Source organism: Clavelina lepadiformis, chromosome 3 (genome assembly GCF_947623445.1).
Source record: "Clavelina lepadiformis chromosome 3, kaClaLepa1.1, whole genome shotgun sequence".
Lineage (NCBI taxonomy): Eukaryota > Metazoa > Chordata > Ascidiacea > Aplousobranchia > Clavelinidae > Clavelina > Clavelina lepadiformis.
This window is the reverse complement of record NC_135242.1, coordinates 14,801,265-14,945,443: the sequence shown is the minus strand read 5'-3', so window position 1 is coordinate 14,945,443 and position 144,179 is coordinate 14,801,265. Positions and strand designations below refer to the sequence as shown.

The following is a 144,179-nucleotide window of genomic DNA, read 5'->3' as shown; positions in this document are numbered from 1 at the left end:
ATTATGTTCTACAAGATGGACGCAATTGTACCGAAATAAAAGCAACCATGAAGCTGGCACGGCCTTATATGAGTTCATTGTCGATTGTTACTGCATCAATCGCAATTGTTTCACCATAATCACTCATAATGCAATTGCATCTTGTGTTAAAACGAACGAAGTACTGTTTATAGTCTAATAACCTCATGAAAGAAATTGCGAACATGTGTCCGAATTAAGCATAGAATTGTCCGAATTAATGGAAGTTTTTTACTTTTGTTCCGTTATCGAGCATTTTTTCCGAATAAAGCGGTTGTCCGGTGTCCGAATTAAGCGGATTCGACTGTATTTTACACATGCCCCAGCTATCTATAAGAATTGGTACATCTTTCAGTTGGCTAAGAATGTTATCTTTGGTGTACCATATAGTGTCATGATCCGGTTCTAGTTTATAAATTAAAGATAAAATATCTCATTTTTTAGACGTTGTATTTTATATTCACCAGCTATTTTAATCATTATAAGCCAATAAAACTCTTCTGCTAAGTATTTTACTTTAACCCAAGAGAAAACTTCCATCTACCACCAAGTTCTTTTTTCTGGCTCTGTATTCTTGTTTTCTTTTTCTTTCAGACACTTTTTCACTAACACCTACTAAATGCTTCTTGCTCTTCCTTGAATATCTTTTAACCTGATTTTAGTATTCTTTAAAAGCTTCATATTTACCTTCTTGCTTCAACCTTTCTCTTCTTTGACTCTGTCTTTCCGTCGGTCACGTGACTGACGGGACAATTTTAGTTCAACTACATATTTAAAGTTAAGACACATATGCCAAAAGTTTTTACTTGTGAAAATGTCTCGCTTAATGTAGAACATAGCTATGTGGAATGATAAACAATAATAATAGTAATGCATTTTTTCTTAAACTATATGTACTATTTTTGTGACTGACAGGACAAATGCTTTTGTCTTTTTTGAACCTTAAATCTGTATCCAGGCAAAGGTGAATAGAACTAAGTGGTTGTTTTTTTGCATACACTTACTTCCGTAATATGTGTAAAAAGAAAATAATTGTCCTATATACTACTAGAAAAAAATTTAAATTATAAGAAGAGGTGAAACTTACATTTTTATATGAAGACTTCATACCAGATATACAAATGCTTTTAAATATAAAATACAAAAAGTATAACAATACAGGGTGTTTTTTTTTTTCGGAAAGGCAGAGCTGTATACTCTAATATAAACATAAATTTTGTTTGTCATTTTTGTTGATTCAGCTACTTTGCAACATTATCATGGAATTAACCTAAAGCTATTGTTTTAAAACACATTTGAACAATCAACCAAGTGAGACACTTCGAAACAACAATGGTACTCAATAACATTCTGTCAAGATTACTCTTTTTGTGAAAGGTCAAATGGTGTAGTTGCAATGATTTCATCACTATTCACAACGCTACAAAACTATTGTACACCACCTTTTTATGATTTAAAAGCACATCACGCAACGCACATAGCTTATAGCACAGGGGTCGGGAACCTTTTTGGCTAAGGGAGCCATGAAAGCTACATATTTTTAATTGTATTTCCGTGAGAGCCATATAATATTTTTCAACAATTAATGCAACTAACGTGTGCATTTTTAAGCAAAACCAACAACTTTACACTACGGTAAATGCCTGAATTTACTCTTTAATAACATGTTTCTTACTGTTAATGCGACTTAAAATTACAGAAAAAGTTTTATTCGTAACAATCGAGCTAAGAAATGCCAGCTTAGATTTATCTGCGAGCCAGATGCCGTCATGAAAAGAGCCACATATGGCTCGCGAGCCATAGGTTCCCGACCTCTGTTATAGCATATCACATATTTTCATCAGTAGCATAGCGGTTCCTCAAAGGCAACGTAAGCCCCAGTATTTCGACCTAACTTAACAAACTGCAACAACTTTCGTCCACTATGAACTTTAATGTCAGCCAAAAAGAATCTCCTTTTTCCGTACGTTGGCATTCATGATCCCCAAGAACACATCAAACAGACTTGATTGATTACTTTGCACATAAATTTCTTTAATTTTGTTGTTTAAAGATGATCACTTGTGGTCTGTTTTTGGCTCGAATTGAATCTCCGCCAATGAAAGATAAACTTTTTTGACCAGATGTTTGGTCGGGTATATAAGTAAATTGACCTGATACAAAACCCTGAGTCATGCTATCACTCAAAGTGAAAAGTTTAGCACCTACACACACAAGATTCATCAAAATGCATGGTGAACTTTTTTACTTTCACGCCGATTTATAATAAACGAAAAAAGAAAAACTGACCAAAGTTTTAAAAGTATCCACTGATAGGTTTTATTACTCTCATTTTGGACGAGGGGAAAAAGAAATTCATTGGGGTAGTGAGTGGTTAGTAATTAAGCCTCTATACAGCATGTCTCAGGTAAAAATCATACATCATGTTTAACTATAATTGCTTTGTTCAAAATTATTTCTGAGATAATTCAGTCATGAGAGGTGAGAGTTTGATTCGGAGGAGATAAATTTTAAGTTAAATTTGGAGTTTGGAAAGAAGTATTTAAATTTCAAGTTGAAAATTAAAATGAATTTATTTTGATTTGCAGTCTAGCTTAGTGTATACTTTAATGATGATAAGTGAGAGTTTATGTCAGAGGGGATAAGTTTTAAGTAAATTTACACTTTAAGAGCTAGCCTAGTCTGAAACAACTAAATCTTCTTTGACCGTATTTGGTTATGAATATCTTGTATTCAGCCTCAAGCGCCATAATTAATGCAAACCTAGCTCAATACTCGCCAATATGGTGCCGTAGTTTTCGCCGAGATTTTGGGGGTGAGAAGCAAAATTCCGCGGTTCAAGGAAGCAGTCAGTATATGCACTGCAACCCAAGCCTGTCCGGCGTTTGTGGTAGGCAAGGTACAGCTTTTTACAAAAGAAAACGGAGAAAAAATTAGTGTCTCCTTTCTTTTAGATAGGCCTGGACATAACTTTTCTTCTAGTGTACAATATCGCTTATAACAAAAACTGTCGGGTGTATACACTTGCTGTTTACTCTGCAGTCTGGTCTATATAGGCCTAGGCCTACACACACAAGAACTGACAAGCAGATTTGCCATTTACCGTATTTGCCATCATAGCAAAATTTACGTCTTCATACGTACTAGCCTATTTCTTGTCAAAAACTTTCTGACTGGGAAGTACAGCAGTTATCGACGAGAACTCGTGCGTCAGTGTGTACAAAGACATAACTCCTAAATATTTTGGCGTACACTGAAGCCCCAGTTTTTTGTTTATGCTCCATACTTTCCGGACTTCTACAGGCCTTGATGTTATGGTGGTATGGTGCGCAGTTTGAATAAAAAAAAAGAAATTTTGGCAGTTTTATAGCACTTTATAACTACTTTAGTTTCAGTTCAAAAGCACCAGAACTAAAGTAGTTCAATATTTACTGTCGTTTGTGTTTCCACTAATTGAATATATCAGTAATGTTGAATTTATAACAAGAGCAATAGCAGATAACATTCTTTGGTGCTTGTACTCAACAACTAAGTCAGAATATAAACCACCAGGGTTATCGTAATTCATTCCACTCGTCAGCCTTCCATTGATACCTGAACATCTCTTATGCACCCAATACTTGCACTTTCTGCATTGAATGGAATTTCTCCCTACTCTCTTCCCACAAATTGCGCATGGATCAACAGTACTGACTACTGCCTTCGACGATTTTCTACCAATTCTCATCGCTTTGGTTTTATTGATGTTCACCTTCAAACCTTTGCTTTCCAGTGCGCTTTTCCATCTAACAAACTTCTCCTCCACCTCTTTCCAGCTATCTCCTACGAGAACTAAATCGTCAGCATACAAGAACTCTTCCATTGTTGTTTCCAAATCATGTGTCAGAGCATCCATAACAATTACGAAAAGCAATGGGCTTATCACTGAACCCTGGTGGACCCCCACTTCTACCTTAAACCATTCTGACATTTCGCCTTCGAGTTTCACAGATGTCTCAGCTTCCCTATACATCTCCATCACCGCTCTAACTTCTGGTTCCATCACACCTTTCTTCCTCAAAGCCCACCAAATCACTTCTCTGGGAACACGGTCAAAGGCCTTCTCTAGATCAACAAACACGAAATACAGCTCCTTCCCAACCTTTTCGCATTTCTCTATCAATTGTCTCATAGCAAACATGGCATCAACTGTACCTTTTCCTGGCATAAAACCCATTTGGATCTCACTAATTTCAACTCTCTCACGAATTCGCTCCTCGAAAACTCTTTCCAAAACCTTCATTGCATGTTCAAGCATTTTCAAGCTTCTATAACTGGTACATTCCTTCACATCTCCCTTTCCTTTGTACAAAGGAACCAACACACTCTTTCTCCAACTTGCAGGCATTCCCTCCCCATTCATCATACCTTTACCAATCTTTGCTAGGATGCTCTCCACATTACATAGCCGAATTGCTTCTATTGGCACACAATTGTCGGTCAATCTGCTGTGCATTAACATTGAGCATAGGCCTAGTTGTAATGCAAGGAAGTCCACTAGCAATCGTGGCTGCAGCAGTGATTGAAGAAGTTTCGTTAACAATAGCAGATGGTTTCAAATGCGAAAGAGATTGGAGTACAGGGTCATCTAAATTGATCTAAGCGGGAGCTGTCGTCAACATTAAGATGGTGGATATGACTATCTTTGATATAAGATCGCTTCATAAAGTTCAAAGCAAACATTTTGATCACACGGACCACTTCGGACCACCGCGCGCAACACAAAGTCGTAAATCTACAAAACAAGATCACTTGATTCCTGTCTGCTCAATCTGCTGATTCTGCTCATCTGCTGTCTCACTCTCCAGTCTCCACCTGCTGGGCTTCTCCAACTCTTTTTCCAATTTACAATTATTAGTATAACCACAACCAAGGCTTAAAACTAGTTCAGCCATTACGTACAGCTTCAATCTGACAATTTACTCAACTAAAGTGTCCATTGTTACTACATCAGATAGAACGCATTGTTTCATAATCTGATCAAACAACTCGTCTAGACCGGGAAAATGCATGTCTAATTCAACAATGCTAATTCATTAAAGAGCCGCAGTTTGACCACCCCTGGTTTAGACTATGTTCTTGTCATTATTCAGTAAATCTATTATTTGAATTTATTTTTATTTTACTTTAAACAAAAGGAAATCTATGAGTAAAGGTGAAAAACCCGTAGGGTCACCCTACACCCTACAAGGGGCCAAAAAACCCTACCGTAGGGTAAAATCCCTACGAGTGGCAGCCTTGCTGGACACTGATATGGTAGCCTAGATCCAATCTGACGCGGGGAAGTCATTCATTTATGATCTGCAAGCCTGGCGGCCAGGCGGCCAGGCGGCCAGGCGGCCAGGCGGCCAGGCTCCCAGGCTTCAAATTCAGAAGGCAGGATTGAAGTCATCATTTCTATAGATTGAAGCCCTGGTCATTATTACAAAGGCAACGTCTCATAGAAAATGAAGCCTGTATCGAGAATACAGAGGTCATGGTTTCTGTATATTGAAGCCTGGGTCGATTTTTTGTGAGGTCATTGTTCGTATAAAAGGAAGCTTGGGTCGACATTAGAAAGGACATGGCTCGGATAAAATGAAGCTTGAGTCGACCTTACAGAAATCATGGCTTTATGTAGATTTAAGCCTGGGTCGAGACCGGAAAGGTGACGCTGATTTTTACTAAAGGTTTGGTCGACAATAAAGAAGTCATGCCTAAAAGCCTGGTTTGAAATTGAATAGATCATGTTTTTTAATTAAATCCTGGATCACTAAGTTTGCATTTTGCAGTAAATTATCATACATTACCATATTTTACAGAAATTGAACCTCACAACTTGATAAAGTTATTGTTAAACTACTTACTTTTGGCGTTTTCGATAAAAGTCCTACTAGCCTACTAATTACTTTTGTCTCCTCACATGTTACTTACACCATTGTTTTAGTTGTGCTATATATAGCGATTTGTCTAGAAAGCAATTGAAGGACATAAAAATGGAGTGGTTTGACCATACTTTGCTGCATGTTCGGATTTATATTGCAGACCATTTCATGTTTCTCCTAGGATTGTGAAATCTTTCACATGATCCACGTTAAATTTGGAAGTCTCCTAAATGCATGAGTTAAAGAAAGATAAATTGTGGCATCTGGTAAACGCATTTACAGAAATATGTCTTTGTAGTAAAAAGATTATTTAAAAATACTTCCTTCCACACCTTCGTTTCCGCTGATATGCTTCAATTTAATAAATCATTTAAAGTGAATGCTTGCCTTACTTATATTTGTACCACAAACAAGTTAAGAACGAGAAAACTTTTTATTATATCAATTCATTTGTGCAATGTTTGCAAAGAAACTGTTGGTTTTCTCCAGGTTCAGCGGCCGAGCAGGATTCATGAATCCATCGGCAGCATTGATCACATGCATACTGAAAGAAAAATGAGCATAACTGTTTGATATTACTGTAACAGAAGCCATAATTTTCTGACATTGAACAACTTCAGGCGAAAACTATTTAACGATGCATTGCTTCGTGATGTAGTTTTAAAACAATGCACAAAAAATTGGTCAAGGTTCTCTTCATCTAAAAACAATACATGAAGTGAAATAATTCAATTTTTCATGAAACGTAAAGTTTCTGGATTAATGAAACCCAAATAAATTTATCATTGACTAATTACCACAATGTCTCAGTAGCATATTTCCGATTGCAATGCGTGTTGCATCATCACGGTATGCATGACGGTATAAGTTACATCACGATATGCATGAAAACTGTGGATATGAAAAAACAATATTTATTTCCAACGACTACAAGCCTGTATATTGTTTTACATTAATTAGCCTACATGCAAGCTTAGCTTAATGTATATTTCTTATCTGATAGATATCTGGCAGAAGGAGATTCGTTTTCATCACTCTCATTCAGTTTCGGAGTAAGTAAATCTGCCACAGAAAATATTGCGCTAGAAACTTACAGCACAATATAGGAAGCACTCAGGAAAAAATTTTGAATCATCCTTCATGCGAAGCTATATGGATACGGATATCAAAAAGAAGTTTTTAATGTAGGCTTACATTGGAATTGACGGAAAACAGTGCACTAGCCCAATCCCTCGGTACCGAGTAGACGATAATTGTATGGCACCCTAGCCTGCCTATCTACATAACGTATAAGCCTATCCTATACGCTACTCTTCCTCTTATTCATACCTAAGCTACTTTCTGTTGATAACTTACTGAAGCAGTGAAGTTGTACGGTACATAAGACGGGATGGTATATAAGGGGAGACCGGGGTTAGTTGGATAAAATTTTAGGAAAATTTAAACCACCAAAATTCAGAATGATCTTTGAAACATTTATCTAGTCTGGCATAATGACTACGCTGATCTACAACTTATTACAAAAGACTGACCAGAAATTGTTACAGGTTTACGCACAAACTTTATTTTTTCAGACATCAGTCACATTTTCCAACTAACCCCGAAGCCGGGGTTTGTTGGAAAACTACACGGGGTTAGTTGGAAAATATATCAATTTGTTATATACAGTATTCAAAAGTGTCTGTTCTTTGAATGTCAATCAATTTATTGTGGATTGTAGCCCGACAAGTCAACAGGGAAGACAAATTTCTGCTGACAGCGTTTCGTTGATCCGCGTAGATCCACGTTGAGTTTTGCGTTTATACTCGCGCATACTTTCAATTAAAAAGTGTAGATAGGCAGGCCTATTTATCGATCTGTATCAAATAACAAATTCCAACTTAACTGTACGAGGTTGTATAAGTACAAAATATGAATTCCATCAAGCATTAATAAAAGAAATTTTTACTCATATGATTTTACATATTCCAACTAACCCCGTATGCACATGGGAGAGAAAACTTACTTTTTATGTAGCCACTAAACCAGGTAATTTAATTGCCTCTGCCTTTTCTAGTACCATGGCACCTACGGTCAATATAGACTAATGAACTTTCAATTGTCTCTCTAGAGCACTATGTTACACTATATTTACCAACAAGCTCGAATTTTAGTTCAAAGTGTAAAAAACAGAAAAATGTATACCACTCTTATGCTTCTGCTCTGAGACCAATAAAATTAACATGGCGAATAGATAACATCGTTATCAATCACTAAGGGGCAGTAAAGATTTACAAAGATGTTCGGGGAGTACTAAAACTGCGATTTTTCAACTAAACCCGCTGTCCAACTAACCCCGGTCTCCCCTTAGATGTAAATTATGGTTAATAAGACCTAACAATCAGCACCAAACTGCAGGACTGTTTGCAACCACAACCTCTGATACGCAACAGGACGATCTTACTTCCGAAATTCTACTACTTTTATAGAAGAGAACAAGTTTTTATATTGCCAGTTCACGAAGCTGATCAGCACACTCTACAAAGCAGTTGGGAAGACGTTCTCTACTGAGATACTCACTACCACTCATAGACATCAAAGCATGGGTTCCAGCCTTGGAGATTTTGTCCAGAACAGAATGCCATTCTATCAAGGGTAGCCTACGGTCTTACCGTTATGTGCGGACAAAAAAACGCATTTAACCAACGTCCTCTCATCAACTATTGTGATCAAAACGGCCACAGTCAATACGGCCAACTCATTGCAGACAGACATTATCGTACTGAGAGTAGGCCTACTTTGTCACAACTATACTTTATTGCACAAGCATGTGCAGGTTCATCAACACAACTTACCTTAGGTAAGTTCAGAAGGTCCAGAGGAAGACCTTCTGGACGATGACACACTACCGGTTTCATCTTATCGTGATGATTTCACAGAAACTCACACAATTTAAGTTCCATTATTTGTATCAATTTGTTTTTATTCTTCATTTTAGGTAAATTTCTTTCTTCTTTCTTACTTTGTATAGTTGCATAGTTGCATGCTTATTTCCTTTCCCTTTGCTTCTAAGCTTTGTCTTTGTGTTTATGTCGTTTTTACTCCTCCCGTTTTTTGCTTGTTCATAATAATGAGCATAATTATTAATGTTTATGATTTTCGCTGTCTCAACTCATTTTCCTGGGAGATGCAGTTTGCTTAAACCTCCTGTAGCCCCTTTAATTTCTCAACAGATTTGGTCGTCACTACTGTTACTGCCAACACAACTTTAGCATGTCTGTGATTCCTGAATCTTCTACTCACTTTCAAATTGAAAATACTACTTCTGATACTCCGGCTGTCGCATCGCCCTCAGTTACCTTTGTTGATCTCACGCGACCCGATTCACCATTTCCACAATGGTCTCCTCACCTAAACTACTGGTTATCAGACCAGGTCAACAAAGTTCTAGTTTGTGAGAATAAAGGGATATTATAGTATACAAATCGAATAAAATATAGAATTCTTATTTTCAGATGTCTACTTTACGAAACATGACGTCAATGATAGATAACATTGCGTACCGATAACTTTCTGTTTTCCGTTTTAAGTCGTGACATAAATATCGCGCATGCATATCTTGCTTGACTTATGCACAGCTGTTCAATGCATTTGTAATGAAAAGTGGTATATGGTACCTTAGCCTGTAAGGTTTACCCACTTACACTACAAAGTCTGTTTCCTTGTGTATATCTTAACAGTGAACCTTGATAGACTTCAGCAATAATGACACAGGAATGACTACTGTATAATCTGATTATATTTGAAGCTTCTTTGAACGAATAAATCAAAATAGAACATTGTGACAGCAACAGCACAAAGACATGTTGCGGCGTTGAACGTACGACTGAAAAGGACTGAAAAGGACTGAATAAATCAAAATGCACGCACAGGGCAACAATCGATTACGTCACGCAGTGTTATGCTTCACTGATTCGATAGACGAGAATTCTATGTCGTATACAATTTTATATTACCTTAATTGATATATTTATCACATAACCTCCCCCTAGAAATTGTTTTAAAATGAAATTTTAAAGCAATTTATAATCATAATAGAAATAAAGTCCCGATAAGCCATAATTAACACAAAGTAATAATAACAAAATCCATATAATGCGGTTAATATAGATCAAATCACAACAAATGGTAAAGCATGATGATAATATAGATCATATTGGTAATACATTCGCAAAAAGATAGTAATATGTTTTCTGTAACTCATGAAGCAAAATTAGTATACAAAACAAACAATGATGACATTTATGTCACGACTGTAAAGAGAAAACAGAACACAGGATGTCATTTGTCACATGACGCGTATGCTAGCTGCGGTTTCTTGCGCAGGAATGCAAAATGAGGAAACGACGGCAAAGTTTTTATCTCACATTTCGTGTATGCCGTTTCCGCAAACAACTTATGGTATAAAAGTTTCGTATGTTCACGCGTTCTGATCAACATAAGAGAAATTTGCACTAGGCATTTTCAAATATAAGACCATTCAATCATATTACAGCGTCTGGTTTTCCCAGTGTAGCTGCGTGAATATTTCACTTGGAAATACGCGTTTTGCAAAACATATATATAAAATTAGTCAAATACGTTTTGTAATTGACATTCAACATAGTGTATCGGTGTTAGCCTTGGGCATTTGTTTAACCTTCGAAAACAACCGCTATGTTTTAAAGCATAACAAATTAACACAAAGAAAAATTTCTCTCCGGCATGGTTGAACCGTTAGAGAGTATGGCAACTAAGCCACCATCAATTAAGGTAAACTACACAATAACGCTATGATATATACTATATAGAGAAAAAAAACAAACAAAAAATCATTACTGAATGTCCAAATACCGACAAAGTGTTTTCACTGGAGTGCTTTGTTCGTCGGTCATTGTCGCTTCCAAAGGTGGTTGTAGTCCAGGCGATTCTTCGTCACCATCGTTGAGGTGGAAATGTTCGTTGGCTGAATCCAAAGAGTGTTGTATGGGTTGTAGATGAGACATCTCTTCGAAACTTGCAGTCTGAGATCACTAGACTTCTCTCAACCTCAAATTTAATTGTTCATAGGTTGTTCCCCAAAGAAAAGCGTAGTTCTCAGCGATTTCGGCTCCACCACACTTGTAACGGAAATGTCTTCTTTTATCGTCAATTCGTCCTCACTCGGCTGCATCAGTTTGTAATGAAAAGTGGTATATGGTACCTTAGCCTGTAAGGTTTACCCACTTACACTACAAAGTCTGTTTCCTTGTGTATATCTTAACAGTGAACCTTGATAGACTTCAGCAATAATGACACAGGAATGACTACTGTATAATCTGATTATATTTGAAGCTTCTTTGAACGAATAAATCAAAATAGAACATTGTGACAGCAACAGCACAAAGACATGTTGCGGCGTTGAACGTACGACTGAAAAGGACTGAATAAATCAAAATGCACGCACAGGGCAACAATCGATTACGTCACACAGTGTTATGCTTTACTGATTCGATAGACGAGAATTCTATGTCGTATACAATTTTATATTACCTTAATTGATATATTTATCACACATTCATTTTACCAAGATCAACCCTATAACTTGTACGTCTTTATTCTGTTGCTGTGCTAATGTTTTGTCTAAATGTAATTGTTCAAAGAAACTTCAATATGTACAGTTGTCATTCCTATGTAACTATTGTTGAATTCTATTTGAACAAGTTCAGTGTTAAGATAGACAACTTTATTGTCATCTTCACAAGGTAACAAGGAATTTGGTCCTGTGATATAAATATAACAGTGGAAAACGAGTCATTATAATATTGATCACTGCTAATTGAAGCTAGTCATCAGACAATAAGCCGTCAAAGTGAACAATTAAACCTGTGGGTGAGAAAAGCAGATAACGACCTCATGAAATTCATATATCATCACCCGCAATAAACATTACAACAAGTACTTATTGCAGTGAAGTGGGTCAACCTGTCAAGTTCAGGTGCCATATACCGATTTTCCATCATGAGTTATTTCATGCCACGGTGCATTGATCTGACTGAATGGCAACGAACGGTGATTCGTCCGGTACAAAAACGACAAAAAACGACAAACTGAACGCATGCGAGAAAGGCACAAATATTACGTCACAACAATAGTACAGGAAATGATTGTGTCTCGTGTTACTCTTTGCTAAAACGACACTTAAGTATTAGAATTGTAAATCCTACATAATCTGTACATTAATGTTGGTTATTATCACAATATTATCACATAACCTCTCCCCAGAAATTGTTTTAAAATGCAATTTTAAAGCAATTTATAATCAAGATAGAAACGAAGTCCCGATAAGCCATAATTAACACAAAGTAATAATAACAAAATTCATATAATGCGGTTAATAGAGATCAAATCACAACAAATGGTAAAACATAATTATAATACAGTTCATATTGGTTATATATTAGTAATAAGGCGTTGACATGTATGCTTTGAAGTCATTGTGCAAATTTAGTGCACAATTCAAACCAATTATGATATTTATGAAAGGTCAGAGGTCAATTGTTAACGAGCGTCACTATCTGCTGAGTCACTATCTTCAGAGACATCAACCATGATGCAATCACCATCACTTGTCCAGCGTGGCGTTTTCTCGATAGGTATCACCGAGTTAGCATTACATGCAGTAGGTTTTTCAACGTAGTTTGATGGAAACCAGCCAGGTTTTCCATCAGGTTGATCAGAGCTTCTTCCGTACCACCAGCCGTCGCCCTCTTTTTCCATGACCAGTACACTCATGCCCTTGGTCAAAGTAAGTTCGTCGTCTCTGGTGGCGTCGTAGTTGAACTTGCTCACATATTCCTCGTTAGTCTGACTAGCTCCGGAGGACGCACCGTACGATGGTGAAGTCGGCACGTCTAATCTATTGCCAGCAGCTCCAACGACCACTCCCCCGCCTGTTCCCGACTTGACTTTCTTTCCGGGAAATTTATTAGCTGCAACAATTAATAACGAACGCTATTGTTACTTTTATTTAAAATACGTTACAATTTGATCAACCACTGAAAAGTAGCAGTAAATAGCTGTAAACAGTTGATTTAATTTACATCTACCTTCTGCAGAAGGATTGTACCACATGCCGGATGTTTCGCCAGTATATACTTATAAATACAATTTTGAACACAGCTGCATGCGTTGAGAAATAGTTTTTCTATATTGCATTGATTTAGAAATTCAACAAGAGTATTGAAATAACTTTGAACAATAAAAGCATACTCCCAAAAATTTGAATAAGCATAAAATTAACAACAAGAGATTTACTCAATCTCCACAGGGATCAAAATCGAGAGAAGTGTCAAAACGTAAAACAAAGCAAAAGCCGGTTCACATGACTAAAACTAGAATTATTGCCCATAGAAACGGTTAAGCGAAAGAAAAAAAAACAGATGGCCAGCACGTGGAAGGGCATTTAATGTTACACCTTGACGGCTACGTCATAGCTAAGTAAAAATTCAGTACAGCATTAGGAGGAAGGAAAGAGCTCCAGGAAAGTCGGAACATTCTTAACGAAAGCTGGCTTCCAAAAAATTATATATACTGTATAATGTATATTATCCAAAATGTGTGCTGTCTCGAAGAGATGCCCCAATCTGCAACTGTAGAAACAAAACATCTAAAACGCGGCTCAAGTTGTTGCAAACATTTTTGTATTTTTCTTCGCTTTTAGTGGTCGGTAGCATTTCAATGACTTTTGAAGCCTTGACTGCAAATTTCATTGCGCATTTATTTTGGTGTACCCTGATTTCACCCATCCCATGTTTCAATAAAACCAAGTCTTATATCGAAGTCTTAATACCGTCGCGGGGTAGACGGGCTACGTATAGGGTCGGGTAAAATAATTGTGGCTGTAGACTTAGACCCTATATAATCCACTTAGTGCAGTGGTTCCCAAGTATGGGCCGCGAAGAGTAAAAAAATAGGCCGCACCAAGTAAGACAGTCTTGAAAAAGAATTAAACTCATATGAGTCACAGATTTCAAACAAAACAATTACCCGGACAGGTTATATTTTTGCAACCAAAGGACATTCTTTTCACTCAAGACGCAAAACGTTTCATTCATTCGAGCACTGTCAAACAAACAAATAACAATTTTAGCGAAAAGTAATCGTCCAATTTAAAGTTAATCCAGATTTCACCTTTTTACCACTAGAATAGACTTATCTTGCTCATACGTTTGCAAATGTATTCCATGCAAAAGTAACATTTTAAAAATGTTTAATTCTGATATTCCTAATTTGCCACAAAAGGTTTCCATGGCAAAATGCTCATAAAGTATCCACATGAAACACACCGGCATGCTTACTAGTCAAAACTTTTGAGATCAAACATAATCACAACTCAATAAGATATTGCACATCACAACAAATGCAGTTTTCTGCCACCAGGTGGAAAAATGATAAACTTAATGGAAAATCCTGGCACCAAGGAAGTATAAGCCATGTCACAAGTCCACACATGCAAAAAAACAATTACAAATTGATTTAACATTTTTATTTTTTTTAACACCAGAGAGCGAAGTGTTTACATTTTGTTACCGAAGATGATGAGAACATACATCTTGTTAGGGAGCTTCTATATGCAAGGCTACACATGAAAAAAGTACAAATAATTCACACAAAAACATCAAACGTCTTAGAGAATTCAAATTCAGACACCATCATGGCTGGGCGCTTCAAATGCAAGTTGGTTTTCAAGTATATATGCCTTTATTGGTCACATGATTGGTCCTTTTGGCCAAAGCACAGACAACAATACCCAAATCATTTTGCAGGCAATAATACTGCATGCGAAATAGAATCTTAAATTTTGATCTGAAATAACGATAAAAACCAATATTCCTGAAGTTTAAGTAATACAGTAATAATTATCACCAGAAAAGCAAAAAACAACATGCATCGACATCAAAAGATCCATAACAAGACATTAACGATGTCACCTCAAGTATCAACTCTATTTAACAGATAGCATCAAGAATGCAAAAAAGCTACACATTACTAGACATTTAAAGTGTCATGGTCTTGTTGAAATGTTGTTTGCAATTGGTTGACAATTCAGGCTTCCTGCAAGTTATTGCAATGGAATGTATTAAGCTACCATTATTTAACTCCAATTATTGCAATATACACCACAACATAACCAGCATTTCATTTAGTAAACCACCAATACCAACAATGTTTTGACAGCAAATTCTAATCCTAACAATTTATGCTATTAACTTTCCACAATTTTATCAGACATCTTTCCCTGCCATAATACAACTAACAGTCGTTAATCAAAAGAACGCAGAGTTCTCATCAAAGTCAATCATGTCTGTGTATCCATCTATTTCGTTTGGTCTATTTCCTATCACCAATTTTGAATGATTAATCTGCAAGTTTCTGCTATGTGATTGTTTTTATTTGTTTTTTTCTTATCCCGCGTTTTATACTACAATAGTAGAAAGGGTACTTCTTTAACATCAAGCCGCAATGACAAGTAAGAACTTTCATAAGCATAGTGCCATCACTGTTAAAGAAAAAAGAAAGACGGGAAACTATGACGCCCAGCTATAAATTAAAAACACGAGCTGACGTGCGGGTATGTCCTGTATATAGCAAATAAGCAAAAACTGGTTAGTTGCGCAGTGATGTAGGTAAAGCAACGACGAAGACCTAACACCCGCTACTCAATAGCAGATTATCTGCAATACAGACAACAGAAGAACACGCTTCCGACATATGCTGACATAACGTAACACGCTCAACCACATGTGATCGAAAAGGTTTAGCCTTAATGTAAAAATTCTCACTGTTGTTCGTAAAAATGTGAAACAGTAGAAAGCATTACCTCAAACCTGAACCTTTGATGCAAAAATTTGCGGTAACTTCGACAGCGGCAAAGCTGTATGACTTTTCTGGAGATATTTTCGGTGACCACAGAATAGCGTACTTGTAGTGTAGACCAAAATGCGCAAACGACCAAGTGACTAACGAACGGGCAAATAAACAATGTTTCGTGACGGGAACAGTGGCCATCCTCACACTCCAGGTGCTATCCAATGTCTCTAGTTACAGCATAGCCTTCCAATGGCACATAACTAATACACTTGATGTTTATTATGATTATTTTAATTCAGACGTACAATGGTCTACTCTACGAAACAAGTGTATACTTCGCAAATCATACTTTCGGGTATGAAAACGATGACGTAATATTCTCTCAACATTCGTTCCGTAACTAATGAAGCAAAGTTCTCAGCAACCGCTTCCTAATTCTTGTGCTTCATTAACCTTCGCTTGTTGCAATTTTCATGCTAGTTTTAAGTGCCAAGCTCATTCCCTTTTTCGATCTTCTGGTGATAGTTACATTGCTATTTTTTGAGGCAATTAAGCTCTTTTCGTGCAGTTATGAGTAGTCTAGACACGTTGTATGCGCAAAACGGTGCATTGTCGAAATACTAGGCTATAGCCAGGATTAAATTTTTACCGAAGCAATAACATTAATTAGTCCCTGATTTGGCAAGTTGTTAAATACAGTTCGATTTGCAACTTCATTTGCCTCAGTGTAGCTACCCTTAGAAATAAGTTATTCGGAACTATATGGAGTCAAGTCAACGATAATTCGAAATGGCCATTCATTTATAAACAGGTAATCATAACCCTTGTTGACGGTGCAACATATGCAAGAGAATGACGTGCCTTTAGCATGGAAAAAATCATAGTGCTTCCAATTGTTTTAACATTAAACAAAAAAACCGTCTATCCGACGATGTCCGCAAATTTTTTCTTCCTTTTTGTTTGGCTGAGTAAACAAACGATGAAGGTCAAAAACAATCTGTGATTAGTTTGGGCTTGCGATGTATGCGAGCATATGAGGTAGATTTGTTTTGTTAAAAATTGTTCTAGGCGCATTTTCAATACAGAATTTTTCGAAGTGATTATTTCATGTAGGTTTCCCATCTCGCTGTTTAAGATAAACGGCTATGTTAGGAGAATGGGTATGCAAAAAGTTCATTTCAGCTATTAAGGTTTTATTGGAGTTAACATTTAGATTAGAAGGTAGATTTAGGTTACTGTGTTATAACTAGGGCCATTTTTATTTTGACCTAAAACAAGTTTTTTTTGACTTCATTTTTATCAAATTTTGACTTTATTTTGACCTAACGAAATTGCTTATTTGTAGAGGCGACAGTTCTTCCTCCAGTTACCCAAACATAATATTTTGTCGATTTCAGACCCAAACGTAATATTTTGTCGAAAAGTCAAGGTGTTTTATGGATTATAAAAAGTGCGTCGTGGTTTTTGGCGATAGATTTAGGTAGCTTGTGTTATTTTGTCCTTGTGAAAAGGGCACTTTGCCTTGATTTTCTCCGCATGGTAAATTCTAATAAACAGCAAATCAAACAGGGAAGAAGTAATGTAACCCCCTTCACGCGGCATAAGGATTATTTAAATACGTAACAATGAATAAACGATGGACAATTTGCGATAAAAGTTACTGCTGATCCAAGTGGGCATTGTGACTTATTTCCTGCTTTTATGGGTTAATATGGTTTAATTGTGTCGCAGTTCCTGATATACAATGCTTCCACGAGGAATTTTACAAAAAATACTCTCAAGAAACACAAAAACTTTGTCAAAAGCCATAATTTGACAAATTTTGACTTTATTGTAAATTTTGACTTTATTGACTTTTGCGGGCCCTAGTTATAACATTTAAGTGAGGTTAACATGAAACTGTAAAAAATAGCTGCGAACGCACTATTTTTTTCCGGTGAAATAGTTGCAGCCAAAATTTTTGCCTATTTGACACGCACACGCCGCATTGATTGAAACGAATTTGAGAAAAATTGTAATTCTTAGACGTGCGACGTATTATTCTCATAAGCATGACAGCGCGTCGCAAATTAACAAACTGACGTAATAATTCAACAAATGTACCTGACACTCTTATTGGCTGAACATGTACGCACCTGGTAAGTATTTGATACTCTGTCGGTTCCGATAGTTATCTGTGTCGGTACTTATTACTTTGAGTTGGAAGCTTGTCGTAATAAACCTTGCCCCCTTATAATAAAAATTTGTGTAATGTATAATTATACCGAATTTTACATTACACTTGGACATTAAAACCGTCACACGTTTTCAATACAATTAATGAAGAAGACGTTCGACGTTCTGTCCACCTTTTGAGAGATGAAAATATCATAGCTCTCTCTACACACAAGAATTAATCGTGGATAAATTGGGCCCGAATTTGAAATAAACTTGTAAGAGTAAGCATAATTAATTATACTTATTGCTTAACATGCTCATCCGATATGAACGCTTTTAAGCATTAATAGCTGTAATGAGTCTATGTTAACCAAGGAATTCGTTAACTGATATCGGTAATCTATGGCATGAACGCAACATCATGCTTCAATATATTGATTTCAATAAATACTAGACGTAAATTTGTTTCTTTGTTGTTTAAATATGCAAACCAGACTTAGCGTGTTCGGTTCATATCGAATGCAGCATAACATAAATGGTTATGCCGGTACCGTACCGGCCGGCAAAGTACATGTAAACGTTCGCAATCGCAAAATACAAAGATTTTTGCGAAAATATTTTACGATTGGAAATAAGCCACGAATATAAACATTTTTGTAGTGTGAAGAGCATGAAATATCTCCCCAACCTAGTCGGTCCGATTAAACAGGGAGAATAAAATCTCGTCTTAAAGTTACCCACCTATGCCACTCGCCGCAATTTTTCTGCCAGCACTAAAAGGATTTATTCATTCCACTGTATTGTACTAAGTTCGTGGCTGCACTATACTAAATTCGGTAGGAAAATAGTGATTTTATGACGAAGCAATTGTCCTTACGTAGTCTACTTCACTTCATAATGGCTTAGCGAGGATATAAAAGGCAACGTGGCCCAAATCTACTTTAACCGCCTAATCTCACATTTCAAAATGAAGATGAAAAAATATGCAAAAAGCAGAAAACGTAAATCATGAAGGCGGATGGTGGTTCGATTACGCGGGAAAATTGTACAAAAAATGGATTTAAATTCGGGACCGGTGAAAAAGACCTGATTAGGCGAGTGGTCCCTTATCATTTATTTTTCGAGTACCAATCAGTCAACACAATAACTAATTGCGCCAACTTCGAAATGTTGAAATAAAAAGTTCAAAAACAGTTGTGCGGACTGGTCCCATGTGGCGCTTACCGCTACGATTGCCATCCTGGTAAGCTATAACTGTTGAACTATTCTTACTGCGTATATTTAGGTATACAAAACTGTTTTCTTTTCATCCAAAAAAGCTACCTGGTGAAATAACTACTCTGTTTTCGTAATATAACCACCATCCCGAAAGTAATTAATAGCGAACTGTTTGGTGCATAAAAAGAACCTGATATTATGAAACAAAGTAGACAAAAGAATGTGCAAATTAGAATCAAAGAATGTTACAGGGACGCTGAAAATGACGTTAAATAGTGTTTCCATTAAAATTTAATAAGATATGAATGTTGTCTAGAAATTATCAGGTTTTTCTTGTTCATTGATCAAGGTTGATCAGGTTTAACGTATGCCTAAACGCTGCCTTCAATTAGTTTATTCCCGGTTTAATAAATTGTATGTTTCTACTTTCCTGGTTTATTTTTGAACGTATTGTTTGCTGTTTATTCAATAAAATCACATCATTATTTCAAATGTGTTTTGGTAGTATTGTGCAGTATCTTTCTTATTTATTTCTGCTTACAATTCATATGCGTTTATGTGCTAGTAATGGTAGTTGTTAAATAAATATGAGTTGAACGGGTCTATGTCACGATTAACCGCACATCAGTTTAAACAAACAAATAAAATTTATTTCACATAGCACTTAGCATCGTTTTTTAATATTCCGGATAGAGCCTAATTTTCATTTAAAGGGTTACTGGTTCAAAGTTAATGATTCTAAAAAAAGTTTTGAAATTTTGAATTCGAAAAAAAGTAATAGCAATGATAACTTTATTTTACATATTTGGAGTTGTCAACAACGTTTTGTTTAAAACTGTCAAAGTATTAAAAATTTTGCTAATACACAAAGGGAGAAAACAACTATAACTACATTATACTATTACTTACACCCTATTACCACTAACTGGGCCCAAAAACTCTCAGCAACGAACACAAAACGACACGAACTCGATAAAAAGCAATAACCTTGTCCTTACCCAGCCTTATATTGAAATGCGTTATACACTTATAGACCTAACCTTAACGACCGAAAAATGTTTTCAAGTTGATATGGCCCAGAGGCCAGCAAATAATTTAAACAAACACGACAATATTTGGAAGAGCAATTTTCATTCTAACACATAAAAGAGGAAGTAAAGGGTCCTCCAAAGACCACTGCAACGCAATTAAGCTCACAAATAAAGATGCAATTATTTTAGCAAGTGTTGTGTCTATAAATGCTTGTTGTAATCTTTGTGATTAAACTGCTCGCAACAAGCAACAGTTTGCATAACGATCTCTACCAACTTATTTGATAATTAACAACCCGTTTCTTTAAACTTATTCAATGAGACTGATACGCTTTTGACGCGGGTTGACGAAAAATAAATGATTGATTGATATAAATAATATTACTTTGTATATCTTTACTTTTTTGTGATAACTGCAACAGCTTGATATATAAATATAATGCGTTAAACGGAAACCATCGCTAACAACACATTTGTAAATTTCCCAAGTAAAAGAAAAACCAGAATTACAATTGCAGTCACCTTCTCACAACTTAACTTCGCATAATATGTTCAGTAACAAAACCGGTAAATACTGAATTGAATAACCACCTCAAATTTCCTTCTATTTAAGCAAGCTCAGCAATACCAGTAGAATGTCCCTAAATCATAAACTGAACCCACCTATTGTCTTCATGGATTTATGTAGTTGTTTGTTCATCTTCATGAATTGTATGTTATCGATCATCGAAAAACAAGACAATGTGTCGTCACTGAACTAACCATGCCCACAGCACACTATGCTCTAGTAAGGCTGTCCAAACACCCCTAAACAAAACCTATCCTTAATTTCTAAAATATGCAGATTTGATTTCGATATGACGGAATCGTTTAATTAAAGCAATAGAACTGCATCCAGTGACTACGTTCTGATGCTGTATATTTTTCCTGTTCTAAGTAGAATATGGGGGTCTCTTTTTGTGGTTTTTGTAATACAGACTTCGGACACTGCCAAAGTGTGGAAAACTAATATATTGTTATCTGACTCTTAAGAATGATTAGAAGGTTGCGAATTCTGTCTAGGAACTCCTAAACTTCAGTTAAATAGTTTATACAATTTTAAACGTTGAGAATCTGATTAATATAGATTTTTAATATTCTTCATTATTACTTTAACAACACTGAAAATTACAACAATATTATTATTATACAGAAGGGATTCTTTAAGAATTATTTAACAGCAAGAGCGTATCACACTAAATTTCATTTTGGATTAAGGAATAATCCACAGGGTTATTACAATCTATATTTTATAATTAATTGCACTTTAAAACTCTAAGGTGAACATTGGAGAACTAATGATTGAACATCAACATTAATCTCTCTAATACCATTTCTAAATAACCCGACTAATACATAGCATGCAAGGTACATTTATACCATGAAAAAGATAATAAAGAAAGAGAGTTCAACTTGAAGAGTAATGCGTTTTTCCTCACGGAAATGATTCGGACTTTTAAACGTGACGTATTACAAGTCAGGTGATCGACACAGGAAACAATAGGCCTATGTCAATCAATCAACGTCTATTTTATCATAACACTACTGTTAATACGAGGTCAATCGTACAGATGCGTCAATCAATATCGTACATGTTTACTAATAAGCTGTCAATCACACAGAAGTCATCAAAATGTAATAAGTTCAAAAGTGCAAGCAGAGGTAAGCTCGCGGAATCAACTGTCAATCAACTACATTTCGGTAAATCTGTAATCTTACCGTGAACTGTGATTGACTTATGGCAAATATGACGTTATGTAATAGCGTGGTAAACGTCACAAATATGATTATAACAACACAACTTGGAAGACATTGGAAACACTGTCTTCCAAATACGAATGTTACTAACTTATCATTACAAATCGTAAAGCTTCAAACTTTGAACAGCTCTTTCTGCTTACTATTTCGCCAACAGTTCAGTATGTAGCCTGCTAACACTAACTTTTATTAGACATGGACTGTTTGAATAGCTCGTATGGAAGCAGCCACACGCTCATTCTTAGAAACTTACATGAAAAGCTTTGGGGTTACAACGGCGTGCTCACAATCGGTAACTTGTGTTGCAACGTATGGAGGCGATATGATGATGTCATTTCCGTCTACTGCACGCGATCACGCACGCGCTTTGTAATGACAACATGAGCAGTTGGCTAGGAAGCATTTGTATCCAGACAGCTTAGTGCCATATACACAATATGCAAAAGTTTGTGGGTGGCGGCATCCAGTTACACACAACTTGTGTTAGTAACTCCTGTACATAGTGTAGATCAGTGTTTCCCAAACTTTTTTCCGATAACGCCCCCCTGGATAACTTACTGACTATCAAACGCCCGTTTAACAAAAAAGTAACAACAAAATTTCTATCCATTCCAGAAGCAAGGAAAAAGCACATGCACGCTTGCAAAACCAGCACTAAAATTAGCCTGAAATTTTTACAATTACTCGACGTACGATGGATCAATTTTGACAACTAAAAAATTTCTGACACGGCAGGACATTCCTCTTTCGAACTGTGTAATCGCTTTTCTTTAACTACATCGATAAGCAAATAAATTGAATGTTTACAAGCCCAGCTCCACCCATCAAAACTAGATAGCAGGGATTGTTACATCATCCACCATTCAAGTCAAACAAAGCTTTTGTTACATCTAAACATGTTGTTACATAACACTCGTAAATATCTCCTCGTCTCACTATGTCCAGGCGGTTTCTTTTGTTGTCCAGAAGCATTGTGACGGCACTGAACGCACGCTCTAATAAGTATGAGCTGGGAAATGCAATGAAAAAAATCTTTACCCGGTCCCACACGTGAGGATATTTCACTTTAATTTCACGTTGCAGCCAAAATGATTGATATGAAATACGGAATTTTGGTTTGAGCTCAAAATCATTTTGAAAGAATCCGTTGCTCGGAAATATCAATGAATAGCTCGATTATCCAGTCAGGAGTCTCCAATTGTAATACATCCTGAAACCAAACTTCCATGTCTTCATGCAATTCCTGAATATACTTGCTGTATGTCTCAACATCAACATTAGAAATACCTATGTCACTGATAGCAAGTTGTTGCAAGCTGGAAAACTGGAAGAATAGCGTCTAGCTAAATTTCTCCCATACAGCGCAAGCTTATTTTTGAATCCACACAATGCTGATTTTACCTTGATTAGATTTACCTCGTTACCCTGAAGGAATATAGGTTCAATTCGTTAAATTTGGAAAATATATCTGACAAGTATGTGATATCATTTCATAGCAATAATTTCTTTGGCAAGGCCAGGGTGACAGCTTTCCAAGAATTCCACAACAGTATCTATCAGTGTGTAAAATCGTGCAAGGCAGTTTCCCTTGGAGAGCCATCTTACTCCCGTGTGTAGAAGTAAGCGCTCAAGGGCCTCGTAGTTCTCTTTACACAATTGCTTATACAAGCGTGTGTTCAGCGCATGAGCTTTTATCTTATTTACTGCCTTGATGACAGTCTTCAATGAGAGGTTAAGACGACCACTGATATTCTTTGCCACCAAATGCTGCCGATGAATCACACAATGAATTGTAAGCACGTTTGGATTCGCTGCTTTTAGGAATGCCATGAAGCCACGGTAACGGCCCATCATAGATGGGGCGCCGTCAGTTGCACACGCTATGATATTGGTAAGTGGAATTTGTTTTTTTTTTTCGAGATATGTTTTAACTTCTTGAAATACTGTCTCACCCAGAGTACCTGAATCCAGTGCTAAAGCTATTGCCAACTCTTAATGTAAAACTCCATCATTCACAAAACGAACATACCCAAGTAATAGAGACTCATTTCCTGGCAAAGTTGACTCATCCAGTTGTAAACTGAATTCTGTATTCCTGATGATGCTGCATAAGCTATCTTCTAAATAGGTGGCCATCTTATCCACCCATCTCTGAACAGTTATGTCACTCAGAGGAATAGATTTAATAACTGTAGAAGAGGGGCCTTGTGATGCAAAACAGTGTCTAAAACTTCCTTCACTGATGGCAAGATCAATTCTTCGCCGATCGTGTGCGGCTTGCCTTTTCTTGCAAGCATCAAAGACAAATTGTAAGACGCACATTATCCGTCATTACTTGTATGGGAAAGGTTTGAAAACATCGTGCCAACAGTTTTCCGTTTTTTTGAAATTTTCCCGGACCATTTGAAAAAAAGTTGCACTCTTGGCTACTTTATCTGGGTGAATTTTCATTAAATGCTCGGAAAGTCTGGACGGCTTCATCGCTTCATTAGAAAACACTTTAGAGCACAGCAAACACATTGGCTGTGATTCGGAATTTGGGGCTGGAATTAATCCATACTAGAGATATCTTGAACTGTATTGCCTGAATTTTCGTTTGACTGAACTCATTATTTAGCACAATAATAACTGAATAAAATAACTATATATACCTAGGTACCGGCTCACTAACTAAAATCTAAGAATATTGCTATTCACAATCACACTAGCTTCCTCGTGGCTTAAATACCCTTTGGCATATGCAACATGAGAAAAAACGCAAGATTATTAAGACACAATACTGTTGGAATTCGTCTATTAACATAATAATAAGAATAGCCTAGTGAGACCAATAAATGTATTTTATTTAAGGATTAACCGAAAATTCTCAGACTATGAAACCGAACACAGGAAAGTAAAATAAGTAAATCGAAGCATAAAACTATTATACAAACAGCGCAAATGTTTACTTTGGGACTGTTCTACTTACTGCCCACTTTATTATCAGCGCCCCCCAATCGCCCATTTGGTAGCCAGCGCCCCATTAAGAGGCGCCAACGCCCACAAGGGGGCGCTGGCGCCCACTTTGGGAACCACTGGTGTAGATGGTTGCCAATGTAACATATATGGCAGATACGCAAACGTGTGTGCCAAGTAATGCGAGGAATCGTATGATAGCATTTCATGAAAAGGAGAAATTAGTAATGGAACAAAACCATTGAATTGTTCAGAATAAGACGTGACTGACATAACCGAAAAAAGAAAAAAATGAAGTTTAGTTTAGCAGAATACAGGGTCTATAATAAAATCACACAAACTTTATAATCTAAAATGGTTCTGTTTCCGAAATAGTTGCACGATTGTAACAAAATGCACAATTACAGAGTCTTATACTGTCTGATGACCTAGTGTTAGAATGTCTTGACGCTTGATTCCTGGGTTGTGTCATGCCAAAAAGTGTAAAATGGAATTACCGGGCTTCCTCCCTAAAGGAGGGTAGCAAGAAAAAAGTGAACATGCAGTGTCACTAGAAGACCAGCCTCCTACTGTGGCATTTACTGGTCATACAGCTGCGTGATCACAGGCTAAAAAACAGGAATTGGCATATCCCTATGTACAACAAAGTGTCTGAGGTGGGTGTTTGGCATCAACCAATAGCACAATTAGCCAACACGATTAATAACTTTTTTCAGGAGCATCAAGGTCGTTTAAGACTAGATAATATTTGGATGATTTAACCATTACTCATCACTTGGAAACTGCGGTAACGTTAAAAAAATGCAGTAACTTCAGTAGCATTTGTAGCCGAGTCATAAAGTACAGTTGTACGTTATCATATTCAGTTGTGCATTGTTTGCTCTTTTGCTTTGCTAAACAAATCGAGTTAATTGTTTTTGTTAACGTCTATACTCATAGTCACGGCGCCTATTTGAGAACCACTGCAAATCCTTTGACATTTTTGGCCCGCAATAAAAACACAACACAAATTGCTATTCATAAAAAAGTAGTTGCTTTTATTTAAAACTGTTATTATTAACAAGTGTAGGTAGGTACAACCTTTCACTCCACTAATTGCAAATTGATGCACAAGCAAACTTGTAATTGGAGAGTTTCAAAATAAATGTGCCTAATTAGGACGTTTGACCAAACAAGATTTTTAAGTGGAAAATGCATTTTTTTGCGTTATAATGCCAGGAACAATTTTGGCATGACACCGGCTTCTAAAATATCTAGTCAATTTTGGAAAATTTCCAGATTCGTTAAATTTGGAACTGCCTGAATTACTTTGACTATGACGCCTATACATAACTTAGTTACATCTGTATTTCTACAGACCATAACAAACATTACTGGGTTAGATTTATTCAGCTCTTATATGGCAAAACAATAAATCAGAATGAATTTGTACCAGCACCAAGCCAGAAAACTTCATTCTTTCATCTTTACAGTATTAATTTAATTTCTTTCTAAATTCCTCTGAAACCCCATTTGAAACCTGTTAGTCGTGTTGTAAAAGACATTTAGTTTTGAAAATGTTGCCTCTAACAGAGCAAAGTCATCAAATTAGATCATTATTTCTTGCCAAATTCAACATATTTCTGAGAGTATTAGTGTATTTGAATTTGCCAGTGTCAGTGTAATACGTGTTTGCCTGAGTATTTTATTCAGGTGATATTTGGCAAATGTCATTATGTTTGGATTCGTATTGGCCTGTCCCTAGTACATATGAACCTCCATTGTCAGCACCAAACTAATACCATGCTAATAATATTAAACTGGCTTATGTGCACAAATTTACATCATTTTGTGGCTAAGATATCAAATAACATAATAAGCATTGCTTATAACGATATTTTATGTTTCTCTGTGTGAGTTACATAGATCTTTTCCTTACTTGAATAGCTTACGGTTAAAATAAACTTTGGATATAACGCATAAATTTTCACAGTCCTCGGGTGAACTTTATAATGAGGTTCGACTGTACTTTATTTGTGTCAAATTAATCCCAGTCAAATATATAACTTTAGCCTATTACTAACCTTCCACCAGGTAAACTTGCTATCAAGTAATGTGAGTTGCTCATTTTTACGAATAGACAGTTCCTCTGGATCTTTTGCTGTGTAATCATATAATGCAATAACCACTTCATCACTCCCAGCTGACATGATTACAGAAATTGACTTCTAGAGCACACTCCAAGACATCTTATGAAGCTTTTGCCTATAATGGTAGATTCCTTAGATGTTGCACTGAAAAATATTAATGAGGTGCACCTTTTTAGACTAGCTGGCAAATTTTAATGAAACAAGCTAAAAGTGTGTCACAAATCTTTTTTCGTGTTTGACAATTAGTTGTTATTGTATTTGGTCTCAAGTTTTGTTTTCACTTTCAAAACCATTTCATTCCACTTGACAAAGTCATCTTCTATAGCTATGAAAGGTCGTGTTTGAAAAGAATTAGTTAGGGATGAGCAATTCAAAATAATTTACTAACTTGGTTCTATTCTGATATTGTTAAACCGAATCCAAAATACTATTCTAAACTGTTCTTTTTAACAATACTTAACAGCACTTGCATAAAGTTACTGTCAATGGCATTGTTTACAGTTAGCCATTTTATCGGTTCATCAATCAAACATCAATCATTTTATTTTTTGTCAACATCACGGTGGCGACAAGAATTTAAGTCAGTTGCTACTAGCCCACGCCAATGAACAGGAAAAAGTGAAAAAGCCAAAAAGACTTAAAACGGGCTCAAAATTAATTATAGTAATTGCTGTTAACAATTAGCACAGCCACTAAAACCATAATTAGTTAAATCCACAAAATATAAGTTGAAAAAAAGAAAAATTAAGCAGACAAGCCGGTAGTATGTTCAAGGAACAGATGGCTGAAAATTGCTTCAATACATCAGTGGATGGTAAAAGAAAGTCCATCCATAACACTAATGAAGAGCATTGTTTATGAGCCCGAGTTTGTACAGCAAAAATGCACACCAATGAAAATCTTTGGAAGATGTGATGACAATACTGCTCGTTGCAAGATGAAATTTTCTCTGGTACATTGACAGTGACGTACGAAAAAAGATGCCAATGCTGTCCAAAACAGACAGTAGTGCTGACAGGAAAACCCTCTTGTCCCAAAGCGAAGACTTGAGTGGCGCTGGTGGTGACGTTTCAGTACAGTAACTGGTTCTAGTCTTTAATCTAATTGAAAAAAATGCCCTTGATCTGACACGTCATCACAAATAGTTTTATTGTCATTCCAATGAATTGTCACTGACCTCATGGAACAACAATCTCATGCTTTTTACTAAAATCCAAAGCACCGACACCACAGTTAATTATAACTTCTGCAACTTTTGGCCTGGTGCGCAGCACACTGCAGAGTTGGGATAACGAAGTTCGTTAAATACGGTTGTTGCCCATTTTGTTGGTGTCAGATGTGCAATTTTTGTGCACCGCTTCTTGCAACCACTTCGCACATAACCTTAAACCCACTTACATGAGCATTTAAGACAGATTCAAATCCAACTCTCTCCTTTTTGGAGAAGAGAAAAAAGCATTTCGAATTTGATTTAAAGTCACACAAATTTTATTACCAGATAAACCGATAAGTTTCATATATACCAGCGTATAGGTCTTTTAAAAAAATTATCACGCTCAAAAACAGGCAAGGGCTTATACGCCCAACTAGAAGTTTAATCAAATCATTTTATGTCTCATTCATCGAAATACCTCACATGCGATGAACAGTGCACATGACATTATGGTTAAAACGTCAAAATTAAAAAAATTCACACTCAATTTAATCATTATATTCTGTTTGGCGTGTTGTTAAAAACCATTCAACATAATTGAAATGTCATGTAGCATTGCTAGCCTATTAATGTTTAGGTTTGGTAGTTTGAATACTGATCAAAATCATGGCAAGTACACCATTTGACTAACGCTATTTATAAAAAAAAAATTAGGATAAAACGTTATGGTTTACCTAAGACGATTAAAAATGACTCGCTTGGTACAAAACAATCACTTTGATAAAAACAATGCCTCGGTGTAAATTCATTAAATTTTTTATCTGCATGAAGTATCTCTGTTGCTTGTGTTGCTACTGAGCATTGCAATGTTGCCTCGCTAAAGACTTCAGGAAAAAAGTTGAACACAATGCAATGGTTTCTGGTGACTGTATGTGGAAGTTCCACTCTCTTGTAGCATGTACTTGAAGAAATCTATCAGACATAGTAAACCACAAAGTGCAGCAAAAAAATTTTTAATGGTAATGGGGGCGCTGGAGCCCAATTTGGGAACCACTACTTTAGATCAACTTACAATTGCACTAAACTTGTGGCCGTTTGTTAAGTGTTATGACAAAACCTTTCACTGTGGATGTTGGACTCCACCGGTAGTGTGTGCTGTTACCTCTACTTTTTATAGTTTACATGAACTGGATAGATTGGCCCAGTCTTGGCAAAGATTGGCTGTGGGCTAGCATGCAGTCGGAGAAATTTCGGGTCAGTAGATTCGGAGTATATGAAATTGTCCTGTTTCCACGACCAATAATTACAATAACTTAAGCGTACAATGTACAAGGCCTGTCCAAAATGTATGAGCTTATCTCCAGACCCCAAGATTTTGGCATCGCATGATGTATTATTAGCAAGTGGCATATTTGCTGAAGTGAAGCGTGTATTAAATGATGTCAAGTCTATAAACAGACGAGAGGTGGCATCGAAGCTTTTGATGTGATTAGCTTATTATGTGTTGTTGTTTGTCTGCTTTGCAACCTTTTTACAGCAAGCTTAGTGCCATTTAATATTTGTTAATGCTTTTTTGCTTTTTTATCAGGTGTTGTTTTGTTTAGTGTGTTAAGTCTCACATGTGTTAATTTTTCTCAGGTGTTACGTCTCACTTCATTATGCTTTACTACCTCAATAATTTGCATAAAAAGGTGAAAAACATTGTCTTAGCCTATTGGTGTACTCATCAATTTTATTAGGTTAAGCAATGCAATTCGATAAGGGTTCATGAATAAGGTCATCCGATACGGAATAAGTTGAAAAAGGCCACACACCAACAAATTCAAAGAGGCAGAAAACTGACTTTGATATTAACAGCCTGTCATTCTATTGTTGGCAGACAATACTATTTGCGATATTTACATTTTACCTTCACCAAACATAATGCATATTAACAAAAAGTATTGAGTCTTAATTCGAACCGTAAGTGGTATTGCAAATTAATAGCATTAGGCCTACCAAGTAATAAACAAAGAAAGTTTCAGATTTACCAGAGTGACTAATTAATTTCTGAGCTAGTTAGGTACAGAGAATAATCATGTACAGTTGCACATTATCGTATTTAGTTGTGCATCGTCTGTTCCGTTTATTTGGCATGTGCCTCGTGAAGCAAATCGAGTGAATCGTTTTTTTATTATCTATACTCACCGACTTTGTTTGGGGACCAGTGAGGTGAATTTGATGTTTTTGGTCCGCAATAAAATTGCAGTGCAAATTGCTAATTACTTGAAAAGTAGTTGCTGTTATTTAAAACTTTTATTATTACTAGGAGTAAGTAGGTACCATCTTCCACCCAAGTTCGACTTATTGCAAGTTGATGTACAAGCAAACTTGTAATTGGAAAGTTTTAAAAAAAGAGCGCCTAATTAAGACATTTGACCATAAATGCATTATTAATAATAGTTTTATATAAGAATGGAAAAAAAGGAATGTGTTTTCAGTTAATGGTAGTTGCATGTTATGAAATAGCATCATAAATTCTTGTAAAATAATATCGTAGAAGTTTTGAAAACCAAGTTATGTTACTGACAAGACCGTGTAAGAAATTATTATTTGATGAAATCAAGGGGTTTTATCATAGATTTTTATGTTGACCCGAATTGTGCTTTAAACTAATTTCAAACTTTGTCTGCATTTACTAAGTATAAAATTATAGTGCGTTGTGTACGCGACAACATCCGAAGTAATTAAAGGACACTCGCAGTTTTTGGATCAAGTATTAAATAAAATCAACAACTCAATTAAACAACTGAAACTAAATAAGATTTAATTACTTTTTTAATCCGAATGACAAATTTGTTGTGTGACATGCAGTAAAATATTGAAAATACTGATTGACAATTTCAACAACTAACAAAATAGCATGCTGTAATATCATGACAATAAACTTGTACAGCACTGTATTAAAATAATATCGTGGACCATAAAATCATTTTAATTAGCAAATTGACCTACAAATAAATTGTACATACACTGCAACTTTTGAAGAAGTGCATCTGAACTAGTTAACGTAAATAAAACACAAACAACAAGCGTAAACAACTCAAATCTAGAAAATTTTGTAACTAAAATAACAATATATTTTAACATCTGATTTTTACATGTTCTAAACTACAGTCGACTCCGCCTAATTTGGACACTTTGGTTCCGCTCACTTTTGGCCGAAATAAGCGGAGAAACGGTTTTGTCCGAATTTAGCGAAAAACCAATTGTTCGTTTCATTGTCATGCGTAAAGGCAGACAACACAGCACTTAAATATTTAAAATACTGTACTGTTGCGTAATAAATGAATTGCAGCTGCGCTATACTGCAGTATTTGGTACTGATCGCATATAACTTGCAAGAGGTTAGTTGTATTGTATAGTATTTCGATACCAAACGATTCAACAAATAACTGTAACTTTACTGTGTAACACACACATATATATATATATACACGCACACATATACTTTAGTGAGCAATTTCACTTTTTCTGCTAAACTTTTCTGTACCATTATGTTCTACAAGATGGACGCAATTGTACCGAAATAAAAACAACCATGAAGCTGGCACGGCCATATATGAGTTCATTGTCGATTGTTACTGCATCAATCGCAATTGTTTCACCATAATCACTCATAATGCAATTGCATCTTGTGTTAAAACGAACGAAGTACTGTTTATAGTCTAATAACCTAATGATAGAAATTGCGAACATGTGTCCGAATTAAGCATAGAATTGTCCGAATTAATGGAAGTTTTTTACTTTTGTTCCGTTATCGAGCATTTTTTCCGAATAAAGCGGTTGTCCGGTGTCCGAATTAAGCGGATTCGACTGTATTTTACACAAGCCCCAGCTATCTATAAGAATTGATACATCTTTCAGTTGGCTAAGAATGTTATCTTTGGTGTACCATATAGTGTCATGATCCGGTTCTAGTTTATAAGTTAAAGATAAACTATCTCATTTTTTATACATTGTATTTTATATTCACCAGCTATTTTAATCATTATAAGCCAATAAAACTCTTCTGCTAAGTATTTTACTTTAACCCAAGAGAAAACTTGCATCTACCACCAAGTTCTTTTTTTTGGCTCTGTATTCTTGTTTTCTTTTTCTTTCAGACACTTTTTCACTAACACTTACTAAATGCTTCTTGCTCTTCCTTGAATGTCTTTTAACCTGATTTTAGTATTCTTTAAAAGCTTCATATTTACCTTCTTGCTTCAACCTTTCTCTTCTTTGACTCTGTCTTTCTGTCGGTCACGTGACTGACGGGACAATTTTAGTTCAACTACAAATTTAAAGTTAAGACACATATGCCAAAAGTTTTTATTGGTGAAAATGTCTCGCTTAATGTAGAACATAGCTATGTGGAAAGATAAACAATAATAACAGTAATGCATTTTTTCTTAAACTATATGTACTATTTTTGTGACTGACAGGACAAATGCTTTTGTCTTTTTTGAACCTTAAATCTGTATCCAGGCAAAGGTGAATAGAACTAAGTGGTTGTTTTTTTGCATACACTTACTTCCGTAATATGTGTAAAAAGATAATAATTGTCCTATATACTACTAGAAAAAAATTTAAATTATAAGAAGAGGTGAAACTTACATTTTTATATGAAGACTTCATACCAGATATACAAATGCTTTTAAATATAAAATACAAAAAGTATAACAATACAGGGTGTTTTTTTTTTTCGGAAAGGCAGAGCTGTATACTCTAATATAAACATAAATTTTGTTTGTCATTTTTGTTGATTCAGCTACTTTGCAACATTATCATGGAATTAACCTAAAGCTATTGTTTTAAAACACATTTGAACAATCAACCAAGTGAGACACTTCGAAACAACAATGGTACTCAATAACATTCTGTCAAGATTACTCTTTTTGTGAAAGGTCAAATGGTGTAGTTGCAATGATTTCATCACTATTCACAACGCTACAAAACTATTGTACACCACCTTTTTATGATTTAAAAGCACATCACGCAACGCACATAGCTTATAGCACAGGGGTCGGGAACCTTTTTGGCTAAGGGAGCCATGAAAGCTACATATTTTTAATTGTATTTCCGTGAGAGCCATATAATATTTTTCAACAATTAATGCAACTAACGTGTGCATTTTTAAGCAAAACCAACAACTTTACACTACGGTAAATGCCTGAATTTACTCTTTAATAACATGTTTCTTACTGTTAATGCAACTTAAAATTACAGAAAAAGTTTTATTCGTAACAATCGAGCTAAGAAATGCCAGCTTAGATTTATCTGCGAGCCAGATGCCGTCATGAAAAGAGCCACATATGGCTCGCGAGCCATAGGTTCCCGACCTCTGTTATAGCATATCACATATTTTCATCAGTAGCATAGCGGTTCCTCAAAGGCAACGTAAGCCCCAGTATTTCGACCTAACTTAACAAACTGCAACAACTTTCGTCCACTATGAACTTTAATGTCAGCCAAAAAGAATCTCCTTTTTCCGTACGTTGGCATTCATGATCCCCAAGAACACATCAAACAGACTTGATTGATTACTTTGCACATAAATTTCTTTAATTTTGTTGTTTAAAGATGATCACTTGTGGTCTGTTTTTGGCTCGAATTGAATCTCCGCCAATGAAAGATAAACTTTTTTGACCAGATGTTTGGTCGGGTATATAAGTAAATTGACCTGATACAAAACCCTGAGTCATGCTATCACTCAAAGTGAAAAGTTTAGCACCTACACACACAAGATTCATCAAAATGCATGGTGAACTTTTTTACTTTCACGCCGATTTATAATAAACGAAAAAAGAAAAACTGACCAAAGTTTTAAAAGTATCCACTGATAGGTTTTATTACTCTCATTTTGGACGAGGGAAAAAGAAATTCATTGGGGTAGTGAGTGGTTAGTAATTAAGCCTCTATACAGCATGTCTCAGGTAAAAATCATACATCATGTTTAACTATAATTGCTTTGTTCAAAATTATTTCTGAGATAATTCAGTCATGAGAGGTGAGAGTTTGATTCGGAGGAGATAAATTTTAAGTTAAATTTGGAGTTTGGAAAGAAGTATTTAAATTTCAAGTTGAAAATTAAAATGAATTTATTTTGATTTGCAGTCTAGCTTAGTGTATACTTTAATGATGATAAGTGAGAGTTTATGTCAGAGGGGATTAGTTTTAAGTAAATTTACACTTTAGAGCTAGTCTGAAACGACTAAATCTTTTTTGACCGTATTTGGTTATGAATATCTTGTATTCAGCCTCAAGCGCCATAATTAATGCAAACCTAGCTCAATACTCGCCCATATGGTACCGTAGTTTTCGCCGAGATTTTGGGGGTGAGAAGTAAAATTCCACGGTTCAAGGAAGCAGTCAGTATATGCACTGCAACCCAAGCCTGTCCTGCGTTTGTGGTAGGCAAGGTACAGCTTTTTACAAAAGAAAACGGAGAAAAAATTAGTGTCTCCTTTCTTTTAGATAGACATAACTTTTCTTCTAGTGTACAATATCGCTTATAACAAAAACTGTCGGGTGTATACACTTGCTGTTTACTCTGCAGTCTGGTCTATATAGGCCTAGGCCAGGGGTGTCAAACTCAATCGCACCAGGGGCCAAACTCAAAACTTATTTAACGCCGCGGGCCGTAAGGATAAAACTTGATTGAACGTTTCGTGACACGAGTACATGAATTGGAACAGGCAGCGAAACAACACCAAATTTTTGATGTTTTTGACGATTTTTGACTTGGATATTTTTGATTATTTCTCTCTTACATCATTATGTTTCATTCATACTCTTGCAAAAGCATTAAAGAATTAACAAACAATACAAAAAAAGCAGCCCAGATTACAAGCATTAGAATAAATCGATTTGTTCTATTGTATAATGGGGCAACTGCTGTATTGTGCGATTTGTTATAATCTTGTTTCTTGCTTGAAAAAAGTAAGTTATACTGTACAATGATCTCGTGGGCCGGAAATAGTTCAATATATAAAATAGCATTGCGGGCCAAGTTTTATTGTAAAGCGGGCCGGGAGTTTGACACGTATGGCCTAGGCCTACACACACAAGAACTGACAAGCAGATTTGCCATTTACCGTATTTGCCATCATAGCAAAATTTACGTCTTCATACGTACTAGTCTATTTCTTGTCAAAAACTTTCTGACTGGGAAGTACAGCAGTTATCGACGAGAACTCGTGCGTCAGTGTGTACAAAGACATAACTCCTAAATATTTTGGCGTACACTGAAGCCCCAGTTTTTTGTTTATGCTCCATACTTTCCGGACTTCTACAGGCCTTGATGTTATGGTGGTACGGTACTGGACACTGATATGGTAGCCTAGATCCAATCTGACGCGGGGAAGTCATCCATTTATGACCTGCAAGCCAGGCTCTCAGGCAGCCAGGTTTCAAATTCAGAAGGCAGGATTGAAGTCATCATTTCTATAGATTGAAGCCCTGGTCATTATTACAAAGGCCACGGTTCGCATAAAATGAAGCCTGAGTCGATATTACAAAGGCCACGTCTCAAACAAAATGAAGCCTGGATCGAGAATACAGAGGTCATGGTTTTTGTAGATTGAAGCCTAGGTCGAGATTAGAAAGGCCACGGTTCGTATAAAATGAATCCTGAGTCGATATTACAAAGGCCACGGCTCATACAAAATGAAGCCTGGTTCGAGAATACAGAGGTCATGGGTTCTGTATATTGAAGCCTGGGTCGATTTTTTGTGAGGTCATTGTTCGTATAAAAGGAAGCTTGGATCGACATTAGAAAGGACATGGCTCGGATAAAATGAAGCCTGGGTCGACCTTACAGAAATCATGGCTTATGTAGATTTAAGCCTGGGTCGAGACCGGAAAGGTGACGCTGATTTTTACTAAAGGTTTGGTCGACAATAAAGAAGTCATGCCTAAAAGCCTGGTTTGAAATTGAATAGATCATGTTTTTTAATTAAATCCTGGATCACTAAGTTTGCATTTTGCAGTAAATTATCATACATTACCATATTTTACAGAAATTGAACCCCACAACTTGATAAAGTTATTGTTAAACTACTTACTTTTGGCGTTTTCGATAAAAGGCCTACTAGCCTACTAATTACTTTTGTCTCCTCACATGTTACTTACACCATTGTCTTAGTTGTGCTATAAATAGCGATTTGTCTAGAAAGCAATTGAAGGACATAAAAATGGAGTGGTTTGACCATACTTTGCTGCATGTTCGGATTTATATTGCAGACCATTTCATGTTTCTCCTAGGATTGTGAAATCTTTCACATGATCCACGTTAAATTTGGAAGTCTCCTAAATGCATGAGTTAAAGAAAGATAAATTGTGGCATCTGGTAAACGCATTTACAGAAATATGTCTTTGTAGTAAAAAGATTATTTAAAAATACTTCCTTCCACACCTTCGTTTCCGCTGATATGCTTCAATTTAATAAATCATTTAAAGTGAATGCTTGCCTTACTTATATTTGTACCACAAACAAGTTAAGAACGAGAAAACTTTTTATTATATCAATTCATTTGTGCAATGTTTGCAAAGAAACTGTTGGTTTTCTCCAGGTTCAGCGGCCGAGCAGGATTCATGAATCCATCGGCAGCATTGATCACATGCATACTGAAAGAAAAATGAGCATAACTGTATGATATTACTGTAACAGAAGCCATAATTTTCTGACATTGAACAACTTCAGGCGAAAACTATTTAACCATGCAGTGCTTCGTGATGTAGTTTTAAAACAATGCACAAAAAATTGGTCAAGGTTCTCTTCATCTAAAAACAATACATGAAGTGAAATAATTTCATTTTTCATGAAACGTAAAGTTTCTGGATTAATGAAACCCAAATAAATTTATCGTTGACTAATTACCACAATGTCTCAGTAGCATATTTCCGATTGCAATGCGTGTTGCATCATCACGGTATGCATGACGGTATAAGTTACATCACGGTATGCATGAAAACTGTGGATATGAAAAAACAAAATATTTATTTCCAACGACTACAAGCCTGTATATTGTTTTACATTAATTAACCTACATGCACGCTTAGCTTAATGTATATTTCTTATCTGATAGATATCTGGCAACAGGAGATTCGTTTTCATCACTCTCATTCAGTTTCGGAGTAAGTAAATCTACCACAGAAAATATTGCGCTAGAAACTTACAGCGCAATATAGGAAGCACTCAGGAAAAAATTTTGATTCATCCTTCATGCAAAGCTAACTGGATACGGATATCTAAAATAATTAAGACCAAAAAGAAGTTTTTAATGTAGGCTTACATTGGAATTGACGGAAAACAGTGCACTAGCCCAATCCCTCGGTACCGAGTAGAGTAGTAGACGATACTTTGTATGGCACCCTAGCCTGCCTATCTACATAACGTATAAGCCTATCCTATAGGCTAGTCTTCCTCTTATTCATACCTAAGCTACTTTTTGTTGATAACTTACTGAAGCAGTGAAGTTGTACGGTACATAAGACGGGATGGTATATAAGTTGTACAGTACGGTTCATAAGACCTAACTGACCTAACAATCAGCACCAAACTGCAGGACTGTTTGCAACCACAACCTTTGATACGCAACAGGACGATCTTACTTCCGAAATTCTACTACTTTTATAGAAGAGAACAAGTTTTTATATTGCCAGTTCACGAAGCTGATCGGCACACTCTACAAAGCAGTTGGGAAGACGTTCTCTACTGAGATACTCACTACCACTCATGGACATCAAAGCATGGGTTCCAGCCTTGGATATTTCGTCCAGAGCAGAATGCCATTCTATCAAGGGTACGGTCTTACTGTTATGTGCGTACAAAAAAACGCATTTAACCAACGTCCTCTCATCAACTATTGCGATCAAAACGGCCACAGTCAATACGTCCAACTCATTGCAGACAGACAGTATCGTACCGAGAGTAGGCCTACTTTATCACAACTATACTTTATTGCACAAGCATGTGCAGGTTCATCAACACAACTTACCTTAGGTAAGTTCAGAAGGTCCAGAAGAAGACCTTCTGGACGATGACACACTACCAGTTTCATCTTATCGTGATGATTTCACAGAAACTCACACAATTTAAGTTCCATTATTTGTATCAATTTGTTTTTATTCTTCATTTTAGGTTGTGACGATTACGTCACGACTCACGAGTTGTTTTGAGATGTTTGGAATTTAATTTAGAATCCTGTAATTCAATTGTTTACCAAACTTGCGTTTTCCTTAATGACGTCAGATAATTTCCTCGCTTGAACTGGTGTGTCGCATATAAATACTGATGTAATGTTTTCAATCTTTCCTTTTCGTGTGATCGATTTCACTGGTTACTACAGCGCTATGTAACAAACAGAAAGCTTCGCCCGAAGGCGAAAGCCTTCGTGTCCTATAATAAACAAAATGAGACTTTATAATTTAGCAATATATATAGACAGAATTTAAGAAGCAAACAGCATTATCAAACCGTTCAAGAAATGACAACCATCTCATCGAGTGAGAAGAAAAACTATCTATCAATTCAACCATCCTCGCTTCTTTTTGTCATAAATTGGTGCCTGAGTAAGTTCGAAATTGCTGAGTTAGTTGCACATTGAGCGAGAAAGACTGTTACCAGCTATTTATGAAGTTTTGATGAACAAGTTGCAACAGCAAGATCAGCCAACTACGAACGCTAGTCAACGAGGAAGTTTTCAAGACATTCCATCTCTACAATATAAGCAACCAGATTAATTCGGAAACAACAGAACTAATGGCATTGATACCTGGTTGATGTGATGAAGTTTTGATCGCCTTACCAACGTGTTATACATCTCCAAGAGCATGAGCAAACTATTGTATATATTTTTTACGCATCAAGAAACAAAGTCCACTGGACATCGCAACAAACTGCATCTCTCTACCGCAAACAAGGCTTGCTACAGCCGCGGAACGACACACGCAGACGTGATCGCTCATTTTTTTACCTTCGACACGCAAGGGAAATGCGACACTTCTGTAAGCTTATGTCTCATGTTTTGTATTTCAAGTGAAATGGTGTATCGATATTTGTTATATTTACCGAGCTCTGTCATTGTACTGTACCAAATTCTTGTTTTAACAACTGTGATGAATATTATAACCACAGACATAATTTTGTCGAGTAAAGGTTGCCTTCAATTTCATTTCAGGCAAGCTTTACTCTGGGTAGGAAGGCTATGTGACGATTACGTCACGACTCACGAGTTGTTTTGAGATGTTTGGAATTTAATTTAGAATCCTGTAATTCAATTGTTTACCAAACTTGAGTTTTCCTTAATGACGTCAGATAATTTCCTCGCTTGAACTGGTGTGTCGCATATAAATACTGATGTAATGTTTTCAATCTTTCCTTTTTACGTGATCGATTTCACTAGTTACTACAGCGCTATGTAACATTCAGTAAGCTTTGCCCGAAGGTGAAAACCTTTGTGTTATAATAAATAAAATGGGAACTTTATAATTTAGTAATTTGTACAGACAGAATCAAGCAACTAACAGCATAGTCACGCAAATTTGAGAAATGAAAACTCATCCATCGAAGCAGAAGTAAAACAAGTTATCAACCATCAATCGTCCTCGCTCACATTCTAACAATAACCGCCAACATATGCGGACTTTATGACAGATATGTTCGTTGTGTAATACTTCACACGAGTAGTGCACAAGCGAATTCTTTTTGTCATAAGGTAAATTTCTTTCTTACTTTGTATAGTTGCATGCTTATTTCCTTTCCCTTTGCTTCTAAGCTTTGTCTTTGTGTTTATGTCGTTTTTACTCCTCCCGTTTTTTGCTTGTTCATAATAATGAGCATAATTATTAATGTTTATGATTTTCACTGTTTCAACTCATCTTCCTGGGAGATGCAGTTTGCTTAAACCACCTTTAGCCCCTTTAATTTCTCAACAGGTTTGGTCGTCACTACTGTTACTGCCAACACAATTTTAGCATGTCGGTGATTCCTGAATCTTCTACTCACTTTCAAATTGAAAATACTACTTCTGATACTCCGGCTGTCGCATCGCCCTCAGTTACCTTTGTTGATCTCACGCGACCCGATTCACCATTTCCACAATGGTCTCCTCACCTAAATTACTGGTTATCAGACCAGGTCAACAAAGTTCTAGTTTGTGATAATAAAGGGATATTATAGTATACAAATCGAATAAAACATAGAATTCTTATTTTCAGATGTCTGCTTTACGAAACATGACGTCAATGATAGATAACATTGCGTACCGATAACTTTCTGTTTTCCGTTTTAAGTCGTGACATAAATATCGCGCATGCATATCTTGCTTGACTTATGCACAGCTGTTCAATGCATTCATTCTACTAAGATCAACACTATAACTTGTACGTCTTTATGCTGTTGCTGTGCTAATGTTTTGTCTAAATGTAATTGTTCAAAGAAACTTCAATATATACAGTTGTCATTCCTATGTAACTATTGTTGAATTCTATTTGAACAAGTTCAGTGTTAAGATAGACAACTTTATTGTCACCTTCACAAGGTAACAAGGAATTTGGTCCTGTGATATAACAGTGGAAAACTAGTCATTATAATATTGATCACTGCTAATTGAAGCTAGTCATCAGACAATAAGCCGTCAAGGTGAACAATTAAATCTGTGGGTGAGAAAAGCAGATAACGACCTCATGAAATTCATATATCATCACCCGCAATAAACATTACAACAAGTACTTATTGCAGTGAAGTGGGTCAACCTGTCAAGTTCAGGTGGAATACACCCATTTTCCATCATGAGTTATTTCATGCCACGGTGCATTGATCTGACTGAATAGCAACGAACGGTGATTCGTCCGGTACGAAAACATTTTCAACCGTTTGGAAAAACATTTTGGTGCCAGTTCTTGTATTTCCTCATAAGTTAAAATAAGCCAGCTCTTCAAGTCTGCAATGTGTCGATTAATAGAGTTTTCGGAAAATTAGAAGCAAAGTAAAGTCAGCAATATAGAAACTACTTTGCCTTAAAGGTAAATGATGACATAAAATAAGGACATAAAATTTGGTTGAAGTTCGGCAAGTTGCCTTTAATAAAGATTTTACAAAAACGGTTCCTTGATTTTAATTCTTTCACTATACCCAAAACGTCACCCGATTCGTCTGCTTTCCGCCCATTGAAATGGGTGAAAATGCGGTAATATTTTCCCATTCGAATGGCAGGAAATATGCCTTTCTTACCCTAGAGTAAGATATATGCATTTGAAATGGGGAGATGTTTACTTCGGCAGAAACATGGTTTGTGGGAAACCCCATTGCTGAAAGCAGGTCCATTTTAATGGGCAGAAAAATAGACGAATGAGGTTCACAAAAAATACTTGTGCTGAAGTAAAATTCTCCCCATTCCAAAGGCATATAGCTTACTCTAGGCCCTAGGGTAAGAAAGGCATACTTTCAACCATTGGAATGGGAAAAAATTCCCGTATTCTGGACCATTTTAATGGGCGGAAAGTAGACGAATGGGGTGAAAACATTTGAGCACAAAGATAAAAAAACAACCAACGCATAAAAGATAATAAAAAACAACCATCTTTGTAATAATTAAGTGATAAAATTGGATTTTTGCCAGGTAATAAAATTGGATTTTAAGGCCAAATTATTTTTGCTTTGCCTTTCTTTTGAAAAGTTATACATGCCGTTTTAAAAATGGACAACATAACTAGCGGAACTAGAGTAAAGCGTACGGTGGCTTGTAAGTGCCACAACAATTATAATTTGGGTTCCGCAAAATATTTATGATCACCACAAAAATATTTCACGTTAGCGCAAAATATTTATGATCACCACAACATATATATTTTGTCTCAGCAAAATATTTTGTGCTGTGAAAAATTTTGTGCGTTGAAAATATATTGAGCTGTGAAAATATATTGTGCTGTGAAAAATTTTGTGCGTTGAAATTATATTGAGCTGTGAAAATATATTGTGGTGTGAAAATATATTGCGCTGTGAAACTTCCACTACCGCCACAAATAAAAATTCCCGACCACGATAATTTCAATTCTCATGCAACATTTGAAAATGTATGCTTACCGTATGGTAGGCCTAGGCTAGTTGATGAGGTGTTCGGGAAAGGAATAAGGTTACCGGTCACAGCCACAAATAGTGAGAGATAATAAGCTTTTGCAAGCCTTAACAAGCTTAGGTCTAGGCTACATTGTAAGGTCTTTTGCAAGTTCAGTATGCAAACAAACTTTCTAGGGCTTGGCTGTATAGGTTAGGCCTACCGAATGTAAGGTATAGGGCTATAGGCTATGTTGTTTTTTTGTCACGAAAACATTACAATATTTTTTTCTTGTTTACTATAGGACAGGCCAAAGCTGTTTATAACAGCATAAATTTTAACTAACTTTTTCAGAAATTTGTTTTATAAAATGAAGTGTACCTTCTTAGTGTGAAAGCTGATCTTCATTGCAATGAATTGTGTTGAGTGACATAATGAAATACCTGACATTTTTATGATATGTTCACACTGTGGTCACGGTGAGTAGCGTACCTTTTAAGTGAAGATATAAATATTTTAATGAAAATTTGGCTGTAGACTAACATATTTTTTGTTTTCTTTTTCACACCAACAAGAAATGTTTTACCTAAATCGACTATGTGTCTGTGTATTATTATTAATAACTAATTATTATTTAGTAAAAAATATATGATACAACGTGCCAAGTCATGTCTCAAAAGTGCACCTGTTGTTTTTATGTTTTGCAGCTACTACTTTGGATCAAGATCAAATAATATCTGAATATTTCCATTCAGGATATGAGTATGGAGAAATTTTACAATTGCTACACAGTCGTCATAACTACGCAATCAGTATGAGAACTTTAAAGAGACGATTGCACAAAATTGGACTGCGAAGAAAATGTGGCTGGAAAAAATACATCACCGTTTCATTTCAGGCAGAAAAACGTATCGAGGAGTTGTTAGATGGACCCTCTTCTTTTGGTGGATATCGGTCAGTTTGGCAAACATTACAAATGGAAGGTTTTAAGAGTACCAAGGTTGTATGTAGCTGATGTACATTGATCCGAAAGGGTGTGAGGCTCGAAGAGCTCACCGTTTAAGGCGAAGAGAGTATCACAACCCTGGCCCAAATTATGCATGGCACACAGATGGTTACGACAAGCTCAAACCATTCGGATTTTCTATACATGGTGCAATTGATGGATTTAGTCGAAAAGTGCTGTGGCTTAATGTTACACGATCAAACAAATGTCCACATGTTGTCGCTAATATGTATATTAAAGCTGTCACTCACTTCCTAGGCTGTCCAATTGAAGTAGTATCAGATTTGGGTACAGAAAATGGATTGTTGGCAGCAGCGCAGCGCTTTTTTCGAGATAACATTAACTCGCATCGTTATGTACCATCACCCCGAAATCAGCGGATAGAAAGCTGGTGATCAATATTCTCCAGGTTTCGTGCCTGTTGGTGGCGCATTTTTTAGTGACCTTGAGTTTCGAGGTATTGTGGATTTCTCCCAAACACTCAGCAAAGAATGCTTGTGGTATTGCTTTTCATGTTTAATTCAAAATGTCTTAGATTTTTTCAAGGACCACTGGAATACTCACCGAATAAGAAAATCTCGACATAATGTAATTGCAGGACGGCCAGATTTACTATATTCCATGCCAGGAAGATATGGAGGAATTTCTGGCTTATTAAAAAACGTTGCACCACACAACATTAGTTTGGTATTGGCTGAAATATCACAACCAACTGAAACTGAAGACTATCAAGAATATTTTGATTATGCTACATCTGAACTTGGACAAGGAGTGCCATCTTGTTGCACTGAAGCATTAGATTTGTATAAAATGTTTATGAATGTAGCCAGAGACCGATAAACGGAACTATTTATTTCTGTGTGAGCAAGTAATGTAAAGTTCATTGCCTAACATTTTAAGTCTATCAACATTTCATATCAACATAAATGTCGTGTTTTGTATTACTTTTGTATTGCATTCATCATTAAGCACGATTCTATTACACTGAAAAACTATGTATCGACATTTTAGCAGACACACTTGAAGAAATACAACTGTAGCTCACAGAAACATTACACTTGAAAAGAATACTGAAAATCTCACAGAAATATATCTTCTGTACCACAACAAGCATGCAACATAAATACTGCTAAACACACAAAAAAATACTAATTACAGCAAAAACTCAGTTTGGCAAGCTATGTTTATAAACATGAAACAGTGGTCATTACACATTGAAGGCAAGTGAAATAGGTTCAATAACTAAACTAATGTAAAATATGTCAGAATTAGCAACAAGTTAAATAAATGTGAGTATTATCACAAATTTTTATCTGTGGATTGATTAAGCAAATTTTCGTTTAACTGACAAATTAAATTGTTTTACAACAGTCTGAGCCGGAAACTTTTTTAATTGGAATGAGAAAGGAACATGAACTTGAAAAATAAAAACAATTTATGAATACTGTACACACATTTCAACAGGAAGTATGACTATAATTTCAAACATATACAATACTAGACGCCATCAATTTGCATTGAAAGGGTCAAGTGGGCCAACAGCGGAAGGGCAGATTATACATGTTATGAAAACTGAACACATTTGTTATGAAAAACACTCATTTATACAACGAGAAATTTTAATGCAGTCCAAATGCTTGAGCATTACACATTGCCGTTAAAAAGATAGACCTAAAATCGTTTTCTTTCTCCATGTGCTTTGTTGGTAGTGTAACAACCCTGCCGCATGCTCCAACTACAGGGTAGCAAATACAGTGTTTTGGATTATTTTCCAAACAGTTGTGATCGAACTGCACCGAAATTTGAAGGTCGTTCCCAAATATAGGCCTGTGTTTCTGGCCTGTTAGCCAACCCAACACACCTGCAGGTGTCAAGTCAGGAGCAGTACATGAAATTAAATGACAATCATTCTCGTCGTTAGCCAAGATTTCATGTCCAGTTACATGGACCTTATTGTCCTCTAAATGCATTAAAAAATCCACGAAGTTATCCATTATCAGCGTTTGGTCCTGTTCCAGGTAACTTTTTATAATGTTGCACCCAGCTTTGGCCTATATACCTAATAGTAATCAAGACAAAAGCCTTCAATATTTTCTTAGCAAGTTTGTTAGCATACTGAACTTGCAAAAGACCTTACAATGTTTAACATGTAGCCTAGACCTAAGCTTGTTAAGGCTTGCAAAAGCTTACTATCTCTCACTATTTGTGGCTGTGACCGGTAACCTTATTCCTTTCCCGAACACCTCATCAACTAGCCTAGGCCTACCATACGGTAAGCATACATTTTCAAATGTTGCATGAGAATTGAAATTATCGTGGTCGGGAATTTTTATTTGTGGCGGTAGTGGAAGTTTCACAGCGCAATATATTTTCACACCACAATATATTTTCACAGCTCAATATAATTTCAACGCACAAAATTTTTCACAGCACAATATATTTTCACAGCTCAATATATTTTCAACGCACAAAATTTTTCACAGCACAAAATATTTTGCTGAGACAAAATATATATGTTGTGGTGATCATAAATATTTTGCGCTAACGTGAAATATTTTTGTGGTGATCATAAATATTTTGCGGAACCCAAATTATAATTGTTGTGGCCCTTACAAGCCACCGTAAAAGCGGTGTTCGAAACGCATAAACACAATTTTTTTGCAATTCGCACGTTTTCGTCGGCGTAGACAAGCAAGGGAACTTTAGAACCAACAATTTAAAATTATTTAGCTGCTCTTCAACGCAATCCTAAATACGCCATTGTTTGAGACGGTTTCCACCACCTTAATGATAAGCTACAATTGTAAAAACAGCTGGAACAATGAATTTATTTTGCAAGTTTGTGACATAATTTTCGATTTAAATGATAAAAATGTAAGTTTGCGTCTTAACATTAATTTCAAAAGACTGCATAATTATTCTAGTGGTGAATTGTTCTGTTTTCTTTAGTTTCTTCAGGAAAAATTTTGCAAAAAACAGACATTTTCAATATTTTTGCATACATCCGGGTTTGTTATAACGACGCGTTGTGATTGGTTACATGTGTTCACAGTAGAAATGGTGATTCAAAGATGGCGGCGCCCTGTGTGAAATGGAGTAGAGTTGTTAACTCTAGTGGGCCAATTCCGAGACCTCGTCATGGACACAGAGCGGTAGCAATAAAAGATTTAATGGTTGTATTTGGTGGAGGAAATGAAGGAATTGTTGATGAATTACATGTGTACAATACTGGTAAGTTTCTTTTAGTTTTTGTGCCCAGATTCGGCAGACCAGATTGGAAAATTAGCAAGTGCGTATGGCAATGAAAGACTACTTTGTGTGTATAAATCCCAATTTTGGTTCTAGTGCAGAAGTTTACAACCACAGAATAGATATGTATACAAGACTCCAGCTACTCAAATTGTGGCGTCATTTGGTTGTGCACTTCTGCACTAGGCCCAGATTGGAAAGTTTGGATTTTGCGAAGTTCTTAACTTAGCCTCCCGTTATGTTTTTTGCATACCATTTCAAAGCGTTAAAGTTTAGCCTGCTTGCTGCTGTCGTGCCGTGATTTATGTTCTACTTGCACTCAACCTTCACTCATGCAGCCTACTTACCGCCTACCCTATAGGGTCAATCTGTACTATTGCGGCCACGGCGCTATTTTAACCGGTAAAATTTTCTCTAAAATTGCAGAAAAATTTTTTTAACTAACCTCATCTGGTGTTCCTTAAAAACAACTCTAGCAAATTTCAGGGAGCTACTCCTAGTAAAACGTTTGTTATTACCCTTAGAACGTGGCTATCCCAAACAAAGCCCAAAACGACTTAAAAACAGACAATTTTTTTTTACTTTGTAAGCTAAACTGCTGTTTCTCCAGCAAATGTTGCTCTTTTTCATTCTTTTTTTGCACACGAGTAACTGTATCCTTCTTCTGTGTATGTACAAAATTTTAGATGTCTATGTGTTTTTTTTCAATAATTTTTTTGATTTTTCTGTGTGTCATCACAATTACAAAATAATCCCCAAAATGCAACAGCATAACGTGGTCATTCATGTTTATCAAATGCTTTGTTTGCACGCGATTATTTGCTTACTTTGGTCTATTTGTCCAATATGGAGTTACCAAGTAAGAAATCAAGGAACTCTTACAATTAAGTAACGTTAAATGAAGCTTTTTCAGCTATTTGCAAAAATGGAAAGGAGGTCCGGCTGAACGGTCATGGGTAGCTTGTGATTTCTGGTACCATACCAAATGCACCAACCTCAAAATCGAGGTGAATGAAATTGAAAACGTGCAGTGGTATTGTGATATGTGTGTGTGAAAATGGCGCTGATACAATGTTCTTCGATTCTTCTTTCATTAGCATCGATTCTCAAGTGGAATTTTCTTGAATTGTTTCTTGTCGCATGAAATAAACAAATACATTATCAGAAAACATGTTGTACCATGAATTTTTATAATGTGCACGAGCACCTAATTCCTTTAAAAAAAATTTTGTACTCGATACAGGCTAAGTGTAATGACTCACTTTTAATTTTGCATTACACTGTAAAAATACAATAATCGTTACGATTAAGTTGCGCCTATAAGATATTGGAGGTATACTAAAAACGTTTAAAACTTGACCCGTCCATTGTATGAATGCAAACGTAAAAACGAATCGTCGTGGTTGCACATCGTTTTATAAAAACCAACTTACCTGAATATTCTTCTGCGTTCGTATTACAATATTTATACATACATATATTTATTATACAATTATTCGATGAATCAACGAATAAAAGCAATTTATTTTGCATAGCTTTTAAGTCCAATGTTCTTCTTCAGTCTTGCACACAACAAACTGCAATACTGTAAAAGGCTAAATTCTTCATAAAAATGTGTCCGCAATAACTCGGAAAAAGTAGTCATGGAAGAAATCGTTTTGCTCTATTTTTGCATCAATTGATAATAATAAAAAATTATTGTAAAAACTAGATTAAATTCTGCAAAATATGGTGAAAAAAAGCCCCATGCAAACGTATTTAACATAAGTTTTAAATCGCAAAGAAAAAATGTGTCCGCAATACCGCCAATAGACCCTAGTTGTTAATGGGTTCATTGTTTTGGAAATGATCTCGTACAACCGGCCCTGCCACCCTGCGGCAGACATTGATCAATAACTACAGAGTAGTCTCGTTGGCCTTTTGTGATTCATTTGGTTAGTGGAAAATAACATCAGTTTGTTTAGTTACACATGATTTCAACATAATGTTTGCAAAAAAGGGAAGCTCCGGCTCTTCGTTTGTAAGGCATAAAACCACTTTCGACAACTTTTGTTGTCTGCCAGTTCGATCTTTGGTAACAGGAACAAATGCCGTCTGATCCCATATCATGCATTTATGCGAACCACAGTCAGAAAGGTCTGATTTGTTGTGTTACTGATGTGGGCCTACACATATTGAAGTTGTTTGATTATTACGGTGCCACTCAGCATCAACTTGATATAAAGACATCTGGATAGCTATGCTGCAGATGAACACACGTTGAATTTCCAGATTTTTTGTTACAGCTGCTGCTTGTTACGCTGCTCACACTGCTATTTGCCAGGTTGGCACCATAGTAGTTTAACTATGTTTTCTTCATTTATTACCAGCTATCCTTTACATTTTAGTTACCAATCAATGGTTCATACCAGCAGTTCGTGGAGACATTCCTCCAGGTTGTGCTGCTTATGGCTTCATTTGTGATGGTACTAGACTGTTGGTATTCGGTGGAATGATAGAGTATGGACGATACTCCAGTGATTTGTATGAACTTCAAGTAAGTTATGTAGATATGCTTTACTGAAATAAATCTTTTCACCAAAGTCTTGAAATTTGATTGTAATTGCTAACAATTGACGGGTTTTTCATTTGCTATGGAGCTGCACAGATAAACCGTTTTTTCGTTTCATTCTCACTTCAATAAAGAACACATATCAGTATTTTAATTAAAATGTTTCTATCAGCTTTGCTGCTATGCTCCAGAAACCGTAGAAGATCTGAGTATGTGCATAATAGCAGAAAATTTAACCTGTCTTTTCCTTTTGGGCTTCATAATTCAAGTGTATAAATCTTTTCTGAACTGTGCATTGATATTTTGCCACAAACTGATTGGGATGATCAGCACCTGATTTAGCTTTAGAAAAATATGAATGCTACTACAGAACATTATAATGGGATGAGTATGTTTACAAGATTTGTGATTGTTTTCATGTTTGACTTGTTTGATATAGAATGGATTTTTCAACAGGGACAATAAAATGTTATAATGTTAGAAATTGACATAACTGTTGATTTGTCGATTAAAGAAGTGCGAACACATTAAACCTGCCCTCATGTCTCTTCATTAAGTACCAGTTGACTATAGGCTGCAGACAACACTTGCGGCCATTGCTATTGAGAGTCGGCATAGCGTGGCCTGATTATTTTCTGGTTATTTTACTTTAAAATTTGGTTAACACGGTTAAGACAACATCAACTGATTAATTCTGTAATCGTTTGTGCTGTTATCAGCCAACAAGATTTGTACGGTCACAATCTTAGAACTTATTGCAAGTTACATCACACCAAACAGAAATGTATGATGACAAAATGTTTTTGTAGTGGCTGCCATGGCCTGGAATGATCTATCGTAAGTCGTGTGTGATGTAGAAAACTCGAGTGTTAAAAATTACTCGTAATTAATTTTTTCTGCTATGCTTTGTGTTTTAGCGTTTTAAACCTCAATTTCACAATAAACGTTTTGCTGATTTTGATATTATGTTATATACTCGCAGTCTGTTCACTGTGCATTGCGTAAGCAGTTTTTTTATTTTTCGTTGGGTTTAAGGTGCTATACAAATGTTTGTTATTATTTTCATTAACTGAGCTGATATGCCACCAAACTTTCTGGTATTATCGGGTAGTTTTAGCCAGTGGTTCAATCCTAGGTGAGATGCTTGTCACTAGCATTATTAATCCACCTTCATGGTTTTTCTCTGGTTTTGGAACCTGAAAATCTTGAGATGTAGACTCTGTATGCTGGTTGATGAGTGGTCATCCGTGTGAAATGTTCAAACTATTTGAGTCTTGCATGCTAAGCTAAGCAGATTTAAATGGTATTTTATGTTTATGCTGTCATGAATATGACAAAGCTTCACATTAATCATGTGATTACTGGTACAATCGGTACTGAGTAAACAGTAATAACTTTAAATGTTGTCAAACCTTATGTTTTCTTTTTTTCGAAAGAACTTTTTTATGATTTTGTCTCTCAAACCTGTTACATTGTTTTTATCTCGTTCATTGGATGAATTTACTAATGTGCAAAATTTTATTTTGGCCTTGGCCTTGTTAACTCTTTACCACTATATGTGTCGATTTTGTCGTGAGCACTTTACAACTCTATTAATTTGCGCAAGCGATATTGGAATTGTAGCCGGATGTCTCAAATGTCACAGGATCGCCTTTTTTACATAAAGACTTTTTGGTCATTCCGAGCATGATAGTTTCATATGAGGGTCAGGTTTTTTTCACTAATTTTGTTTTTATTTGAATGTGATTTGAAGAAGAAATGTAAGAACCTCTAACGTTCAGCAAAAATAAGTTTACAACAGTCTCTAATATTTCTCTAAATATTTTTAACTGTATTGGCTATGTAACACTCCGTTCGCTTGTATATGGAAAATTGCACAAACCAAAAAAATCGGCAAGGTAGCCTATAACTAGGCTAGGCCTAAGTACGGTAACATGATTGGCAAAAGAAGTTGCCTGACAAAAACGTATCACCAACTTTATTTTCGGATTGAGCAAAGCCTTTCCATTACTTAAATTAGGCGATGATTCTTCGAGCTTCGGTTACCAATATTGTCTTCATGCTAGTGCCGATAGATAAACATATTTCTTATTATTTTTTGTATTACCCGAATTTAAAACTGTTCATTAACTGTTGAACAAAAGTAAGCGTCACTTACACCTTACTAAGGAAACTATAATAGTTGTGCAACTGGAAGTGGAATTCAGTTTACATTTGACCTTTGGTAGTTCAACCCTAACGTAACGTGCGCTTAAACCGAAGTAAAAATCTCATGGAATGTTTCAAGAGTTTGTTAATTGTGTTGGTACGCGTCTAATTGTTTCAAATGCTGACGCATAGATGACATACACATAAGGATATTACGCATCTGATGCATATATGACATGCACATAACGACTGGTAAAAACTTTTTTATAAATGTTTAGTTTCAATGAGTAGTACCAGGAAAAAGTGAACGAATGACAAAATTGCCAGTTTGCCAAACGTTTTACTACGGCTTGGAATGTATCATGTGTGGATGAGATTTTCTTAGCACTAAAAAGTGCTTATCATTGTCAAAAGGGTTAAAAAGCATTGTCATAGGGATATAATCACAAATATTGGTCAAACTCTTAGAAAGCTTCCCAGATTGGCCGTATGATTAATAGATTTGGTCTAAATTCTTATTTCACCCAGGAAGGTTACAGTAGTTAAAGAGCTATATTAAACATTTAAAGTTGAAGATTGTCATTCTTTTTGAATACATTCCACTGATAAAAGTATATATTATATTATACTATATATACTTATATAAATTGTTGGTAAGTTGGCAACCCAATAATGCAAAGTTTTCATAAGTTTGCTTTGTTATGTATTTGTAAATGTTTACTGTTTTTGTACTAGGCTAGTCGTTGGGAATGGAAAAAGTTGAGCCCACGTCCACCTAACAGTGGACCACCTCCTTGTCCAAGGCTTGGTCATAGCTTCACTTTAGTTGGAAACAAAGTCTACTTGTTTGGTGGATTGGCTAATGACAGTGATGACCCTAAAACCAACATACCACGGTATTCTATCAACCATTCCAGAATTTCATAGTTATCTGTATACATACCTATAACATATATATATAGATACAGCAGAACCTAATTCGTTACATTCATATCGGTCCTAGCAAAATTGCGTACATTCTAATGTTTGTGTGAAATTGAAATTTGATAATGTTAATGATTTTAAAAAGAATTTTATTTTTTGTATCTTTTTAAGACCATTAAATTTGTTTACGTTTTACGTTTTAGGCTATGTTAAAACTTATAATAACCAAATGGATGACAACATCGTTTTTATATAAAATGTGCTGCTTTTCCAACCTAGCTTAGATATCATTCCTTTTTTTTACACTAAAGCTTTTAACAAATCTAAATAAGTTAGGTAGATTTAGTAGTAAAGTTAGTGAATTTAGGTTAAGTTTGGGTTACTATGTTGTAAATTTTCAGTTAACTGAAAAATAGTTTCGAACATCTGTTTTTTTCCTGTAAAGTACTGGCAGCCAAAAGTTTAACTGCATAACCGCTGAGGCATTATTTACATTAAATCAATCGTTTTAAAGCACGATCTGAAAACAACCAAGCAAGACACCTGAAACAGTTATAAATGGTAAATAAAACCTAAACCTTAATAGTTTTGGTTTGATCTCATGTTGGTGTTGGCATTGATGACAATGCCGAATATTGGCCCGGTCGTCAATCGTTCGGTCTCTAGTTTCGACAATACCAGTTTGTGCGGTTTGTTTGCTTATGTACCGCTTTATGCAAATATTGTATATTGCATTGCCTTTTTTTCTTGAATAATTGTACCGTAAAACTTTTAATGTGAATCTTTCAAAATGTTTATACAATTATGCTAGATTTGTGTTCTTTTTTTTTGGTGCCTGCCCGAGATAATTTCATTTTTTGAACTTGTTTACCAGCTACCTGAATGATCTTTATACACTTGAATTGAGAGCAAACAGTGGAGTGATGGGATGGGATGTTCCTTCCACATATGGTTCACCTCCTCCACCGAGAGAATCACATGCAGCGCTGGAATGGAAAGATACTGGTGGTCATGAAAAGCTGATAGTATATGGAGGCATGAATGGCTGTAGACTTGGGGATTTGTGGATGCTAGATATTGGTTGGTTAAGATTCTTAAAAGTTAACTGTGCTGATTTGATTAGTTATGGACATTATAGAATTATGGTCAGTACATTGTTATAGGAAAAACTTGTTAACTTGAAGCTGAAAGATCTCATTTTACCAATTTAATATTACGTCCAATTCATCCAAAGTTTGCGTTTTGTTTAGTGCAGTGGTCGGCAAAATACTCTTTCAAGAGCTATTGAAGGCCCACTACGACAAAACGAATAATTGCTAGACTTAACAATGAAAGTGTGATCCAACAATGAGCCAAAATAAAAACTCTTAGCTACACCAATTTTTAAAATACAGTATAATGAATCACACGGCCCACAACTACATGAAAAAAAACTGAAATAATAATAAATAGCTCGCGGCCCACTAAAATTTGTTAAATGGCCCACTGGTTTAGTGGAAGGCATTTTAAGCATGTATATTGTATAGTCATTTTGCTGAAACTAGTTCAGTTAATTTTAAGTTGAGTTACAAACACTTACTGTGTATAATATAATGTACCGTAGATTTGTTCTGTGTATTTATTTATGCGTGGCATTGCATTCTATGTAGAATCTATGTCTTGGAGCTGTCCCTCTGTGTCAGGAAGTGCTCCGTTACCAAGAAGTCTGCACAGTGCTACTTGTATTGAAGATTGCTTGTACGTATTTGGTGGATGGGTACCTCTAGTACTTGAAGATATTGATGATGTTAAAATTGCAAGCCACGAAAAGGAATGGAAGTGCAGTGATACTCTTGCCTGCTTTAACTTGAAATCATTTATGTGGGAAAACCTAGGGGTTGAGGTGAATTTCAATTACCGGTACCCTTGTTTCCAACGTTACAGTATAAACCAGTGGTTCTTAACCTTTTTTCTATCAAGCCCCCCTTCAATAATGGTCATTTGCCTCGCGCCCCCCTAGATTTTAAATAAGTATCATACTAACAAAATTGCAGTTTTGTCTGTTTATTGTACATATCAGTGAGATACTTGACACTGCTTCTTAGCGACTAGATTTTTAATGCGAGGTTTAACTCCAGAGAGTGAACAACGTAAGTCTCCTTCAACACTCAGCCTGTTTCTGTACTTGGTCTTGATAGCAACGAGAGCAGAAAATGCAGCTTCACAAAGATACGTGCCCCCCCTGAGAGATGCTTCACGCCCCCCTGGTTAAGAACCACTGGTATAAACTATTAACATCAGGTCACAGTAATGAAAACAATACTTGCATTGTCGAAAAATTTAACATGTTTCATTGTCTTATGAGTGTGTGCACCCTTCAAGAAAAAGTTTGGAATAACTGTGCTGTTAACATGATTTTCTAATTAAACACATTGCCCCCATTCTTTTTTGCGCCAAGTCTTGTAGGGTTTACATTATGGCTATTTTACCTAGGAAATATTTTTTGGTGCAGAATCAGGCATATTATACCTAAATTTATATGGTAAATGTGTATTTCATTTACATTTACTTCCATCGTTACGTTGTAAATCAAAATAAAATCAATATGCTTGACAGTGTTTGCAAGTATAGATAATTCATTAAAACAATTGTTGTGACGGCTTTTTTTTTTAAATGCAGTGTGTGTATTTTGTATAAAATAAGATGTCGGGGTCAAATATTTCATCACTGAAATAGGTTCTCGCCTTATTACAGAATATTTCCGTGAAAGTTACCAATAGTCGAAGCATCAAGTTTTGCTTTTGTTGTAGGTTTTTGATGAATCCTCCCCAAGGGCACGTGCTGGTCATTCTTCAGTGAATATAAATTCACGACTTTATTTATGGAGTGGTCGAGATGGCTACCGTAAGGCTTGGAATAATCAAGTTTGCTGCAAAGATTTGTGGTACCTTGAGACAAGTAGGTATAGTTTGCTGGGTGAGTTGTATTTTTTTATATGAAAACGCATTTCTGTGTTTACAGAAAAACCACCCACGCCGTCTCGTGTCCAACTTATTAGGGCATCTACATCGACGCTAGAAGTGTCATGGGGAGCTGTTAGTATCGCTGATGCATATTTACTTCAGATTCAGAAATACGATGTTGCTAGTAAGAATACTCTAGCCTTAACTAAGGGTGAGTCATTCATGTACTTAATGCCGGCATAAATCGTGAGACAAGACTGATATTTCAGTATTTGTGGAAATTTTAACATGACAGTTGCAAATTTTTGCAGAAAATGCTTTGACTCCAAAAACATCAGCGTCTCAACTTGTTAATACCACTCCACGACTTGCTTCTCCCTTGCCTGTTACTTCATCTACCACATCTCAGTCATCCATGACTGGAATTGCTGCTTTGGCTGCAGCTGCTGCAGCAACACAAAAAATTCCAGCAGCTTTGTAAGTTACTATATAGCAATTTTGTCCAGAAACATAAGTTCTGCATTGTTAAAATATCTTTTTTTTTCTCACTGTGAACAGGCCATTCCTGGATAATTCCGATCTTGTTTATTATACGTTTTCAGTGATTCATTTTGCAATTTTTGCAATTTTTTGTTGTATTAAAATACAAAACACCATTATACAAAGCATACATCAAAATTAAGCTGTGTTTCAGAGGGTCACATCGCTACTTCTCAACATAATCACCACCTTATCTTGTAGCTATGTTTCACCTTGAAATGGGGGCATGTGTTCCAGGTTTGTAAAACTCAATACTATGGTGGTTGCTTACGAAGCCAATTCCTGACAGCAGTCTTCACTTCTTCATTGTTACCATAATGTTAACCTCTCAGTCCCTTTTTCCTTGCACCTAACAAATGGGAATCTGAAGGTGCTTATTCAGGTGAGTGTGGAGGATGTCGCAGTGTTGTCCACACAAAAGAAGTGGTTGCTTGCCTTTTTCTGATGCTTGTGTGTGGTCGGAAATTGTTGACGCTTTTATCAGAGGTGGTAGGCACATAACAGATGAGAACAAAGCTGAAAGGGTTAACTGTTGCATGAAAATCAGTGAAAGAGATAACACATTCTTTGGCAAATTAATAACTGGTGATGAAACTCGGATGGATACATCATTACGAACCAGATTCCAAAAGGTAATTAGTGCAATTTCGTCATCCAATATCTTCATAACCAAGAAAGTTCAAGTCACAGAAGCTGGAAAAATCGTGGCTATTGTCTTCTGAGATGTCCAAAGACATATTCTCGTTGATTTCTTGTAAAGAGGAGAAACAATCTACTCTGAAGCATATATTAAGTCCTTCAGACAATCCGACGAGTAAAGCCCAAATTGGGGATTAATAAAGGTTTGCTTTAACGTGGCAATGCCCGACCACACACAAGCATTCAGATTCCCATTTTTTTGTTGAAATGAAAGGGTTAACAGATAGGTTAACATTATGGCAACGATGAAGAAGTGAAGACTACTGTCAGGAATTAGTTTCCTAAACAACAACCGGAGTTTTACAAACCTGGAATACAAGCCATCATTCCAAGGTGCAACACAGCTATAGAAAAAGGTGGTGAATAAGTTGAGAAGTAGCGATCTGACCCTCTGTAACATGTGCTTAATTTTGGTGTATTTTCTGTTTTTAGGTGGTCTGTATTTTCAATGTAACAAAAAAATTGCATTGCTTTTTCACTCACCTTCATATAACGTATGACTTTTTTACTGTGTAATCACTAGATATTGATTACAGTTTAATTCGATGTAGTTGTTGCTGGGTGTGGAATTGTTTGATTTGAGCAGTAGTGGTTGCTTTAGGGATGTGCCGCTCAAAAATTCATTTAGGTTTAAGTGCACACAAATGAATCCTGAATCTATTCGTATAAGCATCAAACAATAAAAATTCATCAATATGTGGTCCAAATTGGTTATTAACATAGCGCAATTCCCGAATTCAAAACAATTTACTGTAGTTGAATGGTGATTGAAAAGTCCTTTTTTTTCTTAAATGAACTTTATTGCGAAGACTTTTGCCCCTACTCACCAAAATCGATTAATGATGATGTTGATTTCGGGTTCGTTGGTGTTTTGCGTTCACTCGAATCTCAGCTGAAACTCAGCCAGTTTATTTTACTTTAGGTTGGCGTCTGCATGTGCAAAAAATAAATAAATATCTCAATTGTAGCAAGTAATATTGTTTATACGCTGTTGTTTGTTAAACAGATCTGCTTCAGTTTGTACATCAAGTGATGTCAAATCTTCTGCTGATTTTTCATCATCACGGAGCACTTCAGCATTCAGGGTTGTCCCTGCTACTGCAATTGCACCTGTGGTTAGACTTTGAATTAATAATATTTTGTGATTTATTGCAGTGCTTCTCAACCTTTTTCAACTTGCGGCCCACTTTTTCTGACAATTTGTTTTAGTCACATAAAATTAGTCAAGTTAAATGCGACCTCTCAAAAAAGTAGTTTATATTAGCTCCTACGTTTTCAATGATCCCACTAACTGGTATGTGTTTTTTGTACCGTGATTTTTTGGCATGCTTTGCCACTCACTGGTTAAAAAACGTTGGTTTCTTGGGAATATTAGTCTTTGGTTTTTAACACTTGCTTTTTTATGTGTTGCGGGAATATTTACTACTTTTTGTAGGCAGTGACTGCAGATTCACAGAATATAGCTTCTCAAAGCTCAACTCAGTTGACTTTTGTTAGAACTTCGGTAGGTCAACAACCTCATCAGTTGATAACCATGAAAACAGGTGATCATATTTTGAAACTAATATGTAGTTAATATTTTATGATGTATTTCTGTTCCGTTAGTCAAATTTATTATTGCTGAAATTTTTGCACTTAACAATTTTTAACTTTTTTTGTTCATTTTGATTTTCTTACAGGTCCTGTCACTCAAGTTGTTACAACTGTAATTGGTGGTGTAACCAAAACTATAACACTGGTTAAAACACCGATTACCAGTGTTTCTAAGGTGAATCTATTTCTATGTTATATTAAGTTTATCTTTTCTTTAAATTTTGCAGTAAATGATTAATCTGTTCATATTTTTGCAGTCAAGTGGTGCTTCAGTGGTAAAATTGGTTTCTACTGGGACAAGCTCTGTAACAAGGCCGGTTACAGTCATGACATCTAAAATCGGTGGTGTAACATCCCAGTCACAAATAATTAAAACGTTTCCACTGTTGAATAAAAGTGGATTAAACCCTCCTAAGCTTGTTGCTCTTACTACTAAAGTTCTCACACCTGGCATTGGCACAAAAGTCATAAGTTCAAACCAGCAGCTAAGTCAGGTAACTAAGCACAATCAGAAACTATTTCATTTGGAGCGTAGAAGTTATAAAAAACTAAAACAAGTTAAAATGTTTTTGCAAACTGCTTTTCTCGTGTCTATAGTATACAGGTTTTCTGTTGGATTTTCAGTCAGATTTCAATCATGTAATTTTTTTGAGCATCTATATTTTATGTAGAGCTTAAAAGTGATATCGAACTCCTCTGGAATGCAAAGGATTATTGTTGCTCCAAAAGCAACAGTTTCTACATCTCCTAGTATCTGTACTCCTACTGGTATGTTTTGTTTTCATTATCATCAGTTCTACCACATGATTTTGTTGATTGGTTGATAATGTTGTGTGGTTATAATCATGCCTGAATATGCTTAACTGTATAAGCATAAATAATATGTGTTGAAATTTTTCAGAAATATCTACCACTGTTACACTGACTACTGTTGCTGATGCAGAGACAGCAACCACTGTTACCTCAAGCACACCTAGTGTGGTTGTTTCCCAGCCCAAAGAGGGGTAAACCTGTCAGATCTATGGTGATATGATATGTGTTCAGTCCATTTAAATATCGTAATATGCATAATATATAGAAATAAATTTATGAGAAAATAAAATGGATTGTTTTCAGATCTAATGAGGAAGAAGTGGTAAATGATACTAAGGCTGTTACCACTGAAAGTGAACCACCAGCTCAAACCTCTATACATAAAGAGAGTTTGACAACAGAAGCAATAGTGGAAGATGTTACAGTTTCAGACCCTTCTGACAAAGTCATTCCTTCAGTAACTTCACAGTGGTAAGTTCACGTTTGCTCAAATGATTTTTTTTATTCCGTTCGAAACCAAACGACATGAGTTCGCTCAGATCTCTTTCAGAAGATGCACTGTTAGTTGGAATGTTAGATAGGTAATAAATGCAATGAAATTACATGGTATGCTAACAATTATGTTTTCTGTGAAATTCATGCAAAATAAAACATTGTGTACATGCCACAGAAGTTGTGTAGAGCCCAAGACAAATTGAAGTTATGTCAAATTTTTCTGCAGAAAAAATGGTGTCACTGTTCTTGTTTTTTAGTGGTGTCAGTAGTTCAACAGAATGTAAATCTCCACCACATGAAACAACAGTTACCAATCAAACCCATACAACTGTAACAGCAACAGCGGATAGTAATGACTCTACAGCAACTACTTCTACTGTTGACGCTGAAACGATGGCAACACAAACCATGTCAGACACGCTTTCCCATGATACGTCATCACAACTGCAGTAAGTACTGTATCATTTCAAAAAAATCTGAATCTTACTTTTTACATCTACCTTTTGTATTTATGATGTGAATTACTTCTAACAATCATACTGAAATAGGTAAACATGTTGATTATCTTCTCATTATCAATTATCTCATCAATAATTGCATTGTACTGCTACTTGAAACCCAACACATGGTCTAGATAAAATATCGTCAGTTTATCACTGAAACTTTCAAGAACACCCAAAAATTTAAGAACTGTTACAAAGACAATCATAACGAGTATTAAATGAATTTCAATGCATACAAAAGGTAAATGATTTTATAAACTTTATGTTCGCTTGTGATTGTCATTTTCAATACTTTTAGGTCCAGTATGGGTACATCCTTTGAGTCTATTAGTGCCATGTCAACCTCCAGTCCAGTTCTATCACAGTCTACTGATAATTGTCAAGCTGTAATTTCAATTTCTAACTCTATTAAAAATGAAATGAAAGAAGGGAGTAATGTCACCGAGGAGACTTCAGATGAAACCAAAGATCATAATAAAACTGATCAGGCAATGGAAGTAGATAAACTCAATCTTGAAGGAAAAGAAACTACAACAAAGGAAACAGAAGAAGAAAAACAAGCTCCAAAACAGGTTGAACTAAAAGCTTTAGATCACAAGGAAGAGAAAGACAATGCAAAGTCAATTACTGAGACAAATTTAAATGAAGGTACTCCTTCTAAAGCAGAAAGTATATGGCATGATGTTGCCATTGTAAAGTCTACCTCACTAACTGTTAACCATTACTTGGAGAAAATGGAACAGATGGATGTTGAAGGTGTTAATTTGATTAGCATACCCGATCAGGTAAAACAATGTTAACAACAGAAGATTTCATTTTTTGCTATAGGTTTTTTGATTTGTATTTAATATTTTGAATGCTTATTTAATTCAAAATATTAAAACAAACATGAGTCGAATGGTTAAATATGTTGTTGTGGCTGCTGTCATAATTGTTTTTAAATATTTAATCATAATTTTTGTATAGAGTGGTGGCCTAAAGAAAATATTTTTGGAACCTGGTACCGCCTACAAGTTCCGCGTTGCAGCTATCAACGAATGTGGTCGGGGCCCCTTTTCTGAAATATCCGCGTTTAAGACATGCCTACCAGGATATCCTGGTGCACCATCTGCTATTAAAATAAGTAAAACAGTGGAGGGTGCGTCTATATCCTGGGAGCCACCAGCAAGTACAAATGGCATTATTCTAGAATATTCCGTATATCTGGCTGTAAAAAGTGCACAAGTACGCCAAAATCCATCAAATATGCAGTTTGTCAGGTGACTAAGTGCATAGTTACGGAGTTGTATTTTGCTTGTATTTATATGCGATATTATGTGGTATTATATTATAGTGTATCCACTATCTATGTACAGTAGAATGTTTCATTTTTTCACCATTCTTAAATTTAAAAAAGCTTGGAGTCTCTCTCTAGGTGGTATTTTGGGCTCAATGAAAGAATTTGAACTTTTTTGAATTCTGACGTCATTTTGAGGTTGCGCCCCTTGTTGAAGTGTTCGTGGGATACATTTTTCTAAATTGGCTATATTTTGGTAACCTATTGAGCTAGAGCTGCAAACTAGGTGTCAAAAGATGCAGAATTACTGATTTTTTATAACCACTTAATACATTTTAATTGCATTCCAGCTCTAGAAAAAACGTTTTTAGATAAAACCAGAAATTTTCACAGATTTTATATGCAAATCACCATATAGTTTCCAATCTGACCTTTATTTTGATTACTTCTGATTTTAAACTTCTATCTTTCATCATGAAAAGATGAACAAACATTTTTTGTAAACATATATCTAAGTCTACAATTACAGCATTTTGGGTAAATGTTAGGGATGTGTCACAGGGACAATTATTCAGGTTCATGTGAATCCGAATATCATAAAGTCACAAACAAATCCCGAATCTATTCATATCAGTACCAAATGATATAGTTTCATCAAAAACTTTCCAAGTCTTGCTAGTAACATGACATAATTGCTAAGCATTAGTGATCAGATGGAGATTTCAAAAGCAAACTTAGCTTAGTCAGGAAAATAGATTATCATTTCATTCCAAAGTTGATAAATTCATTAGTAATATTGTATTCGTGGTCGCTATTGTTAGTATTTTTGTTCACCCGGATCCTTCGCACAAGTGATATTTGTGAATTTATTTGGGTTTAGGTTTGTATCACCCCATCTCTAGTTAATGCATAACTGTTATACAGGTAGTTTGGGTATGATCGAGTAAACAATTTTGTTAGATTGCGACTTTGTTTTTGCATTACTGCAATGAAAGGAAAATTGGGAAGCTAAAAATGTTCTGCAGGACAAAATTTGTGAAAAAGTCTACTCTCAGATGCACTGTGTAATATGGATAACAATTAACAAAAGACAGCTTATAGAAACCAGAAAACAGTCCCACAGTCGATTTTTGTTGAAAATAAACTTTTATTTTTATTGGTTATTATTTTTAAATTATAAAGAAAAATAAATTTTAAACATTGTTTGGCGAAAGGGACTACACTTACATAGTAATGCTAAAGCTAAAATCATAGTTGCAGTTTAATAAAATTATTTACTCGATCATATCCAAACTACCAATATAACTGTAGTTTACATAAACTGTTATAAAAATGTTAGACTTCGCATAGGTTTACATATAAAAATTATTACTCATTTGTTTATGGGAAAGGCTAAGGTACAAGTTTACATTCATAAGCAGTCATAATGAAAGTCTAATTGGAAATTCTATAGTGATTTGCAAACAAAATTTATGAAAATTTAAGTTTTTCTCAAATAAATTTTTTTTCTAGAGCAGAAAGGCAATTAAATGTATTAAGTGGTTATAGGGAATCAATAATTCTGCATCTTTTGACATGTTGGTTGTAGCTATAGCTCAACAGGCTACCGAAATATCGTTAATTTCGAAAAATGCACCGCCAACGAAACTTCCAAGGAAGCCTCAAAATGCTGGCATAATTCAAAAAAGTTCAGATTTTTTTCATTGTGCCCAAATGATTGCCTAAAGAGACCAAAAGTTTTTTCAAATTCAAAAATGGTGAAAAAATGAAACATCCTAATGTATAGGTTTTTTGTTAACGAATGAAAATGTTTGTTGCACACTGTAAAGGCTGGTCAAGGGTAGATTTTGCGTGCAATTTACACAGTTTCAGATCAATAGTGTTTTTTTTTTTCAGGGTTTACTTAGGACAACTACCTAGGTGTATTGTCCCTCATTCACACCTTGCTTCTGCTCATATTGATTGCAGCACAAAGCCAGCCATCATATTTCGAATAGCAGCTAAAAATCAGAAAGGCTATGGCCCGGCAACCCAAGTTCGCTGGTTGCAAGGTATGTGATGTAAACCATTTACCAAGGTTGTGTATGTATAAAACAGAGCCGGATGACTTTAACATTTTAGAATCATATGCTACAGACGCATCGAAAGTCGACACTCAGCGACAAGCTTTCAAACGAAGTACTTCCTCCGTGGAAGGGTAATTATTTTGACTATATTTTTACGTTATTAATGCTAGCCCAAAGTAATTGCATGATTTGAATAAGACCGTCACGGAAAGAAAATGCTAACTTAGTTGTTACCAAATATATTTAAATGTGGTTCCTTTTACACCGGCTTAAAATGAGCGAGGTGTTAACTTTACAGTGGTGCTATAACGATGGGAGATTAGCACAGCCATGGAGCCGCCAAAACCAATAAGTGCATACGTTGACAGAAATAAGTTAACTAAAACAAAAACAGAACCAAATCAAATTACTGTCTGTAGAAAAGATTTTTGTAATGAATCTGGTTGCAAAAGTCTATGCATGTCTAATTGTCTATGCTAGTAAATATCTATGCATACCTGTCACTCAATTACGGATGCATCGTTACATATAACAATGGTGAAAATTAACTTTAAAACTTTTCGGCGCACCGTTGAAAAGAAATGAAATAAGGCTTGAGTCCAGTTAGCAGCATTTGCGTTCGAACTGGGCCACGCCAAAACTTATAGTTGTAGCTGCAATCGGGGTGCTACACAAGATGCTATGCCTCCTTCTCGCGAGAAGCCATCACCAACGGTGTTGACTCCGTCGATATCTGACCAGCTGCATCGGCCATTTTGAGAGCGGCTTAGAGAACCGCTAACATGTTTCGATGATCAGCGCCAGGAGTGCATAGGAGAGAGCAACAACAGACGATCGTCTGCTTTTATCAGCATCAGGCTGCGTGTTTATTTTGACCACTGTACCGGACAAGCTGGCTAGTTACAATCAAGGAAATGTGGCCAACCCACACCCAAAAGATTCTGCTAAGCGGCCGTGCTTTTATGAAGTGATCTTTGGAAGTAGCTTTTTTGTTAATGATACCGATTAATTAGAGGTCGCCATAAACCTAACACTGTTTTTTGTCCCCATTGCATCATTTAAAATGATGACTATTTTTGAGTATTTCACAGTTCCTCTAAAAAGATGAACTGATTCCAAAACTACAAATAATCAAATTTTTCTATCTTTGTTTACGGGTTTTTGGCAAAACCTTTTTCATAAAACTGCGTGGAAGCGAATACATCATAGTTTTGTTGGATGTTCAAGCACATATCAGATCAATCCAAAAAAGCTCTTAAAAACTCGTTTCAACGAACTTGACCGTTTGTTGTCACTTCCACAGATTAATTAATTATTATTGTTGCTACTTCCGTAGGTTAATGTTATCGTATGCTTTAATTAATAACTAGTTCTCATTCACAGGCGGCTTTAAATCCAGTTAAGCGCAAGAGGTAGCTTATGCTGCTACCACGAGTGTATGTATAGTCAGTGTAATGTACCTGAATGTTTAGTGAATGCCGCCGCATACAATCAAGGAGCATTCCAATTACGTCATAATTACTTGACATGTACATGATGTCTTGTTTGTTTTATAATACACTGAATTTACTAAGAAACTGATTACTTAAAAATCCTCATTGGGGCTCTCTGAAATTTTGCATGACACTTAAGTATGCTTTGGACTAAACATTCCATAAAATGCCATCAAAAAAACATGATTCAAGCTTTTTTAACAGAGGCGCAAAATCTACGCCAGTTTTTTTGGCCTAAAAACATAGATACTTTCATGGCCTAATTCTGCAGGCAACCTTGGAGACATTCAATTACGCCAACTGCTAGGGTAATTCCTAGGCATTAAAACAACACCAACCATGCTGCCTTTTGATTGGTCTAAACTGGTTTTCTAAAGCCTTATGTACGAGTCCAACAAAATCATAGAGATCTTAGTTTTCCCTGTTTGACGACCTGTTAAGTTAAACTATATGTAATATTTTCTGTTGTAATACAAGTACGTTTCCGCTTATTAAAACTCCTTTTTCAGGTTATGCCAGTCTTACATAGCATTTGAATTTCATGCTATTTTACTTCTGTTTCTAATGTTAAAGGAAAACTGGCTTTGTTGTGATGTTTCAGGATCCATGTTTGGTAGCAATCGTAACAATTGGATATTTTGTAGAAATCCAGCTGTGAAGTCAGCAAAATTGGATCGATAAAATGTTGATAGCGTGGAATTTACTGCCAGTGCCTGACCGTTTATACTCAGTTGGTGTGGCAAGTGAAGCAATATTGCCAGATTCGTATTATGATCTTATCAATGTACTATAATTTACCTTTGCGGTCATGAAATAATCACCTGATTTGAAAACTGTTGCATTTTTCGTCAAGCTGTAAACTGCTGAAATTCTGTAAATATACTTCGGAAATCAGTTTCTGTGTGCTATCCGGCGCATATTCATTTTTGTAGTTGGTTTGGCATCACTGCAGAATTGTTACGGTTTGTTTCAACTTTCATTAATCTATGTGGACGAAGAAAATGTGCATTTCTTTTTGTTGACTTCCATAGCAGTGACCACGTGAGAATTAATACATTTGTCTCTGTCATTTTGTGCGTTCATCTTGTTTATAAAATAAATGGTTAAATTATTTACAATTTTCTGCTAAATTTGGATACTGCTTGTGTAATCGGAGAATCGTGTATTTATTCAGTTGGGATGGATTTTGAATAATGCTCGAAATGAAGATATAGGCTTACCACAAATATTTTAGAATATCAAATACAATTACTGTCTTTCTTCGGAACAATCTTCATCTTCTCAAAAAGGTCTTGAACTCGTTGCGGCAGCATCTTTAGGACCCGTAAACAGTTCGTGATCTTATAGCGACGTCTGCCAGTTTGACTATAAATCTTGTCGTGACCAGGCCGATATACTGATTGGTACAGTTTCGGTTCAGTCGTACTGGTTATTGGTTATACTTTTTTAGGATTTTCAAGTATTTTGTAAAAACTTCAGCTTTTTTAAAATGGGAAGCAAATGATAATTGTGGGAAAAAATTTATCATAATTTCCTTAACCTTGTTTACGTAGACATAACCAGTGTCGGTAATAAAGCCAACTGAACAAACGTAATAACAAATCTCAAGAAAAGCTAAATAAAATATTTTGAAATCTTAAATGATTTAAAAGTTCCAAGAATTACTTTAAATTTAAAATTTTTTACTCTTAATCTTATTCATCTCTTCATCTGGTACAATAGTTTTCAATTGGGATACATTTTCCCGCTGGAGGTGTAAGACCGGGTTTGTAGGAATGCAAACCTTGTTTCCCGAAGTATTTAAACACTTTTTCGCTATATTTTCAATCGTATATAGCTTGTATTTGGTACAAATTCGACAAATTACTGTCGCTTTTTAATTTGTTTGTAACTTGCAAAATTATGACACTTTTAGCGCAAAATTCTGTTGTTTCTGGGATTTTGTGCCAACATTTATTTAGCTGCGCCTGCAAAAAAACTGTACCAATTGCCTCTGATTATGCAAACATGATTTGTGTTGTGATTTGAGTTGTGCAAGAAGTGAAGTGAATTGAGAACCTCTGATCTAGAAATAAAGTTAAACACTAAATCGTTATTGAATGCTTAAAAATAAACACAATTGCATGTGTTCTTGTGCAACTCTATGATACGCTAGCTGCAGCCTAAACTTTATTGTTATGCAGTTTTTGACCACTTAAAATTGCTGGTTGTCTATTTTTTGAAATATCTTACGTATGTTTTTAAAATAAAACCATTTGTATGCATTTACCATGTAGTTGTACATTGGGCCTTGTAACCTTCGTATGCTGATCATAAGGCCCGAAAAAATTTTTTTTTAACTAAGTTATTTCAAAATTATTTTACTGCTACATCAGAAAATAGGATAATTTGTAACCATGAACCCATCCTATCAAAGGGCCAAATACACTCAGTGAATATAGAGTTAAGAGCCTTTAAAAAGTAGCAGGCCTCATTTGCTGCAGGTATCTTATTATATCTCTTAAAATAGGCTTATCAAACGTAAGCTGCAGTAAATGACCGATCGCCTATCCAAACAAATGTTATGATTTGAAAAATGTAAGGTATTTAGCTTAATAGGCAATAAGGTAGGAACGAAATGGTCTCGACTGAAAAAGTTTTTAACAAAACTGAAAATTTTCTTCCATAGTCTCTATAACACGGGTCGGCAACCTTTAGCATTGAAAGAACCACTTGGTGTCGTTTCCGCCAAACTAAAACCTACTCTGAGCCACAACACCTAATTGACAACTGAGACAAAAACCTAACGCTACATATATAATTCGAACTAATGCTTTACAGTTACACATAAAAACTTCAGTAGTTACCCTCACAAAATTCTCACTACAACGATGGCAATCCGCATAGTCACCAAACAAAGACCAATATCCAAGACATACGACCTCCAACTAAAACAAACTTAGGATCACATGAGTGGCAAGCTGTCATGCGTATTATGCCTGCGAAAATCACTGTGTAGTATTTATAAAAGATTTCCACGTCCAAATAAAACATTCTCAATAATTATCAGACGAACGCATTAAGTTATTACATTGTGACACTAATAAACACCACTATTTATTCTCATTAAGTTTTCCTAAATGAGTTCGTTGGCTCTGAGTCGCGAGAGCCAGAGCACAGAGATGAAAGAGCCGCGGGTAGTCGACCTATGCTCTATGGTCTATACCAGTGGTTCCCAACCTTTTTTGGTCTCGGGGCCGAATTTCAAACTTCAGAGTACGTATGGAGCCGCATGAAAACACTAAAGTAATTATAACGAAAATTTTAACGCATGAAAACATGTTCCAACGAATAGCAACAGTAGTAAGAAAAATAACACAAATCACACAAATTTTAACCAATTTTGACTTTTTTTGACAAGTCAAAAAATAATCGCCCTAATTATTATAGATTTTTTTATATTTTTGTGGGATTTTCAGGGGTCAATGAGAGCCGCAAGAAGGCTAGCTTGGAGCCGAGGTTGGGAATCACTGGTCTATACAGTGTCTCTATACAATGGTGACGTAAGCGATGTCAGAGACGGGATAGCTAGGTGACCTAGATGATTTTGCGATCTTAGAAAGCTCACGCTTCATGACAATCAAACGTTGAAACTCAGGCATAACTGCATTCGCTTTTCCAATTCGGGTGTATAACTCAATCTTCTACATTTCATCATTCGCAAATTGTACTCCCAAATACTTGAACTTCTCTATCTGCTTCAATGTTTTTCTGTGCAATTATTGTGAGTCTTACACATGTATTTTTAAACTTGAAAGGAAGCACACACTCCTGGTGGAGTCCGACACCCACAGTCAAAGGTTTTGATTTAACACTGTTTAAACGGACACAAAATTAAGGGAAATTGTACGCATTGATTTAATGGCTACTTGTAAGTTACCATTATTACCGTTCGTTACTCTTCCGGTGACTTACTCTCCATAAACTCGATCATATGTTTTTTCAAGGTCAATAAAGCAGTCGTAGACATCTTTTGCGTATTCACTTAAATTTTTCAAAAATTTGGTTAAGACTGAAAATTGATACGTTGTGCTCCTACCTGGACAAAAGCCAAACTGTGTGTCGTCAAATTATATCTCAACTATTTCACAGCATCGCTTTTTAACAAGATATTTTTAACAAGACACAAGACATACCATACACTTTAGAAGGTAGACAAAGCAAAGAAATACGCCAGTAGTTAGAACAATACTTCTTGTGTATTGGGATGGTGACAATCATTTGCCAATCTCTTGGTGTTTGACCCGGAATTCCATGTCACTTGACACAGGTGGGTCTGCTGGAGGATTCTACTCGGCCCATTGCTTTCAAATTTCAGGTCAAATTTCATCACACCCAGCCGCCTTACCAGCTCTTAGAGATCTTACAGCTTAGGTAACTTTGGCTCCAGTGACATTACTTTCTTCCCAAAACACATCGTTTGTGTGTCAGTTGATGTTTCTGCGACAGGGTTCAGTAGATCTTTGAGGTATTTTCTCTATCTACCAAGGACATTTTTATCATTGGTTGGGAGGCCACTCTGTTGATCTTTAACAGGTTTCCTAGCAGACGACTTTTGCCCCGCAGTCTGCAGATGATTGCTAGAATACTTAATTAGCCATTCTATTGTCTGATTCCAACTGCTGTCCAAATTCCTTCCATGTTTTTTCTTTGGACCGTTTCACTGCCTAGTGTGCTGCAGCTTTTTGCCCATCAGTGTTCCAAGCTCGCAAAGCAGAAGACGACCTGTCATGGAATCTTTGTACGCCGACTTCTTTGCTGGAATAGCTTCTTTAACACCTTGGTTCCATCAAAGGGTTCTTTTCTCACTAATCCTCGCCACACTGACCGGTTTCCGTTTGCACGCTTTAGAAGCAGATGCCAAGATTGCGGCATTAAGCAGCGTTCATTCTACGTTAATGCCTTTCGTGCACTCTGAAAGTTCCTTGAGCTTGGTCGACACGTTGCCAGCAAGGTTTTTCTTTCATCCTTGTCTTCCCACTTAATTTTATATGACAATTTGGTATTATGAGATCTTTGGGTGTCAGAGGTTGAAAGAGATACAGGTTGTAAACAACCATATGGTGATCGGTAGATAATAATTCAAACCCTTTTTAACTCGAACCTATATCACAGAGTAAATAGGTCGATTGAAACGATATGGAAATCTATCAGAGACCGCTGTTGTGCACTATCCCTGTTCCGCGGTTATACTTGTGCACAACTCTGTGTTGAAAATTAATGTTCATAATGCTAAGACCGTTGTTACAACATAGTTGTAAGAGGTTTGCATCACCATGCTTTCCAACCACACCCTTTCGTGTACGGTAATCAGTTCCAACTTGTGCATCAGAATATTCCAGTACATGAGTGGATTCATTGGGTACCACCCTTCGTAGAGCAGCGTCGACCTCATGAACAAATTCGAACTATCTTTGCGTTGAGTTTTAAGCGCGTAATAACATCATCAACAGAATAATATCATACCTAGATCAAAACCTCTGATATTTACCAGCAACTAAAAAGGGACGACGTGATAACAATATAACAGCAGATTATTCAATCGCACCTGGAATATGATTCAATTCTGGCGAAATATCATATAGTGTGGATAAAATGATAACGTTGTGATTGTAGCATTGTGGATATTGTGCAAAGGCTAAACGTCTTCATCTGTTGTAGCAACAATTACCGTGTTGTTCTAAGTCTTGCTGTGATACCATTCGATTGTTTCTCATATCGGTTTTGGTGTTTTTCTTGTGCTGATACAATTCAGTTGATGATAATAATATAGTCTTTCGTTGAATTTGGGGCGTACGCCCGCATATAAAACATGCATTATCCCTCTAACTGTAGCTTCAACATGTCCTTTCGACATACACACTCAACCTCCTAAACACCTGTAGGAATTTATTCATCCACACAAACTGCAGCCGGGGAATCGTGAGTATCTGCACAGCCGCCTAGGCAGTAACTGTCGTTAGCAGTTTCCGCACCCATCAACCTACTGAATAATTCCGGAGCAAGGGCCCTTTATTGAAGATGCGTCCAATATCTTAACGATATCGGTTGGCATCCCCAGCTATAGTTTTTATACATTTACCGTCAAAGAAAGGACATTCCAGTTTCCAACCATTAACCAATGGCAGATTCGTTAACAAATATGCGTAGGATCTCCAAGAATACAAGTACTCTGCGTTGTCCACTTAGCCAAACACATATAGTGAACGCATTAGTAGATTTTAGTTTACGAGCAGCTTGTGGGGAAAATGTTGCTTACTTTTCGAACGAGGTACTCTGCCAAAAATTTAATGCGTTCCTTGACCTGCGCAACAAACTATGCGCTATGACTGACATCATTTTGCGTATTCATAGTTTTTTGTTTTTTACCACCTTTAGTTCTGACCTTTTAAATTCGACCTGCCTTGGTATGAATAGGCTATTAATTAGAAGTTAATCATTCTAAAACAATCCAAACACTGAATTATTCGGCTAGCGACATTCCGAGTTGAGCCCTCCTCTTCACAAGTTTATAAATTTGCTACTTGAAAACTTACCATCCCGTTTACAGGTTCAATGGCGCAAAAGTCATTGCTTAAAGTCAGAGGGGCAGAGATTTCAAAATATTAGGAGGACGATAGAGACCGAGCATTGAGCAAATGCACTAACACCTACTCCATATTTCTTCCTTTGCTATCTACCACTAAAAATAACAAAGAAAATTTAAAAACGACGAATTGTTAAAAATTATTTGAACTATGGAACAAAATATACCGTATCTCCCAAAATAGTGGGGGGCGCGTCCCTCATGTAGCCCTCATGTAGCCCTCCCTGTGCCCTTGCTTGTGCCCGAATTGGTGCACCAGGCAATGTCACGGTAATTTATCTTGGTTTCTACTTTATTCACAATGTTTGAATAATCTATAAACCTAAACAAAAAGATTTATAGACGAATAAAAAGGTCAGCTGTACAATTTCGCAAATTTACATCTTCTTCAAGTGTTAACCCAAACTTTTGAAAAATATCGGAACCGCCGGCAAATTTATTACTTGCGCTGCCGTTTTTGTATATTGAAATCGTTTCGTTGTAAGTATGTTTGCGAGTTCTCGTCAAGTCGTTTGGGCATGTAGGCTGCGCAACTTGCATTTGTACAGTACACGAAGCTGTATGGTTACTAATGCCACACTTGTCAATTTTAACTTGAGGCTCTGATTTCAGCTGAAGAACCGGGGAAATTTAAAACCGTAATAACGACAAACTGGCAACAGATCTAAATTTTGAAAGAGTGAATCACACAAAACAGGACGTTCATCAAAATTTTGGCATGGAGGCAGTGCTTTCAGCCGCGTTCAAAATCCAAATATTTCAGCACATAAAAACGTAAACAAATTATTGCAAGTAGGCTCGTATCTCAATTTTTACTAGAATTGCCTTGCTCGAGCAAAGTACTTTGACTTGGGTAAGTAGTACTCGAGTATCAATTAAGAAATACTTGATTGTTATATTTATAGTAATTAAAAAAGTACTTTTTTAAATTTGCTTGTTGATCTTTCTTCAGTAATTTTTCGAAAGAATGACTGAAATATATAGCTTATCGCCCGCCAGTCTAAAATTTTATTATGTAGTCTTATCGTCATGGTATAAATCTACCATTTATTATACAACAATGTTTTAGATGATTAGGTAAATTAATGAGAGGAGGTATCATACAAAACACTGTGCAGTAGGCTAGTATAAGCCTACTGGGAAATTGGAATGCGATGCCCAACGGGAATTTAATTGTTAACAAATTGACTTTTTTCTTCTTATCTCGTTTTTTTTTCTGGCATAGTTAAATCAAGCAGGCTGCTTGGTATCGTTACTCAAGTATCTATGAATCTATGCAGTGTTTTTGGGACGGAAATGGTCTCTTCAATTTCTTCAATGGTTTACCAAAAATTATATTTCTGCATCAACAGCAGAAAATTAGTAATTGATTAATTAATTATTAATCATTAAATGCCAATGTCTCATAAAATTTCTTAGCGGTAGCTCAACCTTAAAAAGCTTTGTACCAATGTCTGACTGAGTACATGATACTTGTTGCCTCTGGTCTGTCCAGGTAGTCGTATATTTGTCATATTTTAATAAACCATGTGCACTTTTACTCAAAAAGCAAATTTAATACAAGTGCATACAGCCCAACATTGTATTGCTGATATCTAGTTTATTGCAGTGACAGTCTGCTTGACGCTCTTATAGAGTCTGTCTCCATTATTTCCAATAGTTAGTCTTCACAAAATTCTTTTACCTTCATAAAATGAGTTATCATTTAACGAAAACGTTGACTTTTGTGGTAATAATTTTGAACAGTTCCACACAGCATTTGATTCTGCTATATTATTTACGTTGATCGAGACCTTTCAAGATGTATATTATGTAATATATCATAGTATATTGCATATATATATATTACATATATTATAGTATATCACACTGGTGTGAAAATCGTCATACAGTATACTAAGGTAGCTTCTACAGTCTATACAACTAAGTAGTTGTGAATATGCGATGTGCAGGCAAATTAAACTACACAACGATATAGCCTACCTCAGGACAGCGCAACAACAACGATAAATGTTGGGAATAAATTGGCTATGGCGGTGTTTCAAGGTTTATGGTTGGGCATGAAATTTTTGAAAGTGGCTGTTTCACCGTACGTGCAAGTATTGTACATTACGTGGCCTGCTAATAAAGATTGGCACTTTAGTGGGGAGAATTGAAAATGTACCAACGATATTACTTTAATCAACGAGAGGTAACAAAGACGTTATGGAACGTGCCGATATACTGTATAGATTTTCGTCTTTTACTATAAGTATCGCATCGCAATTGATGATAAAAACGCTTTTGAATACAATAAGTGCTGCAGTATTTATAGTGTTTATTATATTCAACCGAATTAATGTAGCCTGTAGGCCTACTTCTAAAAGATTGAGCGTAATCTTCGTCAAGAATTCCAGCACCCGTTCGAAATTTACTTTCATGTGCAATTAGAAACACTTTAGTTTGACAACAAATATTAATCAGTATTATAGTTTAATGAAGATAATTCAACCAGTAAAACATTTTTTGACCATAGCATCGACCTTTTGTATAGCGGTGAACAATAGCACGAGTAAACTCTTTTTTTCTTGCTTGGTCATATAACTTGATTTTATTGTTTTCAAGGCATGGTTATCTTTCGCGACAATTCGAGAGAAATCATGCTCTCAAAAAGACCGGCAAGAAGTTAGCTTCTGGTCCCTAATTACCTATACATTATCTTTAACTAACTACTTCTATTTGTAAATAGTTGAATGAATAACTAAGTAGCATAAAATTAACATCGCCTGCAAATAACTAACAAAATGAAAAAACAATCAAAAAGTTTCCAAATTAACGTTTTGAGCAATGTACCATAGAATCAGTAACCAACTTCACGCCGGTCTCAAATGATTGTCTGATAGAAAGCCAAAAAACGCATTTTTTTCTCTCGAGGTCAATCGATACTGCAGCTGTATTTTAGTAGACCACTGCATTCACAGGGTTTAGTGAAGCCTGGAGTGGTGTTGCTTGAGCTAAATTAAGCTCAAGTTACAACCTGTGTTTCGTAGATAAATGAAAATAGAGAACAGATTGCTGCTAAAATTAAATTTGTGTATAGGTATGGCGCTTTCTGTACGTCATTCCGTTGACCTTGAGTGAGTTACCGATATACAGAGCGAATACTAGCTTTAATTTGTGTAATTAAACATGATAAATAAGTGTAAGTTGTCAAACGGTAAAAAGGGACTATACTACTGTACTAACCTACGAAAGTGCAGGGTAACATACTGAGGTTCGAACTCTCGTGATGTAGTATGTTACTCCTTCATTTGCATAGATTAGTGTTTTTCTAATCCAAAAATCTATGAAATGGTTCATCTTTTTGTCAATTGACCTATTTTTGAAAAGAAATATTTTTGCCGATTAGGATTGCTATTGTTTTATATGCGATTAGCTCAACTTTAACTATGGTGCAAATTGTGTAATAAGCTAATAAAATATATTATAAAATATATTATAAGCATAAACCTTTAGAGTTTGGCCTTTCTAAGCTAGTTTGCCAAATGAAAATTATATTTACGTAAAAAGTCGTTGCAATGAGTGTCACAGTGGCAAATATATAACACTTTAGTAACTAAAAAGCTGATAAGTTTCGAACAACGAATTTTCTTTATATCTAAGTAAAAATGAAATGAAACAGTTGCTTTAGGCATTCAAACATATAACTAAGATAAAACTACTGGAAAAATAGAATACTTAGATTATATGCGTGCGACAAAAAGACTATGCTGCAATAGCACGAATTAATTATAACAGTAAGTCCTCGACGTTGTTCGGTGTAAAATTTGGAAATGTTGGAGCCAAACAATAAAAATGAGAAAGCGACAAACTGCACAATAATAGACGTGATAAGGAACTGATTTATGAATTCTGATAAATTTTTGGAAATGCCGTTTTCGAAAGTTTTTTTAAGTGGTGTATTAAACTGTTAAATTAATAATGCTTCTTGAATTTTTTATTCGTAATCGTTTTTACATTTCCGTTGGATTATGAAGTGACTTAGATTAATATGGTTTTCTTTGCACTCTAAGCATGTTTATGTACTGCTATATGTTTTTTATTGGCTTACTTGTTAATATTTATTTATTTGCCTGTGTTTCGCGACTCTGATACCAAATTATAGGAAAGTCTTAGCTATGTAAACTTATACTATACGTATTTTGCGCGTTTTGCTGGGCATTTTTGTTTTTGTGCGTTATACTGTACTTTTGTACTGCATAGTGCACAAATGTCTAAACCGCTTTATCTAATAAAGCGTGAAGGTTGCTATTTTCCGTTTTCGCTTTTTTTCGACCTCCATATTAAATAAATTTTACTTGCACAATTATTTCAAGCTTGGTTACGGAAGCAAATAATTCTCTTCCATGTTGTTGGTACGTTGGACCGAAAGTCACTATATGACGCCAGTCTGCTGTTTCTAAATACAGAAATACCCCAAGAATCAAATGATTTATCTCGATTTCGATCTCGAAAATATTTTTGTTAACTGTATCGTTATCTTTGTGCGGTATATTATCAACGTTTAGTGAAATGAATGTAGCTTATAATGACTTGTCCCAACCTATATTATAATTAGTTATTAAATTTTTTTTATAACTGACAGGTTTATAGGGCAACTATTGTACTTTGTGCTCATATTGATATCATTTGGTTATAGATAAATCTGCCGCAAAAGTTCTAGTTCCAGCCATTTTAACAAAATGGCGTTTGCCGGCACGCTTGGATATGACGCAGCGTCAGGTTTTCCGCGGTCTTATCACTCGTGCGAAATAAAACAACAGCCCGTCTCCCACGAAGTCTTATTGCCGCCAACTTATTCCACGTACAATGGGGTATCCCGCCATAATTCTGATCAGCAGCACACTTTCTCAATTACTAGTTCACCTACATTTTTTCGTCAAGGTGCTGAAGTTTATGCATCGTCACCTTGGCAAGCGTCGAGTTGCAATCCAAATCCAGCTAGTCCCTACAAATATCAATATGGTGAACTTCAACTTGCCTTACACAATTCAACCTCTTTGAACTTCAACTTACCCGTTGGCTTTCCTCACCATGCTCTGCAAGCAGGGCAACCATTTTTTCCGTACAATGCCTTCCAGCATCCTCAGTCAGACCTGCGGCAAGATCTCACTTGCAAATGGACTAGAAAACGCTCAGTTGCTTTTAATACTGAAAGTTCCTATTCAGCTGACAATAAGTTATCGAACTACCAAGTGGAAATATGCAACAATGTTTTCCATAGCATGTTAGAACTTGTAACTCATGTGAACAGGGATCATGTTGGTGGACCAGAACAAACGGATCATACCTGCTACTGGCAAGATTGCCCACGAAATCACAAACCATTTAAGGCAAAATACAAACTAGTTAATCACATCCGAGTACACACTGGTGAAAAACCTTTTCTGTGTCCATACCCAGGCTGTGGAAAAGTGTTTGCCAGAAGCGAGAATTTAAAAATACATAAAAGAACCCATACAGGTACGACATTGTATTGTACTGCATTTGCATAAGTTCATTTGCGCATCAATAAAATGTTCTAATACATGAATATTAAACCTTTATGACATACTACATAGCGCCTAAATACCGATAAAACTATTCGTACAGTCAAACGTACATTGACAGGAATGTATAGGTTGCATTAAAATTACGATATGTTTTTCATTGGCAATATTCTAGAGTTGTAAATTCGTCAATATGCTGAGTACTATATACTTTTTCACGTTTTCTAGGAGAAAAACCATTTTGCTGTGAATTCAATGGCTGTAATAGAAGGTTCGCCAACAGTTCCGATCGGAAGAAACATACACATGTGCATACAACAGACAAGCCTTACTTGTGTAAAGTATGTTTACTTTAACTTAATTATACAAGTAACAATATCAAGTATTATCTATATACAAGCGACGATGTATGATATACGTATATGATTTACGGCGTATTTTTATTTAATTTGCGTTACCCAGCCCTAATATAAAATTATTTCTCAGCGGTTATTTTTAATGGCAAACTTTTTTCATTAATAGGTATACGGGTGCGATAAAAGCTACACGCATCCAAGCTCATTAAGAAAGCACATGAAACTGCACGAAGCTAATGGAGATATTTCCTGCAGCGGAGAGCTTGATATCGGTCCTACCGGAATTTCGTTACCTTTATCATTATGTGCTGTCAAGAGTGTTAATACCATGCACCAAGTTTCTGCAAAAAGTGCATCTTCGAAAGACAGCTGCGCTACTCCTACAAATGATATTTGTCAAGCAAACATGTCGCCGTTTTCATCTGTTTCTTCAACGGGAGAAACGTCTTCACCTTCCACTTCGGGATGCGATGAAAGCACAGTGCTTCCTTTTTTCCCTAATCCCAGCATTAGCACATCTGAGCCTGTGCAAGAATCCAAATATATTGTGGAAGAACATTTCCAGGAACTAGTTCCTTCAGAGGGTGCGTGGTCTTTTGGTATTGCCACTAGCGACGAACAGGCAGCATGTGGTTACACCTCAAAGCCACACTTTTCCACCAGTAGCATTGACTCCTATTATTGCTTTCAGCAACAGCAGTGTCATTTTCAAACCCACAGTATGCCAAATCATTTTGCGTGTAACGTAAAACCAAATACATGTAACTTTACTCATTTATCATCCAACTAATTTACCATTCCAAGGGCAAATACTTACAGCAAAATTTGTGTTTTAGTTATCTTGTACCATACGATGCATTTCATATATGCTTTTATTGTCCTAATACCGTTTCTTTGTGAATATATTGTTTGTCGCTTACATCGTGCCTTCTCTTGAATACGTACTTTGCTCGTTTTTTGATAAAATTTTGTTGAATGTTATGTTTACCGATAATTAATTGCTACCTAAAGTGTCTTAAATTTTAGCGGATTTTTAAATTATCTATGAAAAATCTAAAAAACGAAGTTTACTTCATCTTCCTTTGTTTCGAGTGATTGATTTATTTTGACGCAATGTTTCTTTGCAGTGAAATGTGTCGTTTAAATAAGCACCTCTTTGCCTTAGGAAAACTGTTGGGGTTTTTCATTTCGCTTTTTGTTCAAAACGCTTTATGAACGCGATTCTTGTCTTACAATAAAAGAGTAGTTTAACAATGTTTGCGTATATGTTGCACGTAACAATATACATGTACCTCGAAAACTCACTATATGTGAAATAAAAACTTATAGCATAGAGGTCTACATTGACTTTTGAACAATTCAAAGTTTTGACAATTATCTAGGAAAGGACAGCTTAAAAATAAGTCAATGCTATTCTTTCACAGCTAAGGTTCTAATTAATCTGTTGTTATAAAAAGCATTCAGCTTTCACATTGGAAAAGACTATACTTGATCAATAAACTTGAAATATACCTACACCCAGCTTTGACCATTAAGGTTTAACATCAATGTAAGTTATGGTTATCCTTCAAAATTTTGAAACTCTTAAATTATTTTTTTCGGTATTATTTTCTTGTATTGAGAGCATGTGAAACAAGCGGTCAAAGGGCATCCGCTAATACCGTTTTTACTAATCCGGCAAGAATAACAATCATGGGAAAGTTTTTGAACAAAACAGATCTAAGGCCAGTTGGTCCCCCGAGATTTCATTTTTCGAAAATATTTGTAATTGTAACCATTTTGTCACGGGCCTTTTCAATTAAAATAGTTGGGATGTCCCTTCGAAAAGAGTCATAACTTTATTACCGTAAAACCATGACTACAAACCTTTATGCAATTTAAACATAATATTTTGTTTAATATGCTTGTCTGTAGATGTGTATGAGAATTGCTTTCTTCCATGCAACGTTCCCATTCGCCCAGTTAAAACGAACCAGATTAAGGTCATTTTCTAACTCGCTTTTCAAATAAGGACGGCCAAGCTGAAACTCATTAAATTGCAGTCTTACTTTTGTTCTTTTTGTTTGTCCTTCTAAGCAGATCCAATAATCATGCTTGGGTGATCACAGTTAAAAGGAATAAAATCATTTATTGTTAGCCAAGACGTATTTCAGTCTCAGCGGGAAGTTATCATGACTCAACTTGTAGTATACAGTGAGTATTGCACTGTTGCAGCAGTTCCAGTAATTCAAAACGTATAAATGGTTCGGTAAACTTGACGCCGTTAACTAATTAGATAAAATAACAAATCCTTATCTTGATTCGTTACACTGTATACGTAATCAGACTCGCAGCCGAATGATTTTGGTAATTATTTGGATTTTATTCTGTGCTATTGTTCAAACTCAAAAGATCATCCCAAAATATCAAAAGCTTTAAAAATTCATTTTGTGCTGATGCTGTTTATTGTTTTGTGGGCTTATTTTGGTGGAGGTATGTTCACGCGTTTTCAAGTTGACACAATTTGCGTGTTATGACGAGAAAAAGTATAACAGTATATAATGAAGCTCTTGTCATGGTAATGTGATGAAAGTGCGAAGAGTTTTTAAATGAATGCTTTTTCTGATTTGTGGCTAATTTATGTATCACCTTGTTTTGATCAAAGTTGGGCATTCCATATATATTGATTAAAGGTACAGTACATAAAACCATTCGAGTTATAGTTATATATTTCACATTGGTATTTCAAAATGTTTCATAACTTGTATACGGCTATATTATTTCCCAAAACTGCATCTTTCGTCTATTTTTATTATTACAATCTCGGTGATTGCCTTAACTTGGTATTTGATTTATGATTTTTGCCTTTTAGTTGATCGTTAAACTACGAAGAGCTTTAGTGGGAAATATTGCAACCCGCTGAGATGTCCTACTGCGTCTTTGTGCGCTTCCCTCAAAGGAACCATCCGACAGTCTCTTTCCCCAAACTTTTCTCATTGACATTTCAAAAGACCTTAGTCGTAGTTTTAGCAATTCGTCACGGATTGTCATTATTATTGGGGTGGACTTTTCAATAACGTCATAATGCAATGCTTAGCTGGATGCCACTTATTCCTCTGACGTGTCTAGAATAAAATATTTAAACAAATTAAACGAAACCCTCAGATTCTGTTTGAAAGGAAAAATTATTGGATTTTGTATTTCCTTCAACAAAAACGGAATGTTGGACTATATGTAGGGTCACGTATTACTTTCGTAAAAAGTTTAATGGAATTTTGAGTGAAATTAGAAAACAACAAAGCAAAAAATCAGTAAATTTATAATACACTGCTGTAACTATAAGCATAGAACCAAGTTACAAACATATCGTTCTCTTTTTTAAACGTGAATATGTACAGTACCATTACGATTAACCTATATATTATAAGATGCCTATCTGACAAAGGACTCATTCCAGCCTGTTAACAGCAGAAATTACAGCAATGTTTTGGATAATGCTTTAGTTTTTTTCTTATTTAAGTGTCACGCAATACAGATGTTATGTAAAGATATTAAAACTTTTTCCTTTTAATATGGTATGAAATCAGTGTCGAAGTTCAAATTAATTGTACTTGGGAAATGGTAATTGGTACAAATGTGCGTATACACTAGGGATGTGCCACGAGGAAGATTATTCGACACGAACGAATCCCGAATCTATTCGTATTAGAACCAAACAATAAAAATTCATCCAAAAGTTGTCAAGTCTTGCTTGTAACATGATGTAATCGATAAAAAATCGCTTTCTTTCAAAAAATAGTGTTTAAAAAACGATTGAAAAAGAAAAATCGTTAGGAAAACGACCTTCATTGTAAGTACTGCTGACTCTAGTTTAGCTTTGTTGGGAAACCAAATCATAATTTTTGACAAAAGTCAGTAAATTTATAAGTAATATTGTATTCGGGTTCGCCGTTGTTGGTATTCGTATTCGCCCGAATTTTCCATAAAGGCGATATTCGGCGAATCTATTCGGGTTTGGGTTCGTATCGGCCCATCCCTAGTATACACTGTGGGCGTCCTTACCGCAGCCTGTAGTAGCATTGATTTGACTTAGTTTGGTGTCGACTTGACTTGATTCAGGAAAAAAAGAGATCCGAACAAAAACTCCATGGATAAAAAAATCCTGGACACAAACACCGTCAATAGTAAACAAAAACCTCCAAGTATTTATTTGATATAGGTGTATCAAAAATTGTTGATAAAATGCTGTCTTAGAAATTAAATACAGTAAACAAATTGACGCAAAGTATTGTAAGCATATACACACCGGCGTGAAACTGGTTACCGGTTCCTTGGTTACTTTTTCGCGTTGGAAGCTGGTTACTTATTCAGTCAGGTTTCTTATTTACGGTTGAAGCTTATTACCTGTTAACTGGATACTTGAACTTGATACCCTTGAAGGCCAATTTCCAATTATTTGATGCAAGCTTAGTTTATATAAATTATGCATATACATGAAATTTATATAAACTATCCTACCTGGATAAGTTCACTTTTTAATATTTATTGATTTATTAAAGTTTTTTTTAATATGGTTCACTTTTTATAAACATTATTTGATTTGATATAACTCAATTCGAGTTTATTTTGATTTTTTAAAAATTTGTTTCGATCTTTTGTATAATTTGTTCAATTAACATGGAGTTAAATAAATACAATTAAATTGATATAATGTTTTTTGAATTTATCTTGATTTTTATGATTAAATTTCAGCTATATGGCTTTCACAACAGGTAGCAAATGATTTTCCTTGGTGTATGACTCTAAACTGCAACCGATGGTAAGGCTCTATCTTGTAAATATGAGTTGTGGGGGAAATGGATCAGTGGAATGACCTCTCAGCTACCATTATTCTTAAGTCCACTCTGATCTGCAGTGTTAAACCCTGTAAGAATGGCAACTACGACTCAAATAAAGCGCTACAAACAGCAAGATAGTGCACATCGGTACATATCTGTGTATGGATTCTGTAGCAGAATTCCTATGGCATCTACAGTACCAATGACAGACGGATGAACTCGACTAAAACTTATTAGCCGCGCACGATCTCCCAGGTTAGCATAGAGAAATGCGGGCGTGAAAAGTAGCCTAAAATGGCGACCTATCACGTCCATTCATCCTCTGGTCACTCCAGTGACAAGAAGTGCGACAGTAGTGAATTTATCAAACAACCATGTAATCACTTTTTGCAACTTTCATTTTAAAATTGAGCAAGGATACAATTGTAATAGCTTACTAAGTAGGTAGACCAACCCCCATAACTCGTAAACCCAATTGTATTAAATGCCCTCATAAACCAAATGTTTATCTTTTGCATCTCTGGCTGGCGATGTGGATGACGGCGATGAGATGACGGCGATGACGACGATGTGGATGACGGCGATGAGATGACTGGCGATTTAGTTAATGTAGATATAAGATTTACTCTGTCTGTGTCTAAGTCACAAACCGGAAAAGCCATTTAACGGCGGGGTCTAGAGACGCCAAATTTTCACAGAAGGTGCAACCGTAACCATGAAGGTGATTACGCGAGGAAAACAATAGAAAAAAGCACGCGTCCGCTTGTGGATCCAGCACGAAAACTGACATGAAATTTGTTGAACTTTTTGCTATTACTCGACGTAGATTGGGTCGATTTCGACAATTAAAACATTTCCAACACGGCAAGACATTCCTATTTCGAACAATGTAATCGCTTTTTGTTTAACTGCGGCAACAAGCGAGGAAATCGAAAATATACGAGCCTTGCTCTCTTCACCAAAACGAAACCAGCTTGTCTACCTTTATATATGTGGGATTTACTCAGTGTGCCTCTCTCTGTGTAAGACACAAACCGGAAAGACTTTTTCAGGCGGGGCCTAGAGATGTCAAATTTTAATAGAATGTGCAGCAATTTATTACCGGAAAGATTATAAAGCCCTTCGTTTTTCGATCGACCCGATGGGCACGAAACACCGGCCTCTTGACCATTTCCTATGGCTGCTTTGGAAAGAAAACGAGGAAGAAAAGCACGTGTACGCTTGTGGATCCAGCCCGAAAATTGGCTTGAAATTTGTTGAACGTTTTGCTATTACTCAACGTAGGTTGGGTCAACTTCAACAACTACTGCCTTGTTGTGGCAGGGGAGCTTGAGTGCCTCGATGAACTTTCGAACTACCTACTGGAAGAAATTTTGTTTCCAAAGGGCTACCCATACCAGGTCAGGTCGAAAGTAAGAGGTCATACTAGAAGTTGTCCAAAACAATAAAACATGAATACGCACAAGAATGGCAGTTATACCGCATCGTTCACCGCACGGTTTAACGAGGAACGCGTTCAAGTTTTAGGTAGAAAGGCTTGTTCGAAAAGAAAGCGACATTCTTTTCCACAAGCCGTCCAGAAATTGAAACACACCAACGCGTACGCAACGTGTTTGGGAAGGCGACTGGGATCAGCGCATAGTACTTGTACTCTTGGAGATCCTACTCGTATTCGCTCACGAATTTGTCAAAGGCTAACAGTTGGGAACTGGAATGTCTTTTCTCTGACAGGAAAGGAGCAGGAATTAGTTGAAGAAACCAAACGGTATGGCTTAGATCAGGGCCGGACCCGGCCCGCAGACAGTTTCCGGTCTTACATGATAATGTGGCCTGTGGCCACAGTCTGCCGCAATCCCTCACTACTTGCTTACTAAGTCAAATGTAGTGATTGTTATTTATTCTTTAAGAAGAAGTGTTGCTTAAAGAAGAAGAATGAAGAAGAATGCTTAAAACTTAAAGTTTACATTAAATACGATTTATTCCTTGCATAGGTGGATAAACACACGATTAATGTATCGATTCAGGAATCCGGCCCGCCAAGTACTTCTTTTTCTCATATCAGGCCCGCCGACCGAAGAAGTTGCCCACCCCTGGCTTAGATATTGCAGGGATTTCTTCAACGAAGCACCGTCGCTCCGGAACTGTTCAGCTAGCTGATGGATGGAAACTCTTCTACTCTGGTGTCAATCCAATAAACTCTGCCCAAGCGGGTGTGGGGATACTGACAAGTCCCCGGCTGGCAGATTGTGTAGATGAATGGAAACCGTTAGGAGGTCAAGTGTGCATGTTTAAGCTATATGGCCAAAGTCTGTTTTGTATCCAGATGTATGCCCCAAACTCAACATCGCAATACCTCGAGTTTTTTGATGAATTGGAAGATGCCCAGCAGAGGGTGGTACCCAATGAAACTACACTTCTATTGAAAGACTTCAATGCACATGTTGGAACTGATTACCATACATGGAATGGTGTAATTGGAAAGTATGGTGATGCAGATCTCAACGACAACGGAAGGTGTCTCTTACACCTATGTTGTAACAATGGTCTTAGCATTATGAACAACTTTTTCCAACACAGAGATGTGCACATGTATCCCTGGTACAGAGATGGTGCACAACAGCGGTCGTTGATAAATGTTTGCATCGTTTCAGCCGAATTTTTTCTTCTGTGATGGACGTTCGAGTTAAACGGGGAGCTGAGCTATTTAGTATTTACCGACCACCATCTGGTTGTTTATAACCTGCAACTCTTAAAACATCTGGCGCCCCAAGATTTTACAGAATCAAGTGGGAAGCCAGGGGTATGCTCGAGTTTCTTGAGATAAGCTCTGAATACTGCTGCAGGAGTTCGGTATTGATGATAGCTTACTAGTAGCCATTAAATCAATGTACAACTGCCCTAAATTTGATGTCCGATTGAACAATGTAAATTCCAAACTTTTCATTGTGAATGTTGGGCTCCACCAGGGGTGTGTGCTGTCAGCCTGTCACCAATCCTTTTTATAGTTCAGATGATTCAGATCCTTTTTGAATTACACTATAGTGTGATTTAAATAACATCCAACTCCGTCAACGTGTTGAATAGGCTTCTGTTAATCTACACAAGTCATTTCATTGATAGGTTTTGCGGCTACAGCCCAATGGCCCTCCCCCAAATACACTATCAGCGGCTCGCAATTCTGTAACGAAACCCGAGCTCGACACCGACGAAGCTATACGTAATACCCTTGAGCAAGGCATTAACGACTTTCTTGATGGCTGTAATGAACAGTTCCAAATTCGTGCCATAGCCTGCAATATAAAAATGAAAAAGGGATGTTATTTTTCACTGTAAACACAAGCCAACTTTCGATACGATGCGTTTCCTCAACGGCCGCTTCTTCAACCATTTAACGGGCAATGTTTCCAAATGAGAACTATGTACCTTCTTTCTTTTTGTTTTATTGTAAAATATTTCTCTTTGCGCTATCAGTTTCATTTTTTCTTGTTTACTCATACCACACAATAACCAAACGCTGAAAACTGAAAGCCAAATTCTTCACTTGCAGCATCGTGTTTACTTATCTGAAAAGCTTTCTCTAAACACAAAGGTTCATTATTTAAACAAACTTTTCACATTTACTAATACAAGCCCATTAAAGTGTATAACTAAATTAATAAAATCACATCAAATCATAATTACACTTGCAAAACACTAAACCAGAAAACAACTCATCTCCACTGTGTGGTCTTATTATAAGTCCACCTCTACTAAAAACTCTTTCGATTGGGGCACTGGATGCTGGTATCGCCGACAGTCTTTTGGCAAATAAAAACAAGGAAGGATATTTTGGCTTGGCAGTGCCCCAACACTGCCAAAACTGCTAAGAATTGTCTTGTATTCTGTGGTCTTCTAGGTATCTATGTAACTGTGACAAAGCTGAACTCTTCGATAAACTTTGTGGCCACTTGTATTTTGCAAAAAACTTCGGAAATTTTACTGCAGGTTCACAGTCTTCCTCACTTTTTGTGTCTAATCAACACTCTTCTATCACACTTTCGGTTTCAAGCAACGTGCAATCTGCACAAAAAACAGCATATTTTATAATAAAAATAGCTTATTAATTCTTCTAACATCAAACAAAATCATTAAATAAAGTTAATTGACAATGATGCATTACAAAAATCAGCTTTGGTGTAAGTATAACCTTCAACTTTAGAGCGAATGTTTTCTTTGTTGTCATCTGTATAATTGACATCCACAAGCCACTGCATCTTGAATCTTGGATCCAAGGCTGCTGCCAGAAAATAAATTGACTCTCCAAACGGATGGTCATTACCCATATCTATGAATCTGTCGGTTGTCATGTCAACGTTAGCAAATATGCCAAGAAACCTTTTTTAAGGGAATGGAGAACACTGCAGATTAGTGGTTTAAAGTACTTGCATTTTGTACTACACTGCTCTAGATGTCTGTGGAGAGCTAAGGTTGTTGGGACCACCAAACTTATGGGAGTAATTGCTTCACCTTGTGTTAAATCAGTTGCTTCTGAGAAAGGTTGGATAATCTTCACCAACTCCTTTAATTGAACCCATTCATGCTTTGCTATCACCACCTCACAATGACTAGTGTTAATGCACACTTGGGTTAGAAGCTGGTTGTCCAATGTTGCTAAAGATGCAAGCTGCTGAAATTTTGAATTCCAACGAGATGCATTTGCCACAGGAACTGAATTTCAAAATTTGCTGCAAAAAGTATCTTTAAAGCTGGTGCTCTTGTGCAACAATGTAGAGATTCTCGAACTTTTTCAAATCACTGGCCGTAGAACTAAAATATTTAAATGCCATTTAAAATTGAATATTATAATAAAAGAGGATTTTCAAATGGATTATATACATATTTAGTATCACAAGACAAAATTTAGATAATAAACAGTCATTTGAACACTGACCTAATCCGAACTTTCAATGTAAAATATTACAGTGGTAGTAAACAAAAAAAATTAACAAACGTTTTGGACTTATCAAAATGAACAGAATTTACATACTGTACCTTTGCAGGATTTCATACCTTCACTGATACAAAGCTGCAAAGTATGGGCAAAACAAGACAGCCTATTCTTTTTAGCTGGACTAGTAAGTTCTGTGATGATACTGTTAACAGGAACACATGATTCTTCTGGAGAACTTTCCTCTATTGGAGACTGTCACAAAGTCTCATCATCTAGTTCTATAGATGTGTCAACAAAAGACTCATCTTCCATCTTATCCAACAGGTTGATACCGTCTGGTTCAAAAGATACCAAAGATACAGTAAATGCTCTCTTCATATTAGCAGCGTTGTCGGTGATAATTTAATGTATTCAACTTTTGAAACTATTAGATATTTATAAACTATCTTCTCAAAAGTATTCAAAATATGCTTTCCAGTGTGCATCCCAACAAATGGTTCACATGCAAAAGTGTATAAGTTTAATTTTAACTTATTTCCTTCTTCATTGATAATGTGGGCAGTGATGCCCAAAAATAACCTCATTTTTCGATCTGTCCAAATATATACAGTAGTGTTAACTGCATCTGAGACACTTAAGTTTTTTCTTATTGTTTCTTCAACATTACTGGAAATCACTTTGATCCGCTTTTTGATAGTCTTTCGGCATATAGGCTTGTACAACGGATTAATTACGCTCAGAAATTTCTTAAACATTTTTTGTTTCTACTAACCTTAAGAGAAGATTTTCTCCAATTATCAAATCCTTTGTAAATGATTCTGTGATCTCCTGAGCCCTGGCACTTTTAGGAGGATAGCTAGAACGACATTATTTTGTTGGCAAATAACATGTGCCAAAGCACAGGCATAACTTGACAGGGAGAGACGTCTCAAAAGATCGTCTGTATGCCTCCTTGTCTGAAAAACGACTGATTCGAAATACGAGCAAGGAATGAAGAGATAAAAAAGCAATAATATAGTAGAATTCGCCTATATCGACACCTCAAGGGGATGAAGGAAAAGTGTCGATATAGGCGAAGTGTCGATATAGACGAATAAATATAAATTGTTCCGGTTTTAGTTCAATGTAAGGGCCTGGTAAGGGTTAAATGTGTACTCTAATCAACACTCCCGTTTAATTTTATGTTTTCGCGTACACTACGGCAAAGAACAACAAAAACAAGATCGTGAAAATAATGGTACAGTAGTTGTATTTACACATAATACGCACGCAGACGGTACTGATGCGGAGCGTTATTATCGTTACTGATGCGGAGCGTTAGCGATATGGCGTTATTACAGTAAGGTGACATAGTGACATCATAATTACGTCAAATACGACTAGGCAGCCAAAACCGTCATACGATAACGTCATAAAGTCGTAAAAGGTATTACGTAACGGAGTGAAAAGAAGAGCTACAACTGTCACTATAAGCGAATAAAATGATCTGGGGGATCAAAAAAGTTGTCGATATAGCCGAACTCGCATGTACGTAAAAGATAGGAATTTCGCCGGGACCAACGAAAAGGTGTCAATATAGGCGAATTCTACTGTATAATTCTTCGGGCAAATAAAGTGGTGTCCTGTCGCTACCTAGCGGACAGGGTTGTGAACGCCACAGATCAGATTGTTGTCTTGGGTAGGGTCCAGTCATTCGTGAACCAAAATGTCATCTTCCTTGCGCACAAACGCCAGCACCATTTCAACTGCTGTAGCATGGCATCTATATTGCATTTTGACCTCCACACCAATGTGGCTCATGCGATTTCGTCATAAAATTACTCTGTGTTTCCCCAACGCAGTTGAACAAACTCTAGAAAAACCGAGTGAGGTTAATTGCATGATCCCTGGCCTTCATTTCACTCTACTACGACGGAACACTCATCACAAGTTCTATGCTCGTTTGCAAGCTAACCTTGTTAACTTGTGACGTTTTATATTGTTTAGTCGTATTTGACGTCAATGTGACTTCACTATAAATTATTACGACTAAACAGTATCCTCAATTCGTCACGTTAGTGTGGCTGTCTTGAGTTTGGCTATCGTATTAGTCGACTGACCAATCTCTCTCTTTTCTTCCCGAGGAATTTCTCTACTCGGTTTTATACCAATATGAAAATGCAATTTAGCTTACTTACTTAATGGTACGATCGCCTGAAAGAAACAAAAACCACAGCAGTAACTGAACAACATCAGTCGCTCGATGACAAGTCGAAGTACACTTGATTGCTTTCAAAGCACTCGGTACTACTGCATAAATTTTATGTTGCAATTTGCAAACTATCATAACATAGCCGATTCCTTTTTTTGAATAAATCGTCTCTCCGCTCGCTTAAGGGTTAAGTTACTTTTCGCATTCCTCTTTTTCTTTTCCTCTGTCTCTTTTAAAAATGGAATACATCGCTTATTTATATGGTTGTGTAACTTCTTTGTAATGCATAGATATTTCTTCTGTCGATTCCGTTGTTGATTTCCAAAAGTTGCACCATCTTTTGCTAAGTTTAACCTCGGAATTCTGACGTAGATGTTTTTACAAATTGTTGTACCAGTTCAAGCGAGGTAAGGTCTTGTCTTTGTTTTTGACTACGAGCTCTTCACATGATCGTTTCTGACACAAATAATTTTGCAAACGTAAGCTTATTACGTAACATAAAGTCACGTGGGGATGGTTCGGTTATCACAAACTAACTAACTCAGCGTAACTAAAATTCCATAAATCTCGAAAGACGCAACAAAAATCGAATGGGACCATATAGTGCCCTTTAAAAGATTAACACAGTTATTGTGGTTTAGTTAATGTAGTGTTTGTGGCTCGACAACACATTTTTATGTTAGAAGTTCAGCTGTTTGGAGACTAGTTACTGTCCAACAGCTGATTCTTTATGTTAGCAGTTAGCTGAGACCTAGTTAATTGTGATATAGAGTCTGAATCGTAACTGTTTATTGCATGGGCTTGATCCGACGTACCAAGACCCAGGCGGTTTTCAAAAGCAACCTTTAAATAAAGTGACCGGGCCATTAATCAGAAATCTTTTGTGACGACGCTAATATGCGGAAGTATCCATAACAACGCTACAGTGTAATATGCCAATTTTCAACTGTAGGCTAAATGTAACAATAATCTTTCCAAAGCAGCGTCTATTTCATCGGCTACCTGTTACGAATTTGGAAAAAAGTTGCTTCAGTAAACGGCTAGCCGGTTACTAGTCTTTTGACCAAATCATTTTTTGAGTGGTCATTTAAACTTCTTCCTATACTGGAAAGTTTGCTTTTAGTGTGCCGGATAAATGCATGGACACACTAAAATGCTGAAATTGAAAACTAGGGCTATTTCCCAGACTGCAGAGTAGGCCAAGAGCACACCCAATATTTTTTTGACCAAAACAGTATCGCACACCAGGAGGAAACAATGTCTCCAAAAAATAGGATACTCAGATTTCTTCCTGATACCTACTGAAAGGGGATGCAACTTGCCTATCACAAACGCCAGGCAGCCTTAGGCCACGGTGTCAGGTTGTCAAGACACCGCCCTTTGAAAGGTAATCTCATTTTTCTTACGTTAAGTCTAGTCTAAGATATAGTGAAATCTAGCTCGCAGAATGTGCAGCAGACAAACAACACAATGCTGCAAGTCTCAAAATTTCAAAAATGAGATTAACCAACTCTTTGCATGGGGGTCAATGTATATGTTGCATCACCAAAACTGTGGGTTGGAAATTTGTCCTAATTGCATCTGTGTTCACCAGAATCTAGCAAACACCACTCATCTTCACATAGCAGACCGGATTTGCAATATACATGTGAGAAAATGCACAAATTTTTAACTTTGCGATTTTCCCTTTCTGCCCTTGATAACTACTCCTTTATCGTAATTCTAATTTCTTGGCATTTGATGCACAGGAAGTTCATTTCCACAATTAAGGTTATTAACAATCATTACATCAGATAACTCGATCCATATGTTTCAGTTACTGAAATATCGAGCGTTTACTACTCCATTGCTAACGATAACATTAGACTTAGTAATGTCCTTTTGTTAATCACTTTCGAATTAGGTATGAATTTATTTATACCAACTTTCCACACAAAAACAAGGTGTGTATTGTGTTCAATACAAATCATTTGTTAAAAAATAATTAATCTTTCCCTTTGTTATTAAGCCTTTTCTGCAAAAGCAAACTGCAGTAATAACTTCGGAAAACTGTTTTTAGGCAAGTTTTACTATAGCAAGGAACTTATTAATTGCGCTAATGAATGAGAACGATAACGTACACAGTTTACATCATTGTTACGCAAGTCTCCATGGCTAACCTAAAAAAAACTCAAAACTGCTCAAATCTCAAGAATACATGTGGTCTTTGTTCCTTGCAATTTATTTTCTGAAAATAAGATATTTTTATACAAGTTCCCTGGTGTTATCTGATTTCCTGGGTTTGTTGAACACGTATTAGATGCTTTGGTGCAATGCAGATATAGCCATTCACATAAATATGTCTGCGTGCACTGAAGCAGTGTTTGAGTTGTAATGTAGCAATCGCTTTTCGGGTAACATACTCAGGCATGGTTAACAATCCTATTCCATTTTTTCTGCAAACGTACGCAATGACATGTGTTACCCGTAGTAACCAACAACAAGAAAAACTTTTACAAATGTATCACTTGTAGAAATACTTAATTTACACTAAATGCATTTTCTTTAGTTTTACAATTATGATGTATACAGGAAGCCAGATGTTTTTGCTACTAACCTGTAAATATCCGATCAGTTTACAACGTATAATTTTCGAGTCATTAACGATTGAAAATTTGTGTGCAGTGTCGGCCACACATAATAAAAATAGTAATGTCGCGCACCTGGTTTAAATAGGGTAAAACCAACGTCAGCCAATATTAAAACCGTAAAATGAAGTAAAATTTAATTTTAGTATTGATTTAATAACGAGGTATTTTAGTAATTAAACTAATTGTATTGACACAAAATGAGTGAAAAAAAGAGAAAGTATGACCAAAATTATCTGAAGTATGGCTTTATAGATACCACAGTGAACAGAAAAGTCGTACCGCAATGCGTGATATGCTTAGAAAAGCTAAGCAACGACGTTTTGAGACCAAGTCGTTTGCAGCGTAATCTTCATGAATATAAAGACAAAGCCTAGGAACAAACTTGACTGTGTAGCCGACCTAAGATGTGCATTATCTTCTACAAAGCCTCGAATTAAACGTTTGGTTTCCCAAAAACAACTACATCCTTCACATCAATGAAAGTTAATTGAAAATAAATTGTTGTTTTGTTTAATGCTTTTTTATTTTGTGATGAGGTGGGGCGCGAAATTTTAGGTACCGTCAAGGGGGCGTGCGCCAAAAAATTTAAGAACCCCTGGGTTAGAGTGCTGGAATGGTATTCGAATTTTTTTGCTCGTAGCACTTGCGAGCATTTGATAGTTCTTACGAGTGAGTTACGGATGGCCAGCTCTTAAGGAAAGTTGCTGTTCCCGGCAACGCAACTCGTATTTAACTCGCATGTGGTTGATGTAAAAGGAGAAAAGGCGGTAAAGTTACTCAAAACTCAAACAAACAAAAAATGTTATTTAGTTGAATTGTCATTGCTCCTTTGCTCACCAATTTGAGATGTTGCTGTTTCTTTTTGAAAGTTAGCTGACCAAAAAGTGGGACAACATTTTGTTTACTGTCGGCTGTGACACATTCACATCGTTCTTGGCTTAGGTTTGAAAGCAACCCTAAGCTAATAATTTTAGGCGTTACTACTACTTTTACGTGATCACTACTACGTAAGTATGTACTATGTAAGTATGTACTACCCCTTATACTACATGTACTACTACTTGTACTTACTACTTGTAATTAAGTCACTAATCACGCTTGGTGCGAAAGGTTGCACGATGTAATAGCTGTCCTTAGTCCGGGAATTCCCAACTTTCAATCGGCCCAGGAACACTCCCATCAATAATTTTCTGCATCCGCCACTGTCTTAATGTCACAGTTGTTGCATCGCCATTATTTAATCTGACGTAAGGTTGGCCTTGAATCTCCAAATAAAAGTGGTGTTGTGTTTTCTGAAGTGGTTGAATTCTCAGAATTATTGTCTACCCAGCCCCACTGTATAGAAATGTATGCTAACACATCTTGCATTATGATACTTGTACATTATATACTAGGTGATTATAATTTAAGTGTAGGGTAAATTTGTTGCAAGGAATGAACTCCAAGATCTCACATGTCCAGTCGCTGTGAAACTACTTTAGGGGGGTCAAAAATCTGTGAATCTTCAAGACATACTTTTACTGACGATAAAAATTACCAGGAATCTTGGTAGGTTTTCTGCTGTTTTTAATTTTTTTTAAAATTATGTTTATATAAAATTATTAAAGTGATGGGCAAGTCCAAAAGAAACTTGGCCTTAAATCAAATAGTAGTTGACAGTAAATATACAGGTGAGTGGATTTTTAATAGCCTCCTTCTCCATTATAGTTAAGCAATGAATTTTTGTTTTTTGCCATTTATTTAAATGGAAATGAACATTTGATGCTCATATTTTAGCATTTGGGTAAGAAACCACTCAGCTCCCAAACACAGCTCATAAAAGACTGCAACAAAATGTATGAATGAATCTGTATGAATGTCTATCAATTGTGAATGATTATTATTTCTTTGTGCTAGATCAGGGGAGGTTTTCATTTCAATCTAATCAGACTAACTGTTCTACCACTTCTTTACCCTTTTTAACTCAAAGAAATATGTCTCTAGTTTTTGTTTGACACTGTTTTTGTTGTTGGAAGCGAAACAGGGTCATGCTGCTGCATGAGAGAGATCGCTTACTTTAAATTTGCTTTTTGAATCGTGGAACTGTTGTTATCAAAGTTTTTATTGTGATCCCACAAGAACATGTTTAGTGGTGGAGCAGTTGAAGTTGGAGCTGCAATAGAAGTAATCTTGTCACAACTCTGCTAGCACTCCGAACTACAAGTTATTCTAGGTTAAAACAGTTCCAAACGTAACATCAGTGTCTACTAATTCATTATAGATGAACGAACAATGAAGGAACAAAGAGCACTTAAGTTTTCAATGCTGTTTAATAAAGTATAAATGATAAATACATAATATAAAATATATAAATGTGAATCTGTACATTATTACATTACAAATCTTGCAATTTATTTGGAAGTTTTTACAACATATTGACAGAATTTTATGAAAATATTTTGTTGTGATTGGGCTGAGAACACTCACTGTCTCACAACCTAATGAGTGACAAGAGCTTTGTGACGTATATATTTTTGAAATGTGTAGTTTTTGCCCCTTTGGTATGTATCAAAGTTTTAACAACAAAGGAATAGCTACAGCATATTTCAATCTGGTTTCAATTTTAATCTTATTAACTTCTTTTGCAATTAAACAGAGCTGTTGATAACTTTGCTAATTAAGATAATAAAAAGTCCTGTTACATTCAGAGCTGGTCAGCGCTTGTTTAAAAATAGCAGCGCTCTTTGATGAAAAATCAAGTACCACCTTCACTCACACTCCTGAATGAAAAAATGAGCGAACTCACATTACGTTATATTTTTTTAATTGTTTAGAGAAAAAGAATAATAATCTTACTTTTATTTAGTTACAAGTCAAGACTGAGACCTCGTCCAACTCGTCAAACAGAATATTTCAGGTTTTTAATCATTTTATTATTGACCTGTATGTATTACGTTATATTGCACCTATACTTCCTTATAATTTTTGTCCTATGTATACTTAGGGATGTAGAATAGCAAAGTCGAATAATATACTATTCTAGAGTAATTTTGTTCAAATCCAGAATTTTGAATCTTATTTTCGAATAGCTTCTAAACCAATAACAATTACACTTTTTTTTCACAAATATCTGGTATGACAGACTATGAGAGGTTCTTTTATGGAATTTTTGCTGTCAGTTATCCAATTTGGACATTTTTCAAGAAATTTACGTACTATTATTATCAGTGTAAGTTTATCTAAATAAAACATTTAAGGACGAACTCACGCAGAGATTTTTTACTAAAACATTTTACATTTGTTTAACTCGAACAGTTCCTTCCATCACCGGCTTAATTCAGTTAAGCAAACGGAACAATAAATGAACGTGTTCATTCCTCTTATCACAAACTTATTCAAATACATGTGTCATCGCACATACATTTGCCGCCTTTTTTCTTTGCTACGATTCGATGCATTAATCGCCGTCACGGTTAAGTACTTTTAAATTTATAATACTGTAAGCCTTTGTATAAAGTAGTAACCACCACATTCAGTGAAACCATGTATAAAAATTGTCTTCGAAAAAATTATATTAGATAAACCAAAACCTGTCTGGGCAATGATTGTAATCAGAATAATACGGGTTCCAAAAATAAGAATCGAATACTTTTGGACCCGATTCTCAACGATTCGATATTCTAAAATGCACATCCCTATGTATACTATGTTTGGTTAGCTTCTACTTTTATCTGGTTGCCACATATTTACTTTAAAATCTTTTTGTCAGACCATCAGTTCTAAAAAGAAAGATTGAGAGTTCAGAAGAACCAAGAAAAGAAACTCAGGGTATGTGTTTTGTCAAAAAAAAATGATTATTAAATGCAAGATTGTGTGCTTTCACATAGAATATTATCACAAAATCTTAAATATGGGTTGCATTCATGTTTAAGTAGCACCCTACTTTCCAAGTAGAATTGGTACACAATGTTTCCAAATATGAATATGACCGCCCAATCAATCATTTTTGCACTAACGTATAGGGGAGCGCTTATTGTTCGCAAATTATGTAAAGCTCAACTTAATTGAAACTTAATCAACAAGACAATATATATATACAAGTTGCATAATAGTTATGTGAATATTCAAAAATTGTATGAAATACTTTGTGCAGTTATCTATGGATGCTACAGCTATTAATCTAATTTAATGTGTGCTATCAAGCATGTAATAACATGTATTGATGTATCCATGCTTCTTTCTAGACTTGAAAAAATCTTTGAAAAATCAACACACCAAGAAACAGGATCGCACAGTACCCGTAAAACGTCTTCGTTCAGAAGCATCCACAAGGTAAAAGGATTACATTAAAAATATCTGGCATAAATCAAATCACTAGCACAGGGTTCAGGCAAATTTCTACTATTATTATTAAATCTAAGAAGTTTCCTCATTTTTTGACACAAGCATACCTGTAGTTAAGTGGTTTTGTAGGTGTTTAATACATCATTGTAAAGCATTTTTATTTATCATTCAGCAAAAAACACATGGTTTGCTTTTTGAGCTCATATTTTATGTACCACACCACCATAAAATTAACCATAACCATATATGCATTGACATTGTGAAAACAGCTGCTATGCATGCTATTATAAAAGGAAAATGAGCAAAAAGACTTATCAATCAAGTGTGGGCCAATCTTCACAAATCAATCAAATTGGCAGGCGTCAAAGTTAGGATAGTGCCCAGATAACCATGTGGCAAAATGTGTTTTATTTCGTCCAGCTTTATTTTGTTTGTAATGCTTTGCTGTTAACAACATAGAAATTAGGTACAGTTCTAAATTTTTATTGCTACACAAGTGTTGTCCGATAGATTTCTACATGCATGTCACAATAATGTAAACCTTTATTAAGCTTTAAGGAACATTCCATGAAATTTTGACAAAAATGATGAACATTTAAACTTTCAACAGTAAGCCCCTCCAAATTGCTATGGAGCAGTGAAATGGAACAATAACTTTATAAACCTCAACATAGGAATTCAACCGAGCGCTAACCACTGAGCAGGAGCAAGTGTTGTTAAAGTTTTGCCCTAGAGCAGTGATTCCCAAACTGTGTGCTGTGGCACACTAGTGTGCCTCCACATATTCTCAGGTGTGCCGCGAATCTTTTTGAAATTTTGGAAAAGAACTGTATAAATATTTAAAATAAGGCATGCAGACAAGCATATGTGACTTAAAAGCACTCTAACTGCTTCAATAGCTGATAAATAAGCACATGTCCATCCAATAAGCACATCCATCGCATTAACACGTGAAAATAATTTCTTTTAAATTCTCGTGTATGTGTTCCCCGAGCGTTTTATAATTTTTCCTGTGTGCCACAAGCTGAAAAGGTTTGGGAACCACTGTCCTAGAGCATTACAAGAGTAACAATAATGGTTATCAAACCCGGACTGCATTATTGCAAGGTCATCGCTTTATCCACTCCGCTACCGAGCAACAACTGTTTTAACTGGCTTCAAGCTAATTGTTATAGAAGTTTAATTTTTAAAAAATTGCCTTCAATGTTTATAGGCATAAACAATTTAGATAGGTGGAGTTAGATCTGTTAGAGTCGTTGATTTTTGGATTTTGTTTTTTCATAAGTATGTTAGGTGCACACACAAAAAAGTATTGTTGTGACAGTTTATGAAATGCTCCAAACCAGAAGCTCTGGTTTTAAAATGCAAAAACCCAAATTTTTTTTGAATAATCCAGAAAATTATTGCATTCAAAATTTCGAGCAAAATGGTGTGGCTGTATGCTATTTGGGCAAATCATTGTGTGGTATTATTATTTCATCACAATAGTCTGTTTACGCAAAATTTTTACAGACAACCTAGGTATTAATTTCTATTGCGTCATAAGCAAAAAAACTGTCAAAACCTGATTAAAAGCAGAATCTAACGTGAGATTTCAAAGGTTACCTTTTAATTAACACAAGCTTGAGCTTGCATCATCTGGTGTACTAAAGGTTGTTACTAATTACACATGGACACTCTTGACAAACAAAATGTTTGTTTGGATAAAACTTTAAAAGAAAAGTACCATAGTCATCGAAGCTGAAAATCGCAAGCATCACAAAGCTGAATTAAACGAACTAAAAAACATTAAAATATTGGGATTAAAGAGAGTTTTTCTTGATCGCTCATTGACATTTACCAAGCAAGTCAACGACATTGCTGGAACCTGCTATTTCCACATTAGAAACATTGGAAGCATTCATCGTTATCTCTCAGTGAAATCCTGCCAGACACTTTTTCATATGCTGGCTAAATCACGACTTGACTACTGCAATGCTCTACTCCACAGTGTTTTTCAACATGCGATGTCCCGATCGCAAAGTACCAGAATACTGCCAGATGGTTGGTATGTCAATTAAAGAAGCACGAGCACATTAAACCTGCCCTTACATCTCTTCATTTGTTACCAGTTGAGTACAGGCCGAGTTTCAAGATTCTAAGCATTGCTTTTAAGTATCTGGGTGGAGCAGGACCTGCCTAAAGAGTGTGTCATGGTTGGAAAGTGTATGATCAGTCATGTGTTGTTAGCAGTTGATCTGATTCTGCTGTTCATCTCAACCGAATCTTCAACATGCGCTCGATTGGTTTGCAACTGTTTATAATGAGTTTGAAGTAATTAAGCATACAGAGATACTTTAAGATCACTAAACCCAGCTCAGTGTTCTCTGCTAGTTTGTCGAGAAACAATCAAGCAGGTAGAGTGATTTTAGCTCATGGGGGTGATGGAAAACAAAACGTAAAATTGTAGTACCCAATTGGAAAAGCAAATGCGATCATGCGTGAAGCTAAACATTTTTTTGTCATCAAGAAGAGTTTTCTAAGACTACTTAGCTCAATTTTTAAATCAGTTTTTTCCACTTAGGACCAAAAGAGTGTGGGCTTGAAAAATGATTTTTAGTAATGGTTCATAGTGTGATAGTATTATTATAGATCAAATGTGTACCGTAGCTTTGAAATTTATAAATCTTAATTGAGAAAGCTCAACTACGATGGTATAGTCACATCACCAAAATGCCTCACTGAAGACTTGCAAAACGAGTCGTTCTACTTGCCACACCAGTTGGTAAAAATCAACAGGTAAAATCAACAGGTTGACCAAAAATCAGCTGGTACAATTGCATCACTGATCTGGTCTAGTCACAATTAGTTATTCTTGTTGCCCAGCGGTTCTTGACCGGTTGGTAAATTCTGCAGTCTGGTTAGGAAGTTATTAACCTATGAAATTTCTTTGTGAACGTAAATTAATATGCACAAAAACGGAGTTGGAAATGAACATTCATTATAATTATAGGCTACAGTGTACTATCTCATATGCATTTTGCAGTGTAGCAATTAGGCTCGTTTAGCCTTTGCTAAATACATCCTAAGAGACGTGACCGACCCACACCTCTCACAGTCATACATTTCTATGCTGTGTAGGCATTGCATTTGTGGTATGTTTCTTAGTCGTAGTGGCAAGTGAGACGCTACAACAGCATTAAACTATGATCAAACAAATAGATTGCTATAGTATACATACCACTCATTTAAAATTAATCTGTATTCAGCCTTGAAAAGATTGAAAGCATCCCAGTTTAAAAAATTGCTGTAAACATTTGATCAAAATTGGATGTTGCAAATGTTCAAATTTTGTGCGGATGCAACTCGGGCGGCTCGATTTGGTGGTTGGCTTCAATGGGAAAGCAGATCAAAACGTTAACGAATCATTGCTTTACCTGAACTGGCAAAAGTGGCGAAAAACTGCAAACCATAGAGCTGCTACTCCCCTTGAGGATTCAGTAGATTCCTAACTGAGAGAAAGAGAAATAAATAAAGCAAATCATATGTATAAACATCCACCAGCATGCTTTAAATTTTATTTATGTCAGAGTACTTTGCAATTAATATCAAATATTTTTCAGCACAAACAAGAAAATTTCTCCCAGAAAAAAGGAACGTTCTGGGAAATCAAGCGTTGGAAAAGCTGCAAAAGTAGGTTCAAATAAAAGCAAGTTATTGTTTTACTTCCAAATTATTTTTGAAAAAGGTTTATGTGATTTCTTGAGTAAAACCTGCTTAGTACATGCTGATGTTGTTAAATTCACTCTCCCCTTTCATTATTTTCAATTTTCCTCCTCCAGTCCAGTCCCTGCACTAGTAACTTCAATTACCACCATGTTGGCTGGGGATTTGTTATTGATGCTGACACATTTGTGTTAGATAAATTCTCATGTCCCAATGTCAACCCTTACTAATCACTAGTTCTTGACCCAAGACATAAGTGCTAAACATCCCAGTGACATCATGAATCTTCGAAAAGGCCAACTTGAACCACTTTGATCCATTAAATCTTCATCAGGTTTAGTATCACATTTTTAGACCGAGACCAGATTAACTTCAGTTTTTTTTTTTTCATGCACTATTTGTTGTGCTGGAACTACAAATAGTTCTCTCTACTACTTCGTTATTCCTGTTCAGTCACAGCTTGTAGCAAAGCAGCCACCAGTCTGTTAAATATGTTTAATGCTAAGAAGCTATAGTATAGCAGACAGAGCAGTAGACAAAATATATTTACACCATCAACGTCATTATATCAAGCCTTAAATTACAGAGCATTCCAAACAACCTTACTGGCAGGCCAACTTGCTTAAATTCTTATTCATGCCCCTTGTCCACAAACACCATTGCCGCTCAGCTGATGACAAACAGAATGAACAAATGGTCCGCAAACTGTCTGCCAGTGCTGCAACCAAGTCATTTTTTTAAGTCCAATCAAATCAAGTCATTTGGGAAGTTGACTTAAGTCAAGTCGAGTCAAATTACTAATTGGATCAAGTCAAGTTAAAATATAATGCAAGTCAAAAGAAGTCATGTCATGGGCTATATCTTTAATCGTTCACAACGAAATCAAATGTCTATTATTCAGTTGGTCAATAAATTAACAACCTTGCTTTTTTACAAGCCAGGTGCTTTAACTGCTGTGCTGCTGAGCCTGAAATGAAATCCATTTTTAATTCTTAAAGAACAAGGTTATTTACTGTAATCGTTATCTGAAAAACATTTCTCCTAACTTAATTGTGTATACTTGTGTGTGTGGGACTTAACTATATTGGGCTGAAAAGCTTTGTACAGTCATAAACTCACAATATAGCACAGTCGACCACTCCGTGTTGACAAATAACAAATAACAATGCATTCCACACTCAGTGAATCAACGCTCGCCACAAAGTGTGGTTGGGCTGTGAATGAAACATGGCATCATATTTTGGCACAAGAAATTAAATATAGCTCCTGTTTTTTGCGATCCTGTTCTTCAGATGAAATGTGGAATAGGCATTCAGCATGTAATATGCGTTGATCAGCAACAAGCCAAATAAATACAGTGCGTGATTAATCTTCTTAAAAAGTCTTTGATAGATGCTTGCTTTAATGCTGCTGTTTCCATTTTATATTGCCTGAAATACATGTTTCTTTCCGTGATTGGAAGTTCTCTTAAATTTGTCTTGTGTAATTGTTTATTGTCACTCAGTTGATGCCTACTATTTATCGTCCTTTTGAAACCATAATGAGAAATGTTGAAAATATTATTGCAGATTTGTGTATGCCATGCACTAAGCTAAGCATATGCGCACACACCGACTATGACCGGAAGACATTCCTACTTGCTCCCACTTACAGCTGCATTTAATGACTTATGATTTCTACTTAAACCTTTTGCAAATATTTACATGATAACAGACTAATGGTCGTGTTAGCTGGGGTAGTTGTCTCGTGCCAAGTATTTTGTGATCTTGGTCTGGATGCCATAGTAGCCGTGTTGGTGAAACATATGCTAAATAATGCATTAGAAAATATTCTGGATCACGCTTAAGTTGTCGTGATACCAAGGTGGTTGTGGTGGTCATTTTTAGGGATTTAGGAATGTCCTGCAAGAAAGTTTATTTGTTGTTTGTGCGAACTCGAATATTATGTTGGTTGACACAAACGGATCTCAACTCTATTCGTATTAGAACCAAGTGGATCATTTTCATCCAAAAGTTACCAAATCTTGCTTGTGATATATGGCAAAATTGCTTTGTTCCAAAAATATTGTTTAAAAAGAGATTGAAAAAGCAAGATCATTAAGAAAATGTTCTTCATCATAAGTACTGATAAACTCACAATTTTAGCTTTGCCTGGAAACTAGATCATCATTTCTACCAAAGTCAGTATATTTATACATAATACTATACTCAAGTTTGCCATTGTTAGTATTTGTATTGGCCCACCCCTAGTGATCATTAAATGGGATTCTTCTGTAGTACAGTACTCCAATTATGTAAGCATTTTACTTTTGATTTTGAGTGATTTTTGGACAATACAAATGTTGTTAACTTCGACCATTTCAACTTCGGTAGTTTAAGGCTATTTTTAATGCTTCAAGATAATAGCATATTACCACCTTCATATAGTTGGGTATTATAGTTGATTGTCAATGGGCGTGCACTGAAGTTTACCCCTAACTGTATTAAAAAAATGACAAGCTGAGTGTGGCTTGAATTTTGTTTTAAACGAAATTACTCTTTACTATCGGTCTTAATATTAGATAAAAGAAGTCGCATCTACGCTCTGGTATCCATTCAAACCTCCACAGAATTCACTTGATTCAGAGGAAGAGGATAACCTAAATCAGGTGTTATATGCATTTTGCCTGAATTGGTTTAATTCGGAGTACAATTTAAGTCAGGGGCGTGCATCTTTGTAGCACTGTTGGGCAAAATACACCTGATCTTAGTGGATCTCAGGCTTTGAACATGACCAATTGTCCATTATAATTAGTAACATTTGTCAATAATTTTGATATTTTGGGTTATTTTGCATAATACTGTTAAAAAAAGTTACAAAAATATATGATGAGGGTTTTTCTTATATGCTGTTTGGTTTGTTTTGCCATCAATATTATGATGGGTACATTTAAAATTTGACTTCCATATATTTGCCAACATGTGAAAGGTAAGTTAGGGATTGAGTTATCTTTTTTAATTTGGGCTGGAAGTTCTCACCTGTAACTCACTAGGCATTAGGTTATTTAGTTGACTTTCTGGCAAAAAGCTGCCAGTAACATGTAATTGGCAAGTTGCAATGATAAATGCGGCTTATTATCACGAATCAGGATGAAGTTTGCTTTATTGGTATTTGCAGTATTAGTTTTGGCATGTTAGACTTAAAAGTTATGTATATTTAAACATTAAAACAATAATTTTAGTGTATTACAAAACATTTTGCTCAAAACTCTTTTGTATTCAGCTAATGGCTAAACTTTTTTGTTTCTTTACATTTTTGCTGATATGCTGTTATCAATTATATTAATTTGATGGCCGACTAGCGGAGCGAAGCTTTCATTGTTATAGCACCACAACATAGTCAACTTCTTGCATGTTTTTAGCCTTTTAGGCTTTACTACTATTTTCTCCATTTGTTGATTATATTTAAGATTACATGTTATTTTGCTATAACAAGGTTAGCACCATTTTTTTGCTTTCCACAGTCAATAGCAAAAAATAAACGTTATGAACCAGAAAAGCATTACTTTTGATCAAACCAGTATAAAGTGGTGGTTCAGTTGAAATGAGAATAGGCTAATGATAACAGTAATGTATATACCTACAACAGGATTGTCTCATTTCATAAGGCAGTGGTCCTCAACCACTGGGCTGTGGACAGTTTGTAGCCGGGCCGCGAAAGTTTAACAAATCTAACATTAAAAATGAAAACTATACTTTTATTGTAAAGAAGAAAATGTAAAAAGCACACACACTCACATAAAAAGCAAACACGTGTCACCATTTATATTCTATGTTTTTTTCCACGATTTTGTATGTGCAAGCAAAACAGGCTACTTATTTAATCAGTTCTAGATAAATCATCTTGTTGCAGTGTTAGCATGTTGTTATTTTCATTGAGCATAACTTGGCAAAGACGCAATGAATAACTGGTTGATTTTTGAGAAGAAACAAATGCCAAGTGTCAGGCTACAGGGGCCATAACTGCCCCAGTTATTTCGTTTCACTTCTTTCTGAGATAGAATGAAAGAAAACGTGCTCAGCAGCAGAATTAACCTATAACCCTAGAATCAAAGAATTTTTAAAACACCACATTGAAAAATTTCTTTAATATAAAAAATCTCCCTAGTATTACTTTTTTATCGCACTAATGTTAACAAATATATAAAAAAAAACATTGTAGTTAGTGCCCATAAAGATTGAATTCGACACGTGTAAAATTTCACTGTATATGTCATAACTTCTTATACTATAAATTTTAGCCCACCTCCATAGTTTGGCCAGGTCCCCAGTAACTGCAAGGGTTTGGATATAAAACAACTAGTTTGTTATATCTGCATTTTTGTGCTTCAGTGGATTAAAATTGCCTGGATTGCATGATTTGCATCTAAGTTGTTCTTTTTTTTGCTGAACATGGCCGCTTCCTGACTCAGCCTAACAAATAGTATTTGCTTGGTAAGTTAAACGTGACCACATTCTAAACGAAGAATAATATGTATGAAACATTACTAATCTGATAAATACAGCATTTAAATAGAAAATGCAATGTTGTTTTGATAAATGTTATTTTGCTGGCTACTCAGAAAACGTTTCACTGGCTGCAAATTATCCAAATTTTGAACAATTTTGGTTCATGGGCTATAGGTTGCACGCTCCTGATGTATGTAATACACTTTACTAATATTAGTATTGTAACTTTTATTGTGTGATCTAGCTTATTATTACAAAATATATGTACCAGAAAGGTGTATCGATGTGAGATGTCAAACGCTCCACTTGGTGGAAAAAATATGATATTCAGTGTTTGAGATATTATATTCCTTATCATATAGTTTTCTTTTCCATTTAATTTATTACATTTAGTTTTAATATTATTGCGTTTTTCATAAAAGCTTAGCAGTAGCATTACTGCTACTGTATCTACAAGAAAGCTGGCATCCCGATGTACAAAGACAAATATTAAGAAATTAAATACTAAAGAAAAGGAAAAGAATTCTCAACCCACAACATCAAAACCTCAGTTGGAAGACCAAGCAGGTTTGTGTTATAGTGTCAGTCTAACTCAGTTAAGCGAAATATGTTTTAACAAAATTGCCTGTTGATAGTGTCACTTACGTTGGGTTTTGAAAATCATTAAAATTTGCTTTCTTTGAGAGCTAAATATTGCAAATGGGTCCCTTTAAAATGCTACCTGCAGTAATAATCTAAATGCAATTGTAAAATGATGTGGTCTTTTCTTTACAGCCATTTGTTAATTAACTGTGATCATTTTTATTGTATTGAATAATTGTCACCTTAGTTTTACATCACTGGCTGTTTTCTGCATATAAATGCTTGCATTGAAAGCTTTATATTTACATAGGTGGGCAGTACCAAATTACTGTACCGCGGTACTTTTTCAGTACCGGTACCTTTCAAAAGTACCGAATTACTTTTTTCAAGAAATTTCAGTTGGTACTTTTCACATGACAATCAAAATTTTAACAAGTATGTTTTTAAAATACAAGTTAATTAATCCTTAATACTAATTTTAGCATCTGTCGATTTTTTTAAATCTAGATATGTCACATATGTTTTGACCTGGAGTTACCGGGGACATATAGCGGCAAACATTGTATTTACCACAGCATCTTTTACAATAAAAGTACCGGTACCGAGTACCGACAAAGTAACAGACTACTTTTTTAAAATAGTACCAAATACTCGAACCATCGGGACATTTTTTCCAGATACCGGTACCGTTACCAAGGGTACTTTCAAAGTACCGACTGCTCACCTCTGTGTATATATATATATATTGGATTGTGTGCACGAAAATTAGACTCTATTTTAAATTTATCACATTTTTTTCTTTTCTTAAAATGGTATTAAGTGTTTTGGCATTAAGTAAGACTAGATTTTGTCTTCCTGGGAATTTGTTGACTGATTCTTTTGTTGCTTAATAAGTTTAAGTTTCATAAATATTTCTTAATAAAGTAGTTAGTTTTTTTGTCTTCATCAAAGTGGTTGTTGCCATGTATTCCTTATCAAGCTTTTAATGGTTTGTTCTAATGTGTCACTTTGTTAATACAGTAGGTAAACCATTGTGTTAAACTGGTTTGCATCAAATTTTTGATGATGAATTACAAAAGAACCTTTCTTGATTTGAAGTGTCTAATGATAAATCAATATTGTTCACTAGTGATATATTCTAACAAATGAATATATATATAAATATATATAAATAACGATTTGTGATCATGAGAAATCACTAAGCTTCAATTTTCACAATGATTTACAGAAGACATCCAAGCACTGCAAAAGGCCACCACTTCCAAAATACACAGTCGTTTTGTGATTGGCGGTTTCGGTATTGGACAGACTTCTGAAAAGAAAAGTAGGCAATCCCATAGGCTGTAAATCAAATCTGTAGCCATTAGACCAAAACGCTTCTTGCACTGCTACAGGGAGTGTCTTTATCAATGAATATTTACAATAGACTTTTCACACTTTCCTAGCATCTATTTTTATCTATTATTATATCACTATATCACTATATCTATTTTTAGACACAAAAGGATTTCCTGAAACCCAGAAATTATCTGAAATTGCTCCCGGTTCTTCACAGGGCAGAGTTAACACAAGACCTAATTTGACAAAACATACCAAAAGTAGTAAAGGTCGGTTTCTATAGGTGACAATGTTAGTGGTTTTGAATTTGATTTAATAATATTTATATTTTACACTTAGTAAAACATTTGATAAAAGTAAAGGACACTGAAGGACATTCCAAAAGTCGTAAACGGTATCAGTCCCCTCCAAACCATCTCAACTACAATAGAAAATCTGCCATCAGCACAGGCAAAACGGGGTCTTGCGCAAGTACTAGGTAGGTTTTTAAAAATTTCGTTGTTTTGAAACTATGTAACATGTATTGAAATACAAGTTACACCATAGTCGCAGGGGAAGGGGAAAATCGACGACCACGCACTCTCATGAAAGGGGGGACGAACCTGCTCCCAATCCTGATATGTCACAAGAAAGTGCTAATTCACAAGAAGATCCTCAAGCAAACGCCTCACAGCCTACATTAGCTAACCAAAGTAACGAATTGGCATGTGACATTTGATAACCGTTTACTTTTTTGTTAAGCTTTGGTTTGGTAGAATGTTGCTGAATTGGTTAATTACACGCAAGCACTATATCACAAAGACCACAGTAAAATACTTTTGCCAATTTTATAGCCTATGTTATGTGTATTTTTAAAATTCAGTAATTTGTAACCAACAGACAATGTAGACGCTGTTGCTGCAGACAGCTCTAATGCCGAAGCTGAAGGAGAAGATCCAGATATGTCTAGGCTCCAAGGTAAAAAGTTTTATTTGTTAGGTGAGTGCAGTTTGTTTAATCATGTTTTTATTTTGAAGCCTTGCTAGAGGCAAGAGGTTTGCCTTCACATTTTTTCGGAACACTTGGTCCTCGAGTGCAGCAGATCCTTCATCGATCAGTAAATAGTAACTCAAGTCAGTGGTCTGTCATAGATATTGGTTATTTTGTATGTTGTTGGTTATAAGAAATGCTGTAATTGTATTGATGAACACCGGAAACGTTTTATGTGTAACAGTTTTAAAAGGAAAACATTTTGTGTATACACTTGATCGTTGCTCCTTTTTTTTGCATTGAGTATGACTGATACAGTGGTTCATGTTATTTCGGAGATAATTGATTTAAAATTCTCACAATCCAACACAAATTATATTCAAGGAACTGTTCTCCTTTTATTTGTTTTGTATTTTATCATGTTTAACCCACTTATCTGACACAATTCTCTTGTTACAAAATGAAATGGATTAACAAGGTTAGAAGCTATATTTGTTCTTGAGACTTTGATAAATTGGAAGTTTTCCTGTGTTTATTTCTATGTTACCTCGATATTGCTTGAAACTTGCAGAATTTTGTAGCTTGTTGGTATTTATAAATACCCTTTCCATTGATTTAACAGCATTATCTTGTATTTGAATATGATAGCATTATTATTTATATTTGAATGCACAATAGTTATGTAACTGGTAGTACAACTGTTTATGTTAGATTCAAAGGCACAACAGTTTCTGCAAGGTATGCAAGCCACTGGGGATGAGTCGAGGCAGTTACAATCAGTTATTGAAATGTGCCAACTGCTTGTTATGGGAAATGAAGACACACTCACAGGTTTTCCAGTGAAAATGGTAGTCCCAGCACTGATCACACTGCTGAAGGTAATTTTATTTTACTTGGATTGTTTTTCTTTCTCCTTCAGGTTAATTCTATATAGTATATTTAATAACCTTTGATTCCTTGATTTTAAGATGGAGCACAACTTTGATATAATGAATCATGCCTGTAGGGCTCTTACTTACATGATGGAAGCTTTGCCACGCTCTTCTGTTGTTGTTGTTGATGCTGTACCTGCATTTTTGGAGAAGGTAATAGTTTTGTCAATTACAGTGAAGCTCATTCATTAGCTTAATTTAGCTTTATTCAAAAGTTAGGATAACTGGAAAAAAATCTGACAAATCGCCTGTTGTAGTAAATGTAAACAACTAGCAAAGCCAAGCCAACAACAACTAACCCAAAACTTTTCAACTCAGAATAATTTTAAGGTCTCGAGGGCATAACTAGTGCACCTTTTGTCAAAATTAGGTACTTAAAAATTGCTTTATTGTTATGATTCACTTCCTTAATGGGTCACATACATTGATACTGGTTTCAATCATTGAATTCACCCTCTAAGTATTTGTAAGCATTGAACTGACATTATCATCTAGGGCGCATAACCAATCAACTTGAGATAACTCACAGTAACATTATCGATCTTTCACTTCACTTCCACTGTATAATTACAGTAGAGTTAATGGACAATTTTTAATGTAAATTGTTTATTGCCAGAGTTACTTTTATTTAGTTTATCGTTTTCATTATTTGACTAGACTAGAATGTGAGGATTGACTATAGGGTTTGCAAACCAAACTTGCCAATATATGCCCTGTTTTAGTATAGGCGCTTTTTGGTAAAAAATTATATGATATTGTTTAAGTGTAATTGTAAGAATTGAATGTACTTTCCATTTTTGGGTTTATTATTGTCACAATTAATGCATATATTTTTGTATATTTTATTTAATTCACATTTCAAACTGGATTTTTGGAAAACTGTTCATAAAAGTTTTCTTATTATATTTTAGCTAAATAGACGTAAAAGAAATAATTGCTGTTGTTCATATTCTCCAATACAAGTTAGTTATATAGTAACTATGCTTAGCTTTGGTTGGATCCAAATAAAGTAACAATCATTTTATGTAGGGTACAGTTAATGCTTTGCATAAAAATTAAACTTTGTTTTAATTTAGCTTCAGAGTATTCATTGCATGGATGTAGCAGAGCAATCTCTCACCGCTCTGGAGATGTTATCTCGGCGGCATGGAGCTTCTATTTTGAGAGCAAATGGATTGTCTTCTTGTCTGCTTTATGTTGACTTTTTTTCCCTGCCTGCTCAGAGAAATGCTTTAACTGTTGCTGCAAATTGCTGTTCTGTTTTAACAGCCAGCGACCAGCATGCTGATTTTGATATGTATTATGAAAGCTCCATTCCACTGTTGGTACAACGGCTATCTCACCATGTATGCTATAATGTTTTATGTTTCTATTGAATTAGGTTTTGTGAAATAGCATTTAGGTTATCTTATAACAGAGGTGGCCAGCAAGTTGATTGCGATCAACCGGTCGATCGCATTTAATTATGTGTTGACTTAACAAGATTACTAAAAAAGTTTCTCAGTCAGTATTCCTGTAGGCTTAGGGCCCAACATATGGGTCGAGGCGACTCAAACCTGGGTCTCAAAGGTAAAAAAATAAGTCATATTGTGTACTTCTAACGTTCCAAGTTCTTTCTTGGTAGGATGAAATGTCTATGATGCCATAATTCAGTCTATTAGAAAGAAGTATTGCATCATACACATTTCATTCAGGAATTTTATCAGCTACGCTGCTACTTGGTAAAAAGATAACGTGGTTCACAAGTTAAGATTAGTTGATTATGGTACTGTATTGGAGTAAAGTTATTAAGATTACTGTTTTTACCATGTTGTTTTAAAGATTTAATTAAGTTAAGATGTTAGAAGGTTAATAATTGTGATACAATGCTGAATAGTTTAGTGTTGGTAAAAATATTGATTTAATGGACACAATAGGTAGGTAAATAGGTCAGTGGAGTCAAAATACAGTACATTGTTTCATAGTGAATGGATCGCATTACCACTACTTGCTATGGTAATGTGTGATAAATGTAAATCCATTTGCAGTAAAAGAGTCACAAAAAATTGCATTGCGACTTCTTCCTTGCCAATCCAAATCATAGAAATGTTGGCCACCCCTGTCTTATAACATTTGCTGAAAGAAACCACGGCAAAGATGAATGGTTGAATACCGGGTTATTTTAAAGTTTGGTTACGGCAACTTCTGAGAAATTTTAATGGACCAAGATTTTTAACCTTTTGAGTGCCTGATAAAAAGTCACAATCTAGCCTCTGTGAAAACATTTTTTTTTCAATCATTTTGGGTGTGATCAGGAAACTTGTAACATTTTACATTTAGTACAATTTTATGGCACCACAGCAGCGTTTTGAAACTAGTAAATGTGTTTTATGTACTAAAGAACACAAGAGAAGGATTTTCCGTAAAATTTTTACTAAATCACAAAATAGAAATACAAATTTACTGTTTTTTTTGCCTTGAAACCTATTAAATTATGTACTAGGGCATGTGTTTGATTGCAAACTTAGCATCAAGGTGATTCAAGCACCTGAAGCTGTTCCACAGAGACTCAAAAAAAAGCTCACTTTCTTGTAAATACACCCAAATTTACCAGTAGTTTTATTTGTGTGCTAACTACCAGCCATTTAAACTAATTCTCGCCCAGAACATTCACAATTTCCTAAAAACTTGATGCAAAACTAAAATACCTATTTTTAAAATTATTCCAAACAGTCATATAATTCAACCACATTTGTTAGATTGCTTTTGAGCTTAATAAGTCTGCAGTTATTGGCCCAGTGGTGTTAAACATCTCAATGTTATATCTGTTGATTTTATCGACAAAATACTCCATACTTTCCTTGTCAAATATTTTTTTGAAAGACACATAAGTTTGATTATCTTCGAGAATATCATCTAAGGTTTTCCCTCCAGGTGGAACTGCTGGAGTGAAGCGTGGTAGACTGGAACCAGGATCACTGTCTGTCGCTTCAGACCAGCACTGAGTAACAAGTGAGTGAGTATTAACCCTGTTGACTCAGAAACGGCGTCCCACAGGGCTCCGTCTTGGCTCCTCTCCTGTTCAACATATACACCTATGACCTGCCCACCACCACCTCCAGGAAGTATGCCTATGCAGATGACCTGGCACTCCTGCATTCTGCCGGAGACTGGCAGTCGATGGAGAGGTATCTTAGCCAAGACATGCAAACACTAACTGCATATCATCAGAAATGGAAGCTGCAGCTCAGCAAGGCAAAGACAGTGTCGGCGGCCTTCCACCTTAACAACAAGGAAGCACAGCGTGAGATAAGCATCAGTATTGACGGGGAACACCTGCCCTACAGCGCCGAGCGAACCTACTTCGGCGTGACCTTGGACAGGGCACTCACGTATCGACACTCGGAGTCACTGCGCAATAAACTATCTGTCTGCGTCGCACTCCTAAGGCGGCTGGCAGGTTCAGGCTGGGGGGCCGGCGCAAAAACCCTTCGCACGGCCACCCTGGCACTTGTCCACTCCACCGCCGAGTACTGCGCACCAGTGTGGTGTCGTAGCTCTCACACCCGCCACATCAACGACGCGCTGCGTATTGTGACTGGTTGCCTGCGTCCCACTCCAACGTACTACTTACCAATCCTTGCAGCCATCCAACCTGCTGAGCTACGCCGCAAAGGAGCCATGATTTCTCTCGCTCGCCGTGCTTTGGACCCCGAACACCTTCTCCATACCCCACTCCAGCGACCACCATCTGGAAAGCAGCGACTGAAATCAAGACACCCCTTTGTGCCAGCCGCACAACAGCTACTCAGTAGCGCAGAAGACCTTGGACTAAGTGCGGCGCACTGGACGAACCACATGTGGAGCACGGAGTGGCAAAACAACACCTCCAGACTTTGTGACTTCATAGCCGACCCAAACCCATCGGGAATGTCCCTCGCAAGACCTGCTTGGGTCAGGCTCAACCGCCTGCGCACCGACGTAGGACGTTTTCGCTCAGATATGCACAAATGGGGACAGGCTCCCTCATCAGGATGTGAGTGTGGTGCCACAGAGCAGACAGCAGACCACGTCATCAATGACTGCCCCATCCATCGGCCCCCACATCCGTCCGTCCACAGTGTCTCGGTCTACCACGTTCTTTTTTAATTTGCACATTAGGCCTACTATAGCCAGCAACATCACTTTCTGCTAACTTGGAATTAGATTTTCTGGACAGCTGGAGGAGCAAATAGATCATCGCTGTGGACATTTTCATCCAAACTAGATCCTGATTCATATAAACCTTTGTCTTATTCATTTTCTGTTTCATCAGAGGAACCATCACCAAAGCTAAAATTCTTCTAAGCGCCTCATCTCTGCTAAACCGATCACTGTGTCTACTTGATGCCATCCTATTAAACTCAAAGTCTGAAATGAGCATGCATAAGCACATTTACATACCAACCCCAACCAAAATTACTTCCATGTTGTTGCTTAAATAATACTAGAGGCTTTATTTTGTGTGGGAAATTTTGTTTGGCTGCACAGTACTTGAAATACAGTGGCATTTAATGGATGAACTTTTGCGTCGTATATATACGACGACGGCACGCAAAAGGTTAAAAAATAATTGCTAATTTTCTGTCGTAGTTGCAGAAGTATACATATGAGAAACTCTTAGAGAAATTAAAGAGCCCATTTTGTTTCCCAAAACATATGTACTTAAACATTTATACTTTGCAATTCTCTTTGCAGGATAAAAAGTGTGTTGAGAGTGTTTGTTTAAGTTTGGCTCGCTTGGTAGACAATTTTCAAAACCAATCGTCTATTTTACAAAAAATTGCAAGTGATGAGCTTCTGCAAAACTTCCAAGTATGTCAATTTGATAGTAATATTTTTAGTAATGACTTAATTGTATGAATGTTATAAACATGAGTCAAAATAATTAGAAAAGTAAAATAGAATAATTGCCTTGATACATATGCTACATGTTGCAAGCATAAATGCTCTTTTTTGTAGAATTTACTGGTCATTACACCTCCTGTTATTGGCAGCAACACATTTGTGATGGTTATACGAACAATGTGTTTGCTGTGCTCTTCTTGCCCAAATCTTGCAACTCAACTAGTGCGAAACAGTATGTATTGCATAATTATGCTTATTTTGTTTCTTTGTTTATACTGTTAACTAAAAAACAGATCGTGACTTCAGTTGTGCTTGCCCTTGTCTGCGCTTTTAAAATAATTTGGGATCATAACATGTTTATAACACTCGTTTACTTTGCTTCAATCATATATGCAAAACCTTTTGTATTACAGTTCACAGATTTTGTGGATTTTTGAAGCTTTTGTTTAGTTTCTACTATAATACCATTCATGGATTGTCATTTTTCTTTTTGTCACAACTTTACAAGAAGTTTTAATGGTTTCATTCTTCTATTGATGTTGGAAACGGATAAAAAGTGTCATATCTAATTAATAATTTGTCATAATTTCATGCAAAACAGATTGTCCTATTTTTATATGGCGGCATAAGTTTGTTAAACATGATGGTTTTGGTTAGGAATTCCCTATAAATGTAGCCTGGCTAGTGAGATAAATAAGCATACAGTTTTTCTTCTGTGATGTCACAATCTTTGCCGTTTGTGCCACAATTAACGTCAAATTTGTGACTTGTTTTGACCCATATAATTATACCTTACCACTGAGATTATCCAAAATTATTGCTGCAGTATATTTGGTTAATAATGCACTTGGGTACTTTTCTCTGCATGATTAATTCTTCCATGAGATATTTCAACTATACCTTATTAAATTTGATTTAGATATTGCCGAAACGTTACGCTACTTGTTGTGTGGTACATCTGCAGACTATGATCATATAGAGTTGGTTCCAAGGAGCCCACAAGAACTACATGAAATAACTTCATTAATTGGGTATGAAACAGACTGCATTCCATTTACATACCGATAAAGGATATGTTGTTGTCATAAGACACTACAAATGTTGTTAAGTTCTAAAATGGCTAGGTCAGCTGGGTTACAACTGTATAGCATTATACTTGTATTTAGCAGGTTAAATACGGATCGAAATTGACAATATTGATATGTATTGTTTTCGCATTATTAATATTATTCTTTGTTTCCTCACCCTTTGCTTTTTCATGCGATAACTCACGTAAATAACATCAGACTTTTTAGAAATTTGGTATGTGGGTGGGTTTTAAAACAATGTCACTTAAATTCGTATATGTGCGTGATCACATGACCACTTTTTTGTGAAATCCCAAACTTTGTTCAGTTGTTTATATATTTAATCCCCATCCAAGCAAGGACAAATGCTTACATTAGATGACGTGATACGAAAAAGTACTACGAAAAAAAACACTTGCAACAGTTAAAGTGAAAGACTTTTACGCAAGAGTGAATTGCTTTAACAGCACCAAGAAAATAATATATGATTGGCTGCTAATGGTAATTCATCACCTCTACGACATCCACGTTAATATTTCGATCCGTATTGAAGTTGGCTGGCTTAACTACTAGTTGTAGTTAGTGCTACACAATGTTATCCTGGTGCAATCTAATTTACCAGTTAATCTAAACTAACAGTGAGCTTATGCCACGCTTACCACTGGATGATCCCATGTTTAATGTTGATCGATTGTTAAAACAAAATGCAAAGAATCATCAAGGTGGTAGTTTTCCTGTCTGGCAATGGAGAACAAATGATGGAACGTGGTCATCGTACTCAAAGCATGATAATAGGTAATTTAGAAGTGTTCTGCATTTGAATTTCTTTCACTTTTGTCATATGCTGTTTTGTTTTTTTTTCGCTATTTCTTTGTTGACTAAGGTTGTTGGTAATTTGCAAACTGTTAAATCACATTTGTGTTATTAGTCAACTAGCTCGTAAATATATACTTAAATATATTTTTAGAATGATAGAGGAAGCTCATAGAAGTGGGGACCATGAAGCAAGTTTGCTTGTGCAAGGAAGAGTTTATATCCTGGATTTCAATATCATGCAACAAGTTAATGAAGATACTGGAAATAGTAGACCTATTCGCAGGCAACCTCATAAAAGCCAGGGTAAATGGCAGTGTGCTATTTTGAAACAACTGGTTGCTTCAGCTGGTTGAGCAACAATGAGTTTGTGTCTGAACATTTGTATGTTTCTGTGATTGTTTTATTTGAGTAAGTGGTTGTTTCATAGGAAAGCGCACTGTAACGAAAGTGGAATCTGCTTCAAGTTTGAGTGATGCTAGAGTATCATTGATCAAAGAGGACAAAATTATAGTATCAGAGTTTGTTCGGTCTTTATTTACCTTGTTGTATGAGGTAAGTATTGATGCCAGAGCTTTTAACCATAGTTGTTGAAGCCAATTTATTTTATTCCTATTTTATAATTTTCAAATACTGTGCACTATGCCTACCATATACAATTTTTATGCAGGCAATTGTTCCTTTCAGGATTAGAGGCAGTGGTGGGATTCAACCGGTTCGCACCGGTTCATGCGAACGGGTTCTCGGAATTTTTATGACCTCCGTGAATTGGTTGTTAACAAGCTTATGTATAAGCCTATGTGTATATCGGCCGGGTGTCAATATAGCATGGTGCTAGAGTGAGAACCGGATTTTAAAATATTTGAATCCCACCACTGACTAGAGGTACTTCGCAGACTAAATCGGGTAAAAATGCCCAAATTATGGTTTGGCTGAATTTATTTCAAGATTAATTTTTCGGTTTACTTCAAGATACTGAGACCTAAAATGAAAAGCAGAATTTTGAGCTTAAAAATGCATATGTTCCCTTATTTCATGTCAATTTTTATCTACAAACTGCATGCAACCTGTAACGTTTTAACACACCAGATGTTATGGTAACTCAAAGGCGAAAAAACAATGCCGGCCTGATATAGGTGTATAAAGTTTTTTAAACTCCTACACACTAATGAAATCATAGTTTCTCACCCATGCAAGGCTTTTTCAGTAAGCCGCTAAAAGTGGGTTACATACTTGTTTCGAAGCCCTGGAGAATAAGAAGTTAAGGTTCTCATTATTCTGAGGCAGTGACACCAATGAGAGTAAGGCAGCCGGTATTTTTCTTTTGCTCAAATTTTGCGTTGGGCATTATGTCCAGCTGTATTACTTTACCATGGGTGGTGGTGAGAGCTTTTTTAAAATCTCCACAGAAATAAGTTTGAGCCTGGATCTAACGATTACCGATTACTAACGATTGTTAAGTTCTCATATTTTAGTCTTCCAATTTACACATATAATATCATATTTTTCTTCGGACTAAGGAAAGTCTTGCACGACTTAAACTCGGCGATGATTCTTCATCGCTTAAGCCCTGTTTATTGAGCTTATCTTTGTCCGATAGACACACATTGTTGGTTCGATATTTATTTCTTTTGGATTTCCTTAATTTGGAACTGAAATAACTGACAACTGAACAAGAAGTTTTGTTGATGCCTTGCCCAAAAACATCATAAAGGTAACACCATGGATGTCAGACACTGACCACATTATTCGAAGTCCATCACTTTATCCACTCCTCTACTGAACCAAAATATAGTCATTAGTCAATTATCCTAGATATTGACTGAAATTGGGTACTCATGAATGAGTAAAACCTTCTGGTCAGAAAATTTTCGAGACAGGTTAAAGGTGCAATACTGCCAGATCAATTGCATAGCACTAAACTTTATTAATCTTTATCTTGAGCCCCTTTACTTCTCAAAACTCAAAAGTTCCAACTGCGATAATATGCATGTCATCATAGTTCCTCTGGAACGCCTTGCTGAACTATCCTTTCAACCAAACCGGTAAATGTGGTGACCAAGACCACTAAGGTTTTAGGGGGCTCCTTATCCTGCTGTTCCTCCCCCTTAGAGAATACAATATTCTTTAAAAAGAGAGAGCAAAAGAGATATTGAGAAATATAGTTTGCTTATGCTGTTTGTGCATCACACCACAACAATGCCACATTTGCTTCTAATTTTTCATAATTATGCTAACTTAAGTTATTTATGTTTCATAAACATAAACACCTAAACATTGTTTATAGGTATATGGCTCATCAGCTGGCTCTCCAGCAGTTCGTCACAAATGTCTGCAAGCTGTGCAAAGAATGATATATTATGCTGAGCCAGACTTACTCAGAGATGTTTTGAAAAATTTGTCTGTTTCCAGGTATATATTGTTTAAAACAATGTGTTTGTGGTGAGTATTTTCACTGTAACTATATATTGAAGGTGTCCTTTGATTATTTCAGCCATATTGCTTCAATGCTGTCAAGTACTGACCTTAAAGTAGTGGTCGGGGCACTTCAAATGGCTATGATATTGATGAATAAGCTTCCAGATGTGTTTGAAATTTATTTTCTCAGACAAGGGGTTACCCATCAAGTAAGATGATAGGTATTTTATTCCTTTTTTACTATGAAGTAACATAAGAATATTTAGGTAGAACAGCTTCTCTTACCCGGCCACAAGGTTGTGGGAATCGATTTGATTGGATCACCATCAGGTGAGCAACAACGACTTACGCCTAATGTAACAACTCCTGTGTTTGAAGGGGCACCAAGCAGTACTGAGCCTTCTCCATCTGATACAGTGCCTGGGTGTGTATGTGTATTAACTAGGCTTTGTAATATGGATGAACTGTTCCTTATGAATATTAGTGCTTAATGTATTTATGTTACACGTGTTTTGTATATTCTTGCAATGGTTTTAAGTATTATTTTATTGTTGGCTGCTGGACTAAGTCGCAGGTATGTGATGAAACAAGAAACATTTATTGGAATAACTTTTTTCTGTGGCCACATGCTTGAACAAGTTGTTAATTACTATGACAACTTTCAGAAGTGATTAAAATACAGTTTGTAATGATTGGTGTCGGTTTATTTAGGAGGCTGTCAGACATATTGAGGCGTAAGTATCCTTCTCGAAAAAACACTGGAAAGCGTTTGTCCTCATTTCTTACTTCAACTCCAGATGAGGCAAACACTACTCCTGTTACTACAAAGACGTCTATGAGTAATAGGTGAAAACAAACAAAGCAACAATGATTAGGATAACAAATATACTGTGTAGTTGTGTAAGCTTATGTAAGGGATAGCTAAGAGAAATTCGATTTAAATGTGTTTTAGCTATAATTATATAGTAAGTGGTTTAATTACATTTCTATCTCAATGACCTTTCAGCTCGAAACTAGGCTCGTCAACATCAATTGAGCGTGTGGTGTCACCGCCACTTACAAAGGCAAAAGCGTTTGCAGCTGCTATGTCAAATTTGGACGGTTCATCTGGGATATCATCAGGTGCAAAAAATAAATCAAGTAAGTCATTAATCTTCTTTCTGCTTGTTATCATTATGTAATTTGTAGTTACATACATTGGAATCTCTTCTATTTTGGTAGTGTGATCAATTGTTTTTGTTTTCATGCCATAAATAACCCAATAAAAGTTTTGACTCTTTTTGTAATTGCCATATTTAAAGGTGGAGGTGGTGTGAAATCTGCAACATCATTTTTCTATAATTTCAATCCTACAAAATGGGGTCGTTCATCTACAACTGGTAGAAATTCTGGTTGCACTTCAAATTCTGAATCTCCTAATTCTGTTAATTCGTCGGCATCATCATCTTCTCATGTGGCTCGCTTATCAAGGGAAAATCTTGCGTTGCCAAATTTAAAGAAGCGAGATGGTAACAAAGAATACAGGTTTGTACAGGCATACTCTTTGCTCCGGAGATAGTTAATTATATGTACATATAAGGCGTGGTGTTGCTTTTTACCACCTCTTTATTCAAGAATACGCAAAGTTTGGTATAAACACTTTCACCTTTTTATGTCTAGGGATTTAGTAAAGCAATGGGTAAGGGACCAAGCGAAGATATTTCTGCAGAACTATTTTTACTCAGCTGTATTGGACAATAATAACATGGCAAAAAATGTCATTATGGATGAAGAAAAATCTTTGTTAAAAAAACTATCAGATATAGCGCAATCGCTGTCTTTTTCTGATGTGAGTTGCTTTTAGTAAACCACTTAAATATTATTATGTGGAAATAAATTCCCCATTTTTTGTCATTAATTGTTTGTTAATGACTCTTGGTTTCTTTTAGGGCAATTTAAAATTCCAGTACAGGTTTAAACAAATTTTACTTTTTCTATCAGGGTAGTAAAAATCAACATGGGAAATTAGTAAATTGAAAATATCGAAACCAGAAATCAACAAACTGCATTAATTTAAACTGGATTGTGTCAAACTAGATAATTCCAAACAAGAAAATAAGAGTCGAAATGTGTGACATTAGAATTTGATTTGTATAAATATTATAAACAGGAAGCTACTAAATTATTGGTTATTTTCAAACATGAAGTGAACAAATTGCTTTAATTAATCCAATTTGTTTACTTGTTGTTTGGGTATTTGCAGTTTTTTAATTTCCAGTGCAATTTTTTCCACACTTTGCTTGTACTGTTTGGAAAATTTAAATGTATGCTGAAATTTTATGTTTCACCTTTTCACTTGGCTGTTGCATGTTTGTACCTTTTGCAGAATATGGAGCGAACCCGAGAAAGTCTAACATCTTTGAAAGGAATTGTAACAACGTCAGATGTATCATCCTTTGAATTGCAGCACAGTGGCATTGTGACATCCCTTCTTGAATTCCTTACTGAAGGGCACAAAAGTAGTTCCAAGGAAGAACTGCTGAAAAGACGTTCAACTTCTGTAACCACTCCGCCAATGGTAACCAGAAGGCGCAGCAGAAATGATGGTACAGTTACAGTGCAGTCATTAGGAGAGAAGTTATCCCCAGTGTTGTTGGAAACCAATCATATAAAAAAGACGTCAACTGCAAATACATTTTCACCAGAATATAATGAATGTAGTATGCGCTGTGATACAATTGAAAAAGAAACTAGTGAAAGCGTGTTACAATCTGCAGAAACTAGCAAAAAGCAGTTTATGAAGTGGGATCGAGATGAGAGACTGCGGCTGTTTCTGAACGTCTTTGTTGGTTTACCGGTACGTTGCACATGACACAGGTCTGTTTTGATTGATTGCTTTAAGTTCCATCTAAAATCTTTTTGGTTTGCAGCTGTCTTCATTTTCACGAACGATGATAATGGTGTCAGAACTTGCTGATGTAGAATCACTCCGCAATCTTGTGTATAAATTAAACCTTTGTATCAACCAGCTGGAACAGTTTGCTGTTAAATCGCATGACCTGCCTAACACCACTGGACGGTAATGCCCTATCCATTTCCCATGTTATCGTATTGCTTTAAGCATGGTATTATTTGAGTATTTTTACAGGGGTTCTCAAGCACTTACGTTTTTTGCCAAACACCAATTGAAATGTCAACTTCAACGTCATCCAGATTGCTCAAAATCAAAACAGTGGCATGGTGGCCCAGTCAGGGTGCGCCATTGTTGTTTTTAATTTCAGAAATAATTTTATGTGGAATAGAGTTTTTCCATCACTAGTAATTGCTTCATTATCCATAGCTTAGTTGTTAAATCGACTTATATATTGTAGGTGGATCCTCTGGCGTTAGTCCAAGCCATTGAGCGATATTTGATAGCTCGCGGCTATGGAACTGACGTAACTAATAGCAACGATAAGGCCGCTGCCAAGCAAAGTGTTCTTATGTTAATGGCAGATGACGATTCAGACGACGAAATTGAAGTGGATGATGATGATGATGATGATGATTATGGTCACATGGATTCACAACATTCATTTTCTTCAGGTTTTGTATTAATCGATGTACTTGAAATAAAAGCCGGTGTAGAAAATAAATTAGAGGCCTAGGTGAACTTCCTGTTTTGCTAAAACTCTGATATAACATATGTTCGTGCTTAGGTTTATCATCTTCACATACAGCAAATGCTGCAATAACTTCTCATCAAAAACGTCGGTTGGAGCTTTATATCGGCAGTAATAAGCTGCCATATAACATGACAGTTTACCAGGTGCCCTAGTTTGAGAAACTTAATCTTAGCATGGCATTGCGATTATTGATTCGTGATTATCATTTGCTACAAAGATTATATGCTAGTCAGTAAAATAACATTGCTAAAGTACTAAATTTGTTAATATAATAAAATGTCATGTCAGTCAAAATGGTAATATCATGAACCTTATTTCTTTTTTGTACTGCATCGTTGTAGGCTGTAAAGCATTTCAGTCAAGGGCAAAGTCATTCTTCAACTTCATTAATATCATCAGATGACCGTGATACTGATGAAGAAGTTCTTTCTGTTGCGAACAGTGGAGTATGGAATTCAACCCATGTTATCTAGTTAGTAGTTATAAGTAGCTGATTTTAAATGCCTGTATAATATCTGATCAGTCAAGTTCAATTCTTTGTAGAAAACTCAGCCTTGAGTTGCTCTGAAAATTTGTATTTCTGATCTGATTTCTATAAATTGTATACGAAACACTTCTTTAACTAAAGTTTTAAATTGTACCCAGGTTGTAATCTTTATATTACATAACAAATAATTGCAAATATAATATGATAAATCATTGCAGCTACAAGCTGATTAGTGAAAGTGATGTACAAAGCTCAGTTTCCGGCGGAACAAAAAGGGGATCTCATAAGCTGTCACCAAAATCATCCAAGAAAGGCGACTCCATGTTTACAAGTTAGTTTCATCCAACATTCCTTACATTGATTCACAGAGAAATTCACTGCTCACTGTGCTGTGTACCATGTGTTTGTAACTACTTCATCATATATATATCATTTAATACAGCTGTTCATTTAAAATTAATTGGTTTTCTTTTTGTTGTTGTTGCAGCTGGAATAGTTTCAAATTGTGCTTCGGCGCTAGATAACTACTTGGTAAATTCACTTCCATCTTCGTTCATTACAAGTGATCCGAGCAAAGAGGTACAACATCATCTAAATTCGTTTATTCACACAGGTTTAATCACTTTAAGACTATATTGCTTCTGCAGGTTTTATGTTTGATGCGTGTTTTGTTCGGGTTAACAACACAATGGCATAATCTTTATTCACTGAGTTCTTTGCAAAGTAATGGACGCCTTTTGCCATTGAGCGATTTTGTGAACACAAAACTTGCCACCAAATGTAATCGACAGTTGCAAGGTAATAATTAATTCTGATAATAGAAACCTTGACGTTTTTACCTTAACTCATTTATAACTTTTTCCATCCATTTTATGCAGATCCATTGATGATTATGACTGGAGAACTGCCTCCATGGCTAAGCGAACTTGCACATTCATGTCCATTTGTTCTTCCCTTTGAAGTTCGTCAGTTACTTTTCCGAATTGTTTCCTTTGACCGGGACCGCGCAATGCAGTATCTGATTGATGTTGGAGCATTACCTGATCTACAGTCATCGACATCAAATAGTGTTGGTTCTTCAATGAACCATGACAGCGGAAACCGTTTTATGCCAAAAATAGAAAAGAAAAAGGTGGGTGTTTTGTTTCACAAAATATTGTCAGCCGATTTGTAGTTGTAAATATTTGTCAGTGTATGTAATGCTAAAGTTTACTTAGATATTGTATACACTATACAGTGGAATGTTGGTTGATAAGACCACTTCAGTTACACAACCACTTTTTCCAGTTTCCTACTTTCTTAAATGGAAAGGTTTCAAGAAAGATAGTGAAATGGGGGTGGGAGAATGCTTGGTTATGCAGTTAACCAACTAATGAAAAATATTAAGATGGTTATGAATAAAAACTCATACTGTTGTAAAAACAAAGCAAAAGAACTAACTAAGAAGAGTTTGAAGTGAAGGTTGGGGTGTTGGTTGTGACTGTATTGGAAGCAATGCGCAATGAAATAAGAGAAGGGCTTTCGAGAAGTTGCTGAAAGCTAATAATTTGGCATTGGTGGTTAAAACCTTGACTTTGTTAAAGGAAGAAATTTGCGAAGTGGAAAGGCTGTACTGAGTTGGAATGTGAGTAAATCAAGTTATAGTGAGTGACAGAAATTTGATATTTGTGGAGAAGTGTGGCAAGTGGCCATGCTCTGTTTGTGGTATAGGTGTTGAGACAAATTCAGTTCAATGTACCAAAGGTTTTTGTTGGATGCTTGAAATGTGTTCTTGCGAGAAACAACCATTGAGAGAAGTAAAAGATGTGTTTGTTTATAGATTGTCATCTAAATCTAAAAAAAAAAATACATATAAAGTTAACCTTAAGAGTGCCAAACTATATCCTGTTTCTTATTTTACTTTAAAATTTGGTTAACACGGTTCAGACAACATCGTCTATATATATTGTGTTGTCGAGTATTTGGGGAAAAGATTTAATAGCATGGATAAGGGATTGGTCTTTGCTAATGCTGATTGTATGGAGAGTGTAATGAATGTTGAGCAAATAACAACATCTGATAGGACAGAAATGAGAACGGTGAGGTGGATGAGTAGTATCTCTATGAGGGAATTCTACAGAGAACACAAATCTATATTTTCGGGTGAAAATAGGAACTGAACCAGTGAGTAATGTTATATGAAAGAGTGGACTGAGATAGTTAGGGTATGTTTCTGGAACAGTCTTAAGGAATGGGTGGGTAAGTGCTTGGATGTGGAAGCGTTTTGCAAACGTAGTAGAGGAAGACCAGGGAAGAAGTGGATAGAGGTAGTTGAGAGAGGCATGACTGATCTCACAATGACCTCTAACTATTTCAAAAAATCTTTTACCAGATTATTTAGTAAATAGTTGATATAATATTGATATCTTTTTGATATAATACAAGCTCCTTGCACTTGCCTTCTCTAATGGTCTTAGGCAGAAGTCGGGAACGTATGGCTCGCGAGCCAGATATGGCTCATTTGATGACGGCCTCTGGCTTGCAGATGTTAAAAGCTAGATGCTAAATTCAGATATTTACCCTTGTCTAAAATTATTGGTTTTGCTTAAAAATGCACAAGTTAGCGTAGCGTAGCATAGCGTTAAGTGTTGAAAAATATTATATGGCTCTCATGGAAATACAATTAAAAATATGTAGCTTTCATGGCTCCCTTAGCCAAAAAGGTTCACAACCCCTGGTTTTAGGTATTGATATTGCATAAGTGGTATTGGTATGAAATCTGTAAACAAGCATCAGCTACATGTTGATGCGTATTCCCTTTACTTCAAGCCAAAGCTAAAATTAAACAAATATATATAGTGCTAATGAGAATGCAACAATATATATTTGTAGTGTGTGGCGAAACGTGAAAATCTTCTTTCCCAAGCTGAGCAACTCATCCAGGATCATGGACATTCACGTGCTATGTTGGAAGTACAGTTTGATGGGGAAGTGGGCACTGGACTTGGCCCAACATTGGAGTTTTACACATTGACAAGCCATGAGCTTCAGCGAAGTGAATTGTCTCTGTGGAGATATGATGAAAAATCAAGTAATATCGGTGCGGCTTGTTTCAGCTATCACTTTGACTGTGCTACTTTTCTTATTCTTAAGTATATCACTCAAACTAGCACGAGATTTGTCACACATTATGAATTTATTGTATTTGTATGGATGCGATTATTTCTCAGTGAAATTTCTATTAGCATTGTCATTTTGTGTTTTTCGTTATTTGGTGGGTTGCTTCTTGCCATAATTTCTTATTGCTTTTATACTATATATACATAAGCCTGGATTAACAAACTGCTGGGCCTCAAAAAGTTTTACTTTTATGTTGTCATTTTAAGGTGTTTTAACAAATTAACTCTATTAGTTAAACAAGTTTTCAACAAGATTGCACAAATTTTGAGAACAGCCTAGATAATGGAATTAATACCTTACAAAGAATAAGTTTCTTGAATTAAACATAAAATTAACTGGGGTGTCTGTGGCATCACACTTGCTACTACGTTAATCCGGTCTTTTATATACTAACAAAAAATATTTGCTTGCTACTACTTAGCTTATTTTTGCTTCTTCGTTTGTGTTATGCTTTTCAAAAATACTAAAATTAAGTAGTATTTACAAAACTATACTGGTTTTACATTGCAGTGTTCTCAGGTTGTCCTGTTATGGTTACGATAATAAAATAATACCGAGTTATATTTTTTTATCGCTTAATGCTTGCAGAAAGTAGCAGAGAGCGTGAAACTAACTCATTGAAAAAGTTTCCAAAGAAAACGTCCGAAATTGTCAACGAAGAAGAAGCTAATTTTTCCCCTACTGCTGAGACTACTTTTGTGCATTCCTCTGTTGGACTTTACCCTCTTCCTGTTGGTCGAACTGCTAAGATTGGAGTTGTATCAAAAACTTGTGCAAAATTTAGATTCCTTGGAAAATTCTTGGCAAAAGCACTGATGGATTCCAGAATGGTTTGAATAAATTCATTTGCAAAAAATCAGATATATATTACTGTATATACTGACTTATTTTTTCCAATTATTTATTAAGAACAATTTTAGCCCACGTTAATACATCGTATTCAATTTTGGGTTAGATTGACATACCTCTCAGCAGTATTTGTTACAAATGGCTGCTTGGAAGAGATGCTGATATCACTTGGTTTGATTTGGGAGAAGTTGATCCGATCTTTTTTATGACCTTTAACAAACTTAGAAGCATACTTCATCAGCGTATGATCATTGAAAGAGATGCCCTAGTAAGTTGTGTTTAATATTTGGAGGAAGTTGAATACGATCTGATGATTTTTTCAGCCACTTTTGGCGGCACATATACATTTTCAGCGTTTCTCGCTGCTGCCTAGTCTATGGCACAGGTATAATGCAATAACCGTTCAACTAACTGTAGGTTATAGCGCAGGCTAAGTTTTAAAATGTTTAAACTTTTAGCTGTGTTGTGTTGACCAAAAAAGCAACATTTTTTGCTAAATAGACATTTTGTGTATTGGTCTAACTGCAAACACCAGTTCCTAAAAACTTCAGCAAAAACATCGTACAAACGTCTCGTTCAAATTTACAGCATAGCAATTAGCAATGCATGTGCATTTGTGCATATTGTGTCTGCACATGGTTGAGCTGCCGACTACCTCAAGCTGCTCAAACTTAACTGCCAGAAAGGGCCACTTTTTTAAAAGTTGGTTTGGTTTAGACTAACTCACAAGTTGGTGAAAAAAAACATATTTTTCGGAAACATTGACCACGTTTGCCAAAAAGTTGCCTGACCTTAATTTTGGCCACCTATTGGTTCTGAAAATTCGCCAATTGTGTCATGTTATATAGAGTGATATGGATGAAAAAATATCTTTAATGACAATGGATGGATGTTCCTTGGAAGATTTAGGTCTCGATTTCTTACTACCAGGATTTCCAAATATTGAGTTGATGAAAGGAGGTTCCAAGATCTCTCTCTCCATAAATAACATCGATAAATATTTAAATGTAGGTATTTTTTGGCTGCTAGTTTACTGTGGCTGTACTTGTCATTGTTTTGCCAATGTAAAGGGTCTTAACATGCTTACGTTTCTGTGTACATGTTGAATAGTTGATCGCTCATTGGACTCTCATCGAAGGTGTGCGGCAACAATTGGATGCAATGCGTGACGGATTCCAGTCTGTTTTCCCTATGCAAGCCATAGACTATTTTTTTGCTGACGAGGTAACATTTTACTTAGACAACATAGAAAGTTTGCATCAGTTTACCTTGTTTTGACTACACCAAGGCCTAAGTTTACTGCATTGATACGAGTTTGTTAACTGTAGTTATGGTTCATATATTTGTTTTATAACCGACTGTACTGTGGTATCTTTTTATTCAGATGGATCAGCTTTTCTGTGGTAAGCGATATCAACCATGGACTGAACGAGAATTAGCAGATTCTTGTAGAACGGACCATGGCTACACTCATGAAAGTGAAGCTGTCCGGGCGTTGTTTCGAGTCCTTTCTCAATATGACATCACAGAGCAGAGAGCTTTTTTGCAGTTTGTAACTGGAAGTCCACGTCTTCCTGTTGGAGGTAATTCAGTTTAAAGACAAATTGGTAACATCAGCATTACCTTGCAATGAGTTATTATCCTTGGCTAACTATACTGATTGTGTTGTCCTAGGACCTAGATGGTAAACAAATTATAGCAAGTAAAGTGGTGCGTTTCGTTTACGGTGTCAGAAAGAGAAGTGTTATCTGCGTGATAGGTTAGGTCAGGGCTTCCCAAACTGGGGGTCGCGACCCCGCAAGGGGTCGCGTAACGAACTTCAGGGGTCGCAGAGCGTATACCAATTTTACACGAAGTACAAAATACAATCAAAACAAAATATCGTTCCAGCCTAATCAACATTGAAACCGCCTTAAGACAAGCATTAACAGATATTGAGCCACGGCTGGACTTGCTTTGTAGCAGAAAGCAGTCGCACCAATCACACTGAATAAATGTGTGTGCTTTTTTGTTTCCAGTAGCCTACATATGTGTAAAGTAGTAAGTAGGCTTTGAGTACTGGTTGCTTAAATTCAGTCTTTGCATCTCAATAAATGTCACTAATGACTAATGTATATCTCGCACTGCTAATCAATTTAAACGTTAAGGGTCGCGGAAAACTTCAGAAGTTTGAAAGGGGTCGCGAGCAAAAAAGTTTGGGAAGCCCTGGGTTAGGTAGCACTCTGCCACTTTTTTATCTCCCATAGATATTCATTGTTTTGGGCGTTAAAATACTCAGCTGTCGGCGTACCTCTTTACCTCGGCGCATTCAACTGATTTTCCAGTTATGTTTAAAATCATTCCATGGCGAGACCTTCGACAGACCAGTGTTTGTTTTTGCTCGAAAAATAAAACGTACCTTAAGCTTTCTGGTCTTTGTCATTCAACTGTAAGCTATAACTACGTTCGATGAAAGCCTAGGTTCTTATTTTACACAAAAGGGTGCCTTCAGATATATTATTTGATGTATTCATTGAAAAAGCTTAAATTAATCATTTATTTAGCAAAAATTCTTCTTTATGAACTTTTTAGGACTTCGTGCTTTGCATCCCTCTCTTACCATAGTGCGCAAGTCGAGTGAAGAAGGCCACAGTCCTGATGAATATCTTCCATCTGTGATGACGTGCGTTAATTATCTTAAACTTCCGGAATATTCAAGTGAAACTGTGTTAAGACAGCGATTAGAAAAAGCAGCATTAGAAGGGCAAAAGTCTTTTCTGTTATCCTAATTTTAAATTGGTTAGTTAAGCTGCTTATATTTCCAAAATTTTATAACTGAAAATTGTTTTAGTGTTGTTGTCCATGTTTACCAGTTTTCTCTGATACAAATTTACTGATTACTTGTGCAAACCAGCCCTTGCTATAACAACACTGTCCATCTTGTTGCATTACCTTGTCATTAAGCATACAACGTTTAGTGTGAAACGTGAACTGAATTTGTGTTTTGCGGCAATTTTCCTTTCACCCTGCTCACATATTTTGTATGGTCACCGGGTCGCATTCGAGGCCAATACTTGACTTTTTTTGTATATGTTCTGTGTTTGAAGCGTCATGATATTATGGGCTTAATTTTGCTTCACTAATGCGTTATTTACGTTGGTGCAAATTTAGAAATTAATACCAAAAGGTCACCTGGATTTTGTTGGCTTAATAATTTCAAGTGCGACCCTTTTTCTAAATATCCATCGTTTTTAGAAAGCTCCGACCCGTATAAAAACTTTGCTAAAGGTAATTCTTCCGTGTTTATTTATTGGCTGTTACTTTGATTAAACCGTAGCAGCATGGCGCTTTTTGCTTGTATGCAAGCTTCAATACAAAACAATGAAGGGACGAGTCTGGTATTTAGCAGAAATTATCGTTGTTGCGTTGGACAGGTAGCACGTCCAATTAAATGTTGCACTGCATTTATAACAGGCAAGTTAGAAGAATTTCGTTGATCATGGACGTCGTGGTGATTGTTAGAATTAGTGGCTTGTAGTTACTTTTCAGCCAATGCAGATGTCCCCAATTTATCAAAGAAATACGGTAAAACAGCCAGATTTTATTTTTAATGGTTTCGTTGGAATTGCACCCAAGTGATATTTACGGTGCCCAAGGAGCTGCACCCAATGTAATTGCTCCCACACGGATTCAGAGAGTTACCTTGGGTTTTCTGAGCCCGGGACACAAGCAGTATTTGCTCCCCTACTTATCAAGATAAATAATAAAAGCGAACAATAATAATGGAATTTGCTTAATTTTCGCATTATTTGACCACTACGTCCAAAATACGCAAGTTTTTTTTATTTCAAAAATGCATTCTAATGTTTATATGTACAATAATAACTGGAAACTTATGTTGCACAATTTTGAAGCACCGTTAAAAGATAATTTGTAAAGACAAGTGCAGCAAAATTTTGATGGGGCTTGCCAATATTGTGGTGAAGTGGATAAATTAAGAGTTAACGAAGAAATATTTAATAACTTTTTGAAACTTTCACTTTGAAATTGAACAAGGATGTAACTGTACCTGTTCAATAGCGTATCAAGAAGTTGTTCTCAACTTGTTCAATAGCGTGTCAATGGTTTTAAATGTCCTCAGAAACCTAATGTTGTAACCTTGTTTGCAACCAGTCATAAGCTATAATATTACAGATGAAAACGTACAAGAAACCGGTATACGGCATTTCAAAGGCGTTCTAAAGTCGTTTTAGAGGCATAAAACCCCAAAATTTTGCATTTCCCGCATTTTGGACGAGGTCTGAGGTGAAAAAGTGCTGGAATTTTAGAAATTATACTAGGCTTAAACACAATATGGTGGGGCAAACGATTGTTTTGAAAGCAAAAGTGGGGCCTCGGGTATCAAAATAGAAAAAGTGAAAAAAACAGTGTCGGTTTGCACGGTTTAAAACATAAATACGTTTTACCTATATACCAAAAGGCATCATCAGTCTCGAGCATGTGTAGAATCAATATTTATCAATTTTTCTATCTAGCATATATAGTGCAGCTTGCTAAACCAATGGACGTTTGCCTCTATACTAACCGCTGTTTGAAGTGCTCATCCAAGGTTGCTACAAGCTCTTATTCTGGGACAAAAAATATCGAAAACACTGCGAGACTATGAGTTTTAATATTAGAATATGATCTGCTTTATACAATGATATTTTCGATAGTCCATGGGTGCAAAACTGTGTTTACAATCTCTACTACCAACCAATCCATAACATCAAACAGGAATTATTTTTCAGGGTTTTAAGCAGCTGATGTAGCAGTAATATGGACTTTTTTTACCAATGACTCGATCGCTGTGATAAGCGTTGGTATTTGCTTACAGTAGAATGTCAATTTTGATAAATTCGTTCATATTGGATCGAAGTAAAATTACAGCTGACTGTAAGACATCGGTGCTTTTCTCACGCATGTGGCCACGTGTCAAATAGGTTACAGGTATTCACAAAGGGCCTTAAAAATATGATATTAGTTTACGCTTGTTGCTTATCTTGTTTAACTAATGACGTCAGTCCACATGGGCCTGTTACTTTAGTTCCCATATTCTTTTATGTAGTCATTCTTAATAGGTTTACTGTTTTGTGAAAAATGTTTTTATTATTTTTTATCTGCATTTTGGCAGCAAAACCAGTTGTTGTTCAACTGGAAAAAAGTGAAGTATCGGAGGATTATCAATATCAAGCTAGAGTAACCTACGAATTTTCATTTGTCCTACAGCCGCGAGATCGACAATGCTTTTATCAACCCATTTACAGTGGATCAAAATTAAAATTTTCGTACAAGGTAAGACGGTACTTTAAGTCTAATTGTTTTCGTAATAAAGAGTCAACATAACACATCTTAAAAATTTGTTATTTGAGCACCTATATGAAGTTGTTTCAGCCCATACTCAATTTCTCATGCAAGAAAAATACGCAAGTTGGGTTGAAACTGCAGTAGACTTAATTCGCTACAAGTTAGATATTGATTTTGCCCGAGCGCGTCGAAACTGTTAGAGACGTTATATTAGTAGTTTAGAAGTACATTAGTCCTAACACAGATTTGTATATGTCATCTGGCTCCTGAGATATCTGACTAATAGATTTCTGAATGCGTGTCCAGTGTAGAAAACCTCTAAACTATCAGTTAATTAATAGTAGCACTCAGAATGCAATAAGAATAAATCATGTTGTATTGTTCTGTATACAGGCTACATTGCTGACAAACAAATCAATAATCTCGTAACGTAGTGCGTAAGGGCCTGATAACTTCATGTCTGTACTCATCTCTCTTATTAAAGGAGAAAATGTATATAAGTTATATATAATCGAAACAGCATATGTAGCAGACGGTAAGTCGTGACCAGTACGACAAATAAAGGAAACACGATAACTGATGTACCTTGATGCGAAACATGTTGCAATAACCAGTACGTAACACTGTTTCAGTTAGGAAATCAGAGTAGGACAGGTAATTAAAATCTGGCCACAAGCTTATGAAATCACTAGAGGATATAATAGATAGAAATATAATACCGTTAATACATGATATTGCAAAATTGCTTGAAAAATTTATCAGCTTCATATTCAAGAGGGGAAAAAGGCAATTAGCAGAAGGTGTTGCATTGATTTATAATTAAGATGGAGGACGAGCAAATTTAATAATATCATACATGTTATGGAGAAAAGAAGAAGGCAATAAGTTTTGCGCAATATGTTTTTCAACAAGGAAATAAGATTCTGACGAGGTTCATAATAATGGAAGACGTATGCATAATGTAATCAGATTTTTTTCATGTTAATCAGGGGACAAGTTGGTAGCGACAAATAGTTACTAACAAAACTAGTGGAGATTAACTTTAGTTAACAGTTATAGGTTTTAGCTAAACTCATAAATTGATGGTTATCTTACCGGTATGGTGGGAGGTCTTAAGAGTAGGTTTAGGGAAAATTATCTGCATGTAGCTTGGCTTTTGCTCTTGGCCGAAGTGGTTGAGATATGTACCTAGAAATATTATCTTAAATATTTATTGGTAGTTTGTTACATGTAGTTCATTTATTTGGTCACAAACAGTAGTTTACTAGTTTGCAGTTCAAACATAGCACTTATCATGTCATCTGTCGGTAGCGTATAACGGTTGCTAATGCAGGTTCTCACTGCATCCACTGCGATGTCGTCAAATGCGATTATCGCTGAAGTGCGCAGGCCAAATGGAGAGTCATTATACCGGGTCCATCTGAATTCAGAAGCGGAATCGCCGATGTGGGACATTACATCTAAAGGTATAAAAATCGCAAAGTATAATACAGCAACATTTATTGAAATACGCTTGATTTTATTGTAAACATCTCTGCTATAAAAAAAATTTTCAGTTTTAAGCTATTTCACGTTCTTTTTAAGTGTTTTCGATGCATGCTACAGTATTTTCTAACAAATTTCTTGATAACCACAACTTATTTTAGACCAATAGAACACAAGTTTGTTATTGAATAACATGATTGATAAGAATAAGATAATAGCTTTTGAAAAACTCTGACAATTTTACGTCATAAAATAACTTCCTACAGTATTTAGCACGGCACAACAGACAATCAAAATGTACATGCCACAAACAAAAATGTTTGGTTAATTGTTTCTGATCATTCCAAATTTTAGTTGGCTTGTAATCACTTTTGGTATAGAGTTTAAAACTTTTTAAAACACTGCAGCTTCATATAAATCTTTCGATTACAGTTATGAGCGTAATGTTTATAATAATGGCTTAATAATAATGGCTTACCTGAACTAAAGGTAATATAACTTGTCCAATCTTGATTTCTATAAATTTCTTCATTTTATCTATTGTTCTCAGATCTATTGGCCATGCACTTTCTCAAATCGTGTGCGTGCACTGAACTTGAACTTCATATTTGCATATTTTGAAAGTATATCTATAATGACCTTGTATATATATGTTCAGGAGATTATGAGTTTTGTTTCAACAATTTTATGGCAAAATTTCTGGAGAAGAAAATTGAAGTTTTTATTGGAATAATACACCCTCATGTTTTTGACGAAGTAAAACAACTAGGAAACGATACTGTTGAAATGTACCATAATATGACGGTAAGATAATTTACAGCATTTTAATCTCATATACTCTCGAGTCATATCTTTCCGTACGAAATTTAAATACTATAGAATCATAGATATTCCAACTGAATTTTTTGCATTTTTTATTCGTGGCATTGTGGTATAGTTAACTGCATTTGCACTCTACTCTATGGCAGAGCACTATAATACCAGTCTAAATATAAACTTGGTCTGTATTTCAAAAGCTGGAATAAACTTTGCAATTTGTCTGTCCTCATGGAAATGAGTAAAAGATCTTCAAGTTTACTCGTCCACACAAACTTTACTGCTAGATTTATTTTTACATAAAATCTGCAAAATTAACAATACGGAGGGCTAATAATAAACTTTGGAGGTAAACTTCTGGTTAAACTGCATACCATAATAATACCCCATATAGCGCTTTCTTGGGTTTGATAAAATACTGTCTACATATATTTTCCGCAAAACATTATAACAAATTTTGCTTTCAAACTTGAACTCTTATACGTTTAAAGTCTTTTTTTAATACATCGTCCATCAATGAAGTAGCTTAAAACGCACAGTCGGTGTTTAAAAAAAGAAAGACAAAATTGGAATCGGGGTTAAAGTATATATGCCAAGTATATTAGTTAAAAAGTCTGTTTGGATTATTTCTTAAAACTGATGAAATTTTTGAGGGTTGTTCTACGCTTTCCATATTATTACACTATAGTAAAATGTTTAGCACATTATGCACTCCAGCATTTTCATACAGTTTTAACTGCTATTGTTGATCTGGTAGTTGAGTTTACCTAAAAATGATTTCTCCAAATATTGATAAAGTTTATTTTTTGGACTTAAGTTATTTGGAAATTTAGTTAACATCGTTTTTAGTTTGTAGCTATGAGTCATGTGAATAATAAAAAAGCAGTGATTTCAGTGAAAGTAAGAGTTTTTCGGTAACGTCAATTTTTAGTAAATTGAACTGGCGAGAAAACCGTAGATGCGAAGTTTCATGGTTGTGGGGCCAATACTAATGAAGCTCTACGGTCAATAAAGAGTCAATTATTTTATTGTTGAGTAATGAGTTCAACTTTTTTGTAATAAATACGGTTAGTCAAAATACCGGTAGGAAAAATATGTTTCGCTTCGCAATCTTTGTCGAGTACAGATTGCTATCTGGTGATACTGATAAAGATTGTGGTGCATGTATAATTAATTAAACAAACTCAGACGAAAATATGTGCGACTGTGTTGCAATCAAATAGTGTGGGGACAAGGTGGCTTGACACTTCATTTTAGAGGCAAGTTTTTTTTTAGGTAAAAGCGTTTGAAGTACAGTGCAGTATCCTCTTGGATACTCAGGATTTTTACCTTTTGGTGGAATCAGTGTTCATTGTAATAGAATAAAAAGCTTAAAAGCATTACATTATTTAGTAAATTTTAGTTAATTTGATAGAGTCAATATTTATGAGTTTTTAAGTCAATAAAAACTTGCCTTGCCCTAGCGATAACGCATACTCCAATCCCGCATGTTTCATTGGTGTGCAATCAGCCAAAACGGGCAAAAAATATTGTAATCAAGGTAATATTACAATTAAATTATAATAGGCTTTTAGTGTTTAAACTACATGTCTTGGTACATTTCAACCAAAACAATTTGTATGTTAACAAAAAACACCCATAATTTTATTTTCATGGTTGTACGTATAACTTTTATCGGACATTTGCAAGTATTGAACTGGTCTTACTGGATTTTTGCTAATACAATTGCAGTAGAGGTGCCCTGTTTTGTTGATACCTGTAGCGAAAAGCTATGAGCAAGTTCAAATCAAATCTGACTGGTTTTATTGAATACGTATATAGGAGCAAGTGTGGAACATCCTTGGTACGGTTTTCCACGTTGTACATTCGATGCATTTCATGAGAAACTTTGCAAACGTTGATATGACCAACGCGTTAGCAAATCTTGCGTTTGTAAACAGGTGAAAGACTTATTTTGTAATAATTTATATAATTATAGTATATACATATTGTGTAATTGTAGTATAATTACATTAAACTATCCGTTAGTAAATAGCCTAGATTATTTCTAGTGCAATCCTGAGTGCAAGGACTTGTGTATATTTTTGGTATGTTGTCGGGATATTCATCTACAAACTGAGAAAAGTCTTTGTATGACTTAAATTTAGCAATGACTTATTACCGTTCGATTCTCGGGTACGAGGTTTTTATTGTTAAATTTTTTGATAGACGCATTATTCATTATTTTACTTTTTTGCCCTAATTAGGAATTGTTTACGGGAACTATAGTGACCAGTGGGCATAGCCATAGGTGATTGCCGTTCGCCTTACCAAGGCCTTCTGAGGTCGGATACAAAGAAAAATTAACGACCAGTTCTACGTACATAACTAGATTGAACGTCGCTGTGTTTGTTTTGCCGTTTGCTATACAACTTTAATGATGTCAAGCCTTTCGACACTCGAACTGTCTGTGCCAACCAAATTTTCCAAAATATGTTTGACCGAGCGCTGTCCAGCAGCGATGCATCTGGCCGTGTGAGGGCCATTTTTTGTTTAACTCAAACTGTGTAAGTTCTTTTTTATAAAATTTTCCCGGTAATATTGTTGCGTGGTTTTCAACAAGGTTTGTAAGCTTCTATACATTTGCTCGGCAAGTTTCTTGTTATATGGTTGAGAAAAACCGCAAATGTTGAGGTTGTTTTTGTCTTTTCTTTTTTATCCCTTTTTACACTACTTTCTTTTAATGAAAATCTCTTAGAAACTATAATGGCATTTAACAAAAAAACAATATAATGAACAGTATTTTTGAAGAAAACGAGACAAGTAAAATAAAAAGATACTGTTTCAAGATTTAATTTGTCATTTGCACGGTCTGGTAAGAATTATGCTGGTTTTACAGGGAGCGTAAGATATCCGAGACGTTCAACGACCAGTGTCGAAAAGTTATCAAGGTGTCCCGATGAAGAATAATTCGGACGTAAAATGTCCCACATTTTCCAGTAAAAAATAAAAACAAATTAAACGTTTACATACTACTATTTTCGTTGAGGAATTGTATAGACTTTATCCGAAATATGGGTTATTTGTTTCAAATCTAGTCGCACTTACAGTATGTTATTGGTAAAAGCAGTTCTCATACAGTTTCAAACTTTCTTATTAAAATATATCGCTGCTTCATTTCGAGATATTTTTGGGATGTCCAAAATTGCATACAAATATTGACAATTTTTGTTATTCTTATGAATGACATGATTCGCAAAAAGTAAGAAATCAACTGCAATACGTTGATTTTTTTGAATGATCGATTGCATAAGCTGGACAGTCAAATAGTTGCGCTAAGTTTTGACTATTTTGTTTTATAAAATATAAACAGATTAATTTTTTCAATCAAAAAAAATGGCAAGTTTACGCTTGATTATGATGTAGCTTTAGATTCGATTTGATTTTGCGCGAATATCAAATTTTATTACTCGTATTCTCCCGAATCCTTCTGTTTTTAATTTGGAACATCTTTATATTTTGCATTCCATGACGAAGAGTGCTTTTTCTGACGCCCTAGTTAATTTCAAAATCTGGAATCTCTCAGCAACGTACGCAAAGTGTTTGAAATTTCAACAACATTGCGAGTTTTGTCGATTTTTCGCAAACGCTGAAAACTCCGTGTTCGACTTCACGAGGTCACATCCGGTATTACAGACGACGACTAGTAAAACAGAACAAAGTAATAAGTTAGGCCGGCTTTTCGGGTCGGGTAAATAAAAAAAAAGAATTAATAGAACTGAGTACCAATCATAAACTGCCCACGAATTGTTAAAAACAGATTTATCACGGTACACAAAGGTGTTGAAAACCGCGAAATCGGTCTTACGGTAAGAAAAGCAGCGAACGATACTACAATAAAGATAGTATAATCCACTAAATAAATTTACGTTTGGAACAGCTGATTATACAGTAGATTCATTAAGCAGCGTATATTTAAATAAACAGGCAATTTTCCTGTTTCCCATTCAATTTATTTATTTAATTTTCCATTTATTTATTTTCCTGTTTAAAGCAAATTGCAAAGATAAGTTAAAGTATGGTGGATTTGTGATCGCAAAATAGTAAAATCAATCTCGTACCATCTGTTCCTTCAGTTTGTTGAACTTTAAAAATTCCAATAATTTTAATCGGTTTTGCTAATTTTAGTAACCGGCTGAGTTCCACCACTACTTTTAATGATAATTATGTAGCGCTTCTGAGTTAGCCTATAAAGAATCATATTCTTAAAATCTTCAATTAGACTGTAGAAAATGTGTTTACTGTCTTGGCTTTGATGTTCGTTCTGCGTATTAGTCGTAAATCACAACACATTGCTCCTAAATTCAATGTTTTTTTATGATTTCAGATGCTCCATTGTTCTAATACTGCTAATCGTAACGATTGCTTGGTTGCAAACATACTCATTGAAGAGGTTATTTCATAGCAGAATCCATCGATCTTCTGAGAAACCTCGAGCCTAATATGAATTGCAGAACCTCATGCCTTGGATCATTTGCTTCATTGAAAAATTGTCCTATTAATTTTAGAAAGTGAAATTGTTTTAGATATATATCGTATGTTAGGATATCTTCGCTAATTCCGCCAGAAAAACACAAATTTACAATTTTCTTTGTCTAAGAAAGATAATTTAGAATAGTGTATCGCTCAAGATGGGACACTTTATTCAAATGTGGTTTGTCATTGACTAGTTTTTGAGTGCTACTATCATTTCGCCTTGAGTTGTTTAATGCTTTTCTAGGAATATGCAAAGCACCACCAAACTAATACCGAGGTATTCAGGTATTAAAGTCAAAAGAATGAGCTCAAACCAAAAAAATACAAGTAGAGAACTGACATTTTATAAAGACTGTGGTTGTAGTTTTACATCTATGCACAAATGTCACTCGATGATGAATACATTGTGACATAAAACAATGTTGAAAATGCTTTTACTAAAGCTGTTCATCAAATGACTATTTTTCGGAAGAAACTAAAATTAAGACAAGTGCATCGTTTGGGAATTACTTGTAGTCTTTATACTTATAGCAATTTTGTTTTTATACCGGTAATGTTGAGGAATTCGATTAGAATCGGTATGGTATCATAATATTTATCTTTGGACTAAAGAAAGCCTTAAACTCGGTGACGATTCCCCACCCATTCGAGCACTGGTTACCGAGCTAGCCGTGCAAGTTATAAGTTACATATTTTTTGTTTGTATATTCATATTGTGTTGTCCGAATTTGTAACTGTTCATCACGAGTCAGGACCATTGGCCACGAACAAGAACAAAAATCGGCAATGCCTTTCCCAAGGGCACAACAACGGTAGCGTCACTAGATTTTCAACACGGGCCACATTATTGCAAGCTCTAACCACACGGTTACAGAGCCGACAATTAAAAGTACAGATTAAAATCTGTGGCCGTTGCCGCCGATTGACGATGATGCTCTTTGTACATTCCCCAAACGAACAGTCTTTTATTGTGAAAGCTGACTTGGACGACGGCGGACAGAGCTTTCTTGACCTTCGTCAGAACCTGGAGCGAGAGCGACTCGAATCTGATAGCATGAAAAACTTATCTTAACTGCTTGCTTATGGGGTTGCAGGTCTTTCTCGGCAGCACTTTCGCAGAGATCGATTGGCCAAAACGTAAGAGAACAAATTTGTATTAAATCGGTAACTAACTTAACAAACAAGTGAACATAAATCTAAATTAAACGGAATTCAAAAAAATGACCAAAGTGTCAAATCACCACCTTCCCCTAATATGTTGAATCCACAGTTAGCAAACTATGTGCTATGTTATAGAGTCAACCTGCCCATTTCGAATAAATTAAAAGCAAACATGCGCAACTTACATTTTATCAACCAACTAGCTATCAAAGGTGAAGCTAATGGGATGGGGAAAAATGCAACTTTCCTGGCGCAGCATTTATGTTGTGCCAGATTATGGTAAGATTAATATTATGTAATAAAATATAAAACAAAATGCCTTGATGGAGATGGAATAAGGTCCGTTACGGAAGGCATGTAAAGCTGTACAGTATGAGTGCTATTAGATATAGATAGACATATATTATAAGGAATCATGCATGTGCCATTTCCCAAAAAAGACATACAGAGAGAGCTATACAGAAGAACGATTGAACCAAAACCATTTCTTTTTATCGCTTTAGATAAGGCCACCAGTTAAACGTCATATATAGATGTGTCAAAAAATATTCCATTTTTAACCACTAACAATTTGACAGCACTTTCACGTCACAGAGGTATGTCAACAAGAAGACATGTAAGGTTGTGAAACGTTAAGTGTACCTGACAAGCACTTCCCAAAATAACATCTACAGTATTGTTTGAAATCCAGCAAACTATTTTACCTTTCAAGAACTATCTGACATATATTAACGCAAAATTATACATGAATGTTTGAATGACATGACCCTAAGACAATACATTTTTTTTTAATAAGGTACCTGTGCCTAATAAGGCCCGGTCCCTAATAAGGCCCATTGCTCATATTTCGCAAACCCGTGCAAATAAATGAAAAATTTTTTCCCTATATAAAAACTAATATAAATTCATGATGGTTTACCAGATTTCATCCTTGTCACGTGATCAACCGATTCGCTAGAGCACAACAAAAATTTGATATTTGCAGTTAAGGTGGTTTTGTTAATTTAGAAAAAAAGTAAGTGAGAATTTGGCCGGTTAAATGAACTGTTGTCAGCCGGCTGAAGTTTTCATGTAACAACCAACTTAGTATTGAAAAGGATAATGCACTTTTTTTTGCAAAAATTTTTCTGATTATAAAAATGTGACATTTTTTTCGTGGATGCCACATGCGCCTAATAAGGCCCATGCAAGATGCTTAATGGTTGAAGATGGTTAATCCCCCCAAAAAAAGAAAAAAGGTCTTTGCTACAAAATATGCCAGAAAAAGTACCAAAAATTGCTCAAATAATTTTGAACTGCCCAAAAATTGCCTATTTAATGACGGTTAGGGGGGCCGGTGACCCCCCGCCTGCTGCACCTATGCTGATGGGTCACATTCCTTTAAGTTTTCAATCCACGTTTGTTGGTCGTTGTCTTACACAAATTGGTGGTTTCTGTCTTGTTTTATTTGCTTAATACGATTTTCAGCTATGTTTTGAATCAAAACACTCACAAAATTGGTGGGCCTTATTAGGAGCCTATGCTCCTAATAAGGCCCATTTTTTGGAATTTTTAATTTCTTTATAAAAATTTTTTGGGGGGTTGTCAGGTATTGTGGTTTTAATATGTTGTAGTCATATACCCTCACTAATAGAATACGATTTTTCAGTCAATTCTCATTTGTGGTTCTTGAGTTATTTTCAAAAAAGTGTTAGGTGGGCCTTAATTGGTACAGGTACCTTAATATGCACAATTTGTAATTTAATACGTCACCACAAGTTATTTAGAGCAAGTTTCCAAGTATCAGTCGACAGTTTAAGTCTTTATCAAAAAACAAATACATAAACTTCAACCAGTAATCACGAAACAATTTTGCAAGAAAGGTCGTAATGGTATTAAAAAATACCACCCAAACCGCTTCATTCCTCTCCCGCGACGGAAGGAAAAAGTTAACAAGTTAAATGTAACATACTGGTGGCAACAAACGTGAGCATGTGCAAACAACAGTCAATGAATGAAATTGTTGACAAAGGAATGAATATTAGAGATGATAATATAATAGATTACATCATGGAGGGATATTCCTAAAGCAATATTGTTCGCAAATACTGTTTGAACCGTTCATATTATAGATTTTCTTCGGGAACACGGTACAGGAGTAAGTTATAGCGATGGTAATGCTATGTTAGTGTATTGCAATTATCTAAAGACAAATGCTTTAATTGTCCTTTAAAAATTGTTTTGTCTATGAACTTTTGACATATGTTTTTTTTAGCCAGTACAACATTCATAAAATTCCAATTCTTATGTTTCCAAAAATGTGGTCATATTAACTGGCGTACATGTTAAAAGAATTTTACTCCAACTTATTTGCCGATGTTTTCCAAACCAACAACAAAACACGAACCTCTCCCAAAACCAAAAGTATATTTTTTGTCATGCTCAGTCGATAAAACGTACATATTCTATATCTGTCAGAACCAACCACAAATCGGCACGAATACAACACGTCATGGAAAGATATTGTTTCCGACCAATTAACTTTTGATAGCAAGATTACGTATAAGCAGAGGAAAGTAAACAAGCAAACGTTGTCAACGTTACCATTGTTGGTATAATTTCTACTTAAATCACAACCATTTGAAAAGTATTTTACTTTACAACACGGCACACGTCGTAATTATATTAGACAAACTATCTTATCCCCACGTAATACATAACAAACTTTTTTTAAATGAGACATTTTTCCTAGCAAGAAAACACACAATCGCATAATAATATACGCCATTTGTCTAAGTTATTAAAATTCAATATTAACATCGCCGTGAAGCCATGAAACTGCTGCAAATGAGCCAAATGGATTGCAGATGTAGCTGCGTTATCATGGTATTGACTTTTCCTGGTGAAGGAAACTGTGGAACCAGCATGAGATTTCGTGTAAGTTCCTATAACATTTACAACATATAATGATAAGCAATTACAGTTAGACACACGTTTTACAATGCAAATTTGCAACATACGAATGCTATTGATTTTGGAAAATGCGCCGGAGTGAAAATATATTTTGCTTATAAAAAAGGGCGGGAGCGTGGCGACAAAACGTGCGCGCTCTTTTTACATTGATGAGCCAGAGTGGCGTTCTTTTTAAAACATTGGTTGCCCAGCTCCGAATTTCTTCAGCAAGTAATCACTGCATCAAGTCGTTTTAGATCATTGCTCATGCCTTACTTTTTTGTAGCACGAAGAATCATCTTTCCGGATCGAATGTTGTATGGACGACGCGGCCTGGTTGAAGGAGTGGCGTTGGATAAGCAGTGGCCTATTAAAGATTGCGATGAGGCGGAACCAAGCCAGTTTTTAAAAACTGGGTCTAAAATTCGCGTTTGTCCATATTGCCCAATTATTTGGGATTTTACATCGAAGACGAAGTAAGGGGCGCCGAAAATATCGGCCAACTTCCTTCTTTATCTCGCTCTGCAACTAAAATTGTCAGAAGAACCTCCTACTCACACAACACAGTTGATTCGATTTTTGGAACAAATAAAGGTTTGTTCGACTACCTAAGTATTCGGCCTCGAACTGCAACAAAACCCCTCTATTCGTAACAAAACTTTTAATTGGGCATTTGATTTCAGCATAATCAACAAGACAGTAAAACGGTAGTCGTGAGTATAGAGTTCTGGAACTTCAGTTTTACAGTAGAATCCGCTAAATATATATTTTGATGCGGGCCCTAATTTTGCCACATAAAATTCTCCGTTCACTATGACCAACTTCTCCATCTTTTTCTTTAAATTTTTCGTGTGACTTGTGCTGCGTAGCAGTGACAATTGTGCCACGTGTACAATATTCTCAATTCACTTGCTGACTCGACTTTCATGTTGCGACATAAATGACGAATTCAACGTTTTTTTGTCATTTTGTGCCTAATTGTATCGATCCTAGTGTGGTCAAACAGTGTTATAACAGCTTTGGTTATTGTGTCCATTCGGATATTATGACCAAACTGGCCTGGTACCAAGGTGGTCATAGTAAGCGGAGTCTACTGAAGTAATATTAAACGCATTGTGTTATTAGGCAATATTGTTTCATTTCAATTTTATTTATATTTCGGATTTATTTCAGATAGGGTGTGCAGTAAGCTTTTGTGAAACCTCCAAGGGTACGAGCACATAAAAAGGTAAAGTACCACTGCCCACTGGTCTAATCATTGCTGGCTGGTCTGTTGTGTATTAAACACATTTTACCCTTTTCAAAAACTTTTGTCTTGAGTGAAACAGTGGCAATATCCTGTTCGGTGCCCTAAGATAAAAATACGATCACACAGTTTTACATATACAAAAATGTCTTTACTGGTAAAAGTTAACCACACTGGCAGCATATATCGGCAATAAACCACGGTGCCCAGTTGAAGTTTTACATGTTTCCCTGCTGTAGTAAAGCATAGCGAAAATTTCACGGAAACATTGGCAGTGGGAATGAAACTGGCTCAAATTTGACAATTCACACAGGTTCCATTTCTCTTTCGATTCCAACATACTTCATCGCATCAGACTGGCTGTAGCGGTAGTCGAAAAACAGTTCCTCTCCGGCTTGTACGGGTCTGTTTGAGAATATTCCTATGCGATGGTCTCCATTTACCATCATGACCTGAAACACAAACACATTTTACTACTTTATTTGATTACGGAGTCCATCGTTAAGACTAATGTTTGAGTTTTACCTTTGCGTAACAATTAGGGTTCACCGAATGATTCGCAAAACGGATTTTATTCCCTTTTCTTGTAGCGTCGACAACAAAATCGTTGTTTAAGTTGAACAAAAAGCTGCACATGTACTTATCATACACTTTGCCACGTCGATCAGCTTCATCTTGAGAAATAATCTCTCCACAGTATTCTGCAAAGTGCAAAATAGTAGTAAACGGACCGTGTGAACGCAGACAAGTGTCTGTTTAAAGTAACCTGTTATAACACAATCATTATCGTTACCGGAAATAAACTCGTTTTTAGTCTGAACGTCTTCTTTGATATAGATGCCCCAACCAGCAACGTCAGAAGGAGCAAGTAGCAAATGTTTGTGCATCCCTCGCTGAATAAGAACATTCTTACACGATTTGCCAGCATTATCGCCAAACTGATCAGCGCCACAGTGCTGTGAGGAAAGTAGAGCAGGACGTAATGCTTAACAAATTACAAATATGGATTATTTCAAGTTGAGCAAATTACCGTGCAGAGATCCGGATCGCATTCTCTTACAGCCAAATAGCAGGGGCATTGTTTAGTATTACACTGCGCCTTACATCTGCATCCTGGAAATCGATTGTGACAATCTGATACACATTGGCAAAACTTCTCACAGAAGTTTCCTAATGCAACGCACTGGCAAGAATTGTCACATGGCTGTCCTATTGATTGATATAAAACGCAATAACATATTATGGGCACTCAATTGTATTTTGTTGACAATGAAACTGACTAAAAATTTGCTTGTTTACCTATGTGGTTGCAAGGTTGATAGTTGTACACATGACTGCTTGAATTATCACGTTTCTGTTGAACTCTGCGTGCGT

General features: G+C 35.8%; 6 protein-coding genes, 4 long non-coding RNA genes and 1 pseudogene across 19 annotated transcripts in view; 6 read left to right on the top strand and 5 right to left on the bottom strand.

Moving 5' to 3' along the window:
- Positions 1-11,246: 11,246 nt before the first annotated feature.
- On the bottom strand, positions 11,247-16,165 carry LOC143449448 (E3 ubiquitin-protein ligase SH3RF1-like). The gene is made up of 2 exons (XM_076949659.1): positions 13,028-16,165; positions 11,247-12,910 (listed from the first exon to the last, which is right to left on the bottom strand). The coding sequence occupies exons 1-2, from the start codon at positions 13,050-13,052 to the stop codon at positions 12,480-12,482; spliced, it is 456 nt and encodes a 151-aa protein (XP_076805774.1). The 5' UTR covers positions 13,053-16,165; the 3' UTR covers positions 11,247-12,479.
- A 22,328-nt stretch (positions 16,166-38,493) lies between these two features.
- Positions 38,494-40,740, top strand: LOC143449449 (uncharacterized). Its single transcript, XR_013114569.1, has 3 exons — positions 38,494-39,262; positions 39,764-39,972; positions 40,193-40,740. It is a non-coding gene; the product is annotated as an uncharacterized LOC143449449 (long non-coding RNA).
- A 1,455-nt stretch (positions 40,741-42,195) lies between these two features.
- On the top strand, positions 42,196-44,321 carry LOC143450209 (uncharacterized). Its single transcript, XR_013114662.1, has 2 exons — positions 42,196-42,791; positions 43,020-44,321. It is a non-coding gene; the product is annotated as an uncharacterized LOC143450209 (long non-coding RNA).
- A 2,043-nt stretch (positions 44,322-46,364) lies between these two features.
- On the top strand, positions 46,365-66,874 carry LOC143448886 (host cell factor 2-like). Its single transcript, XM_076948812.1, has 21 exons — positions 46,365-46,549; positions 48,955-49,103; positions 52,002-52,162; positions 53,065-53,270; positions 53,840-54,072; positions 54,980-55,127; positions 55,191-55,343; positions 55,444-55,609; positions 57,378-57,486; positions 57,807-57,915; positions 58,051-58,139; positions 58,222-58,458; positions 58,636-58,732; positions 58,866-58,968; positions 59,081-59,248; positions 59,530-59,721; positions 60,074-60,560; positions 60,742-61,034; positions 62,948-63,102; positions 63,188-63,248; positions 65,255-66,874. The coding sequence occupies exons 1-21, from the start codon at positions 46,390-46,392 to the stop codon at positions 65,289-65,291; spliced, it is 3,513 nt and encodes a 1,170-aa protein (XP_076804927.1). The 5' UTR covers positions 46,365-46,389; the 3' UTR covers positions 65,292-66,874.
- Positions 66,875-72,745: 5,871 nt separating this feature from the next.
- On the bottom strand, positions 72,746-76,432 carry LOC143450484 (uncharacterized). Its single transcript, XR_013114701.1, has 3 exons — positions 76,291-76,432; positions 76,145-76,222; positions 72,746-72,919 (listed from the first exon to the last, which is right to left on the bottom strand). It is a non-coding gene; the product is annotated as an uncharacterized LOC143450484 (long non-coding RNA).
- Positions 75,957-78,440, top strand: LOC143450483 (uncharacterized). The gene is made up of 3 exons (XM_076951048.1): positions 75,957-76,737; positions 76,992-77,104; positions 77,286-78,440. The coding sequence occupies exons 1-3, from the start codon at positions 75,957-75,959 to the stop codon at positions 77,907-77,909; spliced, it is 1,518 nt and encodes a 505-aa protein (XP_076807163.1). The 3' UTR covers positions 77,910-78,440.
- A 7,284-nt stretch (positions 78,441-85,724) lies between these two features.
- LOC143449818 (uncharacterized) lies at positions 85,725-87,628 on the bottom strand (annotated as a pseudogene). Its single transcript, XR_013114615.1, has 4 exons — positions 87,244-87,628; positions 86,986-87,118; positions 86,123-86,649; positions 85,725-85,995 (listed from the first exon to the last, which is right to left on the bottom strand). The product of XR_013114615.1 is annotated as an uncharacterized LOC143449818 (transcript).
- Positions 86,604-89,658, bottom strand: LOC143450238 (uncharacterized). Its single transcript, XR_013114668.1, has 4 exons — positions 89,044-89,658; positions 87,639-88,718; positions 86,986-87,201; positions 86,604-86,742 (listed from the first exon to the last, which is right to left on the bottom strand). It is a non-coding gene; the product is annotated as an uncharacterized LOC143450238 (long non-coding RNA).
- A 3,427-nt stretch (positions 89,659-93,085) lies between these two features.
- On the top strand, positions 93,086-128,695 carry LOC143448884 (E3 ubiquitin-protein ligase TRIP12-like). 4 transcript variants are annotated; one of them, XM_076948811.1, is made up of 47 exons: positions 93,086-93,235; positions 94,533-94,583; positions 95,436-95,494; positions 95,911-95,998; positions 99,613-99,682; positions 102,276-102,362; positions 104,625-104,769; positions 106,013-106,108; positions 106,281-106,391; positions 106,462-106,600; positions 106,669-106,814; positions 107,002-107,079; positions 107,139-107,234; positions 107,803-107,969; positions 108,060-108,176; positions 109,100-109,369; positions 112,740-112,856; positions 113,004-113,121; positions 113,809-113,920; positions 114,596-114,751; positions 114,924-115,075; positions 115,200-115,324; positions 117,057-117,181; positions 117,264-117,396; positions 117,454-117,611; positions 117,899-118,033; positions 118,194-118,327; positions 118,489-118,711; positions 118,847-119,015; positions 119,553-119,772; positions 119,944-120,023; positions 120,097-120,245; positions 120,315-120,420; positions 120,538-120,751; positions 120,865-120,974; positions 121,173-121,303; positions 121,537-121,649; positions 121,806-121,897; positions 121,966-122,116; positions 122,197-122,450; positions 124,190-124,397; positions 125,066-125,307; positions 125,433-125,594; positions 126,175-126,333; positions 126,437-126,550; positions 126,711-126,909; positions 127,898-128,695. In XM_076948811.1, the coding sequence occupies exons 1-47, from the start codon at positions 93,141-93,143 to the stop codon at positions 128,092-128,094; spliced, it is 6,573 nt and encodes a 2,190-aa protein (XP_076804926.1). In that variant the 5' UTR covers positions 93,086-93,140; the 3' UTR covers positions 128,095-128,695. The 4 variants fall into 4 exon arrangements, with proteins under 4 accessions (XP_076804926.1, XP_076804924.1, XP_076804923.1 ...); XM_076948809.1 differs by having other exon boundaries at positions 119,553-120,023; positions 124,190-124,388; XM_076948808.1 differs by having other exon boundaries at positions 119,553-120,023.
- A 1,720-nt stretch (positions 128,696-130,415) lies between these two features.
- On the top strand, positions 130,416-137,887 carry LOC143449396 (transmembrane emp24 domain-containing protein 5-like). Of its 2 annotated transcripts, none has more exons than XM_076949578.1 (5): positions 130,416-130,639; positions 131,985-132,117; positions 132,795-132,940; positions 134,774-134,892; positions 137,319-137,887. In XM_076949578.1, exons 1-5 carry the CDS (start codon positions 130,445-130,447, stop codon positions 137,431-137,433), a joined length of 708 nt encoding a protein of 235 aa, XP_076805693.1. In that variant the 5' UTR covers positions 130,416-130,444; the 3' UTR covers positions 137,434-137,887. The 2 variants fall into 2 exon arrangements, with proteins under 2 accessions (XP_076805693.1, XP_076805694.1); XM_076949579.1 differs by lacking the exon at positions 130,416-130,639 and adding an exon at positions 131,617-131,831.
- Positions 137,888-142,934: 5,047 nt separating this feature from the next.
- Positions 142,935-144,179, bottom strand: part of LOC143449415 (histone-lysine N-methyltransferase EZH2-like) — a 9,146-nt gene continuing 7,901 nt past the window's right edge. For all 5 annotated transcript variants that reach the window (XM_076949611.1, XM_076949609.1, XM_076949610.1 and 2 more), the window contains exons 11-15: positions 144,105-144,179; positions 143,836-144,014; positions 143,599-143,761; positions 143,331-143,506; positions 142,935-143,257 (exon numbers count right to left, since the gene is read on the bottom strand). The exon at positions 144,105-144,179 is cut by the window's right edge and continues 133 nt beyond it. In XM_076949611.1, the coding sequence (XP_076805726.1) occupies positions 143,111-143,257; positions 143,331-143,506; positions 143,599-143,761; positions 143,836-144,014; positions 144,105-144,179 (740 nt within the window). In that variant the 3' untranslated portion in view covers positions 142,935-143,110. The remainder of the gene's footprint in view (positions 143,258-143,330; positions 143,507-143,598; positions 143,762-143,835; positions 144,015-144,104) is intronic.

Coding starts and splice junctions, on each gene's coding strand:
- LOC143449448 (XM_076949659.1), bottom strand. CDS start 13,052: ATGTGGTACAATCCTTCTGCAGAAG. Junction 12,911..13,027: donor GTACAATCCTTCTGCAGAAG/GTAGATGTAAAT, acceptor TAATTGTTGCAG/CTAATAAATTTCCCGGAAAG.
- LOC143448886 (XM_076948812.1), top strand. CDS start 46,390: ATGGCGGCGCCCTGTGTGAAATGGAGTAGAGTTGTTAACTCTAGTGGG. Junction 46,550..48,954: donor ATTACATGTGTACAATACTG/GTAAGTTTCTTT, acceptor TTTACATTTTAG/TTACCAATCAATGGTTCATA. Junction 55,344..55,443: donor TACTCTAGCCTTAACTAAGG/GTGAGTCATTCA, acceptor AAATTTTTGCAG/AAAATGCTTTGACTCCAAAA.
- LOC143450483 (XM_076951048.1), top strand. CDS start 75,957: ATGGCGTTTGCCGGCACGCTTGGATATGACGCAGCGTCAGGTTTTCCG. Junction 76,738..76,991: donor ACATAAAAGAACCCATACAG/GTACGACATTGT, acceptor CACGTTTTCTAG/GAGAAAAACCATTTTGCTGT. Junction 77,105..77,285: donor ACAAGCCTTACTTGTGTAAA/GTATGTTTACTT, acceptor TTTCATTAATAG/GTATACGGGTGCGATAAAAG.
- LOC143448884 (XM_076948808.1), top strand. CDS start 93,141: ATGTCCAGTCGCTGTGAAACTACTTTAGGGGGGTCAAAAATCTGTGAA. Junction 95,495..95,910: donor ACCAAGAAAAGAAACTCAGG/GTATGTGTTTTG, acceptor GCTTCTTTCTAG/ACTTGAAAAAATCTTTGAAA. Junction 108,177..109,099: donor TACCTGCATTTTTGGAGAAG/GTAATAGTTTTG, acceptor GTTTTAATTTAG/CTTCAGAGTATTCATTGCAT.
- LOC143449396 (XM_076949578.1), top strand. CDS start 130,445: ATGTTTTTATTATTTTTTATCTGCATTTTGGCAGCAAAACCAGTTGTT. Junction 132,941..134,773: donor AAATGTACCATAATATGACG/GTAAGATAATTT, acceptor ATACGTATATAG/GAGCAAGTGTGGAACATCCT. Junction 134,893..137,318: donor AATCTTGCGTTTGTAAACAG/GTGAAAGACTTA, acceptor TTATGATTTCAG/ATGCTCCATTGTTCTAATAC.